Raw genomic sequence first — 144,179 nt, forward strand, 5'->3', positions numbered from 1 at the left:
AACTTTCTAAAAGTGGCATTTTAAGAATTATGACTTCCACAACCCCGCCAGACCCCTCCGCTCTGCCCAACAGGCACTGGCCACCATCCCACGCATACAGAAAACCACCGCCGGAGGAAGGTCCTTCACCTACCTCCCAGCAAAGAGCTGGAACAACCTACCCATGCACTTTAGACAAAGCCTATCGCTCACCATCTTCAGGAAGAACTTCAAGACGTGGCTCTTCGGATGAGGCTCTGTCCGTCCCCCCATCTTCCACCACCCCTCAGCGCCTTGAGCCCTCCTGGGTGAGTAGTTGTGCTCTACAAAAACTAATTGATTGATTGATTGACTTACAAATGACTTTAATAATTAAGAGTATTTTAAATTACAATTCATTTGAGTCCAAACAAGACAGTTCTACCTGTTCCAAATCAAATGTTAGCACCTATTAGATGAAATAAGGTAAGCCAATATTATCCTTTGGAAGAGGTATGCCTTACAGTAAAAATTAATTGAGTAGTTTTTCACTACCAGGACATGTAAAATTTATATATATGCCCTTCTTTTTAAATACACCCTGCCCTCTGGGCTTCATAGGGCCTAATTTAGGGGTATTTGTTTAAAAAAGGAAGGTTTAGGTCTGGCAAAAGGAATATTTTGCCAGGTTGAATTGGCTGTTTAAAAACTGCACTACAGACTGCAATGACAGGCCTGAGACATGTTTTTAAAGTGCAACTTAAGTGGCACAATGAGAGCTGCAGGCCCTCTGGGAGACATTTAGGGCCTGATTACAACTTTGGAGGAGGTGTTAATCCGTCCCAAATGTGACGGATATACCACCAGCCGTATTACGAGTTCCATAGGATATAATGGACTCATAATACGGCTGGTGGTATATCCGTCACTTTACCGTCACTTTTGGGACGGATTAACACCTCCTCCAAAGTTGTAATCAGGCCCTTAATCTATCTATCTATCTATCTATCTATCTATCTATCTATCTATCTATCTATCTATCTATCTATCTATCTATCTATCTATCTATCTATCTATCTCTCTCTATCCATCCATCTCTCTTTCTCTCTCTAACTATATATATATATATATATATTTACATATATATATATATATATATATATATATATATATACATATATATATATATATATATATTCATAAATAACATTTCATATTCATATTATAAATAACATAGCGGCGGTCGTCACTAGGTAGTTATAGTTAGGACAATGTTTCCGTAGAAAAAGTGTTTATTGACTTGCCTATATCTTTGCCACCGTTTGACAAATCTTCACGAAATTTTCCCAAAAAAGTGCCCCTTGATTCTTGTTGTGCATAGAAAGTTTTGGGGTGATCCATCAAGCGGGGGGGCGAGAAAAAGGGGGTGGGGTCATAAAATTGTGCTTCCCCTGTTAATTCCCATAGGACCTTTAGGGGCTGATTCTAACCCTGGCGGTAATTACCGCCAGGGCGGAGGTTGGCGGTAGCACCGCCAACAGGCTGGCGGTGCTCCGCCGGGCATTCTGACCGCGGCGGTACAGCCGCGCCCAGAAGCGGAAAGCCGGCGGGGTACCGCCGACTTTCCGCTGCCCGTCTGAATCCTCCATGGCAGACACCCCCTACCGCCATCCTGTTCATGGTGGCTCTCCCGCCATGAACAGGATGGCGGTTGGGGGTGCCGCGGGGCCCCTGGGGGCCCCTGCAGTGCCCATGCCAATGGCATGGGCACTGCAGGGGCCCCCGTAAGAGGGCCCGCAAAGTATTTCAGTGTCTGCTTTGCAGACACTGAAATACGCGACGGGTGCAACTGCACCCGTCGCACCTTCCCACTCCGCCGGCTCAATTCTGGGCCGGCATCCTAGTGGGAAGGTTGATTTGCCCTGGGCTGGCGGGCGGCCTTTTGGCGGCCGCCCGCCAGCCCAGGGCAAATGTCAGAATCACCGCCGCGGTCTTTCGACCGCGGTGCGGTGTTCTGACGCCGGTACCTTGGCGGACGGCCTCCGCCGTCCGCCAAGGTTAGAATGACCGCCTTAGACACGACTACAGCCCAAGCCGATGGACGGAATTACACCAAATTTGGCAGAAAGCTAGGTTTCGGTACACAGATTATGCTTTTGCTTGTTTAGTGTACATCCGTTCAGTAGTTTGTGAGAAATTAAAGTGAAAATAAATTTAGATCTCTTTGCCCATGGCGCCTTTGAGATTATTTCGAGAATATTCCATGAAAATTTGTGAATTTTCATGAATGTGTGTGTGAAAAGAAGTGCTATATTTGGCTGACCGCAACTTGACTAGAAAGTTGTGGCCGCCATTTTATTTCACAGGAAACGGTCCCCAGGGGTGAAAATCCGAATTGAAAGTGGAATAAGGGGTCAGGGTGAAGGTACCCTGACCCCAGGGGTGTGATATGGGAGAGTTTTAGGGGCAATTATAGGTTTAAAATAATTTGGTGTCACCAAGTGCAATATTAAAAAAAATTCGGGAACTTTCACAAATTTCTGCAAATTATTCTCAAAATATTCACAAATGTGAAAAAATTTGAAAGGAAAACCATAGACTCATTCATATACTAATTCATTCACTCATACATGCAGTCAGAGACTCGTGCACCCACTCACACACTCATGCACCCACTCAGACCCACTCATAGACTCACACACCCAGTTTCAGACCCACTCGGACACTCACGCCCCCACTCACAGATCCACTGACAGAAACAGGCCCTGTGGTCAACCTACGCTGCCCACAGCCAAAGGCTGTGCGTGGCGAGGGGTCGGGTGGTTATTAGGGCTTGGCTGCAAGGCCTGGATGCAAGGCCAGGCCTTGCGACCAACCCCCGTCGTGCATGGCCGAAGGCCCTGCATGGCGGTGGTTGAAATAACGTAGAGTAATTAAAATTACTCTACGTTAAAAAAAAATAGAAATCCACTGAAAAAACAAAGGTTACAGGGACGTTATAGTTAGATCCTGAATTTACTCATACAACCCCACAGAAATTCAGTAGTTATAGTTAGAGTTCTTTCAAGTCACTATAACTCACACCCTTGCCATGCACAGTTTTCATATCAATAATTTTATTGCAAATGTTGCAGTGATAATATCAAAGATGCCATACAAGATCTCATCAGTGATATAATATGTGGAGTAATCAACTGTGCATGGCAAAGGCGCAAGTTATAGTTACCTTAGGATGCGAGTTATAGTTCCTTGAAAGAACTCATACTGTAGCTACTGAATTTTATGGTTTTGTACGAGCAAATTCAGAAACTAACTTTAACATCCCTGTAACCTTTGTTTTCTTCAGTAAATTTCATATATATATATATATATATATAAATATATATATATATATATAAAACTCTATCAATCTATCTTTCAATAGAAAATAATGGAGACAGGTGCTTAAAAATAACACCTCATAGGAAATAATGTTAAAATAGTTGATTTACTCCAACATAGATGATGGTTTTTAGTGTTTTCATGGTATTTTACGCTTACTTTAAATGTTTTAGTATTTAAAAAAATAATGGAAAATTATTTTACATTATTTAGGGCCTGATTTAGAGTTTGGCAGGCCAGTTACTCAGCCACAAAGGTGACAGATATCCCGTCCGCCGTATTACGATCTCCATAGGATATAATGGAATTGTAATACACCAAACTCTAAATTGGGCCCTTTTTTACTTCAATTAACCTCAAGTGGTACAATACAGTCCCAACATCCATACAACATCTGCACACATCATAGTACAGCGCACCTACATTATCTGCAAACAGCACAGTACAGTACAACACCCTTACAGAATCCGCTCAACACAGTACAGCACAGCACACTCACAGCATCTGCACACAGTACTGTACAGCACCCTTACAGCATTTGCACAGAGCCCAGTACCAGCACCCTTACAGTATCTGCACACACCACAGTAGAATACTGCAACAGCACAGCATCTGCACAGAGCACAGCAAAGAATCACAAACTTACAGCATCAGCAGACAAGACAGTACAGTACAGCATCCTTAGGCATCTGCATACATCTCAGGGCATCACAGTGCCCTTAATGCATCTGCACTCAGCATACTGCAGCACCCTTACAGCATCTGCACACAGCATACTGCAGCACCCTTACAGCACAGTGCAGCACCCTTACAGCATCTGCACACAGCATACTGCAGCACCCTTACAGCATCTGCACACAGCATACTACAGCACCCTTACAGCATCTGCACACAGCATAATGCAGCACCCTTACAACATCTGCATGCAGCATACTACAGCACCCCTATAGCATAGTGCAGCACCTTTACAGCATCTGCACACAGCATACTACAGCACCCTTACAGCATCTGCACGCAGCATACTATGGCTCCCTTACAGCATCTGCATGCAGCATAGTGCAGCACCTTACAGCATCTGCACACAGAATAGTGCAGCACCCTTACAGCATCAGCACGCAGGATACTACGGCACCCTTACATCTGCACACAGCATAGTGCAGCACCCTTACAGCATCTGCACACAGCATACTACAGCACCCTTACAGCATCTGCACACAGCATAGTGCAGCACCCTTACAACATCTGCACGCAGCATACTACGAGACCTTTACAACATCTGCACACAGTATACCACGGACCCTTACAACATCTGCACGCAGCATACTACGACCCCCTTACAGCATCTGCACGCAGCACAGTGCAGCACCCTTACAGCATGTCAGGTCTGGTTGCAGGCTGAAGTTGCTGTAAATGGTGGTGTTTTTGTTGCTAAAGAATTGAGAGAGATTGTTGCAGAGGTCCTGTGAGGGGTTTTTGAGTCTGATAGAGCGTTCCGGCCTAATAATTTACCTGGGTTTTGGACGCTCTTCGGCCGATGAATCTTTTGACCAAGTGGGACTCTCTTCACCCAAGATCAGTCAATTTAATCTAATCAATAATCAATAACGAACATAAGCAATGCCCTGATCAACATAACACTTAACAATTAATCCAGAAAACATTTCGGCGAACCATGACCTTTCGGCCATGAATAACCACACCAGTTTATTCAAAGTTAATGAATTTATTTCCCTATATTAGCAAAGCTAGCACAATATAAATGTGTCTCAACACCAAATTATATATGTAAATGAACATTAATAGCTGTCCATTACGGCGGAAAAGATGCAATCTATGCAGCATTTGAATAACAATGCCTTCGATAATGGCAATGCAAATTACTAAAACTATAATCTGTAATGAGCTAATTGCATACATTAGTCAGCATAACAAGGTCTCAAATTGCATCGTGCAACAAAAGGAATCCTCATCTAACCTCAAATTAGCATCGGCATGTGGGACTTCATGCAAAAACAATTTAGTAACATTAATTTGGAAAACTCCTAGCTAGGGCTCTTATCAAAAATCAGTAGTTGGTTACCTAAAAGAAACACAATGCAATTGTACAATTTCCTTTCATATTTACCAAATTCAATCAGCATTCATGGAAGTCTTCGTCTCACAGGTATCGTTTTCGATCAGCATGGGACGGGGCAAAGGGGCAGGGTGTACGGGGCATTTGCCTCTCAGCGGCAAAGGGACGAAACTATTACTTCATGCAAAGGGACGAATCAAATTTAAGGTCTCTAGGGCGAGAATTTCTTAAAGTCTCTTTCTCTCGATTAGAGAAAGCATCAGAGTCTCTTTCAAAATGGCGTCGCAGCAAGGTGGGCCATAATAGCTGCAAAGTCCTGCAAATGGCGGGCAATGGCTGGTAATGGCTAAAAGGCTGGTAATGGCTGCTTTCTTCTCGTGCACCAGGTTTAAATAGACAACAGTTCAAATCCATTAGGGTCTTCCATTGGAGGGTTCATAGGTTGGCTTCAAATTGTCCAATCAAAAACAACAGTTCTCAAGCTTCTACCTAGGCATACATTATCCTTGGAGACGGTTACGTAAGTTGCAACATTTTATACCAATTAACTCACTTTCAGAGCTTCCATTGTCCGCACCTGCAGATTGACCTTGGAGCAAAGAAGAAGATGTCAGGCTGGCACGAAACCTTAAGATAAGCATGTGAACGATCTCAGTGGAAAAGTACAGCTTCAAGCAGAAATACACGTTTATTAGCACATTGGAAAAATACGAGCATCCAAATCGTGAGACAAGGCAACTAGGCCGAAGCCTGCACTAAAGTTATGCTAAGCTAAAATGTTTCAAACAAGCAAATCGTAGCACACGTTTACGATTATGTCAGATTCGTACAATTCTAATACATCACGTTATATAAAGCACGCTTATAAATGTTGGCAAACTACTCTGAGGGCACACTTGTCCCCGTACAATCTTTATTCGTTCGATTAAAGTCACACTTGATTATTGCGGCACTACGTTTAAGCGCTAATAAATGTAAAACCTTCATTTCTGCGTCATCAAGTCAGAGGCGGACAATGGTGAGGTGAAATCTTTCACAATGGGGAAGATTTCTTTGCTTCTGTTGGTGCTGGCATCGATGCACTCCACCAGAGTGGCAGATTTGGTGGTCTGGATCATTTGATGGTAGAGTCTTAGGGCGAATTTGAATGTAAACGTCTCTGTATTGTCATGGCTCATTCTCTATGAGCTCCAGTTGTTTGCAGTGGTGTTTTACATTCTGAGTTCCTCCATGTACGAACTGACCGAGGGTCTGGATCTTGTTGTGCTGCTTTGTTTAAGGGAGTCAGGGAGTCGGTGCAGGAGGTAATCCATTTGTTGAAATTCTTGATGGCTTTGGGAAAGCTGTTGCTGTATTTTGGTCACTGGTTATTGAAAATGGTGTTCTAGTCTTTGTCAGTAATGCTTTTCCAGTTTTGGTGGACGTGTCTGGCTGTGATGTATGTGCCTTTGATCATGATAGGGGATGTTCAACTTTATGAGGGTATGGTCTATCCAAGGGACTGGTGTGGGCTTGTCTACTTGGTTGTTGTCAAAGTCGGTGAAAATAGGGTCCATGTGTATCCGGTGACATGGGTAGGCCCCTTTACTTGTGAGGTGAGGCCCAGGCTTCCAAGGTAGTCAATGAGTGCGTTTGAGCTGGTGTCAGCATGGTCTTCCAGGTGAAAGTTCAGGTCTCCAAATAAAATGTAATTGCTAGCATCGAGGGTCAGTGGTCCAACAAAGTCCATGAGGGTGTGGGTGAAGTTGATGTGCAGTCCCAGTGGTCGGTAGATGAGAGTTCCACTTAGGGTAAAATTGGGTGTAATGTGGAGCTTGAATGACTGGTGTTCCATGTTAGAGGATGACATGTCCATGGATGTGGTGCAGCTGATGATGTCCTTGTGGATGATGCTGATTTGGCCTCTGGGATTGTGAAGTATCTGTTGCCTGGCAATCTTGTGGCCAGGGGACATGACTATGGTAATTTCAGGTGTCGATGCAGGGTTCACCCTGGTATCCGTGAGGAAAGGTAGGTCAAGGGAATTGTCATGCAGCAATCCCAGGTCTCTGTGATGTGTTCAGTGAGTGAGCGAGTGTGGATGGTTGTTTTGGTAGTTGCAGGAATATGTGAGTGTGAGTGAGTCAGGTGTTGGGTGCTGTCCGTGCGAGGAGTGTTGGGTGTGGGTAATTGCGTGAAAACCTTCTGGAAGCTCTGGAGAATGCTCTTCAGTGTTGAGTGAGGTATTGAGGCAGAAGAGTGTGGAAGGGCAGCCAGGGTAGAGGATGTGCAGGTTGGAGGACCAGGGTTCCTGGCACTGGTCCCGGTCCAGACGCAGACAGGCTTGGATTTGGTGTGCCATTGACATGCCTGCTCTGCATACCGTCGATGTGGCAGCCTTTAAGTAGCTCCTAGGAGAGGAGGGTAGTGATGTCACTTCCTGTACAAATGGAGGTGTTATAATGTAACCAAGTGCTTTTCTATGGGAGAACCAGCCTTGACACAGGAAAAAACGACATTGAATATTTTTCACTGCCAGGACATGTAAAATGTACATGCGTTCTACATTTTAAATATCATTTACCCTGCCCCATGGGCCCATTGGGCCTACCTCAGGAGTGACTTATAGGTATTAAAAAGGAAGTTTTGGCCTGGAAAAAGGGTTTATTTTGAAAGGTTGAATTTGCAGTTTTAAAACTTGTAGGAAGTTGGCTCTGTATGTACTATTTCAAAATAAGAAATAGCATGCACAGTGTCCAAGGGTTCCCCTTAGAGGTAAGATAGTGGCAAAAAGAGATAATTCTAATGCTCTATTTTGTGGTAGTGTGGTCGAGCAGTAGGCTTATCAGAGGGTAGTGTTAAGCATTTGTTGTAAATACACACAGGCAATAAATGAGGAACACACACTCAAAGACAATTCCAGGCCAATAGGTTTTTGTATAGAAAAATATCTTTTCTTAGTTAATTTTAAGAACCACAGGTTCAAGATTTACAAGTAATACTTCAAATAAAAGGTATTTCACTTAGGTACTTTAGGAACTTTGAATTGGCAAAATAGCATATACAGTTTTCACAAAAATGGCAATAAGCTATTTTAAAACTAGACACTGCAATTTTCAACAGTTCCTGGGGGAGGTAAGTGTTTGTTAATTTTGCAGGTATGTAAACCACCTACAGGGTTCAAAGTTGGGTCCAAGGTAGCCCACCGTTGGGGGTTCAGAGCAACCCCAAAGTTACCACACCAGCAGCTCAGGGCCGGTCAGGTGCAGAGGTCAAAGTGGTGCTCAAAACGCATAGGCTTCAATGGAGAAGGGGGTGCCCCGGTTCCAGTCTGCCAGCAGGTAAGTACCCGCAACTTCGGAGGGCAGACCAGGGGGGTTTTGTAGGGCACCGGGGGGGACACAAGTCAGCATGAAAAGTACACCCTCAGTGGCACGGGGGCGGCCGGGTGCAGAGTGCAAACAGGCATTGGGTTTGCAATAGGTTTCAATGGGAGACCCAGGGGTCTCTTCAGCGAAGCAGGCAGGCAAGCGGGGGGCTTCTCGGGGTAGCCACCACCTGGGCAAGGGAGAGGGCCACCTGGGGGTCGCTCCTGCACTGGAGGTAGGATCCTTCAGGTCTTGGGGGCTGCGGGTGTAGTCTCTTTACAGGCGTCGGGTTCTTAGAAGCAGGCAGTCGCGGTCAGGGGGAGCCTCTGGATCCCCTCTGCAGGCGTCGCAGGGGGGGGTTAGGGGGGACAACTCTGGCTACTCACAGGGTCGCAGTCACCGGGGAGTCCTCCCTGTAGTGTTGGTTCTCTACAGGTCGAGCCGGAGGCGTCGGGTGCAGAGTGCAAAGTCTCACGCTTCCGGCGGGAAACGTGTGGTCTTTAAAAGTTGCTTCTTTGTTGCAAAGATGTTTCTTCTTTAGAGCAGAGCCGCTGTCCTCTGGAGTTCTTGGTCCTTTTAGATGCAGGGTAGTCCTCTGAGGCTTCAGAGGTCGCTGGACCCTGGGGAACGCGTCGCTGTTGCAGTGTTTCTTGAAGTGGGGAGACAGGCCGGTAGGGCTGGGGCCAAGGCAGTTGGTGTCTCCGTCTCCTCTGCAGGACTTCAGGTCAGGATTCCTTCTTCATCTTCAGGTTGCAGGAATCTATCTTGCTAGGTTCTGGGGGCCCCTAAATACTCAATTTAGGGGGGTGTTTAGGTCTGGGGGGTTAGTAGCCAATGGCTTTTAGCCCTGAGGGTGGCTACACCTTCTTTGTGCCTCCTCCCTGAGGGGAGGGGAGCACACCCCTAATCCTATTGGGGGAATCCTTCTTCTGCAAGATGGAGGATTTCTAAAATTCAGAGTCACCTCAGCTCAGGACACCTTAGGGGCTGTCCTGACTGGCCAGTGACTCCTCCTTGTTTTTCTCATTATCTCCTCCGGCCTTGCCGCCAAAAGTGGGGCCGTGGCCAGAGGGTGCGGGCATCTCCACTAGCTGGAGTGTCCTGGGGCGCTGTAACAAAGGGGGTGAGCCTTTGAGGCTCACCGCCAAGTGTTACAGTTCCTGCAGGGGGAGGTGAGAAGCACCTCCACCCAGTACAGGCTTTGTTACTAGCCACAGAGTGACAAAGGCACTCTCCCCATGTGGCCAGCAACATGTCTGGTGTGTGGCAGGCTGGTAAAACTAGTCAGCCCACACTGGAAGTCGGGTATGTTTTCAGGGGGCATCTCTAAGATGCCCTCTGGGGTGTATTTCACAATAAAATGTACACTGGCATCAGTGTGCATTTATTGTGCTGAGAAGTTTGATACCAAACTTCCCAGTTTTCAGTGTAGCCATTATGGTGCTGTGGAGTTTGTGTATGACAGACTCCCAGACCACATACTCTTATGGCTACCCTGCACTTACAAAAGTCTAAGGTTTTGCTTAGACACTGTAGGGGCATAGTGCTCATGCACCTACGCCCTCACCTATGGTATAGTGCACCCTGCCTTAGGGCTGTAAGGCCTGCTAGAGGGGTGACTTATCTATGCTATAGGCAGTGTGAGGTTGGCATGGCACCCTGAGGGGAGTGCCATGTCGACTTAGTCATTTTCTCCCCATCAGCACACACAAGCTGGCAAGCAGTGTGTCTGTGCTGAGTGAGGGGTCTCCAGGGTGGCATAAGACATGCTGCAGCCCTTAGAGACCTTCCCTGGCATCAGGGCCCTTGGTACCAGGGGTACCAGTTATAAGGGACTTACCTGGATGCCAGGGTGTGTCAATTATGGAAACAAAGGTACAGGTTAGGGAAAGAACACCGGTGCCGGGGCCTGGTTAGCAGGCCTCAGCACACTTTTAAACATAACTTGGCATCAGCAAAGGCAAAAAGTCAGGGGGTAACCATGCCAAGGAGGCATTTCCTTACAAAACTTCACACTCAGTCTGCAGGGGCAGGCCGGATGCTTTTCATTGCCAATTTTGTGGTGGCCAAATAGGTGCTGCAGCCAACTAACGACATTTAACTTACAGGCCATTGTACACTTAGGCCCATATTTATAGTTTTTGACGCAAACCTGCGCTAAGTTTAACACCGGCTACCGCCATTCCAACGCGCCAGCCGGGTGTCAGATTTAATGAATGACAGTAGCTGGCGTTGCGGCCTGGTTAGCGTCAAAATAATTGACGCTAACCAGGCAGCGGAGGCATAGGGAAGCCTGGGCGCTGTGCGTCAAAGAATGGTGCAAGTCAGGTTAGAGTAAAAAATATTGACTCTAACCTGACTAGCGTCATTTTTTGACTCATAACCCCCATGGAAATGACTCCTGTCTTAGCAAAGGGGTGTCCCTGGGTGCAGGTAAGGGCACCTGTGGACTGCTTCCATGGTCGGAGACCATGGAAATGAGCCCACAGGTCCTCTAACACCTGCCCTGACCCAGGCGTTAAAAAATTACTTTAAACAGGCTTAGAGGCATTTTTTAAGGCCCTCCTCCTCCCGTGCATCATTTTTGCATGGGAGTATAAATAAGGCGCAAATGCCTTTAAGTAATTTTTTGCCCGGGGACACCTACCTTGCATCTCATTGATGCAAGGTAGGTTTCCACAGTAAAAAAATGACTCTAACTCTTTAAATTTGGCGCTAGACGGGTCTAGCACCAAAGTATAAATATGGAGTTAGGTTTGGGCCGGATTTGCGTCAAAAGAAATGACGCAAATCCGGTGCAAACAGAGTATGAATATGCCCCTGAGCTTCAGAAAGGACCTATAGGCAAGGTAAATAGCCAGTTAAGGATTAGCCAATTCTGAGTGTTTTGGGGATCAGAACAGATATACTGGGCGCTAAGCGACAGCGCCCCAGTGGCCAGAGTCCATACAAAAGCAATAAAACCTAGCAAAAACTGGGGAGGGGGCATGAAAAATGGGAGCTCCTTACAGTAGCATATGGAAATATCAATGTCATTTGTAGAGTGAAATTATGACTGTCCACGTTTGAACTGATTATAGTTTAAAATGGCTAACTTTGGTGTGTTCCTTCTTTCCCATACGAAGACATTTATTTTCTTTGTGATCATTGTGGAATGTGTTAATGAATAGCGCTTTCAAGAGACACCTGCAGTGTGCAGATGAGTACATGAGTTACAGATAGTGTAAGTTTGAAGGGAGAAGCTTATATCGTGAGAAACCTTGAGAAGCTAATGAGTATCTAATTGTATCCTCTGGCTTCAACGTAACAGGGTACTCCTTCTGAGGACTGTATGCAGGTGTGTAAAATGGTAATGTTTTGTGTGTCCTTTAGCACATATGTAGGACAGATGCAGAACAGAGCAGAACAGAACAGAATATTGTAGAGAGCTCTCTAAGAGATAGAGGACAAACCTTCCTGTGACTTTGACCTAATTTGACTTGCATATTAATTGATGCACACACATTGTGATTGTTAATTGTTGCTAACCTGATTTCTGACTTCTGTAAACCATTAACATTCAATAAACCTTCATGGTTTGATACTAAAACATTATCTGTCCTTTTTGTGGAGCCTTGCATGCTTCACATATTATTGAATGTATTGTATTGTGTTGATGACGAGGCTTGGTTGTGGAGCACAAAAATCCTCCTAGGGTTAAACTTCATTCCAGGTCCATCCAATAGCGCTTTATAGTCTCCAAAGCTGCTCCATGAAAAAGCGCTAACAGCTGCATCCCATGTTCTGCATGGTCTGAAGAGAATGCAATTACTTCTTGCAAAGGAAAACTCTAAATGCAAGAGTTGCTTCTGGTTATAGGTTTGAAATGGTTTGTATCTTTGGAAAAATGCTGTAATTTACTCAAAACTAGACTACGTAAACGCATTTATCTGGAAGCTCCAGCCAAACGTTCACACAGGCTTCAGTCAGTGCAAAGTACTGCAGCCAGACTCATTGCTGGCAAACATACAAGAGGACACACTACTCCCACCCACAGGTTTCTGCTTTGCCTACCAGCCAAGCAGCAATTCGTATTCAAGGCAATAAAAATAGTGGATAAAGTGGTATACTCTCAGGCACCTCACTTCCGCGTGGTCAAAATAGAAGGGATTGGCCAGACCAGTGTCTCTGACCAAATAACCAAACACTAGAGCGAGTGACGAGAACACAAAATCCCATTTATGGTGATGGAGCATTCTCAGTGTCCACTCCAATGCTGTGGTACTCCCTGACCATTCCTTTAGGTAGTCAACACAACCTAATGGAGTTCGTAAACTTAGCCGTGTAATAGTCTTCCCATTAACTTATGCTTCCCTATTCATTTTTAGTGTTCTTTGCTCGTGTTAGTAAGGTCGCCTAGAAGTTTCGTGATTGTGTGCCAAACAAATTAAATGACGTAAGATAGCCTACTGTGAGGACAGAACCTGGCCCCCATCCCAAACCTTGTTCTGGCCTTAGCATCCATTTTAAATACTCTGGGACCTTAGGCTTGCCCATGCATGATCCCTTGCCGTAAGCCATTTTGTGATGGACCAATGCTCTTCATGGTCCTTATTCAAATTATTATTATCTGCGATTAATGCGCATGGATAGGAATTCACCTTCTACATGAAGACAAGTTCATTCCACGCACTTACCTGTGTATGGATTCACTATTCGCGATACAGTGATCTGTGAACCCAGGCTAATTTATTCTGCGACTCATCAGTCCTCCGTGCATTATTGAATGATCTCCATTATCAATGGAGGTTTTTTAATGTTGTATTTCAACTCACAAGATTGTTGAATTTTTGGATTTTGGGATACATCTGGAGAGGTGCAGAGAATGTACTTCAGATCATGGACAGAGTATCGGACTCAAAAATATCACGTGGACAGAATCTTGTGTCAAAAATATTGAGGACAAAATTAACGAGAAGGTAAGTGCAAATAACTAAGGGCCAGATGTACGAATCTGGCCCATTGCGATTCGGTAATTGCGATTTTTAAGAAATCTCAATTACCGAATCGCAAAGGGCCATGTATCACATTTGCGATTCGGTAATTGCGATTTCTTAAAAATCGTGAATGCAATTACCGAATCGCAAATTGCGATACCGGCCCCATTCGCAGCTATGGGCCTGTTGGCCCATAGCTGCAAATTTTTTGCATTTTCGCAAATTGCGATTTCTGAAACAGAAATCGCAATTTGGGAAAAGCAAAGGGGCAGGGTGCTGGGGGCCTAAGGCCCCCTCTCCTGCACCCCAATTTCTTTTTCCACATGTAAAGTACACACATGCCAAAAGGGCATGTGTGCTTTACATATCAAATTTAAAAATGCAGTTTTACTGCATTTTAAAATTTTGCACCAGGTTACAACCTGGTTGCAGGTCATGGTATTTTGCATGTGCAAAATACCATTCTGCGAAAAATCACAATTTGCCATTTTTTGCAGAATTGCATTGCGACCTGGATTTTGTGAATCGCAAATTGCGATTCGCAAAATCCAGGTCGCAACGCAGAAAATCGCAGTTTTTGCAATTTTCTGTTTTTGGTCTGCGAATGCATTTGATGCATTGCAGACCCTGATTTTGCACTCGCAAACGGCCGATTTCGCTGTTTACGAGTGCAAAATCAGATGATACATCTGGCCCTAAGTATATACTTACGATTCTTAACTCTGCATCTATTTAATTTGAAGATATAAAGATATTTATATGTGGAGTTATACAGAGTATAACTTTGCTTACCTATGGAAACTCACCTTCATGATATTTTTGTCCTCTATATTCTTGACACAATATTTTGTCCACACAATTTTTTTTCTCCCTATATTGTCTAAATACTCTTTACTTTGTGTTCCATTGTTCTTCAGCTCGATGTTCCTCAGAGATCTCCTCAGTGTATGGGAAAACCACTTCTGCCCTAGAAGCAGTGGTGGGAGGAATTTAACCTTTTTGGTGGCTATTGGGAACTGGTGTCAGTGAATAGGGTAAAATGAAATTGACTGCACTCCTTAGGGTCATATGGTCATGACATTGTAAGAATTGTACTTAGATTCAGTCCATCGCCAGGAGAAGAGGACAGGAATGATCTAGACTAGGCAACAGCAAGGATACATAGATACTTTAAGCTATCACTTCCACAGATGGTGTAAATAAGAAACTTTTGATGAGTTCTTAACTGCCCTTACGAAATGAACTGCAGAGCAGATCTAGTGTTCAGCGATTAGTTCCATGTAAATCGAAACAGCAAGAAGACCCAGGAGTGACTAAGGGCTGTGAGTGATCCCACATTTGATGCTGTTACCATCTCGGCCAAGTCTACAGAGTGGTCAGTAACTTTGGAGGTGAGGTCTATGAGGATAAAGTTGATAAAAACTCAACTGATGTGTGCAGCATGGCCAACAAACAACAAAAATCAGAAAGATGAAAGATGAAAGATGAAGGAAAAGTAAGGTGAATCCACATGCAATTGTTTCTGTTGTAGCTGTTCCTTTCAGTGCTTTCATTACAAGTCATCCAGCTCTACATAATCAGCGCTGCACTCTAGTGGCTCTAAGGTTACACTATTGGAAAAGTGGTCAATCATATAAAACCTGAAATTTCAAGTTTCAATTTTATTGAAAGTTACTAAAAATCAACTCAACAAAATCCATATAAAACAGAAAAAGTCATATAAAATGCATATATATATATATATATTTATAAATCCTTTAGAGCAACATTTAAAGAAGAAAAAGTTAATTTTAATAGTTTCCTATTGTAGAAGTTGACATCTGCATTAGAGAAACTAAAACGGGGTTAAAATCAAGGAGCTGTTAGCAAAGGTTTTACCTTAGGTTTTTAGTAGATACCTTAAGCCAACATCATTATATTTCTCTTCCCTCCATTTCAGTTGTGAGTCATTTCTGTTTAAGCAAAGTAAGAGGGCTTTCCAACAGGAATACACCCTAAAATGTATAAGTAGCTTTGAGCTCCTTTCCGCTCCCTACACATTTCTCATATGTGCCTTATAACGGATATCATCTCATTTTGCAGCATGGATTGCAGTTGACACTTCATGGCTGGTGCTTACAGAGGTCTAAAAACAATACCATGCCTCAGGCGCGAGGTCCGTTGTTTGCAAAGGCATGAACTAATACATACGATTCAACCTTGCAGCATAGATGGTGGTGAAATACATTGTAGCCCACCGCGTTTCCCGGTATCGAGTCTTTACGTTACCTGGCACAACAAATGTTTAAAAGAACATGGTGACTTGTGAGCAATTTTGATATCAATATAAAAAGAGGCTTTGTTGCCCCCTGATAGTCCTGATGAGGCCCTGACTGAGGAGGCCGAAACGCGTTGACACATATTTTTGCGAGATTGTGTTCTTTAATTCAAGTGATTTTGTTTAAAAAAACTTAATAAGCACTGCAAAATACCCTAAAAAAAGAAATAGGTATTTGCCTGCTGCTGATATTTGAACTTTCAATCATTGCAACTGAGTGGATTACAGTTACGATCTTGGAATGGTAACCACCATTTAAGAAAACAATGTTGGGCACTATCCTCTTCTGGCATTCTGCCAGTGGTTAGATTAGGTACAAAGTATAAGGATCTCTTAGTTATAGATAAAATAAATTGGTATTGTATGTGATAGGATGTTTTTGTTTTGTAAACAATTGTGTTGTGTATATATCTCACTGATGAGCCACTGCTGACCTTGTACAAAAATTAATTGTAATAAATAATAGAAAGTAATTGATCCATAAGGACAGAATTAAGTACTGGTCTTGAATAATAATGTTTGAATTTATTCCTGCCTACAGACCATTTTCTGTATTTGTTGCACCACACAACGTAGCACATGTGTGACGCAAACCCCAAATGTGATTTATGAAGCCACGTAAGGTGACTTTGCGTGGCTCTGAGTGGCTTCATAAATTTGGAGTAAACTAAACACAAATCACTGTGTTGCTTTACTCTGCCCTGGCAAGGCATTACATTGGCATTGCATTGATCAGGGCCATTTTAAAGATTTTGGGGGCCTTGGGCCAAATGTATTTTGGGGGCCCCTGTTCGAAACAGCTTTGATCCAATGATCCAACTCAAGCTCTTTCATGGCCTCTTCAGCCAGGTCACTGACAGTGCACAGACTCACCAGTCCAAATTCGAAAGTGTTTACAGCACATATTCAGGGGTAGTGATGTGTTTTTGATATTGCAAAATAGCAGCAGCTCACTAATATTATTGCAAACCTCAATCTCGGGAGCAAGATAATCAGGAGCAAGCTCACCACCTTCTCATCCATAACCACAGCCCCGGTTCCCGAAGTACGGAAACACGCAGATGTTACAACCCTTCTCAGGAAACCTTCGCCAATCCCAATGATCTCGAGAGCTACCACCCCATCTCGCTGCTCCCCTCTCCTGCCAAAGTCCTCTAAAAGTCCATCAACCACCAACTCATGCAACACCTGGAAATCAACAACCTTCTAGACCCCTCCCAGTCCAGATTACGTACCAAGTATAGCACCAAAACCTCCCTGATTGCTGCCACTGATGACATCAGAACCCTCCTCGACCAGGGAGAAATGGCAGCCCAAATCCTCCTCGACCCATCAGCAGCATTCGACAACGTATCCCACCACACCCTTATACCGAGACTACATCATATCGGAATCCAAGGAAATGCCCTCTAGTGGATCATCTCCTTCCTTACCAGAGGAATACAAAGAATCCGCCTACCTCCTTTCACCTCAGGCCCCAAGGACATTAGTGGTGCCTCTCAAGGCTCGTCCCTCAGCCCCACACTGTTCAACAAAATGACCCTCCGGCCAACATCTTCAGATCCCACTGAATGACCATTACGGAGAAGACACCAAACTGATTCTCACTATCAGAAGACCCCTCCATCACAAAGGCCAGCTTCCAGAAGTGTATGACAGGCATTGCTGACTGGATGAAAAACAACTGCCTAAAACCCCTTCCTACACAAAAACAATCCTGCATGCAATGGAGGCACTCCTGCACCATGGTGCAAGGGTGGCAGTGTTGGCGGTACGCAGCTAAAAGGGAACCAGTGCAGGGAAAAATGCAGGAATGTGCAGTATTGACGCAGCGCATTCCCGCCCTTTCCCTGTCACACAGTGCAGCAAGATGACTTGCTGAGCCGCACTGTGAGTTTTTCTCATAAATAAGCCCATAATTCTTATACTGTTACTTTGTATAATACAGTAATGACCTAACAAGTAATCAATGGGTCCTGTCTGGCAGTTTTCAAACCTTATGTAATTGAATAAAAAGTTAAATAACATTTTAAAAATATACAATCAATCATTCATGACCACTAATAAATTACATATAATTCTGTTTGCAGATTGGTATAGATATTAGCCGGTAATCTGAAAGGATCTGACATTCCTATTTATTCCAAAAGAGAAAACATAGAGGAATGCCACATCTTAAGTTGACCACATAAATCATGGGAATATGAGTTAAGGCTCAGTTCAAGGCATCCATTATAATCCAGGTACGTGCATCACATATTTATTAATTTATATCTAGTCACAGTTCCAGGAAAAATGTGCAGATGTCAATGAAGGGAGGATCTTGTTTCATCTTCCTCCTGACGAGGCAGGTTTTTCTTTTCCTGTTATTTTTCTGGAGTTCTTGCTTAGTCTTCTTTGTTACTGTATGTTTTTTAAATGTGGTACAAGGAACTATCCGTAGCAATCTTCACAAGATGGCGTAAATGGACTTCTCAGCACCCAACCCACTCTATTTGTGGCTGGAAAAAATAAATATAATTGTTAATGAAACCAACAAAATGACCCTCACATAACAAATATAACCTTATACTACCCACAAGGGAAAAATGAAAAAATGCCACCAGGTTCACTTTCCAACTATCACTATAACTATCCCACTATCAATTCTCTAGCACACAAATGTCATACTCACCCAATCATGATCTCTGTCATGCAATGAAGATGCCAGCTACAACCCCACCATCATCAAACCAACAAATTCTGTATCAAACACCCAGAATCACTTCTCTTTAACTAACACCTTACAGACATCACCATCCCAAACTCAACATTTACCAAAGTCACCATCACACCAAGAATATTGTAAAGAAAATGCCACTGGCCCTCCTATTTGCTGTGGCAAGGGTACAGATGGGCAAAGACCCGAAACCTCCACTTAATCAGGGCTCACACAGCTGCCTAAGGTTCCCTCAACTCAAACTTTATGTAGCCCCAGGCTATTTCTGCAGACCAAGATTGGGGTGTGAAACATAGGATCAGAGATATTAATTACTGTCTGCTCTCACACTAACATCACAGTCAGTGCAGCTGCATCCACAAAACACACCCAATACACCAAATTGTGCCTCTGCACACCCTGAATAACACTTTATTGATATAAATCTCACCAGCAATCCATGTGCCTGGACCACTCTTCAGTCAAGAAAAATACACAAATCACCAACCTGAATTTCTTTCCAAGCTGACCACAATACTGACAGCACCAACAGTCAAAATATAATAACTTCAAGGTGCAGACTGTGACCTATATAAACTGATGAGCTGGTATGAATGGCTGAATCTTCTCTCACGCTCTCTGCCACGCTTCATGCGTGTAGGCTGTGATGTTTGAAGCACCATGTAAGAAGCTTGTCTTTGAACTTCTTGCACATCAACCAACATCTGCCGCTAAGGATATATCACAACCATCATCTTTTCAACCACACAGGTCCAAAAGGGCCCCCAAGAACTAATGACAATGTGAGCACTTTGCAACCTCATGAGGAGTGTAAGAGGTATCCAAAAGCTCAAATACAATACAATACAACAATCATTTCACCAAGATCACTGCACCTTCACAAATATGCCTTTAAACCAGGATATCTACAACCACATAGAACCAATATTACCATCATGGTTACAGGGAACATATCACAACTTCACTATCCCTTTTACTTTTATCGAAAGATGAATCTGTCAAAGCCACTGTTCATGGCAGTATCACAGCACTGAGCTCACCTCTGCTCCAAGCAATCAACATGGTGATCTAGTCAGATTTATCCCAACAGCAAGAACAAATAAGACATGTTAAGCATTCCAGCATAACACCATCATCTCTTTAATATAATCTCCATCACCAGGCAAATACATTTTCCATCATAATTTGGGCAATGTTTTCAAAGCACCATGATCCCAATTGCACAATGTAAGATATTGTCTTATTATTTATGGTGAAGGACTTCCCACCTCAAGGAATAATCACAACCCTTGCCAGGGTGAACCCTCAAAATCACTAAATTAGCCTGAGCTCAACAAGTCGTAACTTAGGGCAATGTGTAAAGTATTTATGAAGTACCAAAATAGTAATGAAGTCAAAATGCAAAACAATAAAAATCCAAAAATGATTTAGAAACATAGAGTAAAATTAAAGAAAGACAATTACACCAGTAGGACAAAAGTCCAATAAGGGAAACTGGAGATATGAATTTTTAACGCTTTCAGTAGAAATAGCACCAAAACGCACAAAAAATTGATGATAGTGGTTGCAGTAGACTGTCACTTAGACACAATTTGAGACTGACTGTGATGGAGCGTGGGCTGGATACAGCAACCAGGTTTGTCCTCAGCAGACTGACCCTGGAGTCTCATTCTTTGTGTGGGTACAATAGGGAACAGGTGCAGCCCTTAAGGGCTCCTCTCGGGACACAGACAGCAGATCCAGTCTTCTTTTGATCTTTCGCAGGTCTAGAAAGTGTTCTAAGGATGGCATGGTGAGGGTTTAGCTTTGTAGGGTTCACAGCCTGTGGGTGGAGGCCACCGTAAGACACTCCTAGTCCATCTTTGACCAGCTGAGGAAAGGTTCCTAGGCCCAGACCTACTCACTTTTGCAGTAGTTCCTATGGGCCAGATGTACCATCACGGCCCATTGCGATTCGGTAATAGCGATTTTTAAGAAATCGCTATTACCGACTCGCAAAGGGCCATGTATCACATTTGCGAATCGGTAATAGCGATTTCTTAAAAATCGCAAATGCTATTACCGAATCGCAAATTGCGATACCGGCCCCATTCACAGCTATGGGCCTGTTGGCCCATAGCTGCAAATTTTTTGCATTTCCAAAATTGCGATTTCTGAACCAGAAATCGCAATTTTGGAAATGCAAAAGGCCAGGGTGCTGGGGGCCTAAGGCCCCCTCTCCTGCCACAATTTTTTTTTTTTAACATGTAAGGTACACACATGCCAAAAGGGCATGTGTGTTTTACATGTTCAATTTAAAAATGCAGTTTTACTGCATTTTTAAATTTTGCACCAGGTTACCACCTGGTTGCAGATCATGGTATTTTGCATGTGCAAAATACCATTCTGCGAAAATCGCAATTTGCCATTTTTTGCAGCATTGCCTTGCGACCTGGATTTTGCGAATCGCAAATTGTGATTCGCAAAATCCAGGTCGCAACGCTAAAAATCGCAATTTTTGCGGTTTTCTACTTTGTGGTCTGCGAATGTCTTTCATGCATTGCAGACCACTATTTTGCAATCGCAAACGGACGATTTTACCGTTTGCGAGTGCAAAATATTTTCATACATCTGGCCCTATATGCCTTCCTGCAAACAGCCCCAAAATGCCATGTGTCAGAACATTTTTAAGATGGTGAAAGTCTTTGGCCACACTAAACGTGGGCACTGAGGGCTGTAGGTGTGTTTGGGGAGTGTACTATGGTAAGCCTAGTGTTCTCCCACATCTAACTTGAAAATCCAGTCTGCATACGGCAACAAACTCACAGCAAACCAGAGACAGGAGTCTGGGATCACAAAAGCAGGGTCCTTCAGCAACCAGACAGGGAAGCCACAAAAAGTATCCTGGCATCCTCGTCTCTACTTTTAAAGTGTGCCCTAAGTGTTACATGTGGCTCAACAGACCCGTCCAGCAGTATTAACCATTTGCTATCAAAAGGAGGCCTGCAGCCCTGCATATTCTGTTGAGTTTAGGGGAGTCTTCTCTGCCCATTTAGGTTGGTCTATTGTTTGCTCCTGGACATTTCTCACCTCATTCACACCTATTCAAAAGGTGAGCACGGCTGGGAGAGGTGGAGTGCTAATGCAAATTAGCCTCCAGGAACATCAGGGAGGGAAATGGTGAATATTTAAAAGTTATGTTTCCTTAATATGTATTAAAAATCCGACTTCTCCATTGAATTGAATTTTTAATAACTGATAAAAAATAGTTTTATTATTTTTCTAGAAGGTCCCATTTCTGGGAATCAATGTTAGTATTTCATGTTGCGTCCCAATGTTTTTCTAGGAGGCAGATTGCCTTCCTGCAGAGAAAATAGCTTTATGGTGTCAGTCACTGTAAGGGTATGTTAACTTTTAATTTCTATATTTCCTGCTTTTAAATACCATGCACGCCACCTAATGGTTCAAAGGCTTAAATAGGGGTAACATATTAAAGGAAGGATTTCTCCTGTCATTTGACTGGCCACACTGAAAAGTTTACACTGCAGCCATCAGGCTACACAGAGTAGGCTGAAAGCCATGCTTGCGCTGCCTCTACAGGGCACAGCAGGTGCTGCAGCCCACAAGTGGCATTTAACTTCCAGGTCCTAGGTGCACTTATACTAGGGACTTGCAGGCAAGGTAAATGTGCCAATCAGTAATAAACCAATTTAACCAAGTTTAAAGGGGGAACACCGCCACTTTACTACTGGTTATCAGGAATCAATAGTGCAGTTCTACACCCAGTAAAAATAGGGTCAACCGAAAGGTAAAGTCTGAGAAAAGTCGGGGTTCACCACACAGAAAATGTGCATTTTCTACACTACAACATTTGGCATTGCTTTGGAAACTAGCAATTACAACCCCAATATCACTGACACATCAGCAGCATCACAATCAGGCAGCCTAAAACCAGGTCACAAACATAGACGATGATTTCCGGGCCGTCAGAATTTATAAAAATCTGAACAGATCCACCATCTCAAACATATAAATAAAGACAAGATGACACACAAGAGGGGTTCACTATAGTAAAGGACCTTCCCAAGCCCACCTCTTTAGATATTCTTATTATTTCCTTGCTGTACTTCTTTATTTGATCATTTTCATGAGAATATAACACTCAGATCTATTGTGCCTTTGCTGATTTCCTTGATAAAGCATGGTTCTGAACTTCTCAATGTGGGTTACCAGCATCTGGCCAATTTCCAATGTTTCTTCTCTTCCTCAGCAGCAGACATTGCTCTTGGCATTAAATCAGGATCACCTTGCAATCCGTGTCCTACTCGCATCACTCTTATACTTCTACCAAAGTATATATATTCATGTACCATTATATGTATATTTATCTCTACATCCATCAGTTAACCCACCTAGCACTACATCCATCTAGCTATGTATACACCTACCTCAATATCCTTCTACCGCTGTATCTATTTTGTATCAATTTATGCTTATATCTATCTCTTCATCCATTTACCTCCACATCAATCGTTCCCTAGATCTATCTTTCTCTATAGATTTCTACATCTACTGAAACCAACCTATATCCATGCAGCTGTCTACATAACCGCCTCTAAACCCACTATCCTTAGGCCCTTTAACTTATGTGTTCAATCTGAAGACATCTGTCTAAATATCCATAAATCCCTATTGTCTATTCTAATTTACCTCTACATCTAACCTTTGCTATGTAGACCAGGTTCTCATAGAACACCCAGACCATCACTTCTAGTCTGTTTTTTTCTGCCTCTTAATCATGTAGCAATCATTCTTTGAATTGTCAATGCCTCTTACATACTAATCTTCTATTTCTCTTTGTAGCTTTCTTTTGGACTACTAACTTTACGTGCTACTAGTGCATGTCTTTGGACGGATCATGGTCACACCTTGAGGATTACTCCATGCTTTGCAATGTATGACAGTTTGCAAAATAAATTAGAGTAATTGATTCAATTTAACACCTGTGATTGTCATTAATGGTGGATAAGAGGACACACTTACCTGTGCTTTGCCAAAAGGGAAGCAACACCGACATGCTGCTTTGCAGCCAAAAATGATGGTTATGAGGGCAATCACAGCCTCCAGCAGCAGAAGAGCCACAATCAACCCCAAAATACCCTGGCGTAGAGTCTGAAAAAACACACAAAGGGAATTTAATGAGACTGGATCTGCCAGTATCATGATTCAGCAATCTATGTAGTGAAAATGTTAATAAGTGTCTGTCATCAAATAGCTACATAGCACTCTTTATCATGGTATGCATTCCCGTGCTCTTTAAACATTTCTATTCCTTATTTCCCAATTCAATGACTATTTAAGTTACTGATTTAAGTGAGACAAATTGCTGGCCCTGAGGCGTGTAGACACAGGATCTATTCCAAGATTTAACACTGCAGCAGGGATTTTGGTAAAATCAGTTTATTTTCCTGAGCCATAAAGTGTAAATGTGTGAGAGGTAAAGATACAGCTTTATAGGGATGTAAGCCATTCACCAAGGAGGAAGAAACTGAGACAGACAAAAAGCCACGCAATCATAAACTGTCCGAAAGCCGGCTTTGTATACTGTGTTCTATACAATAGGTTTTTGACAAGACAGCTAAAGCTGTTCGTAAGAAAGACCTAAAGAGTGGCCACTCAGCATTCATCTGTGCTTGAAGGAATAGATAACCTCACCAGCAGATGGTCATCTTTAGATTTTGAGGACTGTCCACCAAATTTAATGTGAGATTTTCAGTCAAGTCCTGGACCACGGTTGGTTAGAACTCAAGATCCCTGGTTATAAAGTCGACAACATAGCTGGTGGTCTATATCTCAACCCCTAGGAATAAAATAAAGATCGCCACACCATGAAGGAACTATTTAGTTAGTGAAGAGCCTCAAAGCTAAGTCGTTTTTGAAGTGGTCAATAGTATGCTGTGTGGGGCTGCATATTTCCATTTTAATAGGGGTTAAAATGTTTCCAGCCATCCACATAGGTTTTCGGTGAGCGTGCCAGACATTAGGAAACATGTGTAATGTGCCAACTATGGTGTCTGTTGGAGTCAGGTCTTCTAGCTGGTCCTTTGTTCATTCCAGTAGTTTTCCCATGATTACCGCCTTGTGCTTTTGTGTGTGTTTGATTCTTAGCTCATCCTCTAGTTTGATGTTCTAGTTCCCACCATTGATTTCCCTGTATACATCTTCTACAGCGTGTGCTCACTGGTTTTAACTATGACTGTGTTCCACTCTTTTATTAGCAGGTTTAAGGTTCAAGTGCACCTCCAGTGTTATCCCAGCTGCTACACAATCCTTATGAATTCATAGAAGCACAACCCTATCTCCAACAGAGGTCAACCACCCCAAGTCTACCTTCCTCTTGCATGTCATTGTCCTCTACACTAAGTGTAACACCATGTCTTGGCTTGTGTGTATTCCAATCACAACACTCTACCTGATATTTATGCTTCACTGCAACCCTATCATTAACCCTACCTTGAATTGTAATGCTATTTCCTACCCTCTACCTCACAATCACTATGTCCCTGAATTCTCTCCTAATTGTATCTGACTCCAAAGACCGTATTCATATTGTCGCTTGGTTAATAACCTTCATCCTAACAAAAGCTCTAGGCATGCACTTTATCCAGTGATCCTGGTGATCACAAGCACTTAATGTAATAGTAGTGTGGCCCCATTCTTATCTTATTGTCGTTGTAGCACTTTGCCTAATCCTTGCATGACACATCATCGTACCTTTAACCAATGCCCTAAATATCACCCGGTGGAGCTTGAAAGTACCTTCAACAGCATGTTGCTCAGTCAACTTCTTAATCAACTTTCTGCACTCTGTTGCATACAAGCCAGGTTCACAATACAGAAATACCAAATACTTACATACATATATACCTCAAACCCTCATCTCATAAGTAAATCATGTTTTAAACATACCATGCTGTGCATTAAACAATAGCCCTAAAAACTCTTGCCTATATCCTAACCAGGTCTGGCTCAACATTACGCTTCAGCCCATGACTGTTTCCCACAGAAGCCGTGTCTGTCTGATCAGGGCTACCTGTCTTAGTTCATGTAGGATGTGGTAGTAGTGTGGCACAATGGTTAGAGCGGCAGACCCTGATGCAGAGATCTGACCAGGGTTCAATTCCCACTTCAGCGGGTCTTGGGCTCAATTCTCTTGGACCAGATAATTCTCGCTTTGGTGCCTAATCTAATTATTGGCTCCCACTCTGTAACTCTGGGCAATAGCTTACTTAATCTCCACAGCGGTCCTCACAGCGCTTGGATGCCTGGCTTCACCCTGGGGCTGTCCAGGAGTGGGTGCCTCACAGGGAAAAGCCAGGAGGGGTTCCACAGCGGTATGCGTACAGCACCCTGAGACCCTAACGGGTGAGTAGTGCGCTATACAAGTGTGAAGTTTACAGTACATAAGCGGAGAGCATTGCACTTACTGTAAAACTGTTCCTGTATAGTACGCAGCTCTCGTTGTTGATGGCTGGACAAAGAATGGACATAGGCAGGCTGATGGCTACGAAGTGGATATCCCAAGCAGCGATGATGATATTGATGGAGGCAACGATGAGACTGGACATGCTGGAGGTGAAGCGAGCCTGAACCTAGAAAACACCAACCACCAGCATTTGTTGGGTGAGAACAATTCCAAACAGAATCAGATTTATGAGCGGTGATGGGTATGAAGACCGAGACGAGGATGTGCAAGACAGCGGTTCCTTGATGCCCATAGAGTACGCACATGCCATCTATTTCTTTAAGAGATCATTTCCAGACCCTTATCCTATGTGCACAGTACAATGTCATAGCTACAGTTATTCATATCTCCAGTCACTCATCTGGATGGGAAGTGCATTGAGGCAGTTATGGACTGCCTAGTCAGAAGCAAAATGTCACAGTAAGAGAGGCAGTAAGATAAATCTGGCAAGAGAAGAAAATGTACATAATGCGAGATCTATAGTTTGAATGGGGGATGTTTTCTCCACCACCCTTATTTGTCTCCATGCCCTGCAATGGAAGCAGAGAAAATCTGCAACACTTAGCTTGTGCAAAAGATTTAGGGTATTCACCATGCTTAAGGAGAGCAGGGGAGGCGAGGGAGTAGGGGGCAGAATGCACTTTTATGGGGAAACATCTCCCGAAAGAATCCACAAATATCCATCACTGTTGGAATATTTTCTGCACACATGGGAGCACTATAAATGAGGGTACGTTCAGGGCACAATCAGGGTGCATTGTCATTGACCACACAATTGTCTTCCTTGCATGCAGTGGGTTTCAGCGACAAGGTACCTACCTTTTCCTGGAAGTCCACTGTTAGCTACTTTGAGGTCTTTGACAGACTTAACTCTGCCGCCAGGCATGGGGGTATGGTGGCCCAGCAATCACCTGAGCTTGGGCTGCTGATCTGCTGCCCTATCTAATAGAGTTGGCTCTAGACCTTGGCAGAGCCGAGGAAAAAGCCCAAGAGTCCCTCCTTTAGCAGGATTTCCTCCTCCCACTGAAGGCGCAGCTCATAGTGCAGTGCAAACACCTGAAGGGTAGATGGGGAACCTGAGGTTTTTGGTGGATTTCTCATTACTGTCCTCCTCTAAATCAGGCCACCACTGGGTCATACTGCAGTGGAAGTCAGTGCAATCCAATTTCGATTTAAAATCTTTATTCGGTTTTGAAATAAAACCATAAAAGAACAAACAACAGTTCCCAAGACGCATAAAGGGAATGCCTAGTCGTGTCGGTATCTGACATAGTATGACATAGTATGGTGACACTGGATGTGAAATTTGTCATGATGCATTCATTACATGTTTAATACTCAGGATCTTTAGATGACGAGATATAAAATATTATATGTGAAATATGGAATATAGACTTAAATAGCAAATTGCAGGCAGTAAAAAGAGAGTGTCACACAATTCCTAACATGTTTGAACTCTCAGCTACAACAAAATAGCAGCGTGAGCTTAAGTTGGCAAGACATAGGCCAGCCAACTCACTGCAAAGTGCTAATGTCACTTACTAAGGTCAGATCAGACCCAGAAGGTGACAAAGTGCTTGTGCAGCTCAGTGCATCAAAGTAAGTCTGGTTAGAACCTATCAATGACTTCCCGTGTTGTGATGACCCCTGGTTTACCACTAAACTCTATAAAACAAAATCCTCTATATACAGAGTACACCATGTTAATATAAAATAAAGTGGTAAACCTCCTAAAACACAACTTTTAAAACAATCCTCCAGTTCCACTTAACTGTGGTAGTACCTTCATAAAAACAGAACATCATGGCTAGAATTCCGGGAGTTATCCCACAGTGGGGCGCTAACCCCAAAGTGTAGGTAGATACAGGGGCGAAGCTTGGTTGGGAAGATTGGGGGAGGGGGTGAGCATCAGATTTTCTGACAATCAGGCAGGCATGTAAAGTTTAAATACATTATACAACAAGCAGTGCGCATGAGCGGATTGGAAAGTGAGAGGAATGGGGTTTGGTGGGAGTACGAAGAGACAAAACACCCTGGGGCATATTTACAAGCCCCTTCCGCCTCCTTGTGCTGTCCTAGTATCCTTTTTTTTACGCTAAGGAGGCGTTAAGGAGGCCCCCACCATGCGCTATATTTACAAAATGGCTCGGTGCATGCCTTGCGCTACTTTGTAACCCTTTGTGCTACATTGTACCTGCGCCAGGTATAATGTATGCAAGGGGGGCGTTCTCCTGCAGGGAGGCCTAAAGAAATAGCGCAGTGAAATTTACAAGATTTCACTGCATCATTTTTTCTGTCATTCTTAACACCTGCTTAGGGCGGGTGTTAAACCGACGCTCCCATAATAACCTAAGGGCCTTCCCTGTGCTTTTCTGGATTTACGCCATCATTTATGGCGCTAATCCAGCAAAGCGCCACAATAGCGTCATAAATTATGACACTATTGTGCTAACGTGCACCATGGTGCGCTGTATAGTAAACACAGCGCTACCATGGTGGCGTTAGGGGGGCACAGGGTGACGCAAGAAAAGTGGCGAATCAGAGCTGATGCGCCACTTTCTTGTAAATATGCCCCAATATTCTGTAAAATAACCAATATTTTTGATGACTTTTTACAGAGCGTATGCGTTCGCATTTTTTGTCGGTGTTTATGTAAAAGTTCCTGCTGGAATCTGACTGATACCCCACAATACCCGTCTGAAAGCACCTGTACCCAACTATTTATCAGAAAATACATTTATTAGGGGGGTATTAAACTCCAAACACCCCCCTGAAGCTACACCCTTGAGTGGATAAACATGTTGGGGCATCATCGAGTCACATAATATGCCAAAAGGGAGATTAATGCATATAATTAAGATGTTTCCTAACACAAATGGCTTTCCATGTGAAGGAGGCAACATTAAACCACCAAGCCTCCAAGGAACACACCTAGAAATAAGCATCACTGTCATTCCTGCTATTATTAGGTAAAGACAATGATTTTAAATAGAATCTCCTGATTCCAGTACAGAAACTACAAAATAGGATACAATGCATTGTTTGAGTCCATCACTTGGGCATTTGACAGCTGCCTCAGGCCATTGTTTCTTGTGCAACCCACAGAGAGCCTATTAACATGGAGCGAAGCAGCAGAATGCCACAGAAAGGTAACCAGGCAAAGTGAGGGGCCAGGAGATATTTAAAGTAATATCAGTCCTGGGCACGCGCACAATATGAGCCTCATTTTCAATTTAGCAGAGCTGTGATATAAAGTGTTTTTTCTGCCAACTTGCTATGGTGTGTTGTAAAGTACAGCTATAGAGTGGAATTGTATGCCATGAATTGTTGGAAGGCTGGAAGTACAGTCCCTGCTGTATCTTTGCCCAAGAATTGTCCAGGGTGATGGTGGCCTAGTTACCTGGTAACAAATCCCTACTTTCCAGCCTGTGGTGCCTGATGATCATTCTGAACAATTTGGTGAGCTGGTGTATGTTTAGAGCTAGTAAGATTACAATGGCAGCAACCATCATGCCAGACCCTCGGTTATTTTTATTTATAGTGTGGAAGCCAGTGTTGATACTTAAGTAGTGGAAAACTTTGTTTAGTAGTTTCCTGATAGCAACTTGGGGCACAATGTTTTTTCCCATTAAGGAAACAATATATTATTATTCCACAATCCAGGACTAGAGAGCAGGATTCTTAATGAGGTGATCCCGGAAGTGAATATTGCAGGACATGGGGATGCTAGACACGTGTATGATATGTCTGTGATGATGCTAAAAAGACATTTTGGACAACAGATATATATAAATATAGGTTTAGGACACCATAATTTGTAGGCAGGAGTTTGGGACAGAATGAAAGAGTGAACATGTATGTGGTGGTATTGCATAATCTGGCTGTCGTTTGTCACATTTGTGCAAAAACAGTAGCAAGAACTCACATAATGTCATGTAGGTTCAGAAGAGGAATATGTCTCTTACGCGCTTCACATCAGCGTGTTGCAGAGCGACATGTCCAGTCAGACAACGAGGTCCCTCGCTGACCAAGCCACTCCATAGCTGAAGCGCTTTCATTGACCCAATAGAGTTCCCCATGGGCTGCGGGTGATATGGAGCATGGTCGGCGGCTGCAGGTTTCACAATTCTGCGTAGCGCACTACATGCCAAACACATGCTTCTTCTTCGAGGTGGAACAAAAAACATATTTTCAAATGTGAAAAGAACTAAGACTCATAAAATGCTCTTGCCAAAATGGTGGTCAGTTCATTGGAAGTAACTGGAGTATCCCCATATCAGATAGTATATTGCATCATCGTGTTGGTGGGTCATGTCTTGGCTCTGTAAGTTGTCCCTGGTTCTCTTCTCATTTCTGATGTTCAGGAGAACTTTCATGCCTTGCTATTTTCACCAACACTAGCTTCATCTTCAATCAAGATTTACAAAGCATGCCAAATGTGTTTTTTTACCTCCTTTGTGGATTTTTCCTCCATATATTACTTTTCTCATATACGACTCAGTGCAGGGTGGCATCGAAGTTACTGGGAGGACTCACCCTTTCCTCAGGCAACCAAGAATGGTACTTGAAAGACCTTCCCAGCAATCATTCCTTTACATGTACTCACTAACTCTGTGATCACGGATCAATTTGTGTGGTGTATTATTAATCCAAAGGTGCAACAGGTAATGTTAAACAAGAACCCTGATTTCCCACATGCTCTCATGATAGGATTGGTTGCTGAACACACTGCAGGGAGGTTTAGGGAAATGGAAGATGGTGGTGAAATGATATGGCGGGGTTGTTGAGTGAGCAGAATTCACAATGTTGTAGTCGACCCCTAGAAATATATGAGGAAAAGAAAGAGGAATATAACAAGAGTCAAAAAGGTGATGAAGGAGAAAAGATGTTGAGTGCTGGGGACAATTAAATTGTTTACAATGTGGTAATCCTGGTCATGAGCCCACTGATAGCAGGTGCTATCTATATAAATCACCATGTCAGAAATTTGAGAAGAAAATGCATTATGCCAGAGAGTGTAGGGAAGTCAAAGTGCAAAATGTGTTCATGGAAGAGGCGGAAGAAGAAATGGGGAAGTTTGTGTTGCAAATGAACAAGTGCAGTGAACTGTGCACGAGAAGGATTAACAGAGCCTGACTAAGATGGGACTTTTGATGGCATAGAGGTGATCGTGCACACTTGAGTTTCTCATACCCTTTACTTGGGGAAAGAATGTTTAGAAGAGACTATAGTGAGATGAGGTAGAATTGGAGCAAGCAGACATTAACCCTGGAGGATATGGTAAAACACGCATAGGCTTAAACGGAATTACTATGATGGAAATACCTATCGAGCATTGAGTTATGGTGCTATATCACGAAATATTTACAGACAACTTAATGGGGTGGTGTCATTAGCAATATTTGGAGAGTACCTTAGTCTGCAATGCCAGTGAACATCTGATCTTAGTGCCAAGACCCATGATGGAATAGGTATTTGGGCCAAGTTCTCTAGGGTGTCTTGAGGAAAATTAAGTATGGTCCTGATTCATCTGTGAAAGCAGCAGAGGGGCAGATTTAAGAGCCCCTTGCGCCCCCTTAGTGGTGTCTTAGCATCATTTTTTTCATGCTAAGGCGGCGCTAAGGTGGCCTTTTCCCTGCGCCATATTTACAAAGTGGCAGAATGCATGTGACGCTAGTGTAGCAAATAACCACAATAGCTTAAAAAATGCTGACGCTATTGTTCTAACTACCACCATGGTGCATCATATCTTAAATACGGTGCACACGTGATGGCGTTAGTGGGGCGCAAGAAAAGCGGTGCTGCCTTGGATGCAGCGCCACTCTTCTTAAATTCGTCCCACAGTGCCATAAGCCCTTGCCCGGAGGATGCACTTCCAAACAGAAATGGAAATAGAAATCTGTCATCCATACCATCATTGTGTGGCACATTTGTTCTGGTTCTTAGTTGGCGTGATGCAAAGTCCTCTGTTCTGAAAGAGAGATATCTTTACTGTCTTCATGAATCCAGGTGATCTTGGACAGTTCCTTGATTTTATCATGCAGCAAGACAAAAGGGTTTGATACCCAGGTACACCTGGCTTTGGCTTTAGACCCATGCATGTTGGATTTGGGTCTTCAGGCTGGATATACACACAAAGGTCTTACTGATCCTTCATGAGATAAATCATGAGCTTTAGACCCATGCATGTTGCATTTGGGTCTTCAGACTGGAAATACACACAAAGGTCTTACTGATCCTTTATGAGATAAATCATGAGCTCCTGAGTAAGGTCCAGACCTGCACGATATTCTTTTAGGATCATCTATTTATGGGGTCCATCGCTTTGGCTATTGAGAAGTCAATAAATACTCCTAGTATGGCTACAATGGAGGCACTGAGGCAAATTAGGGGTGGGCGAGATTGCATAGTATTGTTCCTATAATGCAGTAATTTCCACAAAAGTTATGCAAGTTACATAAAATGCATTACACGGCTCACCTGTAAGACAGGTGTATTGCAGGGCACACTTTGCATAAACAATTGACATGAGATGCTGGTGGGACACCTGTTCAAGTAATAAATATCTGTCGATCTCAGCGCCCATCAGTTCCTGAAAGACATTTTCTTCCCAAACCAGTCTTGCTACGAAAAGTATGTGAAAAGGGTGAACCCATCAGCATAAAAGCATTATATTGAGTACATAAAATTACAAAAAATGTCAATTACACTTGGGTTGGTGGCGTAGTAAAACGTTTGCAGTGTGCAAGTAAAAAACAAAAAAAAACAAAAAATAGGAGTGGAACTCACCAGCTTCATTGATCCCTTGATTTCAGCAGTTATTGATAGCATCCCAGACACAATAAACTGCAAGAGAGTGAGGGTAGTTAGTTACAAGTCACTATATTCAGACAGTCATGAACCAACATAGGATGATACCACCCCTCATCATGACACCAAATAGATAGGTAGCCAACCCATTTGGTCAAAGTTCCCACTTCTTTTGACTTAAATCCTTACCGACTATGACCTAAGTGGCTACAACCAACCCCTCCCTTATGACCATAAGTTTAGAAATTTAGGCCCATATTTATACTTTTGCATTTGCGTCATTTTTGGACGCAAAAGTGGCGCAAACGTACAAAATACAATTGACGCAAATGGAGCACTAAAAAAGTATAAATATGGGCCTTAGTCCTGACATCAACAATTCACAAAATTCTTGATATGTAAAAGTTTCAAGCTAGAGTCACAAATATGAATATCAATCCTCTTGAAAGTATTTAATGGAAGGTGTTTTTTGATAGAATTTCCTTTGTTTTGCATGAATAAATCAGCTGGCATCCTTAGATGATAACCACCAATGGTCTGTCATTGACAAAGATAATTACTTAATTCCAGAAACAAGAGTCGGTCCATACCAAAATGTCTTTTGGAAACTGTCTCTTTCCATAGCAAGGATCAAGATACACTGTTCAGTACATTTACTTGAAATAAATATTTTGAAGTCTATGAATAAAACGAATTGATTTCATGCTTGAAATGTTTTCATCATCAATAACTTTATTTGGTATTTCCTACCATAAAAGTGGCAAAACAATACAATACACGTACATCACATAAAAGGCTCGACAGAGGACCTCAGTACCCATAAATAAGCCACACAGTTAAAAGGTAAAATAGACTTTGTGCAAGTAAAACATAAACTAGTACAATGAGACCTCCACAAACCTCAAGCGATATATATCTATCATACATATCTTAAAAAGGTGTCAAAAAGTAAATGCTGGCATAGGATAAACCTAATAAGAAAAAGTAAATGCTGGCTTAGGATAAACCGAATAAGACACAAAGTAGATGAAAAATATATACTAAAAAGACGTACATAATATGAGCAAGAATTCTGAATCATAAAATGATCAGAAAACAAGACTAGAAGAAAATTTGCCAAAGTGGAAACATTATGCAGCAGCCTCCGAAAGATCATTCCATTGTTTTACATGTAGTGGCCCAGCTCCAGTGAAGAAATTTAGAGACTGAATGCACAACCTTTTGCAGGGATACAGTTGAAGGAGCCGTATGGCAACCTAAAGCTGTCTACAGCCAAGCTGTTTACACAATGGTATAATCCAAACTTTCCGGGGGCGAGCATCGGCAGGGCAAAAAAAGATAAAATGAGACAAAGGCCCTCATTACAACATTGGTGGGCACCGTGCGGCCGCCAATGCAGCCGCACTCCCGCGGTGGCCATTTCGACATCCCCGCTGGGCCTGCAGGCGGAAAAGCGAGTTTCCGCCCGCCGGCCCAGCGGGGATCTCAGCCGCAACATGTGTTGCGGCGGTGCGACGGGTGCAGTTGCACCCTTCGCACTTTTCACTGTCTACTATGCAGACAGTGAAAAGCTTCATGGGGCTGTGCCAGGGGGCCCTGTGACTCCCCTTGCCGCCAGCCTTTTCATGGCGTTTCCTACCGCCATGAAAAGGCTGGCGGGAGGGGGACTCATAATCCCGTCGGCAGCGCTGCAAGCAGCGCTGCCCTGGAGGATTAAATCCACCAGGACCAACCTGGTGGAAAACCACCGGTCCCGGTGGGGCGACCGCGGCACTTCCGCTGCGGTCGTAATTCCAAGAATTGCACCGCCAGCCTGTTGACGGTGCAATCGTCGAAACAGCTCTGGCGGTCAAAGACCGCCAGGGTTCTAAATACCCCCAAAGTTTCCTTTGTTACATGTGGAGTGTTTGAGGGTTTCACTTTACTAGTAAAGACAAGAGGGGTAAGCTACCACAGTGGAATTTCAATTAAAGATGCTTTGCAGCTGGGATGGTAATGTGATCTAAAAAGGGCTCAAATTCAGGTTCAAGTTTAAAATCTAAAAAAGTGGAAATAAGAGACTTTGCAAACACATTGCTCATACCCAAAATGCGTTGTTGAGGTTGGCCTTAGACAGGTAGATCATAGATGCGGAGGAGGACCAGTAGTTCTCTAGGCCAAGCTGGAATAATAGCTTTTTCACCTGGGGCAGCCACTTGATTTTACCAGAGCTATCCAATGTACTCCAGGGCTCCACGGTACACCTCTAAGTCTTGGGAATGGTTTAGCCTTCTCCAGTATGGAGGCGGTCTAAGTTAGGCCTTGTGTATCATCGAGTCAATGGCCATATCCCATCTTAAAGGTATTAATGGGGTATTCTTTGGAAGGGTAGTTAGAGATCTCAGGAATGCATTCCCAGCCACACCAAGCATGGTATGGTTTGAGTTGCCCGATAGTTAAACCCATGTGGAGCCTTGACCTTGGCCCTATAGACCTAGAGCACAGGCGAGATGAGTCTATTTCCGGAGGACTTATAACATCTTATAATAGCAGCAGAATAGTTAGTTAAGCTCAAGCTGTTCTTCTGGACCCGGGGGCAGCCATGATAAAGATTTATTTATCCTAATTCCTAAGTAATCAAACTCGCTGATTCTATCCAGCAGGCTGTTCCTCAGCATTATTGAACCCCGGAAAGAACTGTAGAGGCTAATCGCCATGAACTTTGTCTTGGAGTTTATCATGAGGCCCTTTTCGACACAAAATGCTTCAAAGTTATTCACCAGACAATGAAGGCCTGTAGGGGCCTTTGAAATTATGACGGTGTCATTGGCAAATAATAAAAGGAGAGTCTTAATACCTCCCAATTGAGGGGCATCGTTTAGATCAACCTCCACAAACTATACCGCCCCATTTAAATATAGAGAAAGTAGGTTGTGGGCTAGGACACACCCTTGTTGAACACCTCTCTGGATGTCATCTGGTCAGTCACCCTGGCCCCAACTCACTTGGACATGCATATCCTGGTGGAGGCGAACCAAGACATCCACAATCCATCTCAAGGCGCACAGTCAAAATCAGACTTCAAGTCTACAAAGACGAGATATAAATGTGCCCTCTGAATGACCACTGCTATCCAATAAATTAATAGGAGCCTGAAGACTTGGTCAGTTGTACTGATCCCTCACCTAGACCATGCCTGCAGAGGGAAAAGGACCTGATGTTCGACAATCCAGGATTCAAGCTTGCCCTAAATTTGTCTTGCAAAGACCTTTTGGGCTACATCTATAAGGCTAATCGGCCTATAATTTAGGGGGAATACCGCCGGCCCTTTTTGAAAATGGGCACAATTTCTGCAGCCTTCCAGCTCGCAGGAAGGCTTGCTCCTCCAAAAAGTAGTTTGATGGTTTATTAAAATATCGAACCCAGCCTCAATGTTGGCAAAAAAATTTAATCACCAGGGACAACATCAGAAACGGCAGCCTTTTTCACTGCAATAGCTTTTGTTGCACTGATTGTATTCCTCAGGTCTGTCGTAAGAGGCTCAGTGGGGGTGAGGGATCTCTCCCCTACAGCTGTGCAATGCCATCAGTAGCAGTCCTCCATGGAAGCCAATAGAGGTCTGAAAAATGTGAATGCTATGCCTCAGGTGTGATGGAATTGGCCAAATTTCCTAGTAAAATTTAGCACGGCTGCTTCATAGATATTTTCCCATAATTCAGACTCCCAATGCTTATGTGCTCTAGCTTGATTCAATTTGAATTTGGTTCTTTTAGTTCGTATCACTGAGGTATTACCAGGGTGTGTGGCTAGCCGACAATGGCGAGAGTCGCACAGAGTGGAGCTCACGCTGATGAACCCCCATCTGGCTCCATCCTGCCACCCAATTCCAAGCCTGCGGACAGCATCATCCCACTGAGTCCCCCAAGATACCCCGGCACCCCACCTGTCGGCCTGGGAGTATCCGACAGGGCACAGGGGGAAACATCTGCGTACGATGGGAGGAAAAGCGGCACGGCCTGAAGATGGCGGATACAGGCCGCACTGCCCGGCTCCTGGTGCAGCCACGGTATTGAACCGCTAGAGCCCCTTGCTGGAACACCAGACCGGGATGGCAGACAAGCGAGCACTGCAAGGAGCATGTGAGACCACCCTGAGAACAGAGGTGAGGAAGGAGGCGCAAACCTGCTTTATAACGGCACCGTCCCGCGGCTGTCGCTGCCCAGTTTGCAGGCCTGAACGCGACATGCAGGGGGGAAAAGGTGGCATTCCTCTGTGGCCCAGACCATCAACCTACAACACGGTGAGGTGGACAAGGTAGCGGAGCACTAAGGGATGTTCCTCCTTCACCCCCCCCACTAACTTTGACGACCCGGTGTGTTTCTGCCTGGGGGTAACTTGCGGGCCACGGTCAGGGGAGGGGACGCTGCACTGCCCGGCATACCCTTTCCAATACAAATGGAGACCTCATCCGCATTAACATAGGCCCCACAATTGAAAGCATTAACCACTGGGCCTTCTTGATATCTCTTATCCACCAGGACATATACATTTACCGACTATGAAATGCAGCCGCCCCCCCCTTTTTTCATCCTGGACATGGGAGAGGTACTAGAGGCCAAGATGGACACCCTGGTCTGTGACATGGGAACACTGCGTGATGAACACCACCGCCTGGCAGAACGGGCCACCACTGCTGAAAAAGACTTGCATGGTCTGTCCCCAGAACTGACAGCGGCAACGGAACGCTTGACCACTCTAGAGTTGAAAGTTCACCTATTAGAAACAAGAGTGGAAAACGCCGAAAATAGGTTGTGGCGTAATAACATACATGTGGTGGGCCTCCCCGAGTGTGCCAAGTGAACTAACCTGGTCGAATACCTGGACAACTAGCTCCATTAAACAGTGGCTCCAGACGGTCTTTCCTCCTTTTTTGTGCTGCAAAGAGTGCACAGGGTGCTGGCGAGCCCTCTGGCCCCTGGCTGACGCCATGCCCACATCCAATAGCTTCCAAGCTGCTGTTCTGTAAAGACCGCAACCACATTCTTAGGCGAGAAAGAGAGGCGATTTCAAGGTGAACAACAGCACTGTTAGAATTTTCCCTGACTTTACGTGCGAAGTGCAAAGGCAACGCTAGTCGCTTGCAAGGTCTGGAAAATTCCTTTGTGGTGCCCACCTCAGGTGAATGAGTAGCTAGAGGTGAAAATCTATTAACGCAAGTTATAATAGGAGACAATGGCACAGGTATATTCTCAGGAATGCATGATGATTTAAACAAATGGAAGGTGAGACATTAGTTAGATCTTCCACACCTGTGGTAATAGAGGCTGGGTCTTCCTGTGTCAAGGATACTTTACTCTGTTGTTTCTGTAAAAAAACAGCAGGGGCTTTCTTGAGGGCTTGGTTACTCCCAGATGCAGAAGTGCTGATTCCTCCCAGGAGAGTTTCTACTTCCTTTATATCTTTGTCTTTGAGGGTGGTGCTCTCAACCAGGGCATCTGGAGGATGGAGAGAAGCTGATTTGTGGTGTTTGAACCTTTTGCCCTGCAGAGTGTCAGTAGCCTTTTGATTCCCCATAGCAGAAGAATAGATAGTCTACCAAACTCCTAGCTAAGTGATGCTAAGGACTACCAGGAGGAGGTTGTGAGTAAATAGGTGACACAAAAGAGCGCAAGGCTGACCAGGTCAATAAACACAAACACAACACTATTAATCGAAGAAAGTGTAAACTATTAACTCCTACCCCGTGAGGGCAGAACGGAGCATCGCGATGGAGAGCCAATGGGGCGGCCTTGCCCTGCCTCTTCCTGTCACTGACGGGCGCAGGATGGGTCTGCCCTTGTCCCGGGCTTTGCCCGTGCTCGGCCTGTGCAGTGGGGAAGTCAGCAGCGCTTTGATCTTCCCTTGCAGGCTCACGGTGGTTTTGTCTAGTGGCTGTTTTGACTCTAAGGTAGCACAGATGGTCAATATGCCTGCTGCAAAGAACATGCATCATGCAGAGAACAGTATTTTATGTGCATAGCACAGTGGGTCACTGCTTGTGTCAAACAGATTCTTCTGTTACTGTGCAGTTCATAAATTACAGTCGTAATCCCTACATTGAGCTATGAACTGCTATTAAAGAGCTGCATGCAAACTGCATAGCACAAATTAGAAAGGTGTTGTTCCCAGTGTTTCATTTTCCTTAAGCTGCTAAAAAAGGCTTGCTTGCGAAGAAAAACATTATCAATAAAGTCAACGCTAACCACTGTGTTTTGATCTGAATGCCGAGTTTGTGCTTCTCCAGACCAAGCATTCTTAGAAAATGCCTTTCAGTATGGATGATGTGAATCCTACACCTTATAGTCCCCTCTAAAGTGCTCCAACACCCTACACTGGTATGCAAGGTGCCATAAAAGAAATGAATTACATGTTACAGAGAGGCTAGGGAGAGAGGAGAGGCCCTTATGGTTTTACTAACTTCCCCAACCACATATTTATGTGAAAAAGCTTTCTCAGATCTTATGTACCTAAAAAATCAAAACAGAAATCGCTTGTGAAATGTAGAATGTAACCTGAAGAGTCAACTTTTCTCAATAAAACCAAACATTGAAAAATTAGTCCCCGAGATGCAGCACCAACCTTCTCATTAAAATGTTTTGATTTTTGCATATTTTTTCAATATAACATAATTATATCTTTAGTAATTCTAGTATTTTTTTGGTGTGCACCTATTTGTGTATTTTTGCAAATTACTGTTTTAATGTTTGAAATTTAAATCGTACAAATTGCTTGGGGGTCCCTGGCTTTCAGTAATGATTCATGGGGTTCCTCAGGAGTCTAAAGGTTGGGAACCATTGCCCTAATGTAATTTGGACTGCCATTTTGATGAGTTGATTTTTAAAATGTCCCCCCAGTCACCCTACTGTGGGTCTAAATTTGAGACCAGACATGCCAAGACATCATATGGATCCAGGAATCAGAAGTCTAGGATCTGAATAGCATCTCAGGACTGTTGATCATTAGCTACATTCTCACTTATAAGCAGCACTAAAGAGAACTTAAAGAATACTTTTAGGGCAGGGAGACTAGAACTTTGATCCTACAAAGGTGCCATTTTCATATAGTAAAGGCCACAGCCTTCAAACAGCAAAAACTGCTATCTGTGTTCATGTACCTGAAAAAACCTTTGGCATCTTATAATCAAAGGCTAACACAAGCAACAGTGGAATATTGTGCTTGAGCAGAGAAAGATGATCATTGTCTTACGACAGCGCAAACCACAAATTAGAGCATGGAATGTTGAGAGCTCCATTGAAGAAATTGGAGTGTTCGGGGCTTCTAATGGCTGATAAAGGCCTGGAGCATCAATATTCTAATGTTTGTCGTTCACAGCAACAGCTGTGAACAAAGGCCTCAAGGACCAGAGCGGATTTCAGCCTCCTCGGGCTCTTTGAGGCCTTTGTTTTAGTAATTAGAACATTCTGCCCTGATGGACCTTTAGCGCTGTAGCAGGCATTTAATGGCCGGTATAGCCCACTATGGCGGGCTATAGAGCTATATTGGAGTCATCTGCATTCAATATGTTTAACGTAGAACGTGTTCCTTGATAAACAATGGAGAAGTATCACATTCACCCAGGAGAGTAATGTACACAAGATCTACACTGTGGGAGGAGGGTGGATGCAGTGGAGGTGGCCACGTGCATGCACTCAGAGCTTGAGACTGGATGTGTGGTTGAGCTTGTAATGTAGCCTGTGGGCTAATGTCGCAGCCATCTTGATGTAGGTAACAGAGGAAAGGCATGGTGCTTTACGATGCTGTACGTGCCAGCTCTGTGACGAGCCAGGCTGCTGCACCTTCACATCTGTTCATTGAATAACAATCGTGCTTACTAATTTCAGTGGGTTTATTTAATTCTTGCATCTACAGTAATGAGTTTCGCATACTATGTTTGTTTCATAGAGTTTTCGGGACAGTAGTCCATTTTGGGGATGAATCTATCTTTTTATGTTTTACTGACAGAAAGAAGGGAAAACGTCCAGGAACAGTGACTCCGGAATAACGATTACGTTGTTAATGCAAGCGGAACCACGCTTGCCTAAACAACAACTCCCCTTTTCTCTTCCTTAACCACACGTGCTGGACAACGCACATGTTTGGTTAAGGCAAAGAAAAAGGGAGAGTGCATCGGGAGGACGCGGTCAGGTAAGTGGGGATGGGGCAGGGTTGGTGGTAGTTTTTAGGGGTGGGGTGGATTAAGGTCTTGGGGTGGGGGGTTGGGGTAGTTTGTTATTTAGGGGCGGGGTGGGGGGATCGGGGTAGTTCTGGATTTTTTGGGGCGATGATTGGGGAAGTTCTTTTTTTAGGGTGCAGGGTGGTGGATCCGGGTAGTTCTGTTTTAAGGGGCGCGGTGGGGGGGTCGCTGTAGTTTTGTTTTGGGGGTGGGAGGTTGGGGTACTTTTGTTTTTGGGGTTGGTGGGTGGGGTAGTTAGGTTTTTAGGGTGGCGGGATTGGGGTAGCTAGGTTTTTGGGGGTGAGTGGATGGGGGTAGTATTTGTTTTAGGGGTAGGGTGGGGAGGTCGATTGTTTTTAGGGCTCGTGGCGGAGGTCTGTGAAGGGTTTAGGGCTCAGGGTGGGTAGGAGGTAGCCGGGGTAGTTTTGTTTTAGGGGTGGGGGATGGGTAGTTTTAGTATTAGGGGTGGGGTACTTCTGGGCCTTAGGGCAGGTGGGGGGGGTCGCATGCTAGAACCACGCATGACGTTCCCACACATGCCTTTACTAGGCATGCTTTTACAACAAAAAATTGTTGTAAAGGCATGCATGGTAAAGGCATTCATGGTAACAATGCAGTCGTTCTGACCGCGTTGTTCAGGCATGTGTGGTTGCAGCATTCGTTGTTTCATCATACATTCTTTTTTTAAACAAAAATGGACTATTGTTAAGGCAACTACAGGATAGCATTCCAGGAGCATCTCCCTCAGGATTATCAGAATCTTCTCTTAGCAAGTAGCTTCCAGGAAGCCACCGGTTCACAGAAACCATCCTTGCCAGACACAAACCTTACTCTTTCTAGAGACTGAATAAGGGAACTGTTGTTCTCACTTTTCGGCCAAATCATTGTATCAGGAATAAAAGGATCTGCAGGTGAATATACATGTTGACAGCCATGTTCAAGGAAAATGTGTGTCAGATCCAGTTCTAAAACTTGATTAAATGAGTTCTTAGTCAAAATCCTGATTTATCACCAATGGCATCTTTCCACCCATTCCTACACCAGTTACTATACTCAACACTCCCACTTTCCCTACAGATTGATGTAGGAACATTGTGAAACAGGCTTTGTGAGCAACCCAGTCCTGATAAAGCCTTCTGATGAAGGGCTGTTTCTCTAAGTGAACTCCCTGTATGTTTTCACCTTCCTTAATCCACACAGGCAAAGCCACAAAGGCATTCCTCAGTATCATGAGACCAACAGGCGGATCTCTCATCCAGCATTTCGGTGTGTGTGGCTCAAAAGTTTCATTGATGAAAATAATCGTGCATGAAAAATACCTATTGTAAGGTTTTTGGCCTTGCTGAAGCAAGGATAATACCTAGCATCTTCCAGCTTTTTTGTCCTTTCTAGACTTTTCCTCCTTCCGCCCGGGCTGGGAAACTTTGAAACTTTGAACTCTTGCATTACAGATAACACATTTTTAAAATATAGTTGTGGCGTTTAGGTAAAGTTATCTATGTGCCACAATATTCACATTCATCACTGCCATCGAAACCCATATTATGGATGGCATATGGGAGAACTATATATTGAAACTGTTATCCTGCAATCCAACCTTCTGAGTGACAAAAACATATTTTAGAAACCTCTGATCATAAATGTAATCACACAGGGAAGTTTGGACTCCAGGTATTAATACATAATTCATGGGACCCTGCAATCCCTGTTTAAAAACCCATCTCTGATTTCTTTTAATATGTGGCTTGTGATGCATCAAGTCACCTATTTTAAAGAAATGAACTAAAATGTGATAACTTGTAACAGAATGTCTACTGCCACAGGCAACAGCCAAAGGGAAAGACAGGCCAGGTCATGGAGCATAATTAAAGCAGCTTTTTAAAGAACAAAAAACAAACAAAGCTTTTCTTTCTTCTGGTCTGGTCTAGCTGTACAGTGGCAAGCAGAAATTATATATTTTTTGCACTCCTTAGGTAATTATAGAATGTTAGAATCATTCTACATGCTTCTATACATTCCAAGATACTGCATCTTTTTTTTAAAAAACCCGACTTCTTTGAACTGATTCTAATATCGTCTTGAAACAAATATCTAACCACATTTTTTGTGTGTTTAATTTTGCCATAGATATTTGTAAGGAAATGCCTCCTTGGCATGGTTGCCCCCTGACTTTTTGCCTTTGCTGATGCTATGTTTACAATTGAAAGTGTGCTGAGGTCTGCTAACCAGGCCCCAGCACCAGTGTTCTTTCCCTAACCTGTACTTTTGTATCCACAATTGGCAGACCCTGGCATCCAGATAAGTCCCTTGTAACTGGTACTTCTAGTACCAAGGGCCCTGATGCCAAGGAAGGTCTCTAAGGGCTGCAGCATGTCTTATGCCACCCTGGAGACCTCTCACTCAGCACAGACACACTGCTTGCCAGCTTGTGTGTGCTAGTGAGGACAAAACGAGTAAGTCGACATGGCACTCCCCTCAGGGTGCCATGCCAGCCTCTCACTGCCTATGCAGTATAGGTAAGACACCCCTCTAGCAGGCCGTACAGCCCTAAGGCAGGGTGCACTATACCATAGGTGAGGGTACCAGTGCATGAGCATGGTACCCCTACAGTGTCTAAACAAAACCTTAGACATTGTAAGTGCAGGGTAGCCATAAGAGTATATGGTCTGGGAGTTTGTCAAACACGAACTCCACAGCACCATAATGGCTACACTGAAAACTGGGAAGTTTGGTATCAAACTTCTCAGCACAATAAATGCACACTGATGCCAGTGTACATTTTATTGCAAAATACACACCAGAGGGCACCTTAGAGGTGCCCCCTGAAACTTAACCGACTGTCTGTGTAGGCTGACTAGTTCCAGCAGCCTGCCACACTAGAGACATGTTGCTGGCCCCATGGGGAGAGTGCCTTTGTCACTCTGAGGCCAGTAACAAAGCCTGCACTGGGTGGAGATGCTAACACCTCCCCCAGGCAGGAGCTGTAACACCTGGCGGTGAGCCTCAAAGGCTCACCCCTTTGTCACAGCCCAGCAGGGCACTCCAGCTTAGTGGAGTTGCCCGCCCCCTCCGGCCACGGCCCCCACTTTTGGCGGCAAGGCTGGAGGGAACAAAGAAAGCAACAAGGAGGAGTCACTGGCCAGTCAGGACAGCCCCTAAGGTGTCTTGAGCTGAGGTGACTCTAACTTTTAGAAATCCTCCATCTTGCAGATGGAGGATTCCCCCAATAGGGTAAGGATTGTGACCCCCTCCCCTTGGGAGGAGGCACAAAGAGGGTGTACCCACCCTCAGGGCTAGTAGCCATTGGCTACTAACCCCCCAGACCTAAACACGCCCTTAAATTTAGTATTTAAGGGCTACCCTGAACCCTAGAAAATTAGATTCCTGCAACAACAAGAAGAAGGACTGCCCAGCTGAAAACCCCTGCAGAGGAAGACCAGAAGACAACAACTGCCTTGGCTCCAGAAACTCACCGGCCTGTCTCCTGCCTTCCAAAGAACTCTGCTCCAGCGACGCCTTCCAAAGGGACCAGCGACCTCTGAATCCTCTGAGGACTGCCCTGCTTCGACGACGACAAGAAACTCCCGAGGACAGCGGACCTGCTCCAAAAAGACTGCAACTTTGTTTCAAGAAGCAGCTTTAAAGAACCCTGCAACTCCCCGCAAGAAGCGTGAGACTTGCAACACTGCACCCGGTGACCCCGACTCGGCTGGTGGAGAACCAACACCTCAGGGAGGACCCCCGGACTACTCTACGACTGTGAGTACCAAAACCTGTCCCCCCTGAGCCCCCACAGCGGCGCCTGCAGAGGGAATCCCGAGGCTTCCCCTGACCGCGACTCTCTGAAACCTAAGTCCCGACGCCTGGAAAAGACCCTGCACCCGCAGCCCCCAGGACCGGAAGGACCGGACTTTCACTGCAGAAGTGACCCCCAGGAGTCCCTCTCCCTTGCCCAAGTGGAGGTTTCCCCGAGGAAGCCCCCCCTTGCCTGCCTGCAGCGCTGAAGAGATCCCTTGATCTCTCATTGACTTACATTGCGAACCCGACGCTTGTTCTAACACTGCACCCGGCCGCCCCCGCGCCGCTGAGGGTGAAATTTCTGTGTGGGCTTGTGTCCCCCCCGGTGCCCTACAAAACCCCCCTGGTCTGCCCTCCGAAGACGTGGGTACTTACCTGCAAGCAGACCGGAACCGGGGCACCCCCTTCTCTCCATTATAGCCTATGCGTTTTGGGCACCACTTTGAACTCTGCACCTGACCGGCCCTGAGCTGCTGGTGTGGTAACTTTGGGGTTGCTCTGAACCCCCAACGGTGGGCTACCTTGGACTAAGAACTGAACCCTGTAAGTATCTTACTTACCTGGTAAAACTAACAAAAACTTACCTCCCCCAGGAACTGTGAAAATTGCACGGTGTCCACTTTTAAAATAGCTATTTGTGAATAACTTGAAAAGTATACATGCAATTGAAATGATTCAAAGTTCCTAATGTACTTACCTGCAATACCTTTCAAACAAGATATTACATGTTAAATTTGAACCTGTGGTTCTTAAAATAAACTAAGAAAAGATATTTTTCTATAACAAAACCTATTGGCTGGATTTGTCTCTGAGTGTGTGTACCTCATTTATTGTCTATGTGTATGTACAACAAATGCTTAACACTACTCCTTGGATAAGCCTACTGCTCGACCACACTACCACAAAATAGAGCATTAGTATTATCTATTTTTACCACTATTTTACCTCTAAGGGGAACCCTTGGACTCTGTGCATGCTATTCCTTACTTTGAAATAGCACATACAGAGCCAACTTCCTACAATATTCTATTTTTTTATTCTTCATGTTTGCAAACATGCTCTCTGTTTCATATGGAATAGGTCCACATAAAGGACTTCAGTGGTTTGTGGGAAGGGTGATGATGTGACCATGTAGTATAAGGAATAAAGTACTCCCTGTCGTACATTGTAAGGCTATTTCATGTCACCTCAAAGTTCCATAACCTTACAAGAAACTTGGCCTTCCACCTCATTCCTCCTCAAACGTAAGTGGTCCAAAAATGTTATATATTAAAGTAGATGGATTTCTGTAGAGATTATCCCCTTTGCTCTTTACAATAACTCATGTGTCATTCCTCACCTCCAACGCACACCCTTTTCCGTTGTTCCTTTACCTTCTATAGTATGCACCTGCTCTTTCCACTCTACTTGTTTGACTTATTTTCAGGGGAAACCCTCTTTTTCTTCACCCCTCACATACCGCTGCATACCGTTTACTATCCCTGCTACTGCAAAGGCTCCCCTTGCAAGTTACTTGCAATTTTATTTTCGTCCTGTCCACTTCCCTACACTCTTTCTCTTCCAGATGGAGAACCAAGTGTCTCATGACTGCCGCATTCAGTAAGCATGAAGCTTCAGTTCCTGTACCTCTTCACTCTCACTCATACCTGTGTGTCATTTACTTTTCCCTCTCACACTTGTGTTTTTGTAAAAAGTGAAAAATGGTCTGGAGAATCACTTAAATAAATCACAATTTTTTTGTTGACTTTTTGATTATTTAGCTCATTGTCCAATACTCTCTTCTCCTGCTGCTTTTTGTTTCTAGTTTTTGATTCTCAAGCTCTTTACCCCTCCACCCACTCCCCCTCTCTTCTCTTTGCACTGACTCTATGGCTCCATCTTCTAGAAAGTTGATGGGACTAAGGGGCTCATTCCGAGCCCGGCGGGTGGCGGGCGCCGCCCGCCGGGTGGAAACTGCCCAAAGACCGCACCGCGGTCAAATGACCGCAGGGGTCATTTTGACTTTCCCGCTGGGCCGGTGGGCGATCTCCAGAAGATCGCCCGCCGGCCCAGTGGGAAAGCCCCTGCAACGAGGAAGCCGGCTCCGAATGGAGCCGGCGGAGTTGCAGGGGTGCAACGGGTGCAGTAGCACCCGTCGCGATTTTCACTGTCTGCATAGCAGACAGTGAAAATCATGGTGGGGCCCCCAGGGGCCCCACGACACCCGTTCCCGCCATCCTGTTACAGGCTGGCAGGAAGGGGGTCAGAATCCCCATGGCGGCGCTGCAAGCAGCGCCGCCATGGAGGATTCCCTGGGCCAGGGGAAAACCGGCAGGAAACCGCCGGTTCCCCTTTTCTGACCGCGTCAGAATAGCCCTGGAAGCACCGCCAGCCTGTTGGCGGTGCTTCCTTTGCCCTCCACCCTGGCGGTTTCAAACCGCCAGGGTCGGAATGAGGGCCTAAAACACTAGTGTGTTAGGCGTAGGTCCAGTTTGTGACTGGGTGGAGCTGCTCTTATGTTCAAACTGTTCCTCCTTTAACTCAGAAGGGGTCTCCGAGGCTTCCAATGTCTTCCTGAGCTCGAGGCCCCCAGATGTGACTTGTGTTTACCATTGTTATGAAATAAAATCAAAGCATAACCAGCAACATTATTAACTGTGCCAACAACTGCTGGGGTCAGGAGAAAGCTGAAATCTACCTCATTCTGCAAATTAATGCACCAATGTTTGCAGGCATTCATTGCTTTTTTTTGGAGTAAACAGGGAACAGGGTGAATCAATTCAGAATGTAAAGATTAACATATTTACTGTAACTAAATTCAGTTTCCAAGGAGTTCAGCCTCTATGAAATGGTCTTGTTAATTGGTGCATCTGTAATCAGAATGGCTGAAATATATTTAGACATTAATACCATCCACCACTGGCCTCCTCCATCTCAGGACTGCCAGATCCCTCAATCTGATTCAGTCCTGAGGGTTTCTGTTGCAATGTGATCCGATGCTGTAGGACATTACACTCAGTCGATATGACTAAAGCTTCCACAATGTATTAAGTTGTTTCATGACATCCTGGATTGTAAATATCTTATCCATAGGGGGATCTGGCATTTGAGCCCTAGCCCTTACAATCACCTATCATGCACCTGATTATGTACTTACACACGCAGACCCCAAGAAGGGTAGACCACCATAGGCGTATTTTGTGATCATCAATGTCTCCAACGGAATGCTCAAAAGGAGGGCTCCTGCGCCGATATGTGCCAGACCAATCGTGATCTGCGCCGCCTGAAAGAAGGAAACGAGAAACAATGAAAAAAGTTAGGTCGCTCGCCAACGAAAACATTTGTGCAGCTAGTGGATTTAATGGAGGTAATGGGCCCTTCTACTGAACCAGTCTAAGTAATGTCTGTGATGCTGATATATGGGATCCCTGTGAATGACTCAGATTCCTATGGGGGTATTGACCTTAGGTGGCCTCCTCCAGCCTGCCACATAAAGCCCTTGTGGTTCCTACCTGGTCATGGGTGACCTACTGCTCATCATCACTGCCCTTTGGAATGGGCAGGTCAGAGGGCCATGAGCTGGTGCCCCAGAATGAGATCTCCACGTGTCCTCGAGGTAGGAATGGACAGGGGAACAGAGATCAGCTCACGCTTCAGAGAAGAACTATCTGTGGTCTCTGCAGCTCTGGTAGCCAACCAGCGAGGATTTATTTATTTACATTTTTATTAATAGTGCGTGCCAAATCCTGGACCATGCTTTACACAGCACAATATATAGATATTGGAACAGCAAGTCAAAGAGAAGAGTGCACAGCAAATAAACTCTATATATATATATATATATATATATATATATATATATATATATATATATATATATATATATATATATGTTTATTTATATTCACTGAAAAAAGCAAAGCTTACAGGGACGTTATATTTAGGGTCACATTTTAAATGTAGAAAACAATAGAAATTCACCTGTTATAGTTAGAGTTATCTCAAGTAACTTGTGCCCCCGCCATGCAGTTTTTTAGTCAAAAAATGTACTGCAAATATTACAGTGATATTATCAATGATGTTATCAAACATGTCATGAGTGCCGTAATTTGAGGGATAATTAGCAGTGCATGGCAAGGGCGCGAGTTATAGTTACCTCCCTGCATGATTATTGTTGTAATTAGCCCCGGGCAGGTGGAGGTTCCCAGGGCTGCAAAGGGGCTGTGCCCCCACTCCGCATCAATGTACTTTTAGCCCTGGAGAGGAGGTAGTCCCCGGGGCACTGGGGCGTGCAGCCCCCCTGTAAGTAATATGAATGAAGCCCCAGGGAGGTGGCTGTACCCGGGGCAAATATAAGCCCTGGTGGGCCCCCCCACATCAAATTAAAATCAAGCCCCTGGGAGGTGACGTTCCCCAGGGCTGCGGGGCCCATTGGGCCTCTCTGCATGATAAATGTTGTAATTAGCCCCAGGGAGGTGGTGGTCCCCGGGCTGAGAGGGGGCCATGCAGCTCCTGCATCAATTAACTTTGAGCCCCAGGGAAGTCGCACTCCTGGTGCTGCAGTGGGGTCCGTGTGCCCCTCCCACTTGATTTTACTGTTTAGCCATGGGGAGGTGATGGTCCATGGGGCACAGGGGGGCGGGGGGCTGTGTGGCCCCCTTGCATCTACCATGCCCATGGCCAATATAAGCCCTGGAGGGGGGTCCTGTCTGCTCCCTTCCTTATATTTTTAATGCCCCTGGGACCTGGCTCACCCAAGGGCTTATTAAAAAGCAAGCACGGGAGACTGCACTTTTTTTTTTTAGTCGCAAATTCGCCATAAATCTTTTTTTTAAAGGTGCTTTTTTTGCTCTAAGGGTCCCTCTGGGACCCCAGCATCAGAGCTAAGGGGTCAGGGTGTCTCTACCCTGGCTTATTTTTCCTTTTTATTAGCACTTTTTGTTGGGACTGGGCTGAAGCCTGGCAGCCAATCAGAGCTGTGCATTTCCCTGCATAAGCTCAGCTTTATTTTCAAAGACGTCATGGGCAGAGATATGCAAATTTGGATTTCCTTTAGTCTCTCTTACTCTACTGAACAGATTTACACCAAATAAGTAAAAGCGTAATCTGCGTACCAAAAGCTAGCTTTCTGCCAAATGTGGTGTAATTCCGTGCAGTGGTTCAGGCTGTAGCCATGCTCAAAGGTCCTATGGGAATTAACATGGAAAATGCATGATTTTTTAGCCTCCCTTTTTCTCTGCCCCGGCTTAATGGATCACCCCGAAACTTTCTGTGTGCAACAAAAATCACCAGGGCACTTTTTTGGGAGAAAATTTCGTGACAATATGGCAAAAAGGTACCAAAGATATAAGCAAATCAAAAAGCGTTTTTTCTATGTAAACATGATCCTAACTATAACTACCTACTGGTGGCCGCCAATGGGTAATATGTATGTATGTATATGAATATGTGCAGATACACACAAACACACACACACACATATATATAAATAAATATTCGCGATTATGGAAACATTTGAATGAAAAACCACAGACTCATTCATACACTAATTAATTCGCTCATACACACACTTAGAGGCTCAGGTGCCCACTCACACACCCACTCAGACACTCATGCACTCACTCAGACCTACTCACACACCCACTTTCAGACCCACTCAGACACTCACGCACCCACTTACACATCCACTGACAGAGACAGGCCCTGTGGCCAACCTAGTTTGCGTTGCATGGGGTTGTCTGGTTATAAGGGCTTGGCTGCAAGGCCTGGCTGCAAGGTCAAGCCTGGCGAACAACCCCCGCTGCGCATGCAGGGGTTCGAATAATGTACAGTAATTAAAACTACTTTATGTTTAAAAAAACATAGAAACTCACTGAGAAAAACAGAGGTTACAGGGACGTTATAGTTAGGTTCTGACTTTACTCATACAAAACCATAGAAATTCAGCAGTTATAGATAGAGTTCTTTCAAGTAACTATAACTCGCGTCCTAAGGTAACTATAACTCGCGCCTTAGCAATGCACAGCTAATTACTCCACCTATTATGTCTTTGATGAGGTCTTGTATGGCATCTTAGATATCACTGCAATGTTTGCAGTAACATTATTGATAAGAAAACTGTGCATGGCAAGGGCGGGAGTTAGGGTGCCAGTTCCAGTTACTTGAAGGAACTCCAACTATAACTGCTGAATTTCTATGGTTTTGTACGAGTAAATTGAGAACCTAACTATAACAAGCCTGTAAACTTGTTTTTTCAGTGAATATATATGTACACACACACACATATATATATATATATATATATATATATATATATGTACCACTGCGCAAAGTCAGTAAAGTCCAGTAACACATCGTTGTCTTTTAAAAATCTTCATTTTTTATTATTGCTTTTTCTTGAACAAACGAACAATCAGCCAACGCGTTTCGTCCTACACAAAAGGACTTCTTCAGGGCTTATATTTGCGTGGTCTTTAAATTGATTGTCTTTCCATATTATTGGAATTAAATGTCCAACCTATTATTACCCATAACATAAGGCAACGGTACTCAAAGTACGGCCCGCGGGCCGCCAGCGGCCCCACGGACCTAACTTGGCGGCCCGCGAGACGCACACCAAACGCAATAAACAATGGCCGCCGTATGTAAACATAGAGGAGGGCCGCGGGAGCATGCTCCCGCGGCCCTCCTCTATGTTTACATAGGGCGGCCATTGTTTATTGCGTTGCCCTGACGATCGTGGAAGCCAAAGCCCCATAAAAGTCAGCGCTTGCAGCTAACTTTTACGGGGCTTTGGTCGTCTGCTTGCTGTCACCGGCTCCACGTCTGCTGCCCGCCTGCCTGCTGTTCCAGATTTGTGGCATCTTTACAGTGCTTTGAGTCAGGTAAGGCTCTTTGGTTATTTATTTATTTGTTTTTAATGTAGTGTGTGTTACTGGGGTAGGCGTGTGAGCAGATTGTGCTGTGTGTGTGCGCTGTGTGTGTGTGTTACTGGGGTGGGGTGAGAGCAGATGGCGCTGTGTGTGTGCGCGCTGTGTGTGTTACTGGGGTAGGGGTGAGAGCAGATGGCGCTGTGTGTGTGCGCACTGTGTGTGTTACTGGGGTAGGCGTGAGAGCAGATGGCGCTGTATGTGTGCGTGCTGTGTGTGTTACTGGGGTAGGGGTGAGAGCAGATGGCGCTGTGTGCAGATGGCGCTGTGTGTGTTACTGGGGTAGGGGTGGGAGCAGATGGCGCTGTGTGTGTTACTGAGGTAGGGGTGGGAGCAGATGGCGCTGTGTGTGTTACTGGGGTAGGGGTGAGAGCAGATGGCGCTTTGTGCAGATGGCGCTGTGTGTGTTACTGGGGTAGGGGTGAGAGCAGATGGCGCTGTGTGCAGATGGCGCTGTGTGTGTTACTGGGGTAGGGGTGGGAGCAGATGGCGCTGTGTGTGTTACTGGGGTAGTGGTGAGAGCAGATGGCGCTTTGTGCAGATGGCGCTGTGTGTGTTACTGGGGTAGGGGTGAGAGCAGATGGCGCTGTGTGCAGATGGCGCTGTGTGTGTTACAATGTTTTGAAAAAGGGGGTGGGGTGGTTGTTCCCCCTCTAAGCCCCGCCCCCTCTAAGCCCCGCCCCCCCCCGGCTGTCACTTCAGTGCGGCCCTCGGCCGCAAACCATACCGCAATTTTGGCCCCCGAGAAAAAGTTTGTGAGTACCCATGACATAAGGGATCAGCCATGTCCGTCCTGGTCGGCAAAGAAAGTAGCTGACTTTGCGCAGTGGTGCACTATCCATATCTTTTTGCATGTAATCCTTTCAGGATTGCCCCTGTGGTGGCAGGTGCCGTGATTTGTGCACAGGTATAGCCATAGATATTGGGCGACAATATAGTTCACAGAGTTTTAATATTTATGGTAGTCCAAGGCAGGTGCATTTGTAAGGTTTAACCCGCCACCAATTCAGTAGCAATATATTTATATACATGTATTAATGTATATATGCTCCCACATGTCGTTACTTCCTAACGATGCAATGCAGCAGCACCAAGCATTCAAGAAATAGTTCCACAGCCTTCTTCCTCATGCAATTCATTGATTTATTTTGAGAAGTAAAACTCCATCTATAGAGTACACAAAAGATTAGTTTCAATGGCCGACGCATTTCAGCGTGTCACCTTCTACTGGGCCTATATATATATATATATATATATATATATATATATATATATATATATATATATATATATATTTATTGATAGATATGTAGCCAGTTGTTTATTATAGTTAGAACCTAGTTTCCAATGAAAAAGCTTTTTTTGTTGCTAGTAACTTTGACGCTGTTTGACAAATGTTCACAAAATATTCAAAACTAGTTTGCCACTCACTTCAGCTGCTGTCTGAAAGGTTTTGGGATGATTCACTAAGAGGGGGCTGAAAACAAAGGGGCCCCAAAATGTGTTTTCCCCATGCAATTTCTCATAGGGATTTTAGGCAGGACTACAGTCCAAATCACTTGATGGATTTACCCCACATTTGGCAGAAAGCTAGATCTTGGCCCAAAATTATCTCTTTTTGTAATCTGGTGTAAATCTGTTCAGTAGTTTGGGAGGTATTAAAAAAAAAAGATGTATTTATCTCTAGCGATAAATGCGACAACAATAATACCATGAATAGTTGGACGCAACCTGACAGGAAAGTTGCGTCCATCCATTTTGTCTATCAGCACTTGATCTGATGAAATAGAATATAAGGGGTCAGTATAGAGGTATCCTGACCCTATAGGGCTGATGGAGGGGTCTGTGAGGGACCACTAATGGACAAGAAATTGCCCAAAAAGGATTTTGGTGGGTCACAGGAGGATCTGCAGATCCTCCGCAGCACTCAGTGCTGCCCCCACCGTGTGAATCCACAATGGATACGCAGATCCAAACTCCAATTGTAAAAAAATACATGCACTCACAGACCTAATCACACACTCATTCACACACGCATTCACACACTAACATACCCACTCAGACCCACAAAACCACTAGCACACCCAGTCACAGACCCACAAAGCCATTCACACACCTACTCACACACCCACACAACCACCCACAATCCCACTCACACATCCATACAGCTACTCACACACCCACTCACACACCCACAAAACTACTCGCACACCCACTCACACACCCATACAGCCACTCATACACCCACTCTCATACCCACTACCACACCCACAAAACCACTACCACACCCAGTGACACACTCATATAGCCACTCACAGACCCACACTGTGCAGTTGGCTGCATGTGGGGGATTGGCGGTAAGACCTGGGCGCAGGCCCTACGGCCTCAAGGTAATGATAACTTGCTCCCTTGCCATATACTGCTAATTACCCCACATATTACATCAGTCATGACATCTTCTATGACATAATTTATAATATCATTGCAACATTACCAATAAAATTATTGATGAGAAAATGTGTATGGTGAAGTTTTGAGTTATATTTACCTTAGGGCACGAGCTACAGTTTCGTGAGATAAGTATAACTATAACTGCTGAATTTGTATGGTTTTGTGTGTATAAACACTGAACCTAACTATAACCTTCCTGTTACCTTTGGTTTTTTAGTGAATATATATAACTGTCAGTCAGTATTTTGTAGCTATAGTTAGGACCTAGTTACCATACTAAGAATGATTTTTTGCTTACTAATAACTTTGGCGATGTTTGAAGAATCTTGAAAAGTTTTTTTTTTTTAAAGTTTATCCACCCCAGCTTATTTGTTTGCTGTGGAAAGTTTCAGGGTGATCTGTCAAATGAGGGCAGAGAAAAGAGGGGAGTTCTAAAACACAATATCCCTATGTAATTTCCATAAGGATTTCAGAACAGCACTACAGTCCAAAGGACTGAACGGAATTACTCAAAATTTGGCAAAAAGCTAGATCTTTACCAAGAAAGACTGCTGCCAGATCTGACAGCCTTAGGGTGGTCGTCCCCCTCAACATTTTGCCTACCTGCTCTACTTTTCTGGCTTCGTTGTTGCTGGTATTAGGACTCTGTGCACTTTACTACTGCTAATCAGTGCTAAAGTGCTTGTGCTCTCTCTTCTAAATATAGTAATATTGGCTTATTCCCAATTGGCATATTTAATTTACTTATTGGTCCCTACTAAAGTGGTACTATGTAGACACCTGGCATGTAAATTAAATGCTACTAATCTGCCTGCAGCACTTATTGTGCAACCCACTGAGGTAGCCCCTTAATCATGTGTAAGGCCTGCCAGTTTAGAGCTTGTGTTTTCAGTTTTATACTGAGTTGACCTGGCAAAATAACCCTTTTTATGCATATACGTCACCCCTGGACGTCACCACTGGACAAACCAAAGGGCAGTGTGCAAAGTATGTTAAAGTAGTTTTTCACTACTGCAAGGTCCAGCTTCAGTGCCACTAGCTCCACCATCTGCTGACTCTGGGCACCTGCTGCCACTTCCGCAGACTCTGTGGCTGAGCATAACGCCCGTGGAACCCCATTGGTGCCGAGCCCGGTGGAGTAAGAACAAGGCTGCTGAGGGAGTGAGCACCGCACTTGAGCAGCCTTCCTTTCCCCCAGAGCTTCATAAACTAATCTGGGAGATAAACTGACCCTCCCGAAGATACACTGGTGGGCTTGTGATCGCTGAACTACAGCGGGACGATGACGAGCGGCAACTAGGTCCTCGCAATCAACAGGTGAGCCGCTACGACGTGGCCCGATGCACTTCTGGCCCTCGCAAGCTCTGCACACTCTGTCCCCTCCACCCACCTGGTTCCTGCATAGGGAGTCACCCACATTGGCATCTATTTCTAGGCACATTGGGGGGAGTTCTCACCTTTCTCCTGAGAGGGGGCCAGCAGTAAGGAGGCCAGCTACCGCTCAGCACCCCTTGAGCCAAGCGCAATGCCTCCAGACCTCAAGTGCACCAAGTAGAGGCCCGCGCCTCGGCGTCACTATCAGGGAGAGGACCACAGACTTGATATCTCAGCAGGGGCTGTGCAGGATTGCCCTCACACACACTGTGCACCCTGCCCTCAGGGCTGGAGGGCCTGCTATCGGGATGACTTATAATTGACCTAGTGGAGTGTAAATGGCATTGAAAGGGTGCTTGCACCTTTTCACGCAGGCTGCAATGGCAGTCCTGCAGAAGCCTTTGCATGGGCTCCCTATAGGTGGCAAAAGATATGGTGCAGCCCATAGGGATCCCATGGAACCCCAATGCACTGGGTACCTCAGTACCATATACTAGGGACTTATAAGGGGGCACCAGCATGCCAATTGTGGGTGAAATACTGCGTTACCATTTAAGGGATAGAGAATAACTATTGGGGTCCTGATTAGCAGGATCCCAGTAGACACAGTCAAACACACTGACAAATAAGACAAAAGTTGGGGTAACCAAGCTAGAAAGTTGCTACTTTCCTACACCTACATAAGGCGTCAACATGTGCAGATCTAAACTTTGATCTTGACAGATCTCATCCACCCCACCACATTCCTCCTCACAAGCAGGCCAGATGCCTCTAGCGCTGGGTACAACACTGGTCCCTGCGCGATGCTTGGCCACCTCACAACCCTAATGGTAAATTATTTTCATTGCACTCAGCGCCCCACAGACTCCATGTGCACCTTGACTGCTTCCTTTGCTCTGCCCCCTAGTACCGCTGATACAGCACTCAGACTATTTAGGCCACATAATTTCTGATCTTGATGCCCATATCATTGATGTACAATGGGTGGCCCCACACCCGCTGACACCCACATAGCATCTTCAGCGTGACTGCTTGGAGGACCGTGTCTTTTTTTGCAAGGAAACCACATTCAAAACTACTTTATCAAGAATCATAAAATGGTCTCTTCCAGGGCACTGGAATGGGACGCCTTCAAAGTAGTGATGCTGGACATCTGCATCCAACAGACAGTAGGTGTCCACAGAACAATGGGCTCCACTGTTCGCATGCAAGAGGAGATACTGAAATCCTTTCACACTTATTACTTCCCAACCCTGATTGATTCCTCAGAACAGCACTGCCTCACGTCTTTAGCAGGGTCAAGCTGTCACTCATTCCCACTTCCACCAGACTCCTCATAGAAGCTAAGGTAATGACCAAGGATGTAGCCCAGGTGATTCAGGATGTTTCCCGTAGCAAAACGCCGGGGCTAGGTGACTTGCTGCTAGAGTGCTATAGTACTTTTTCCACATTGCTGGCGCCCCACCTTGCAGAAATGTATGAGGCAGCACTACTTGCTGGTGAGCTTCCCCAGTCACTTCGGGAATCCCTCCTGTTCTCCATTTCCAAACTGGGCAGGGACCCACACATTAAGGTCCTAATTATGAGTTTGGCGGGTGGAAAAGGCAGCCTGCCAAACTCCCACAGTCGGGTTACTGCCTATGGAGCAGCCCTCCCACGGTCCCTATTATGAGTTTCCCGCTGGCCAAGTGGGAAACGCACAACAACATTGACGCCGGCTCATAATAGAGCCGCAGCAATGCTGTTGTGCGTCGGGCGCACCAGCATCTGTTGCGCAAATCACTGTCTGCAAAGCAGCAATTGATTTGCGTTACAGGGCTGGCCGGAGGGGGGGGGCCCGAACTGCCCATGACAAGTGCATGGCCCACGGCACGCGTCTCCACCAGCCTTACATGTCGGTGGAACCGCCATGTAAATGCCAGCGGAAAGAGGGGTCGTAGTACCCAGGGCAGCGCTGCCCTGGCTGATTGAGACCGACGGCACCTCTAGGCCATCAGGCGGCCAAAAAGTGGCAGTCAATTTGGTTGTGGTCAGACTGCGACCACAAGGCTGGCGGTCTTCAGACCTTTAGTCCCATGTTTAGACTTTTTTAGCACCGGTTTTGTGTCATTTTTTTGACGCAAATGTGGCGCAAACTTACAAAATACAATTGTATTTTGTAAGTTTGCGCTGTTTTTGCGTAAAAAAAAGCGCAAGTGCAGTACTAAAAGCATATAAATACGGGCCTTAGTGTCTTACTGGCCCATAGTCATATTAGGAGTGGACTACAAAATACTCAGGAAAATCCTGGCCGACATATATGCCCATGTTCTCCCGGAGCTCATTCATGTAGATCAAAATGGATTTCTCCTTGGGTGAAGCACCTCCCCAAGCACTCGCCATCTCTTTCACATACAGGATCATGCTCAGTGATGGCTCCCATGAGTATCCTGTCTTAAACTGGACCTATAGAAGGCATTCGGCACGCTTTTGTGGCATTATGTCTTCCTGGTCCTAACTCACATGTGAGTCGGGCCACTGCTCCTAGCCTATACCCAACTACTTTACACCAAGCCGACGTCTTGAATACTCCTGGGCTTCCTCGTTTACGCCACCCTCCAGGTGAACCGTGGGACCAGACAGGGGTGCTATTTCTTTCATCATTGTTTTTTGCACTTGCAATGGAGCCCTCAGACATATGCCTGAGGGGAGTGGGCGGCAAGTGGGAAATATCCCCGGAAGACAAGACGAATGCAGTGTCCCTGTATGCAGATGACTTACTACTATACTTAAGAGATATCACATCAGATCTCTCGCCACTACAAGACACACTGACTGCCTTCGCTGCAGCTGCCGGGCTCTGTGTGAACTGGGAAAAATCAGCCATATACCCGCTCGCCCCTGACCAACCACCATGACCCATACACCGGGGTGAGACCCCCTCCACTGGCAGGGAGCTGCAATCCGCTACTTGGGGATTCGCCTCAACCACATCCTGTCGGACATATATGAAGGGAACCTTCGCATGGCTCTGTCAGGCATCAGAACTTAAATACACTTCTGGCAGTCTATGCCCCTCGCCCAGGTTGGCAAAATGGCCCTTCTACCGGTCTCCTCTATTATTTTGACAACCTCATATTTGTCCCACCACATTATTTTTCCAAAGAACTACATTCTTTACTACGCAGTCTCATCTGGGGCTCTAAGTGATGTTGTGTAGCTCTCTGGAAACTACAACTGCCAATAGAGCTAGAAGGGGTAGGCACCATTTTCAAGGCATACTATTAGGCAGCCCAACTGCAGTGATTGTTATGATGGACTGCTGGGCAATATATGGGTGACACGTGTGGTGATTGGGGTACCCTACCAATACCATTGGTCTGCGTCTTACTGCTCCGGAGTGTCTTGTCCCCTCTTCCAAGGCCTCTCCGTGTGACAATGCCCCGGACATGTATGTCCTGAGTGTATCGTCTGCCACAGGGGACGCTGGCATATGCCTCGCATTAACCCTAGTCCGTCTCCCTTGAATCTTTGACTATTACACACATTGTTACATGGTACCCTGGGCAGCGCACTCACTACACACACAGAGTGACCTCGTCATATGAGGCCAATTCCTCCCTTTTGGTCAATTGACAAAAGACTACAGCTTACTGCAGGGACAGTTTCTCCTTCACAGGCAGCTCACTAACACATTCTGCACCCCGTGGAACACCACAAAGGCGGAACCTACAACACAGCAGTACTGCAAATTATACTCACAATGGGTGACGGCTGTCCCCTTATCAGCCGGCTGTATAAAGCCACCCGAGACCTGATGATAACCCCTTTCGATGTGCTTCAGCAGAAGTGGGAAGACAAGTACGGACAGGTACTGCATGATAAGGAATGGACGCAGACACTGGAGTTCCCTCAAAAGGTATCCCGTAACTTCTGCTTTAAGAACATGCAATTCTATATACTGCACAGAGCATATCTCACCCCAGCCGAAATAAGGCCCATATTTATACTTTTTAAGTGCTGCATTTGCATCATTTTTTGGCGCAAAAGTAGCGCAAACTTGCAAAATACAATTGTACTTTGTAAGTTTGCGCCATTTTTGCGTCTAAAAGCGGCGCAAAAAAAGTATAAATATGTGCCTAAATCTCGACTTCCCTGATGCACATGCGGGCTGCCCGCACTGCCAGATCGAGGATGTGGACGTGGCACACATGCTCTGGTCCTGTTCCACCGTATACCACTACTGGAAAGTGGTACATGACACCCTACCGGAAGTCAAAGAACCACCTAACATACACACCTCGAAGCATACTCTCTAAGCATTTTTAAATGGCGCAAACAGTACTAGATACTTTGCCTCCCTGGCACTCCTACTCACCAAATGCATGATCACCCTGCACTGGAACTCCCCAATGGCTCCACCACTAACAGCCCGACACAGAGCGGTACGCAAGTGGGGGACATCGGAGGATCACGCCCTCCTCAATGAGGAAGTTTGCAGCCTGCACAAGTGACCCATTTCTTCCCACAGGACTACCCTCTTCTTGCAGTTTGTACAATGGGTGGGAGAACAATAGCATCCCCCGTGACACACACATGCCGACCCAATGGACCATCTCCTCTGTAAACGGAAACTCCACACCCCGCCTCACTTGTTGCATGCACCACATTGCTACTCCTCACCACAAGTCCTAAATCATACCACCCACATATACACATCCCATCCTCACAAAGACATGACCTGCCACTCTTCCCCCTTGATCACACCAATCTGTTTATGCCACAGTTCACAGACTAGCTCCCAGTTTGCATTGTCACAGAAGTACACCTCCATCCCCTCAGCAAATGCAATGATCACATCTGTATCCGCACCACAACCTTCCAATACATACACTTACAGGGTGAATGTGTAATGGTTGCAATGTGCACTATTATGTTTGATCAACCAACTGAGTATTGTTAAGTTTAACTGTTGATATTCATATAAAACGCAATAAAAATACTTTAAAAAATGTCAGATTTTATATTGCAATTCCAAAAATGACACTTTAAGAAAGCTGGCATTTTCTTACTTTAGACATTTGGGGCCATATTTATACTTTTTGACGCACAACTGCGCCAACGCGGTTGTGCGTCAAAAATTTTAACGCCATTCCAAAGCGCCATGCGGGCGCCTTATTTATGGAATGACGTTAGCCGGCGGAGCTGACTGGTGTGCGTAAAAAAAAATGACTTACACCAGGCAGCGCCGGCGTAGGGGAAAATGGAGCTTGGGCGTCAAAAAATGGGGCAAGTCAGGCTGAGGCAAAATTTTGGCCTCAACCCGATTTGCGCCATTTTTTTTTTACTCCCAACCCCCATTGAAATGACTCATGTCTTAGCACAGACAGGAGTCATGCCTCCTTGCCCAATGGCCATGCCCAGGGGGCATATGTCCCCTGGGCATGGTCATTGGGCATATTGGCATGTAGGGGGGCACAAATCAGGCCCCCCTATGCCACAAAAAACAAAAAAAAAAATACTTACCTGAACTTACCTTAAGTTCCCTGGGATGGGTCCCTCCATCCTTGGGCGTCCTCCTGGGGTGGGCAAGGGTGGCAGGGGGTGTCCCTGGGGGCATGGGAGGGCACCTCTGGGCTCCTTCCGAGCCCACAGGTCCCTTAAAGCCTGCCCTGAGCAGGCGTTAAAAAATGACGCAAATGCGGCTGGATGTCATTTTTTTTGACCCGCCCACTCCCGTGCGTCATTTTTGCACGGGAGTTTAAATAAGGCGCACAGGCCTGGGAGTCATTTTTTAGACGGGAACGCCTACCTTGCATATAATTAACGCAAGGTAGGTGTCCACACTAAAAAATTACGCAAACTCCAAGAACTTTGGCGCTAGATGCATCTAACGCCAAAGTATAAATATGGAGTTTGCTTTGCGTCGGATTTGCGTAAAAAAAAACGACGCAAATCCGGCGCAAACAGAGTATAAATATGCCCCTTGGTGCCTGCTGCCTGTCTCTGATCACATCTGGGGTGGGTGACAGCTGAACTTTGTGAATTCCTCCTAGACAGCCATACCCAATGGAGCTTAGGTGTGACTTGATGGGCCTTGATGAGCTATCCTGGGCAGAATGGGAGGGAGAGGCTGGGCGTAGCCGCACTTACACCTGAATAGACTATATTCTGTCCACACACAAAGGGCTGCACAACCCCTGGTAGTGATTCCGGAGCCAGGGCTAGAAGGACAGGCCCTCTGTGCACTTCAAAGGCCTGTGTTTGAACTTATTCGCACTTCAACACACCCAACTGGGTGTAAGTACTGGTCCTCTGAAACCACCATTTCATTACACTTCTGGACCTGTGAATACTCTGCCAGGAAGAAGTACCACTGTGCTGCTTAAGGACTGCCACTATGCTGGACTGCTGCTTTGCTGGACTCCTGCCTTGTTGTTCTGCCCTGCTGCCTGCTGTCTCCCTGACTGGGTGAGAAGGACTGGTCCTGCACCCCTTGAACCTAGAGTGACTCCAAGGGCTAGCTGGACTCCTAACCATGCTGCTACTGCACCTGAACTCTGCCATCTGTGAGTCAGCCTTGCCAAGTGGTGCCACCCCAGTCCTGGATCCTTGAAAGTGGGCCTAAGGTACTTCTCCAGGGGAACTGATGTCCTCTGCTGAATGGCGCATCCCCGAGCAGAATCGATGCATCTCCTCGGCTGAGCGGTGCATCCTTGAGCAGAACAGAAACATTGCTGCTGATGCGTGGTTTGAACCCATCACAAAAGACTTACATTGCTGCTGTATCCCGCACCTTGGGACTGACGCATAGCCTTCAGAACCACCACTGCACAAAGCTTTTCCCAGTGAAGCTCCCCATATACCTGATCAATGGCAGTCTCAATGACGATGCAGAACCTCTGCAAAGCAACGTCCCCGCCCGACGCATCTATCTTCCTAACCTGGTATGGAACATTTTTGGGTGGTGTTTTCACTGTTTCACTGTTTTACTGTTTGAAGTCTTGCACAAACACTTTACACGTTGCCTCTAATTTAAGCCTGGCTGCTTTCTGTCAAGCTGGAAGATTGGATTTGCGGGACTCTCCTGGGAATTTCACAAGCAATGTACCTTTAAATAATAGCGCACTAATATTGAATGAGGGGGCTTCTTTTACCGGCGGCCGCCTCACTCCCATAGAAGCAAATAGCTCCTGCGAGTCCCGCAGGAACTCCTGCTCTGATCGGCTGGCCGAAACATGAGTTTGCAGTGACCTAAAAATATATATATTTTTTTTAGTGCATGGTAGCAGGTTAGGGGTAGCCTGACCTTCTGGCCTTTGTAGGGGGAGGGAAGCGGATCTCAGAGCGACCACCCCAGGGACAAAATTATAAAAACAATGTTTATTTGGGTTACTGTGATCTTGCAAGGCTCTTGCAAGAGCTAGCTTGACGCCCCTGCTTCTGCGAGAGTCCCGCAGGATCAGAAAACCACTTAAAAAAAAGTGCAAGTCTTTTGTGGGTTTTCTTCATACAAGCAGTGAACCCACTGGCCAGCCTGACACTGTGCACTGTCGAAAGCTGTGTGGTGGAATGTTGGCTGCATGCAGGTGGGTTGGCACAGGGCCTGGTTGCAGGTCAGGTCCTGGGCCCAACCCCATGCTACACATGGCCTTCAGCCATGCACAACGAGGGGTTGGCTGCCCAGGGGGCATTGGTCTATGCAAAACATATGGCTACAAACGGATGTGTCGGTTCTGCACAGGAATGTATTCAATTTTAGCTTTTTCTTGAAGTAAAGTTGGTACCTTAGGAGCAGCAGGAATGCACCTTAAGGTCAACAGCTGGGTTCATGTAACAAAGGACCTGGTGCTTTATGTCTGCAATTATCAACAATGCATTCTGGGAACAGTAGTCCTGGTTCATTTCAAATGATGCAAATGATGCACTTGAACTAGCACATTCAAAAACAATAATTTGTAAAAAAAAAAGATCAAACAAAATCCTAGGATTAAATCATTGCAACCCTGTGACTTGGAGTCATCTAGTAAACTTAAAGCAGGGGCACTGGGCAGGGGAGGGGAAGGGAGGTGAGGAATGCTTGTCACTAGAACATGTGCACTATGAGAGAGGCAAAATGAGCTGTGAAGCAAGAGATCTATAGGGTTCCAGGTACCACAGATGAAGAAATAAAAGTCTCAGGGCTCAAAGTGAAGGTTTGATGATGAGGTGCTTTTGGAATTACTGAGGTTCGACAGGGCAGGATGAGGTGGGCTTCATAGATGTGCTATAACGTCTGACCGAGGACGGCTCAGGGGTTCTGGGTCTCGCAGGGTGGGTTGAGAGTCCGTGGGGTCACATTGTGGTCTCTTGAGCCTTCTGATACAAGAAGAAGGTCACATGGGTTGGCCTAAGTGTGGTGAGGAAAGGAAGATGATCAGTAGATGGAGTTACAGATTCTGACTGCAGGCGGATTGAGTCTGAAGGACTATGTGAGTGATGGCTGATGTCGTTTTAGGATTGACAGACTGTCTCTGAAGATGGATGAGGACTACACTATCGTGGGCCGAGCTTGCAACATCTAAGGTCTGGTTAAGTGTCTATAGGGACTGACTGAATGTGTACTCGGGCTAGGTGAGGGCCTCTGAGGTCTAGCTTAGTTAATGCAAGTACAGCTAAGCGTCCATCAGTTGGCTCCTAAACCTAAGTCCTGGTTTGAATCCCCACTTGGGAAGCATTTGGGTACAGTGTGTGTCCCCACTAACTAAAACCCTTCTCTGGGTCCAGCTGTCCAATTTGCAAAACTTGTCTGAATGCTCACACCTTGACTAACATCATCGAGGGCACAATGGTATTTGTTTTTGCATCACCTAACAAGGAGACTGACAAAACACAGGAACTGTAGTAGAGGTAAGGGAAGTTTATTATAAGTAATACTCCTTGCTGGAAATGTGAATATTCACCATCCACAGTTTATCTTCTACTTTCTCCCCCACATCCTTCCTGTCTTGCAGCCAGCTCAGCCTCTGAGTCTGCCTTCTTGGCATCCCCTTGAACTATTGCTTAAACTCCCACATTGCCCCCATTTTGAACTCCTGTAATTTTCAGTGCTCTCTATAAGATCTGCCTTTTTTCCACTTTCACAGTTCATCCAGGTTCGTATTACTTTCACCCCACTACTCCCTCATTCTCATTGGTCTAAAACACACCATCCAGGGATATGACAGATTACCTGCAGGTCACGAGGAGGTAAGTGTGCTGGACTGATGCAAGTGCCTTTTTGCTCTGTTTTTTCATCTTACGTAATAGGAAAGCTGGACGTTAAACCACATTTGAGGCACATTATTACAGCAGAGCTGAAACAAATAGTCTGAATTAATCTGATCTACTCTTTGTCTGTTTACTTATTAACCAAACATTGCAACCCACTCCTCTTCTCTTACAGAATGTGAAAGGGGAAGTGAATGTCAATAGGAAATCAGATTGTTCTATTTCTCGTTCCGAAAAATATTACCATAAAAAAACAGTTATTCCTGTATTACAGTTTTGTTAAAAAACTTGATTACATAATACACAAAGCAAAGAGGTTTCACGTATTTTGCCAATTATTTCACAATTCTGTCGGTAATGGGGACTGGAGCAATCTTTGTTCATTCCTCATCACGAAAGCACCACAAAAGTTGCAAAGAAACATTTGATCCTGATGCATATTTAAGTTCTCTGACCTGGGTGTGGGTTTAGCAGTGCTGAACACTGGTTTGTGCAGATGGCAGATTCTGCAGGGCTTTGCTTGACTGAGAACAACAAAAGGGTGATGGATGGAAGGCCTTAATTATTCTCAGACATTGGCAGAGCTTAATTTGTAAATAAACAGGCGCTGGTGCCCAAAGTTCTCCTCTCAAACATGCGGCTGCAGCAATTAAATGAGCGAGCACGGAATACTGAGGCAGCGTAATCCTGAAGCCGTCTCATGCCTCTTCAATCCATTTACAGCCACTCCCTGCCCCTTCAGTTCACTCTTGCAGCTTTCTGCTTTCTACCTTGTGACCCTTTTTCGTTTTTCTCTTCCTCCGTTTTTCCCATATGTGTGCTTTGCTCGCAGTAAATGCTTGAGGCAGAAATAAGTGCTGGCCCTCAAAAATAAGTACCGGTGCCCCGCACCGGAAATAGCAAGCACAAATTTAGCACTGGTCTTTGGTAGGTACTTGGGTGCATTGAAGCCCATCATTTATCCCCATTGTCACTCTACTCAGACTTGTTATTGGTGTAATGAAGGCTTAGAGGGCCCCTGTAAGGTACTGTGAGGGGGCCTCCTTGTGCAACCACCCACTATGTTCAAGCATCTCCCCTTGTAACCTGCCCCAATGTCAGCAGGATTTTCAGTTCCCCCTTTGCTGTCAGATTTATGCCTCTCATTCTGATGCTTCTACCATGTTCACTCACAGCTCCATTCCTCGGCCTCTCACATCTGTGAGAGACAATTATGCCCCCTCCTCTATTTCTCCTGGGCTTCTTTTCACCTCAATCTCTAATTCGTCGACTCTATCTCTTCCAAACTCCTGCTTGTCTCCAGTGCTCAAACTTTCATTCTCTAAACTCTCTCACTATCCCGTGCTCACCTCTGTCACTTCCTCCTCACACCTCATTCTCCGCTCCATCCTCCCGTTTGCCTTCAGCCTTCACCCCCCCTTCCACCACCACCCAGTGTATGTAAGATTCCAACACAGAGAACAGATAGAGCACTGGTGGCTCCAGTGTGAGGTTCCTTCATGCAGAAGAGGAATGGTGGGCAGGTCTGAACTGCAAGCTTCAGTGATGCAACACAGGCACGGCAGAGGCAACAGGGGTGCAGGCTTCCTTCGCACACAGAACAGGCACATTGCAAACATCCCTCAAACAGGAACAGCACAACCTGGACAGCAGCTTAGACAGTCACCCTCAAGCAAATTGTGCATTACAGTGAGCAGCAGTGGAAACCTCTCTGGCAAACAAGTCCAGCGTGGGCAGCAGCCATGCAAGCTTCTCTCACACTAGACAAGACAGCTGTGAGCAGAAGCTGTAGACGTTCCCCTCTTGAAACAGATACAGGACGGTAAAGAATGAGCAGTGGAAACATCTTTCACAAATGCAGTGTGCTACGGGAAGCACAGAGCAATGAGCCACCTTCACAAGTGAGGTGTAATTCTGGTGGCAACTATTAAGTCACCTCGGACCAAAACTGGCATGTAAAGAAATGCCTCTTTTTCCATGCTCACCACACATTTGTGGATGATGCTGCTGGTTTTTCGACTCTGAGAGTGCACTAAGGCCTCCTAACCAGGCCTCAGTGCCAGTGTCTTAATCCGACACAAAGTACATGTCTAATTGGATATGACCAATCGGAAAGGACTGACTTACTTATAAGTCCGTAGTATATGCTACCCAGGGTACCCAGGGCATGTAAGACAGAGTGTCCACTCAGGGCCACAGCACCGTTTGTGCCACCCTTCATGTGAGAACGCACAAAATGGCCATCTGTCTGCCACTGCAGGCCGGAAGGACAGCGTTTTCACAGCCAGTTCAAATTTGCCATTTAAACCAATGGCAAAGGCAACCTACCCTTTAACATTATATATGTCTCCCCTAAGGAAGGCCCATGGAGTTCTAAGGCAAGGAGCTTTATTTTGTAAAGTAAGACATACATTTGTTATTATGCCTTTACAGCAACACTTTCAAATTGTGGTTTTGCTGTGGTTAAAGTTAGTAGCCCAATTGGCTAATACAGAATTACCGGGTGGCATCCCAAACCCATCTCATTTCTGAATGGGACTACCTAACTGGGTCATGTAAGTTGTCAAATTAATCGTGGCATTAAAAGCGACCTGACGGCCACGTCAAAATTAAGGTCACTATTAAAGTTAACCAACTTGCAGTGGCCTCACAAAGGCTTAAACACACAGACAGGTTTATGCCCACCTGGGGTGACGTGTGAATGACTCCCAGGCTCTGGAACAAAGGCAGTTGCTGCAGGGCAAGGTGCCATCTCCTCTGCCAGGTTGGCCATTTGGGGGGATTAATCCAGAAGGTAAGCTTCAAAGGGGAAGCCATCTTTGATGGGCCACCCATCACAACACCCCTGATTAGGATGTATTTTGTTCCTGTAGCAGCATGGAGACAGGATCAGAGAGGGGAAACTCTCCCCCAAACCAGTTTTACAGTGGGCATGTAGCCCTCAGGTAGCCACACCTCTAGGGTGAGCTACCAAGCTCCTGATGACTGAGGAAGGCTTGTTCCATCTTGAAAGGGGTAAGAACATGGCATTGTGGGATAGCCAGGTACCACACATCACAGGAACTTCATTACTAGATAGAAGGGGCCCCAATAGCTCATTGGCTAATGATAGCATGTTCCCCTTGAATCACTTTCCTTGGGTAAATACGGCACCTATGGCACCCTCAGATCCCGTTGTAATCGGAGAGAAGACCGAAGGACAGCCCAGCTGCCCTTGGACCCACACAAAGAGATGCTGCATGCTTGGAAAGACTGCACCTGTTGCACTTTTGGCTACCAAAGTCTGGACTGTGCTTACGGTTCCTGGCTTGGGGAACAGTTGATTCCAGATTACTTACCACAGCACTGACTCCAAGGACCAGTCCGCTGATCTCCTGGAACCAACTCCATGGACACAAGAACTGAAAGAACCCAAACCAACAAGTTGGTAGCCCCTGCAGAGGTTTTACTGCTACCAGTCGCCGGGCACCGAGGAGTACAAAACCGAGATAGCCAAAACCTGCACCCGTGTCTGCCAGACCCAGGAGTGGTATCCAAGACCGGATTCGTCATACCCAAGGGACACTAGACACCACCAAAAATTCTACTGCAACCACGGTGCAGACTGGCCAGTAGCCCAGCATTGGCTGGTCTGCAATTGCAACATAGAGGACTTTGAGGGACCCCGATCTCCCATTCACCCCGCATCACCCATGGACCGAGGAGCAACCACAAAGACACCCCCGTTGACCGCACCATAACCGGAGAATCTTTTTGCCTGCATCCCTTGGCATCAGGACCACTCCATTGATGCCTATTGCCGTGGTCCTATAAAGTTTGGACCTTGATTTTAAAAAATGGGCTGGTGGCCAAGTAAATGTCCAAAGTATCTTTTCTGGCCCCCTAGACCTTTGTCCTGTCATATTTGGTAGCCCAACCCGGGCCTGAATATTTGAACCAACTGTTTCAAACTTTTCAAAAGTTTCCAAACTTTTTGTTGGCCAATGCTTGTTTGGGGTTGCTATAAAAGTTATTTATTGCTTCTAAAGTTTGTATAGGTGGAACTCTCTGGTGGATTTTGATTCTAAGGTCTCCAGAACCAGAATGCGCAATGTTATTAGCGTAAATACTAGGACTAGATGGAGGTTACCCATTTGACATGTGCGGGTGTGTGTGTACCTGTGTGTGTTTTCATACGTGAATACTGATCAATCAAGTGTTCCAGGAATTTATCCTAAATTGTGAGTAAATAGTCTGCTACACCTAGCAGTAAATCTCGGAGACAGGTGCAATTACATTATTCACTTTAAGATGCATGTTTTTAACAGACGACACTCTGGGAGCTGTGATGTTTAGGTTTCTGAGAATGCTGCTGTGTCAAATATGATTTTAAACATCATGTTTTTTTATTTTATCTTACTGATGGGTGCACTCCGCATTCTGGAGTATGCCTGGGCTTCCTTTGAAGAAAATGTCATAATGACTATTGTCAGTGAAATGAAAGTTAAACAAGTTACAGATTGGAGAATTAACAGTGAGCTGTGTAAAGAGGTTTTGCAAAAGGAGCTGTAGAAGGGTCACTGACACTGCCCTACTTTCTGTCGCTGCGGTAGGCCAGACAAACACCTGCCAGCCAGTGCTTAATTTGTAAGAGAAAGAGTGCCGGTGCCCGAAGCCTTAATCAAAAGCCCACGGCAAGTGCAATGAAAAGTTGGCACACTTAATAACATGGCTGCCTAGCCCTGGATATACCCCAGGCCACTTTGAACCACTGCCAGGCACTCCCTCCACCTTTATCTCACTCCTGGAGGTCCCTCATGCTGCTTTTCCATATGTGTGTGTATGTGTGTGTGTGTGAGTGTGTTTTTGTTTGTTTTCTTTCCATCTTTTGCTCTTGGGAAATGTCCGATCAGGAAAAATAAGTGCCAGTGCTCAAAAAGTGCTGGTGGCCCCCACTGGCAACCCCCGGCTCAAATTAAGCACTGCTGCCAGCCTTTAGGTGAGAAGCCCTGCACTTGTAAATTGGAGGAGCAGCAGGTAGAAAGTGAGAGCTCTCTTGCTGCACATAGGCTATAAAGCTCACCTTACCTCGGAGTCCTTATCAGTAGTGGAAAAAGGGCACCTATGGTCTGCCTCTAACACCCAGCTCTGTTGAACAGCCTGAGCCCAGTCCTGCTTTGTGCTTTCAGAATGTAATATGTCCCTGTGAGACTTCCCTCTCAGGCACTGGTCATGTTTACCTTACACCCCTGCCATTCAACTTTTATGTTGCTTTTTTAATGTGGAGTTAGGAATAGTAAATCTATACTTCCCTATATCTGTGTCCTTTTCAATATTTTGTCCCACGATATTCTGTCCTTAATATTCTTGTACAACGATATTCTGGGAGTCGATATTCAGTAGTACAATCGTACAATCCAAGGGAACGGAATGTAACACTGAGCGAGATCGCCCGACAGGACATCAAAACCTGAGCTCTTGTTAGAAGATGTGACCTGTTAGGCAGAAGCAGTCACCACCACGGCCGCAGTCACCGCTGCAACACATAACATTTTCACCTCTCGGGAACAAACTTCCCTGCTAGGAAACCAAAACATTATGAAAGTGATTACTGCAACAGACCAGCAATGCAAGATGATGCAAGACTTCTGAAAAAGACAATTCTATCCTCTGCCCTGCATTCAACCAATGTTTAACGACCAGATCAGCTCTCATCTATTCAGAGGAGAACCTCAAGCAGTACTGACTGGTCTTAGCTCAGATGACATTAGCACAGGCATTAATAAGGTGAACATAGTGTAAAGGTTAAATATATCATTGTGCCAGTATGAACAGCAAAGACAGAGCTGAAAATGGCCACCAATGGAGTTTATCATTCCTGGTAACAGACTATTAAAAACAATGGGCCAGATTTACAAGAAAGTGGTGCATCAGTTGTGATATACCACTTTTCTTGTGCCCCCCGCACCCGCCCTAACGACACCATATTTACAATTTGGCGCACCATGGCGCATGTTAGCACAATAGCGTCAGAATTGATGACGCTACTGTGGTATTTTGTAGAATTTGTGTCATAAATTGTGGTGCTAATCCTGCAAAGTAAAGGGAGGCCCATTGAAAGTAATAGCCGTGTCATTTTCTGTAGAAAATGTAGCTAAAAAAGGCACAGTGAAATATTGTAAATTTCACTGTGCCATTTTTAAGGGCCTCCTTGCGAGGGAACGCCCCCCTCTTGCATACATCATGCCTGGTGCACTTTGTAAATATGGTAAAGGAGAAGGCCTCCTTAACGCCACATTAGTGTAAAAAAAATGCTAATGTGGCGCTAAGAGGTGCTAGGGCCTTGCAAATCTGGCCCTATGTTGCAGCCTCAGACAATTCTGCATTTTGAACATGCCATTAATCATCAGTTTTTGGTAATAAAACATGTCCATTATCTATACTACAGTTTTGAAAAGAAGGACCGATTTTCGTATTTTACTCTGACCATGTATGCAAGCCACAAATTGTTCCTGACATCTCAGAAGGGAGCCAACATGCTCCTTTATTGCAGGACAGCTGAGGCCCTCTCTGGAATTCGTTAATAATAATTGATAGTAGTGGCAATAAACAAAGAGAGTTTAGAGAGCGAGAATGTGTGATTTCGAGATTTAAAAAATCTAAAAAAAAATTGAAAAAGGAAACTGGCAGACACAAATCTAGGAAGGTGGAATGAATTACAATAAACAAATATTTTTTTAAATATATTACAATGCCTTATCAGCCTACCCTTCAAAATGTTGATGTTGGGTTAGCGTGACCCAAAGATTGACCCAATGCCTCACAACATCAATTATTTTGTTGTTGATCTTGGGAGACTTTGGGTGACCATCTTGGTGTCAATCTGTCACAATATAGAAAAAAAACAAAGGCCCAGATTTATGAAAAAGTGACGCATCAGCTCTAATGCGCCACTTTTTCTGCACCCCCCTACCGGCACCTAACAACACCATGGTTGCGCTGTATTTAACATACAGCGCACCATGGCAGTAGTTAGAACAATAGAGGCAACATTTTTGACGCTATTGTGGCGCTTTGCTACACCAGGCTCAAAAATGTTGACGCTAGTGTAGCAAAGTGCAGGGAGGCCCATTGATTTAAATGGGTGCGTCGTTTTAACGCCTGCTCTGAGCAGGCGTTAAAAATGACAGAAAAAATGGTGCAGTGAAATCTGTTTAATTTCACTGCGCCATTTTTTCAGGCCTCCTAGGGTTGGCACAGGCATAATGTGGCGCAAGGGGTTACAAAGTTGCCCGAAGCATGCATTGAGGCACTTTGTAAATATGGCACGGGGAAAATGCCACCTTTCTGACGCTGTCTCAAATCAATGGGGTGTGTTTGCTTGGGAACAAACAAGCCAATCGTTGAAGGGAACTGATAAAAAGCTCTGTTTAAGATTATATTCAATAGGTGTTGCAAATAGCTGCACTCCGAGGCAAGATCTAACCAAGGTGTTACAATGCATCAAGGACATGGATTCAGAAAAACCTTTCAGCAATTAATAAGGTGAACACAATTGGCTGCAGAGTAGCAGTGAAGCAGCTGTAAATGTGCCCATTTGGCACAGCAAGGGCAGAAATAGTGTATTGCAGGATCGTTCGTAAAAATGTATTCCTCATCCACAGACCGAGACATGCTATTTACACCCTTATTTTGACGGGAAAGCGTTTTCTGCAATACACACAGTTACCACAAGGGGGCAGCACTGCCTCATTTTAATAAAAAAAAATGATCTAGAGAGTTTTCACCCTCACGTGCAGCAGAAGCTCAACTCAGGAACGTGTACTATTGACCATTCGACAGCTGGCCCTGCAGTGCTTAGTTTGAGCCGGTGGGGAGCTCCGGCATTTATTTTGGAGGGCCAGCACTGATTTTTCTGCAGCAGGCATTTACTGCGAGCAAAAGACACGTATGGGAAAGAGGGAGGAAGAGTAAACGAAAAAGCGTCACAGACGGAGAAAGCAGAACTCAGCAACAGTGAGCTGAAGGGGCAGGGAGTGGCTGAAAATGAAATAAAGAGGCCCGAGATGGCTTTAGGATTACACTGCCTCAGTATTCTGTGCTCTCTGGTTTAATTGCAGCAGCCGCGTGTTTCAGAGGAGACTTTTGGGCACCGGCATGTTTTTATCTACATATTAAGCAGTGTCCCTGTTGTATACAAACCCTCTAGAGTCTTCCTTGTGTACATGCACCATTCCAGATTCTTCTGTTCAAGAGCTTGGTAGATGCTCGTGACGTGATGACACAGAGGGTTCATGTGTTTCTATAGCACCTGGTAGGCAGACCAGAGAGAGGCCCCTACAGTCCTTCAGCACCCCCTACCCAATTCAGCCATAGCTCTGCGAGATATGGGAGTCTCGGCGTCCCCTCCTTCAATTATGCGGGAGGAGAGGTAGGGATAGTCGAAGGTTATACTTTATGCCTCCAGGACAGATGAAACTTCCATGTTGAATAAAATGCCTATGACCTCTGCAACCAGGACCCCATACATTGGGAGTCACCTGAGCAGGACTGTTCAAAAACCTCAGGAATCGCCTTGGTGACTGGCTTTCACAACTAGGTGTGCCTTAGCTCGCATAATTTGCTGTCTCATAATTATGTGAAATTGAATTTCACGCGATTAGGCAGAGCATTTAGCGCCTTTTTATTAGCGCATACTAATAATAATGTGATTTCTAAGGTGCATAGCTCCCTCATCCGAGGTGTCGCAGCGCTGGGTACAGATATCCACAGGCCTCCCTGCAGTTATTAAACGCCCCTACACACTGAGCTAAAAAAAACATTTTTTTTCCTGAAAACGTTTTCCGACTGGGCCTGACGAGCTTCCAGGGGCAGAGCATCCCTCAGTTTGGGTGCCAGGTACCCAAACGAGCTCCTGTCCATCTGCGCTTTCTTGACTCTGGGAACAATTGCCAACATCTCGCCTGCTGATCTAAGGTTCCTCAGCGGTACCTCAGGTCCAACTAACCATAGCAAAGTACCGTGGGCCTTTGTAGCAATAGCACGAGGCTTTAAATGAGGATTTCTGTCTCCCTGGAAGTCGGTGAAGCTGCTTATGAGAACCTCCATCGACACAAGCCTTGGCAAATTCAATCTGAGCCTGGCCGCAGCATCGCGCACTCTCTGTAATCTATTGATCCTGCCCTGTGAAACTCCAAGATATAAAACATTGCAGTAGCGAAATGCACCCTTGCGTTCAAAATAGACTCGAGGAAGCATCTTGCACTAAGAAAGTACCACTTAATGCAACAGCACATGAAAGGCAGTAGCCATCAGCCCCTTGCGGTGTGTTCCTGTGGTTTTAGGTAGGTATTTTTTGCCCCAGGTTACTCTAAATTACATTAGCAGGCATAGGGGGTCATTCTGACCCCGGAGGGTTGGCGGGAGCACCGCCAACAGGCTGGCGGTGCCCCGCAGGGCATTCTGACCGCGGCGGTTTGGCCGCGGTCAGATGCGGAAAACCGGCGGTCTCCCGCCGGTTTTCCGCTGCCCAAATGAATCCTCCATGGCGGCGCAGCTCGCTGCGCTGCCATGGGGATTCTGACACCCCATACCGCCATCCTGTTCCTGGCGGCTCTGCCGCCAGGAACATGATGGCGGTATGGGGTGTCGTGGGGCTCGTGGGGCCCCTGGGGGCCCCTGCAGTGCCCATGCCAATGGCATGGGCACTGCAGGGGCCCCCGTAAGAGGGCCCCACTTTGTATTTCAGTGTCTGCTTTGCAGACACTGAAATACGCGACGGGTGCCACTGCACCTGTCGCACCTTCCCACTCCGCCGGCTCAATTCTGAGCCGGCGGCCTCGTGGGAAGGCTGTTTTGCACTGGGCTGGCAGGCGGCCTTTTGGCGGTCGCCCGCCAGCCCAGTGCAAAACCCAAAATACCCTCAGCGGTCTTTCGACCGCGGAGCGGTATTTTGGAGGGGGAAGTCTGGCGGGCGGCCTCCGCCGCCCGCCAGACTCAGAATGACCCCCATAATCTCTTAAATTAATTTTTGGTAATTTCACATCACAAGGGTAACACAACATCAGGGTAATAAAAGTTGTGCCCAGGCCTACTCACATGCGCACTGCGCATGTGCAGCGTGAAGCTGCGTATCACTGCAGCCACGCGCCCATATGCGAGGCAGTGAAATCAGTTTTCCTTACATTGAGAGCGCCCCATACTTACATCCTTAGCACAGTCCGGACCCCCAAACCCCCCACTTTCTTGCATCAGCGTACTTTCCCCCCCTACCGATTTTAACAATTCCTACTGTTTTAAAGTTTTGCAACATATTCCTTTAGTTTTTCATGACTACAGATGTCCTGCAATCAGATCAGATAACACGTGCTGTGAATTAACTTTTTACTTAAGATTTTATTTTGTGCTTCTGAAGGTGGAAAAGATTTTTTAATACCACAACCGACTTTTTGGAGATGTTTCTTCTGGACATTTTAAGTATGGAAAGGCCTATTTAACAGTCTTGCAGCCACTATTGGAGTTACTAACTTAACCAGCGTTAGGAGAATTAGTGGAGGCCACAGCAATGAAAGTTCAATCACTTGTGGCATCTAATATATGTTTCCTGATCTAATCTGGGCCAGAAGCCAAAGAATATTCCCTCTGATCTAGATCCGGTTTCTTGCAATGAGAACTCTTGTAAAGTCCTTGTGGGTACAATGGTCTTGTGATGTAATTTCCTGTGATGTCACTAGTATGCAAAATTAGCCATTTTGATACCTGAAAGTCCTTCCTTATTTTGGTCACAGAATGTTGGCAAGTATGCTGTGTCTGAACAAAAGAGGCAAGCCCAAACCTCTCTCACATCTCTGTAGAGGTAATTCCTCCCGCAAAATTTGTTTGGAAAAGATGAGGCCAGATAGTGCACAATCCCACAAAAGAAATGTCCTAAATGTCTAATAAGCTCTATGTGTGAGAGGGAGTCAGGACAGTGCACCCATGAAACCGCTAAGGGCCTGATTTAGATATTGGCGGACGAGTTTACTATGTCACAACATAGAATAAAATGGGATTGAGATTTCGAAGGACTGGATATCCATCACCGTTGTGATGGAGTCAGCCCTCCACCAATATTTAAATCAACCCCTTAATTCTTCAAGGTCTGCTGAGGACACCTTACCTTCACTAATAGTATTGTTCCGGAGTACGTAGGACTTTCACCAATAAATATTTGGATAAAAACAATAGATTAACAGTGCTTTCACTGCACAATTCTCAAAAATAATTGTCTCAAACAACACGTTCAAATATTGTAGGTTTACATTTTGACAGGGGCTCAGACCTGTTTCAAAAAGGACATAGCAACTCTCTGCTCTCCACCTTCAGACTATTTCCTTTTTCCTCCTTTCTACACCGACTCCTTTTCAGTAAACCACATGTCCCATAACAAACCAGAATCTCCTTAGTAGACTGCACGTCCTATAACATAACCAAGAATCTGCTTAGTAGACAGCACGTCCTATAACATAACCAAGAATCTGCTTAGTAAACCACACGTCCTATAACATAACCAAGAATCTCCTTAGTAGACGGCACGTCCTATAACATAACCAAGAATCTCCTTAGTAGACCACACGTCCTATAGCATAACCAAGAATCTCCTTAGTAGACGCCACGTCCTATAACATAACCAAGAATCTGCTTAGTAAACCACACATCCTATAACATAACCAAGAATCTCCTCAGTAGACCACACGTCCTATAACATAACCAAGAATCTGCTTAGTAGACCACACGTCCTATAACATAACCAAGAATCTGCTTAGTAGACAGCACGTCCTATAACATAACCAAGAATCTGCTTAGTAGACCACACGTCCTATAACATAACCAAGAATCTCCTTAGTAGACCACACGTCATATAACATAACCAAGAATCTCCTTAGTAGACTGCACGTCCTATAACATAACCAAGAATCTGCTTAGTAGACAGCACGTCCTATAACATAACCAAGAATCTGCTTAGTAGACCACACGTCTTATAACATAACCAAGAATCTCCTTAGTAGACCACACGTCCTATAACATAACCAAGAATCTGCTTAGTAAACCACACGTCCTATAACATAACCAAGAATCTCCTTAGTAGACCACACGTCCTATAACATAACCAAGAATCTGCTTAGTAAACCACACGTCCTATAACATAACCAAGAATCTCCTTAGTAGACCACACGTCCTATAACAAAACCAAGAATCTCCTTAGTAGACGGCACGTCCTATAACATAACCAAGAATCTGCTTAGTAAACCACACATCCTATAACATAACCAAGAATCTGCTTAGTAAACCACACGTCCTATAACATAACCAAGAATCTGCTTAGTAAACCACACGTCCTATAACATAACCAAGAATCTCCTTAGTAGACCACACGTCCTATAACATAACCAAGAATCTCCTTAGTAGACAGCACATCCTATAACATAACCAAGAATCTGCTTAGTAAACCACACGTCTTATAACATAACCAAGAATCTCCTTAGTACACTACACGTCCTAAAACATAACCAAGAATCTGCTTAGTAGACCACACATCCTTTAACATAACCAAGAATCTGCTTAAAATGGGATGGACATGGAAATGAAAACAACAGAGGTCTCACGCTATCGTACCATAGACAGTACGGCCCATGTTTATGTGAAGGTGGCGCAGTGAAGCGCAGCAAATCACCTTGCTGCGCTGCACAGCGTCACTTGCAAAGGGCAGGAAAGGGCCGTATTTAAGGCATACAATGCATTCCTGTCCTTGTCTCCTGCACTGGTGCACAATGGGCTATCTAACAGCAAAGCAGGCACCCTTGCACCATGCTGCAAGGCTGCCTTTGTTACATGCAGGATTTTGTTTGTGCAGGAAGGGATACCTTCCTGAGCAAAAACAAGCCTTAGAGGGGTAATCCTCCATCCATGGGTGCTGCAGGCTGCAGCACACAAGGAATGAGGAAGGATGGAGGAGAAGTAAAGAAATAAAGATATTTCTCCTCGCTACGCCTCACCTGGGAAGAAGTATCTTTTTATCGCATTCCCAAGTTTACCAAGTTTGGTACATCTGAAATGCATCAGAAACCACAGGAGTTGCGAGGGAACACCCATGCAACGCCCATGGAACGCCTCCCTTGCGCAGGGTAATGCAGCCCAGTGATTTGTGCTGCGTTCCATTACTCCATATTTTTGGAACAATTCAAACCCATGCAAAGTGGCTTTTCGTAGCTTCAAAAATATGAGGTAGAGCTTTGCGTCACGCATGTATCACGATGCGTAGCGTAAGCATGACACAAATATCTAATAAATATGCTCCTAAAGCTATAACTCAGGCTTTGATCTTACAGTAGTTTCTGCCACAAGATAGCAAATGCAAAAGCAGTAATCAGGTCACAAAGTGTTATCAACATAGTGCTAGAACTACCCCACATGAGTCATGAAATGATGACACAGCAGCACAAAAAGTGGCCCTTGTAAACAAAGAAATGATGTCATACCTTCAGCAATAAGTGCCCTTAAACTAGAATATCTTATCATTCAAAAAACAAATTAAACTAGTTTGTAGATGCATCAGTTGTGGAACAAAATATCAGCCCATGGTTTAAAAAATTATATTTATTGTTTTCCCAAACACTATCTTTCATTATATTTAAATAATCAGATTTTGCCCTCTAAAGATAAGTGTTCGTTTCTGCAAAATATGCATACTTTGTCTTCAAACTCAATATTTTCATTTTAACACATATTCTAATTTTCCCAAGTATGCACTTGTCATTGCCTAAAATACAACAGTTTTATCCCCAAATATCAGCTTGAAATTTTCATTATGCCACTCATTGTCATAATATGCCCTAGTACCTCAAAATAGGGCAATAATTGCCACCATGTACATGATGTGCAACATTGGGAACTACAGAATGCCTGTTATGGAAACCTGCTACAAACAATGCCCAAGGTGAGCAGCAGTCATTCCCCTATTTGACAGTCAAAGCCAGTCATTTTCTCCAGGTGCAGCCCCATTTTTCAGCCAATATCCAAGATATGACCCAGGTGGCCCACATGCCAGCCAGTGTCTATGATGTGCAGCAGGAATTGCCTCATAAACTCTAACCCCACCCCTAGGGCACCCTCCATTGGTTCTCCACCAGCTCTTGTAGACACCGAGATGTCCCTCCACCACCAAGAGGAGATGTGTCTTGTGAGTATGTATAAAGGAACCTTCTTGGATCCTGAAAGACTCCTTAGAATGATGACGTTTTTTTAGACCATGGTGGAGTGAATGCACGTTTAGAATGTTGAGTTTGCGGTTACACGCTGAAGAATAAAGGCGTGTAATACATAGCTCCGTGTGTGGCATATTCATTAGTGGGTACCCGGGCTGGGGAGGATGCTACAACATATATCCCTCAGATGCCATCTATCGGCCTTGAGACATCTTAAAGCAGTCTATAGGTTCCCTCATGTAGCCTCAGACATCAGCAATAAACCCTCAGAAACCCCAACACAGTCATTAAAGACTTGCAGCATGTTTTCTGAGACCCTCAGTCGGCTTTCAGACTCACCACGCTGGCTCTCGAACAATCTGGACAGTCATGTGACAGTCCTGCTGCCATCAAACACCCTGACGTTACTCTCAGTTGGCACTTGGATACTACCAGTTAACACTCACAGATCATTAGTAAAAACACCAAGACCCCCAAGTCATTCTCTGCTGGTCCTCTGACACCCAGAGCCACCCTTCAGACACACTGAGTCACCTCTCAATAACAGACTCAGGGCCTGGTTTAGAGTTTGGTAGATGGCAGACCTGTCAACTCATACGGTGCCATTGTGTGTCGCACAAATTCTACTTCCTTCACATTGTCACCTGCTGAGGAGCCGAAATTACCTGGTGGCAGGAAAGACAAGCTGAAAACCATTGTAAACAGTTGATTTTCAGCTCGTTTTTGAAGGCTGTAAGCAGCCGATGTTCGTTAAAGTTGTGAAAACTCACCATGACATCAGCCACAGCCTTGATGACCCTTTGTTTTTTGTTTTTTTTGGAAGCGGGTGGGGGGAGGCGCTTGGTGAGGGGCAGAGTGCCTCTCAGTTAGCTCTCAGCACCAGGCCCTGTTCCCTCCAAGGCCCTGCCCCCATCACAGTGTAAGAATATTTTGTAAGTTGGCAGGCATGGGACGGGTTACTCTGTCACAAACGTGAAGGATATCTCATCTGCCCCACTATGATCTCCATAGGCTACAATGGGATTGTAATGCAGTGGACGGGATTTTCACCACATTTGTGACAGAGTAACCCATTCCACCAAACACTAAATCAGGTCCTCAGTCAGCCCTAAGAGTCTAGCATCTGGCCCTCAAACCTCATACCCTCTCAGACGGTCTTGCACACTCCCAGGGGGCTCTTCAAAACTCTCAACAAACATCAGCAGCCCTCGGAAATTACCAGTTGGCACATAGCCATTCTCAACCCCCCTCGGCTTACCTTCTAACACAGTCACCCATTCCTCCCTCTGAAAACGTATCCCTGAGAGTACAGGTGAACATCAGGCTTCCTCACCTTACCCTTGCACTCCCTCAGATAGACCCTGGAGACCTCTGTAGGCCCAAAGAGAGAGAGAGCAAAACCTCAGACACTCTCATTGGTCCATCAGCGCCCTCGGCTGGTTCTCAGAGACCCATCACAACACTGACCCTCAGAACCCCTCATCCCATCCCCAGTGGCGTAACAATACTTGAGGGGCCTCCCTTGCAAATTACATGGAGGGCCCCCCCAACCCCATCCGACCACCTATCACTTTTGCTGACGGGGTCCACTGGAGTTCGGGGCGCCCCCGCACTGCGGGGGCTGCGGGGGCTTATGCTACGCTACTGCCCATCCCCTGCTGGCCCTCTTAGATCATCAATAGGCCATCAGGCCTCTAGCAAACCCTCAAACACCCTCCCCCAAGCAGCATCCACCCTGTAAATCCAGTCGGAAATAATGGCATTTGGTTTTTGGCGGATGGGATACCGGTCACCACTGTGACAGAGTAACCCATCTGCCAATATCCAAATCAGGCCCTTGATGTATTGTATTGTGCCATTTCTATAAGGTGACTTTTTTAGTCAAACAACAAGCAACAGTTCCAGGTGGTAAGACACACGTAGGCTGTAATTTGGAGAGTACAAATGGTGCATGCATGAGAAGGTTGGCGCATGCTTTTCCTTCGATTTAAATGTCTCCACACTCATTATCTCATTTAGTATGTACTGTACCCAGGGATCCGCAAAGGGTGGAAAGGCAGAGCTATTTGGCATGAGGCTGAACATCAGAATAGAAATCCAATAAAGAGCCCCCTTGGGGGCCTCTTGGGCATTGCAGTGCAGGCTCACCAAGGAGCTGGCATCTTTGTTGGTGGGTGAGCACTCTTGCTCTGAAATGTAAACATTTCCACAGAGCATTACTTCACCTAGGTGCACTAGTGGTGTTTGCCTGCAGTTTAAACAGGAACAGCATATTCTGTATCATTTTGATAGTACTAGGGAGTGTATATGCTGCACCTTTACTACTCCTTGTAGCTCTAATTGTTGATAATGCATAGGATACACATCCATTGTTACTATCACTCACTGCTGGGCTCACTAGAGATAAAAGTCATTTATGATGCATACACATCCGGTGTTACCGTCACTCACTGCTGGATTCATCAGAGACAGGGTCATGTATGATGCATACACATCCAGTGTGTGGCTCATCTGAGAGAAGAGGCATGTATGGTGCATACACATCCGGTGTTACTGTCACTCACTGCTGGGCTAACTAGAGATAAAAGTCATGTATGGTGCATACACATGCAGTGTTACTGTCACTCACTGCTGGGCTCACTAGAGATAAAAGTCATGTATGATGCATACACATCCGGTGTTACTGTCACTCACTGCTGGGCTAACTAGAGATAAAAGTCATGTATGGTGCATACACATGCAGTGTTACTGTCACTCACTGCTGGGCTCACTAGAGATAAAAGTCATGTATGATGCATACACATGCAGTGTTACTGTCACTCACTGCTGGGCTCACTAGAGATAAAAGTCATGTATGATGCATACACATCCGGTGTTACTGTCACTCACTGCTGGGCTCACTAGAGATAAAAGTCATGTATGATGCATGCACTTTTAGTGTAGGGCTCATCGGAGAGAAGACGCATGTGCTGTGCATACACATCTGGTGTTACATTCACTCACTGCTGGGTTCACCAGAGACAGGGTCATGTGTGGTGCACCAGAGACAGGGTCATGTGCGGTGCATATACATCTGGTGTTACTGTCACTCACTGCTGGGCTCACCAGAGACAGGGTCATGTATGGTACATATACATCCTTTTTCACTCACTACTGGGTTCACCAGAGATAAGGGTCATGTGTGGTGCATACACATCCGGTGTTACTGTCACTCACTGCTGGGTTCACCAGAAACAGGGTCATGTGTGGTGCATACACACCCGGTGTTACTGTCACTCACTGCTGGGTTCACCAGAAACAGGGTCATGTGTGGTGCATACACATCTGGTGTTACTGTCTCTCACTGCTGGGTTCACCAGAGAAAAGGGTCATGTGCAGTGCTTACACATCTGGTGTTACTGTCACTCACTGCTGGGTTCACCAGAGATAAGGGTCATGTGTGGTGCATACACATGCAGTGTTACTGTCACTCACTGTTGGGTTCACTACAGATGAAAGTCATGTATGATGCATACACATCCGGTGTTCCTGTCACTCACTGCTGGGCTCACAAGAGACAGGGTCATGTACGGTTGTAGGAGGCTGGACTGGCTTGTAGTGAGTACCAAGGGGTACTTGCACCTTGCACCAGGCCCAGTTATCCCTTATTAGTGTATAGGGTGTCTAGCAGCTTAGTCTGATAGATAATGGTAGCTTAGCAGAGCAGCTTAGGCTGAACTAGGAGACGTGTGAAGCTACTACAGTACCACTTAGTGTCATATGCACAATATCATAAGAAAACACAATACACAGTTATACTAAAAATAAAGGTACTTTATTTTTATGACAATATGCCAAAGTATCTTAGAGTGTACCCTCAGTGAGACGATAGGAAATATACACAAGATATATATACACAATAGCAAAAATATGCAGTATAGTCTTAGAAAACAGTGCAAACAATGTATAGTTACAATAGGATGCAATGGGGAAACATAGGGATAGGGGCAACACAAACCATATACTCCAAAAGTGGAATGCGAACCACGAATGGACCCCAAACCTATGTGACCTTGTAGAGGGTCGCTGGGACTATTAGAAAATAGTGAGAGTTAGAAAAATAACCCTCCCCAAGACCCTGAAAAGTGAGTGCAAAGTGCACTAAAGTTCCCCTAAGGACAAAGTAGTCGTGTTAGAGGAATAATGCAGGAAAGACACAAACCAGCAATGCAACAACTGTGGATTTCCAATCTAGGGTACCTGTGGAACAAGGGGACCAAGTCCAAAAGTCACAAGCAAGTTGGAGATGGGCAGATGCCCAGGAAATGCCAGCTGCGGGTGCAAAGAAGCTTCTACTGGACAGAAGAAGCTGAGGTTTCTGCAGGAACGAAAAGGGCTAGAGACTTCCCCTTTGGTGGACGAATCCCTCTCGCTGTGGAGAGTCGTGCAGAAGTGTTTTCCCGCCGAAACAACGCCAACAAGCCTTGCTAGCTGCAAATCGTGCGTTTGGCGTTTTTGGACGCTGCTGGGGCCCAGGAGGGACCAGGAGGTCGCAAATTGGACCTGAAGAGAGAGGGGACGTCAAGCAAGACAAAGAGCCCTCACTGAAGCAGGTAGCACCCGGAAAAGTGCCAGAAACAGGCACTACAAGGATGCGTGAAACGGTGCTCACCGAAGTTGCACAAAGGAGTCCCACGTCGCCGGAGACCAACTTAGAAAGTCGTGCAATGCAGGTTAGAGTGCCGTGGACCCAGGCTTGGCTGTGCACAAAGGATTTCCGCCGGAAGTGCACAGGGGCCGGAGTAGCTGCAAAGTCGCGGTTCCCAGCAATGCAGCCCAAAGAGGTGAGGCAAGGACTTACCTCCACCAAACTCGGGCTGAAGAGTCACTGGACTGTGGGGGTCACTTGGACAGAGTAGCTGGATTCGAGGGACCTCGCTCGTTGTGCTGAGAGGAGACCCAAGGGACCGGTAATGCAGCTTTTTGGTGCCTGCGGTTGCAGGGGGAAGATTCCGTCGACCCACGGGAGATTTCTTCGGAGCTTCTGGTGCAGAGAGGAGGCAGACTACCCCCACAGCATGCACAAGCAGGAAAACAGTCGAGAAGGTGGCAGGATCAGCGTTACAGAGTTGCAGTAGTCGTCTTTGCTACTATGTTGCAGGTTTGCAGGCTTCCAGCGCGGTCAGCAGTCGATTCCTTATCAGAAGGTGAAGAGAGAGATGCAGAGGAACTCGGCTGAGCTCATGCATTCGTTATCTAAAGTTTCCCCAGAGACAGAGACCCTAAATAGCCAGAAAAGAGGGTTTGGCTACCTAGGAGAGAGGATAGGCTACTAACACCTGAAGGAGCCTATCAGCAGGAGTCTCTGACGTCACCTGGTGGCACTGGCCACTCAGAGCAGTCCAGTGTGCCAGCAGCACCTCTGTTTCCAAGATGGCAGAGGTCTGGAGCACACTGGAGGAGCTCTGGACACCTCCCAGGGGAGGTGCAGGTCAGGGGAGTGGTCACTCCCCTTTCCTTTGTCCAGTTTCGCGCCAGAGCAGGGGCTAAGGGGTCCCTGAACCGGTGTAGACTGGCTTATGCAGAATTGGGCACCTCTGTGCCCAAGAAAGCATTTCCAGAGGCTGGGGGAGGCTACTCCTCCCCTGCCTTCACACCATTTTCCAAAGGGAGAGGGTGTCACACCCTCTCTCAGAGGAAGTTCTTTGTTCTGCCATCCTGGGCCAGGCCTGGCTGGACCCCAGGAGGGCAGATGCCTGTCTGAGGGGTTGGCAGCAGCAGCAGCTGCAGTGAAACCCCAGGAAGGGCAGTTTGGCAGTACCAGGGTCTGTGCTACAGACCACTGGGATCATGGAATTGTACCAACAATGCCAGGATGGCATAGAGGGGGCAATTCCATGATCATAGACATGTTACATGGCCATATTCGGAGTTACCATTGTGAAGCTACATATAGGTAGTGACCTATATGTAGTGCACGCGTGTAATGGTGTCCCCGCACTCACAAAGTTCAGGGAATTGGCTCTGAACAATGTGGGGGCACCTTGGCTAGTGCCAGGGTGCTCTCACACTAAGTAACTTTGCCCCTAACCTTTACCAGGTAAAGGTTAGACATATAGGTGACTTATAAGTTACTTAAGTGCAGTGTAAAATGGCTGTGAAATAACGTGGACGTTATTTCACTCAGGCTGCAGTGGCAGGCCTGTGTAAGAATTGTCAGAGCTCCCTATGGGTGGCAAAAGAAATGCTGCAGCCCATAGGGATCTCCTGGAACCCCAATACCCTGGGTACCTCAGTACCATATACTAGGGAATTATAAGGGTGTTCCAGTAAGCCAATGTGAATTGGTAAAATTGGTCACTAGCCTGTTAGTGACAATTTAAAAGTAATGAGAGAGCATAACTACTGAGGTTCTGGTTAGCAGAGCCTCAGTGAGACAGTTAGGCACCACACAGGGAACACATACATGCACACCTATGAGCACTGGGGCCCTGTGTGACAGGGTCCCAGTGACACATACATATAGGCCACAACCTTATGAGCACTGGGGCCCTGACTAGCAGGGTCCCAGTGACACATAACAAACATACTGAAAACATAGTGTTTTCACTATGAGCACTGAGGCCTGGCTATCAGGATCCCAGTGAGACAGTGAAAACAGTGACAAACACCCTGACATACACTCACAAACAGGCCAAAAGTGGGGGTAACAAGGCTAGAAAGAGGCTACCTTCTCACAACGGTGCATACACATCTGGTGTTACTGTCTCTCACTGCTGGGTTCACCAGAGATAAGAGTCATATGCAGTGCATACATACCTGGTGTTACTGTCACTCATTGCTGGGTTCACCAGAGACAGGGTCATGGATGGTGCATCCACATCCAGTGTTACTTTCACTCACTGCTGGATTCACCAGGTATAAGGGTCTTGTGCAGTGCATGCTCTTCAAGTGTTACTGTCACTCACTGCTGGATTCACCAGAGACAAGGTCATGTGCAGTGCACCAGAGACAGGGTCATGTATGGTACATATACATCCTCTTTCACACACTACTGGGTTCACCAGAGATAAGGGTCATGTGTGGTGCATACACACCTGGTGTTACTGTCACTCACTGCTGGGCTCACCAGAGACAGGGTCATGTATGGTACATATACATCCTTTTTCACTCACTACTGGGTTCACCAGAGATAAGGGTCATGTGTGGTGCATACACATCCGGTGTTACTGTCACTCACTGCTGGGTTCACCAGAAACAGGGTCATGTGTGGTGCATACACACCCGGTGTTACTGTCACTCACTGCTGGGTTCACCAGAAACAGGGTCATGTGTGGTGCATACACATCTGGTGTTACTGTCTCTCACTGCTGGGTTCACCAGAGAAAAGGGTCATGTGCAGTGCATACACATCTGGTGTTACTGTCACTCACTGCTGGGTTCACCAGAGATAAGGGTCATGTGTGGTGCATACACATGCAGTGTTACTGTCACTCACTGTTGGGTTCACTACAGATGAAAGTCATGTATGATGCATACACATCCGGTGTTCCTGTCACTCACTGCTGGGCTCACAAGAGACAGGGGCCCTCATTCTGACCCTGGCGGTCTTTGACCGCCAGGGCGGAGGACCGCGGGAGCACCGCCGACAAGCCGGCGGTGCTTCAATGGGGATTCCGACCGCGGCGGTAAAGCCGCGGTCGGACCGGCACCACTGGCGGGGTCCCGCCAGTGTACCGCGGCCCCATTGAATCCTCCGCGGCGGCGCAGCTTGCTGCACCGCCGCGGGGATTCTGACCCCCCCTACCGCCATCCAGATCCCGGCGGTCGGACCGCCGAGATCCGGATGGCGGTAGGGGGGGTCGCGGGGCCCCTGGGGGCCCCTGCAGTGCCCATGCCACTGGCATGGGCATTGCAGGGGCCCCCGTAAGAGGGCCCCTAAATGTATTTCACTGTCTGCTGCGCAGACAGTGAAATACGCGACGGGTGCAACTGCACCCGTCGCACAGCTTCCACTCCGCCGGCTCGATTCCGAGCCGGCTTCATCGTGGAAGCCTCTTTCCCGCTGGGCTGGCTGGCGGTCTGAAGGAGACCGCCCGCCAGCCCAGCGGGAAAGTCAGAATTACCGCCGCGGTCTTTCGACCGCGGAACGGTAACCTGACGGCGGGACTTTGGCGGGCGGCCTCCGCCGCCCGCCAAGGTCAGAATGAGGGCCAGGGTCATGTACGGTGCATACACATCTGGTGTTACTGTCTCTCACTGCTGGGTTCACCAGAGATAAGAGTCATATGCAGTGCATACATACCTGGTGTTACTGTCACTCATTGCTGGGTTCACCAGAGACAGGGTCATGGATGGTGCATACACATCCAGTGTTACTTTCACTCACTGCTGGATTCACCAGGTATAAGGGTCTTGTGCAGTGCATGCTCTTCAAGTGTTACTGTCACTCACTGCTGGATTCACTAGAGACAAGGTCATGTGCAGTGCACCAGAGACAGAGTGCCCCGCAGGGCATTCTGACCGCGGCGGTAAAGCCGCGGTCAGACCGGCAACACTGGCGGTCTCCCGCCAGTGTACCGCCGCCCGTTTGAATCCTCCAAGGCGGCGCAGCTAGCTGCGCCGCCGAGGGGATTCCGGCCCCCCCTTCCGCCATCCAGTTCCCGGCGGTCCGCACGCCGGGAACCGGATGGCAGTAGGGGGGGTCGCGGGGCCCCTGGGGGCCCCTGCAGTGCCCATGCCACTGGCATGGGCACTGCAGGGGCCCCCGTAAGAGGGCCCCTACAAGTATTTCACTGTCTGCTTGGCAGACAGTGAAATACGCGACGGGTGCAACAGCACCCGTCGCACCTTCCCACTCCGCTGGCTCGATTAAGAGCCGGCATCCTCGTGGGAAGGGAGTTTTTCCCTGGGCTGGCGGGCGGTCTTTTGGCGACCGCCCGCCAGCCCAGGGAAAAACTTAGAATACCCTCCGCGGTCTTTCGACCGCGGAGCGGTATTTCGGAGGGGGAAGTCTGGCGGGCGGCCTCCGCCGCCCGCCAGACTTAGAATCACCCCCAGAGTCATGTGTCGTGCATGCACATCCAGTGTTACTGTCACTCACTGATGGGGTCACCAGAGACAGGGTCAAGTGTGGTGCACCAGAGACAGGGTCATGTGCAGTGCATACACATCCGATGTTACTGTCACTCACTGCTGGGTTCACCAGAGACAGGGTCATTTATGGTGCATTCACATCCGGTGTTACTGTCTCTCACTGCTGGGTTCACCAGAGATAAGGGTCATGTGCAGTGCATACATACCTGGTGTTACTGTCACTCATTGCTGGGTTCACCAGAGACAGGGTCATGTATGGTGCATACAGATCCACTGTTACTTTCACTCACTGCTGGATTCACCAGGGCTAAGGGTGTTGTGCAGTGCATGCTCATCAAATTTTACTGTCACTCACTGCTGGATTCACCAGAGACAGGGTCATGTGCGGTGCACCAGAGACAGAGTCATGTGTTGTGCATGCGCATCCAGTGTTACTGTCACTCACTGCTGGGGTCACCAGAGACAGGGTCATGTGCAGTGCACCAGAGACAGGGTCGTGTGCGGTGCACCAGAGACAGGGTCATGTGCCGTGCATGCACATCCGGTGTTACTGTCAGCGACTGCTGGGGTCACCAGAGATAAGTGTCATGGGTGGCGCATACACATCTGGAGTTACTGTCACTCGGCTGGGCTCACTCGAGATAAAAGTTATGTTGATGCATAAACATTCAGTGTAGGGCTCATCGAAGAGAAGAGGCATGTATTGTGTATATACATCCGGTGTTACTGTCACTCACTGCTGGGTTCACCAGAGACAGGGTCATGTGCGGTGCATACACATCTGGTGTTACTGGCACTCACTGCTTTGTTCACCAGTGGTGAAAGGTCATGTGTAGTACTTACACATCCAGTATTACTGTCACTAACTGCTGGGTTCACCAGAGATAAGGGTCATGTGCAGGGCATACACATCTGGTGTTACTGTCACTCACTGCTGGGTTCACCAGAGACAGGGTTATGCGCACGACATACACATCCAGTGTTACTGTCACTCACTGTTGGGCTCAATACAGATGAAAGTCATGTATGATGCATACACATCCGGTGTTCCTGTCATTCACTGCTGGGCTCACAAGAGACAGGGTCATGTATGGTACATACACATCTGGTGTTATTGTCACTCACTGCTGGGTTCACCAGAGACAGGGTCATGTACGGTGCATACACATCTGGTGTTACTGTCACTCACCGCTGGGTTCACCAGAGAAAAGAGTCATATGCAGTGCATACATACCTGGTGTTACTGTCACTCACTGCTGGGTTCACCAGAGATAAGGGTCATGTGCGGTGCATACACATCCAGTGTTACTGTCACTCACTGCTGGGTTCACCAGAGGCAGGGTCATGTGCGGTGCATACACATCCAGTGTTACTGTCACTCACTGCTGGGTTCACCAGAGGCAGGGTCATGTGCGGTGCATACACATCCAGTGTTACTGTCACTCACTGCTGGGTTCACCAGAGACAGGGTCATGTGCGGTGCATACACATCCAGTGTTACTGTCATTCACTGCTGGGTTCACCAGAGACAGGGTCATGTGTGGTGCATACACATCTGGTGTTACTGTCACTCACTGCTGGGTTCAGCAGAGACAGGGTCATGTGTGGTGCACCAGAGACAGGGTCATGTGCGGTGCATACACATCCGGTGTTACTGTCACTCACTGCTGGGCTCACCAGAGACAGGGTCATGTATGGTACATATACATCCTCTTTCACTCACTACTGGGTTCACCAGAGACAGGGTCATGTGCTGTGCACCAGAGACAGGGTCATGTGCTGTGCACCAGAGACAGGGTCATGTGCGGTGCACCAGAGACAGGGTCATGTATGGTACATATACATCCTCTTTCACTCACTACTGGGTTCACAAGAGATAAGGGTCATGTGTGGTGCATACACATCCCGTGTTACTGTCACTAACTGCTGGGTTCACCAGAAACAGGGTCATGTGTGGTGCATACACATCCGGTGTTACTGTCTCTCACTGCTGGGTTCACCAGAGATAAGGGTCATGTGCAGAGCATAAATACCTGGTGTTACTGTCACTCACCGCTGGGTTCACCAGAGATAAGGATCATGTGTGGTGCATACGCATCCGGTGTTACTGTCACTCACTGTTGGGATCACTACAGATGAAAGTCATGTATGATGCATACACATCCGGTGTTCCTGTCACTCACTGCTGGGCTCACAAGAGACAGGATCATGTATGGTACATACACATCTGGTGTTACTGTCACTCACTGCTGGGTTCACCAGAGACAGGGTCATGTACGGTGCATACACATCTGGTGTTACTGTCTCTCACTGCTGGGTTCACCAGAGATAAGGGTCATGTGCAGTGCATACATACCTGGTGTTACTGTCACTCATTGCTGGGTTCACCAGAGACAGGGTCATGTGCGGTGCACCAGAGACAGAGTCATGTGTTGTGCATACACATCCAGTATTACTGTCACTCACTGCTGGGTTCACCAGAGACAGGGTCATGTGCTGTGCACCAGAGACAGGGTCATGTGCGGTGCACCAGAGACAGGGTCATGTGCCGTGCATACACATCCGGTGTTACTGTCACTCACGGCTGGGCTCCCTCGAGATAAAAGTCATGTTGATGCATACACATTCAGTGTAGGGCTCATCGGAGAGAAGAGGTATCTATTGTATATACACATCCGGTGTTCCTGTCACTCACTGCTGGGTTCACCAGAGACAGGGTCATGTGCAGTGCATACACATCTGGTGTTACTGTCACTCACTGCTGGGTTCACCAGTGGTGAAAGGTTATGTGTAGTACTTACACATCCAGTATTACTGTCACTAACTGCTGGGTTCACCAGAGATAAGGGTCATGTGCTGGGCATACACATCTGGTGTTACTGTCACTCACTGCTGGGTTCACCAGAGACAGGGTTATGTGCAGGACATACACATCTGGTGTTACTGTCACTCACTGCTGGGTTCACCAGCGACAGGGTCATGTGCAGGACATACACATCCAGTGTTACTGTCACTCACTGTTGGGCTCACTACAGATGAAAGTCATGTATGATGCATACACATCCGGTGTTTCTGTCATTCACTGCTGGGCTCACAAGAGACAGGGTGATGTATGGTACATACACATCTGGTGTTACTGTCACTCACTGCTGGGTTCACCAGAGACAGGGTCATGTACGGTGCATACACATCTGGTGTTACTGTCACTCACTACTGGGTTCACCAGAGACAGGGTCATGTGCGGTGCATACACATCCAGTGTTACTGTCACTCACTGCTGGGTTCACCAGAGATAAGGATCAGCTGCGGTGCATGCACATCAGGTGTTACTATCACTCACTGCTGGGTTCACCAGAGACAGGATCATGTATGGTGCATTCACATCCGGTGTTACTGTCTCCCACTGCTGGGTTCACCAGAGATAAGGGTCATGTGCAGTGCATACATACCTGGTGTTACTGTCACTCATTGCTGGTTCACCAGAGACAGGGTCATGTATGGTGCATATACATCCAGTGTTACTTTCACTCACTGCTGGATTCACCAGGGATAAGGGTCTTGTGCAGTGCATGCTCATCAAGTGTGACTGTCACTCACTGCTGGATTCACCAGAGACAGGGTCATGTGCGGTGCACCAGAGATGGAGTCATGTGTTGTGCATGCACATCCAGTGTTACTGTCACTCACTGCTGGGTTCACCAGAGACAGGGTCATGTGCTGTGCACCAGAGACAGGGTCATGTGCAGTGCACCAGAGACAGGGTCATGTGCCGTGCATGCACATCCGGTGTTACTGTCAGCGACTGCTGGGGTCACCAGAGATAAGTGTCATGGGTGGCGCATACACATCTGGAGTTACTGTCACTCGGCTGGTCTCACTCGAGATAAAAGTTATGTTGATGCATAAACATTCAGTGTAGGGCTCATCGAAGAGAAGAGGCATGTATTGTGTATACACATCCGGTGTTACTGTCACTCACTGCTGGGTTCACCAGAGACAGGGTCATGTGCGGTGCATACACATCTGGTGTTACTGTCACTCACTGCTTTGTTCACCAGTGGTGAAAGGTCATGTGTAGTACTTACACATCCAGTATTATTGTCACTAACTGTTGGGTTCACCAGAGATAAGGGTCATGTGCTGTGCATACACATCTGGTGTTACTGTCACTCACTGCTGGGTTCACCAGAGACAGGGTTATGTGCAGAACATACACATCCGGTGTTACTGTCACTCACTGTTGGGCTCACTACAGATGAAAGTCATGTATGATGCATACACATCCGGTGTTCCTGTCATTCACTGCTGGGCTCACAAGATACAGGGTCATGTATGGTACATACACATCTGGTGTTACTGTCACTCACTGCTGGGTTCACCAGAGACAGGGTCATGTATGGTGCATACACATCTGGTGTTACTGTCACTCACTGCTGGGTTAACCAGAGACAGGGTCATGTGCGGTGCATACACATCCAGTGTTACTGTCACTCACTGCTGGGTTAACCAGAGACAGGGTCATGTGCGGTGCATACACATCCAGTGTTACTGTCACTCACTGCTGGGTTCACCAGAGATAAGGTTCATGGCGGTGCATGCACATCAGGTGTTACTGTCACTCACTGGTGGGTTAACCAGAGACAAGGTCATGTGTGGTGCACCAAAGACAGGGTCATGTGCTGTGCATACACATCCGGTGTTACTGTCACTCACTGCTGGCTTCACCAGAGATAAGGTTCATGTGCGGTGCATGCACATCAGGTGTTACTGTCACTCACTGGTGGGTTAACCAGAGACAAGGTCATGTGTGGTGCACCAAAGACAGGGTCATGTGCTGTGCATACACATCCGGTGTTACTGTCACTCACTGCTGGGTTCACCAGAGACAGGGTCATGTGCGGGACAAATACATCTGGTGTTACTGTCACTCACTGCTGGGTTCACCAGAGACAGGGTGATGTGGGGGACATACTCATCCGATGTTACTGTCATTTACTGCTGGGTGTTCCTGTCACTCACTGCTGGGTACACCAGAGACAGGGTCATATGCAGTGCAGACACATCTGGTGTTACTGTCACTCACTGCTGGGTTCACTAGAGACGGAGTCATGTGCAGTGCACCAGAGACAGGGTCATGTGCTGGACATACACATCTGGTGTTACTGTCACTCACTGCTAGGTCTTACTTTCACTCACTGCTGTGCCCACCAGAGACAGGGTCATGCATGGTACATATACATCCTCTTTCACTCACTGCTGGGTTCACCAGAGATAAGGGTCATGTGCGGTGCATACACATCTGGTGTTACTGTCACTAACTGCTGGGTTCACCAGAGACAGGGTCATGTGCGGTGCATACACATCCAGTATTACTGTCACTCACTGCTGGGTTCACCAGAGATAAGGGTCATGTGCAGTGCATACACATCTGGTGTTACTGTCACTCACTGCTGGGTTCACTCGAGATAAAAGTCATGTATGATGCATACATATTCAGTGTAGGGCTCATCGGAAAGAAGAAGCATGTATTGTGCATACACATCTGGTGTTACTGTCACTTACTGCTGGGTTCACCAGAGACAGGGTCATGTATGGTAAATATACATCCTCTTTCACTCACTGCTGGGTTCACCAGAGATAAGGGTCATGTGTGGTGCATACACATCCTGTGAAACTGTCACTCACGTCTGGGCTCACTAGAGATAAAAGACATGTATGATGCATACACATCCAGTGTTACTGTCACTCACTGCTGGGTTCACCAGCGACAGGGTCATGTATGGTGCATACACATCTAGTGTTACTGTCATTCACTACTGGGGTCACCATAGATAAGGGTTTTGTATGATACATACACATCTGGTGTTACTGTCACTTACTGGATGGTTCACCAGAGATAAGGGTCATCTATGGTGCATATACATCCGATATTACTTTCACTCACTGCTGGGGTTCACAACAGACAATATAATATACAGGTAACACCCCCATAGTGACCCCATCCCTGACTGGATGGTATTACCAGCGATAAGGTCATGTATGGTGAATACACATCTAGTGTTACTGTCATTTACTGCTGGGTTCACCAGAGATAAGTGTAGTTTGTAGTGCATACACGTCCAGTGCTACTGTCATTCACTAGTGGGGTCACCATAGATAAGGGTCATGTATGATACATACACATGCAGTGTTACTGTCATGTACTGCACGGTTCACCAGAGATAAGGTCATGTATGGTGAATCTTCACCGAATGTTCTAGCCACTCACTACAGGACATCACAAGAAATAGAAAAGGTCTGGTGAATACTCCCCTAGAGTCCCAGTCCCTGACAGTGTCACCAGGGATGGGGTGATGTATATACAGCGCTATTGTTCTCGTCCTTGGCTCAATGGTGCCACCAGAGACAAGGTCCCGTATGGTGAGTACACACCCACTGCCACTGTCACTAACTGCAGGGGTTCACCAGAGGTAAGACTGTGCATGGTGAGTACACACCCACTGTCGCTCACTGCAGGGGTTCACTAGGGGTAAGAACGTGTATGGTGAATACACACCCACTGTTCCTGCTACTCACTGCAGGACATCACAAGAGATAAGATAATGTATGGTAAACACACCCCTAGTGTTCCCGTCCCTGAGTGGACGGTGTCACCAGACATGGGGTGATGTACATACCGCTATTGTTCTCATCATTAGCTTGATGGTGCCACCAGGGATAAGGTCCTGTATGGGGAATACACACCCACTGTCACTGTCAGTAACTTCAGGGGTTCACCAGAGGTAAGACTGTGTATGGTAAGTACACACCCACTGTCAGTGTCACTAACTGCAGGGGTTCCCCAGAGGTAAGACCGTGTATAGTGGATACACACCCACTGTCAGTGTCACTAACTACAGGGGTTCACCAGAGATAAGACTGTGTATGGTGAGTACACACCCACTATCACTAACTGCAGGGGTTCACCAGAGAAAAGGTCCTGTATGGTGAGTACACACCCACTGCCACTGCAGGGGTTCACCAGAGGTAGCACAGTGTATGGTGAGTACACATCCACTGTCACTGTCACTCACTGCAGGGGTTCACCAGAGGTAAGACCGTAAATTGTGAGTACACACCCACTGTCACTGTCACTAACTGCAGGGGTTCACCAGAGGTAAGACCGTGTATGGTGAGTACACACCCACCGTCACTGTCACTAACTGCAGGGGTTCACCAGAGGTAAGACCGTATATGATGAGTGCACACCCACTGTCACTGTCGCTCACTGCAGGGGTTCACCAGAGGTAGCACCTTGTATGGTGAGTACATAACCACCATCACTGTCACTCACTGCTGGGTTCACCAGCGACAGGGTCATGTGCAGGACATACACATCCAGTGTTACTGTCACTCACTGTTGGGCTCACTACAGATGAAAGTCATGTATGATGCATACACATCCGGTGTTCCTGTCATTCACTGCTGGGCTCACAAGAGACAGGGTGATGTATGGTACATACACATCTGGTGTTACTGTCACTCACTGCTGGGTTCACCAGAGACAGGGTCATGTACGGTGCATACACATCTGGTGTTACTGTCACTCACTACTGGGTTCACCAGAGACAGGGTCATGTGCGGTGCATACACATCCAGTGTTACTGTCACTCACTGCTGGGTTCACCAGAGATAAGGATCAGCTGCGGTGCATGCACATCAGGTGTTACTATCACTCACTGCTGGGTTCACCAGAGACAGGATCATGTATGGTGCATTCACATCCGGTGTTACTGTCTCCCACTGCTGGGTTCACCAGAGATAAGGGTCATGTGCAGTGCATACATACCTGGTGTTACTGTCACTCATTGCTGGTTCACCAGAGACAGGGTCATGTATGGTGCATATACATCCAGTGTTACTTTCACTCACTGCTGGATTCACCAGGGATAAGGGTCTTGTGCAGTGCATGCTCATCAAGTGTGACTGTCACTCACTGCTGGATTCACCAGAGACAGGGTCATGTGCGGTGCACCAGAGATGGAGTCATGTGTTGTGCATGCACATCCAGTGTTACTGTCACTCACTGCTGGGTTCACCAGAGACAGGGTCATGTGCTGTGCACCAGAGACAGGGTCATGTGCAGTGCACCAGAGACAGGGTCATGTGCCGTGCATGCACATCCGGTGTTACTGTCAGCGACTGCTGGGGTCACCAGAGATAAGTGTCATGGGTGGCGCATACACATCTGGAGTTACTGTCACTCGGCTGGTCTCACTCGAGATAAAAGTTATGTTGATGCATAAACATTCAGTGTAGGGCTCATCGAAGAGAAGAGGCATGTATTGTGTATACACATCCGGTGTTACTGTCACTCACTGCTGGGTTCACCAGAGACAGGGTCATGTGCGGTGCATACACATCTGGTGTTACTGTCACTCACTGCTTTGTTCACCAGTGGTGAAAGGTCATGTGTAGTACTTACACATCCAGTATTATTGTCACTAACTGTTGGGTTCACCAGAGATAAGGGTCATGTGCTGTGCATACACATCTGGTGTTACTGTCACTCACTGCTGGGTTCACCAGAGACAGGGTTATGTGCAGAACATACACATCCGGTGTTACTGTCACTCACTGTTGGGCTCACTACAGATGAAAGTCATGTATGATGCATACACATCCGGTGTTCCTGTCATTCACTGCTGGGCTCACAAGATACAGGGTCATGTATGGTACATACACATCTGGTGTTACTGTCACTCACTGCTGGGTTCACCAGAGACAGGGTCATGTATGGTGCATACACATCTGGTGTTACTGTCACTCACTGCTGGGTTAACCAGAGACAGGGTCATGTGCGGTGCATACACATCCAGTGTTACTGTCACTCACTGCTGGGTTAACCAGAGACAGGGTCATGTGCGGTGCATACACATCCAGTGTTACTGTCACTCACTGCTGGGTTCACCAGAGATAAGGTTCATGGCGGTGCATGCACATCAGGTGTTACTGTCACTCACTGGTGGGTTAACCAGAGACAAGGTCATGTGTGGTGCACCAAAGACAGGGTCATGTGCTGTGCATACACATCCGGTGTTACTGTCACTCACTGCTGGCTTCACCAGAGATAAGGTTCATGTGCGGTGCATGCACATCAGGTGTTACTGTCACTCACTGGTGGGTTAACCAGAGACAAGGTCATGTGTGGTGCACCAAAGACAGGGTCATGTGCTGTGCATACACATCCGGTGTTACTGTCACTCACTGCTGGGTTCACCAGAGACAGGGTCATGTGCGGGACAAATACATCTGGTGTTACTGTCACTCACTGCTGGGTTCACCAGAGACAGGGTGATGTGGGGGACATACTCATCCGATGTTACTGTCATTTACTGCTGGGTGTTCCTGTCACTCACTGCTGGGTACACCAGAGACAGGGTCATATGCAGTGCAGACACATCTGGTGTTACTGTCACTCACTGCTGGGTTCACTAGAGACGGAGTCATGTGCAGTGCACCAGAGACAGGGTCATGTGCTGGACATACACATCTGGTGTTACTGTCACTCACTGCTAGGTCTTACTTTCACTCACTGCTGTGCCCACCAGAGACAGGGTCATGCATGGTACATATGCATCCTCTTTCACTCACTGCTGGGTTCACCAGAGATAAGGGTCATGTGCGGTGCATACACATCTGGTGTTACTGTCACTAACTGCTGGGTTCACCAGAGACAGGGTCATGTGCGGTGCATACACATCCAGTATTACTGTCACTCACTGCTGGGTTCACCAGAGATAAGGGTCATGTGCAGTGCATACACATCTGGTGTTACTGTCACTCACTGCTGGGTTCACTCGAGATAAAAGTCATGTATGATGCATACATATTCAGTGTAGGGCTCATCGGAAAGAAGAAGCATGTATTGTGCATACACATCTGGTGTTACTGTCACTTACTGCTGGGTTCACCAGAGACAGGGTCATGTATGGTAAATATACATCCTCTTTCACTCACTGCTGGGTTCACCAGAGATAAGGGTCATGTGTGGTGCATACACATCCTGTGAAACTGTCACTCACGTCTGGGCTCACTAGAGATAAAAGACATGTATGATGCATACACATCCAGTGTTACTGTCACTCACTGCTGGGTTCACCAGCGACAGGGTCATGTATGGTGCATACACATCTAGTGTTACTGTCATTCACTACTGGGGTCACCATAGATAAGGGTTTTGTATGATACATACACATCTGGTGTTACTGTCACTTACTGGATGGTTCACCAGAGATAAGGGTCATCTATGGTGCATATACATCCGATATTACTTTCACTCACTGCTGGGGTTCACAACAGACAATATAATATACAGGTAACACCCCCATAGTGACCCCATCCCTGACTGGATGGTATTACCAGCGATAAGGTCATGTATGGTGAATACACATCTAGTGTTACTGTCATTTACTGCTGGGTTCACCAGAGATAAGTGTAATTTGTAGTGCATACACGTCCAGTGCTACTGTCATTCACTAGTGGGGTCACCATAGATAAGGGTCATGTATGATACATACACATGCAGTGTTACTGTCATGTACTGCACGGTTCACCAGAGATAAGGTCATGTATGGTGAATCTTCACCGAATGTTCTAGCCACTCACTACAGGACATCACAAGAAATAGAAAAGGTCTGGTGAATACTCCCCTAGAGTCCCAGTCCCTGACAGTGTCACCAGGGATGGGGTGATGTATATACAGCGCTATTGTTCTCGTCCTTGGCTCAATGGTGCCACCAGAGACAAGGTCCCGTATGGTGAGTACACACCCACTGCCACTGTCACTAACTGCAGGGGTTCACCAGAGGTAAGACTGTGCATGGTGAGTACACACCCACTGTCGCTCACTGCAGGGGTTCACTAGGGGTAAGAACGTGTATGGTGAATACACACCCACTGTTCCTGCTACTCACTGCAGGACATCACAAGAGATAAGATAATGTATGGTAAACACACCCCTAGTGTTCCCGTCCCTGAGTGGACGGTGTCACCAGACATGGGGTGATGTACATACCGCTATTGTTCTCATCATTAGCTTGATGGTGCCACCAGGGATAAGGTCCTGTATGGGGAATACACACCCACTGTCACTGTCAGTAACTTCAGGGGTTCACCAGAGGTAAGACTGTGTATGGTAAGTACACACCCACTGTCAGTGTCACTAACTGCAGGGGTTCCCCAGAGGTAAGACCGTGTATAGTGGATACACACCCACTGTCAGTGTCACTAACTACAGGGGTTCACCAGAGATAAGACTGTGTATGGTGAGTACACACCCACTATCACTAACTGCAGGGGTTCACCAGAGAAAAGGTCCTGTATGGTGAGTACACACCCACTGCCACTGCAGGGGTTCACCAGAGGTAGCACAGTGTATGGTGAGTACACATCCACTGTCACTGTCACTCACTGCAGGGGTTCACCAGAGGTAAGACCGTAAATTGTGAGTACACACCCACTGTCACTGTCACTAACTGCAGGGGTTCACCAGAGGTAAGACAGTGTATGGTGAGTACACACCCACCGTCACTGTCACTAACTGCAGGGGTTCACCAGAGGTAAGACCGTATATGATGAGTGCACACCCACTGTCACTGTCGCTCACTGCAGGGGTTCACCAGAGGTAGCACCTTGTATGGTGAGTACATAACCACCATCACTGTCACTCACTGCTGGGTTCACCAGCGACAGGGTCATGTGCAGGACATACACATCCAGTGTTACTGTCACTCACTGTTGGGCTCACTACAGATGAAAGTCATGTATGATGCATACACATCCGGTGTTCCTGTCATTCACTGCTGGGCTCACAAGAGACAGGGTGATGTATGGTACATACACATCTGGTGTTACTGTCACTCACTGCTGGGTTCACCAGAGACAGGGTCATGTACGGTGCATACACATCTGGTGTTACTGTCACTCACTACTGGGTTCACCAGAGACAGGGTCATGTGCGGTGCATACACATCCAGTGTTACTGTCACTCACTGCTGGGTTCACCAGAGATAAGGATCAGCTGCGGTGCATGCACATCAGGTGTTACTATCACTCACTGCTGGGTTCACCAGAGACAGGATCATGTATGGTGCATTCACATCCGGTGTTACTGTCTCCCACTGCTGGGTTCACCAGAGATAAGGGTCATGTGCAGTGCATACATACCTGGTGTTACTGTCACTCATTGCTGGTTCACCAGAGACAGGGTCATGTATGGTGCATATACATCCAGTGTTACTTTCACTCACTGCTGGATTCACCAGGGATAAGGGTCTTGTGCAGTGCATGCTCATCAAGTGTGACTGTCACTCACTGCTGGATTCACCAGAGACAGGGTCATGTGCGGTGCACCAGAGATGGAGTCATGTGTTGTGCATGCACATCCAGTGTTACTGTCACTCACTGCTGGGTTCACCAGAGACAGGGTCATGTGCTGTGCACCAGAGACAGGGTCATGTGCAGTGCACCAGAGACAGGGTCATGTGCCGTGCATGCACATCCGGTGTTACTGTCAGCGACTGCTGGGGTCACCAGAGATAAGTGTCATGGGTGGCGCATACACATCTGGAGTTACTGTCACTCGGCTGGTCTCACTCGAGATAAAAGTTATGTTGATGCATAAACATTCAGTGTAGGGCTCATCGAAGAGAAGAGGCATGTATTGTGTATACACATCCGGTGTTACTGTCACTCACTGCTGGGTTCACCAGAGACAGGGTCATGTGCGGTGCATACACATCTGGTGTTACTGTCACTCACTGCTTTGTTCACCAGTGGTGAAAGGTCATGTGTAGTACTTACACATCCAGTATTATTGTCACTAACTGTTGGGTTCACCAGAGATAAGGGTCATGTGCTGTGCATACACATCTGGTGTTACTGTCACTCACTGCTGGGTTCACCAGAGACAGGGTTATGTGCAGAACATACACATCCGGTGTTACTGTCACTCACTGTTGGGCTCACTACAGATGAAAGTCATGTATGATGCATACACATCCGGTGTTCCTGTCATTCACTGCTGGGCTCACAAGATACATGGTCATGTATGGTACATACACATCTGGTGTTACTGTCACTCACTGCTGGGTTCACCAGAGACAGGGTCATGTATGGTGCATACACATCTGGTGTTACTGTCACTCACTGCTGGGTTAACCAGAGACAGGGTCATGTGCGGTGCATACACATCCAGTGTTACTGTCACTCACTGCTGGGTTAACCAGAGACAGGGTCATGTGCGGTGCATACACATCCAGTGTTACTGTCACTCACTGCTGGGTTCACCAGAGATAAGGTTCATGGCGGTGCATGCACATCAGGTGTTACTGTCACTCACTGGTGGGTTAACCAGAGACAAGGTCATGTGTGGTGCACCAAAGACAGGGTCATGTGCTGTGCATACACATCCGGTGTTACTGTCACTCACTGCTGGCTTCACCAGAGATAAGGTTCATGTGCGGTGCATGCACATCAGGTGTTACTGTCACTCACTGGTGGGTTAACCAGAGACAAGGTCATGTGTGGTGCACCAAAGACAGGGTCATGTGCTGTGCATACACATCCGGTGTTACTGTCACTCACTGCTGGGTTCACCAGAGACAGGGTCATGTGCGGGACAAATACATCTGGTGTTACTGTCACTCACTGCTGGGTTCACCAGAGACAGGGTGATGTGGGGGACATACTCATCCGATGTTACTGTCATTTACTGCTGGGTGTTCCTGTCACTCACTGCTGGGTACACCAGAGACAGGGTCATATGCAGTGCAGACACATCTGGTGTTACTGTCACTCACTGCTGGGTTCACTAGAGACGGAGTCATGTGCAGTGCACCAGAGACAGGGTCATGTGCTGGACATACACATCTGGTGTTACTGTCACTCACTGCTAGGTCTTACTTTCACTCACTGCTGTGCCCACCAGAGACAGGGTCATGCATGGTACATATACATCCTCTTTCACTCACTGCTGGGTTCACCAGAGATAAGGGTCATGTGCGGTGCATACACATCTGGTGTTACTGTCACTAACTGCTGGGTTCACCAGAGACAGGGTCATGTGCGGTGCATACACATCCAGTATTACTGTCACTCACTGCTGGGTTCACCAGAGATAAGGGTCATGTGCAGTGCATACACATCTGGTGTTACTGTCACTCACTGCTGGGTTCACTCGAGATAAAAGTCATGTATGATGCATACATATTCAGTGTAGGGCTCATCGGAAAGAAGAAGCATGTATTGTGCATACACATCTGGTGTTACTGTCACTTACTGCTGGGTTCACCAGAGACAGGGTCATGTATGGTAAATATACATCCTCTTTCACTCACTGCTGGGTTCACCAGAGATAAGGGTCATGTGTGGTGCATACACATCCTGTGAAACTGTCACTCACGTCTGGGCTCACTAGAGATAAAAGACATGTATGATGCATACACATCCAGTGTTACTGTCACTCACTGCTGGGTTCACCAGCGACAGGGTCATGTATGGTGCATACACATCTAGTGTTACTGTCATTCACTACTGGGGTCACCATAGATAAGGGTTTTGTATGATACATACACATCTGGTGTTACTGTCACTTACTGGATGGTTCACCAGAGATAAGGGTCATCTATGGTGCATATACATCCGATATTACTTTCACTCACTGCTGGGGTTCACAACAGACAATATAATATACAGGTAACACCCCCATAGTGACCCCATCCCTGACTGGATGGTATTACCAGCGATAAGGTCATGTATGGTGAATACACATCTAGTGTTACTGTCATTTACTGCTGGGTTCACCAGAGATAAGTGTAATTTGTAGTGCATACACGTCCAGTGCTACTGTCATTCACTAGTGGGGTCACCATAGATAAGGGTCATGTATGATACATACACATGCAGTGTTACTGTCATGTACTGCACGGTTCACCAGAGATAAGGTCATGTATGGTGAATCTTCACCGAATGTTCTAGCCACTCACTACAGGACATCACAAGAAATAGAAAAGGTCTGGTGAATACTCCCCTAGAGTCCCAGTCCCTGACAGTGTCACCAGGGATGGGGTGATGTATATACAGCGCTATTGTTCTCGTCCTTGGCTCAATGGTGCCACCAGAGACAAGGTCCCGTATGGTGAGTACACACCCACTGCCACTGTCACTAACTGCAGGGGTTCACCAGAGGTAAGACTGTGCATGGTGAGTACACACCCACTGTCGCTCACTGCAGGGGTTCACTAGGGGTAAGAACGTGTATGGTGAATACACACCCACTGTTCCTGCTACTCACTGCAGGACATCACAAGAGATAAGATAATGTATGGTAAACACACCCCTAGTGTTCCCGTCCCTGAGTGGACGGTGTCACCAGACATGGGGTGATGTACATACCGCTATTGTTCTCATCATTAGCTTGATGGTGCCACCAGGGATAAGGTCCTGTATGGGGAATACACACCCACTGTCACTGTCAGTAACTTCAGGGGTTCACCAGAGGTAAGACTGTGTATGGTAAGTACACACCCACTGTCAGTGTCACTAACTGCAGGGGTTCCCCAGAGGTAAGACCGTGTATAGTGGATACACACCCACTGTCAGTGTCACTAACTACAGGGGTTCACCAGAGATAAGACTGTGTATGGTGAGTACACACCCACTATCACTAACTGCAGGGGTTCACCAGAGAAAAGGTCCTGTATGGTGAGTACACACCCACTGCCACTGCAGGGGTTCACCAGAGGTAGCACAGTGTATGGTGAGTACACATCCACTGTCACTGTCACTCACTGCAGGGGTTCACCAGAGGTAAGACCGTAAATTGTGAGTACACACCCACTGTCACTGTCACTAACTGCAGGGGTTCACCAGAGGTAAGACCGTGTATGGTGAGTACACACCCACCGTCACTGTCACTAACTGCAGGGGTTCACCAGAGGTAAGACCGTATATGATGAGTGCACACCCACTGTCACTGTCGCTCACTGCAGGGGTTCACCAGAGGTAGCACCTTGTATGGTGAGTACATAACCACCATCACTGTCACTCACTGCAGGGCAGGGGTTCACTAGAGGTAAGACCGTGTATGGTGAGTACACACCCATTGTCACTAACTGCAGGACTTCATCAGAGGTAACACCGTGTATAGTGAGTAAACACCCACTGTCACTGTAACTCACTGCAGGGGTTCACCACAGGTAAGACGGTGAGTACATAACCACTGTCACTGTCACTCACTGCAGGGGTTCACCAGAGATAAGGTCCTGTATGGTGAGTACACACCCACTATCACTAACTGCAAGGGTTCACCAGAGGTAAGACCGTGTATGGTGAGTACACACCCACTGTCACTGTCACTCACTGCAGAGGTTCACCAGAGGTAAGACCGTGTATGGTGAGTACACAACCACTGTCACTGCCACTAACTGCAGGGGTTCACCAGAGGTAAGACCATGTATGGTGAGCACATAACCACTGTCACTGTCACTAACTGCAGGGTTTCACCAGAGGTAAGACCGTGTATGGTGAGTACACACCCACTGTCACTGTCGCTCACTGCAGGGGTTCACCAGAGGTAGCACCTTGTATGGTGAGTACATAACCACCATGACAGTCACTCACTGCAGAGCAGGGGTTCACCAGAGGTAAGACAGTGTATGGTGAGTACACACCCATTGTCACTGTCAATAACTGTAGGACTTCATCAGAGGTAACACTGTGTATAGTGAGTACACACCCACTGTCACTGTAACTCACTGCAGGGGTTCACTACAGGTAAGACGGTGAGTACATAACCACTGTCACTGTCACTCACTGCAGGGGTTCACCAGAGATAAGGTCCTGTATGGTGAGTACACACCCACTATCACTAACTGCAAGGGTTCACCAGAGGTAAGACCGTGTATGGTGAGTACACACCCACTGTCACTGTCACTCACTGCAGAGGTTCACCAGAGGTAAGACCGTGTATGGTGAGTACACACCCACTCTCACTGTCACTCACTGCAGAGGTTCACCAGAGGTAAGACCGTGTATGGTGAGTACACAACCACTGTCACTGTCACTAACTGCAGGGGTTCACCAGAGGTAAGACCATGTATGGTGAGCACATAACCACTGTCACTGTCACTCACTGCAGGGGTTCACCAGAGAAAAGGTCCTGTATGGTGAGTACACACCCATTGTCACTTTCACAGAGGTAAGACCGTGTATGGTGAGTACACACCCACTGTCACTCACTGCAGAGGTTCACCAGAGGTAAGACCGTGTATGGTGAGTACACAACCACTGTCACTGTCACTAACTGCAGGGGTTCACCAGAGGTAAGACCGTGTATGGTGAGTACACACCCACCGTCACTGTCATTAACTGCAGGGGTTCACCAGAGGTAAGACCGTGTATGATGAGTGCACACCCACTGTCACTGTCGCTCACTGCAGGGGTTCACCAGAGGTAGCACCTTGTATGGTGAGTACATAACCACCATCACTGTCACTCACTGCAGGGCAGGGGTTCACTAGAGGTAAGACCGTGTATGGTGAGTACACACCCATTGTCACTAACTGCAGGACTTCATCAGAGGTAACACCGTGTATAGTGAGTAAACACCCACTGTCACTGTAACTCACTGCAGGGGTTCACCACAGGTAAGACGGTGAGTACATAACCACCGTCACTGTCACTCACTGCAGGGGTTCACCAGAGATAAGGTCCTGTATGGTGAGTACACACCCACTATCACTAACTGCAAGGGTTTACCAGAGGTAAGACCGTGTATGGTGAGTACACACCCACTGTCACTGTCACTCACTGCAGAGGTTCACCAGAGGTAAGACCGTGTATGGTGAGTACACACCCGCTGTCACTGTCACTCACTGCAGAGGTTCACCAGAGGTAAGACCGTGTATGGTGAGTACACAACCACTGTCACTGCCACTAACTGCAGGGGTTCACCAGAGGTAAGACCATGTATGGTGAGCACATAACCACTGTCACTGTCACTCACTGCAGGGGTTCACCAGAGAAAAGGTCCTGTATGGTGAGTACACACCCATTGTCATTTTCACAGAGGTAAGACCGTGTATGGTGAGTACACACCCACTGTCACTGTCACTAACTGCAGGGTTTCACCAGAGGTAAGACCGTGTATGGTGAGTACACACCCACTGTCACTGTCGCTCACTGCAGGGGTTCACCAGAGGTAGCACCTTGTATGGTGAGTACATAACCACCATGACAGTCACTCACTGCAGAGCAGGGGTTCACCAGAGGTAAGACAGTGTATGGTGAGTACACACCCATTGTCACTGTCAATAATTGTAGGGCTTCATCAGAGGTAACACTGTGTATAGTGAGTACACACCCACTGTCACTGTAACTCACTGCAGGGGTTCACTACAGGTAAGACGGTGAGTACATAACCACTGTCACTGTCACTCACTGCAGGGGTTCACCAGAGATAAGGTCCTGTATGGTGAGTACACACCCACTATCACTAACTGCAAGGGTTCACCAGAGGTAAGACCGTGTATGGTGAGTACACACCCACTGTCACTGTCACTCACTGCAGAGGTTCACCAGAGGTAAGACCGTGTATGGTGAGTACACACCCACTGTCACTGTCACTCACTGCAGAGGTTCACCAGAGGTAAGACCGTGTATGGTGAGTACACAACCACTGTCACTGTCACTAACTGCAGGGGTTCACCAGATTTAAGACCATGTATGGTGAGCACATAACCACTGTCACTGTCACTCACTGCAGGGGTTCACCAGAGAAAAGGTCCTGTATGGTGAGTACACACCCATTGTCACTTTCACAGAGGTAAGACCGTGTATGGTGAGTACACACCCACTGTCACTAACTGCAGGGTTTCACCAGAGGTAAGACCGTGTATGGTGAGTACACACCCACTGTCACTGTTGCTCACTGCAGGGGTTCACCAGAGGTAGCACTTTGTATGGTGAGTACATAACCACCATCACTGTCACTCACTGCAGAGCAGGGGTTCACCAGAGGTAAGACCGTGTATGGTGAGTACACACCCATTGTCACTGTCAATAACTGTAGGGCTTCATCAGAGGTAACACTGTGTATAGTGAGTACACACCCACTGTCACTGTAACTCACTGCAGGGGTTTACTACAGGTAAGACGGTGAGTACATAACCACTGTCACTGTCACTCACTGCAGGGGTTCACCAGAGATAAGGTCCTGTATGGTGAGTACACACCCACTATCACTAACTGCAAGGGTTCACCAGAGGTAAGACCGTGTATGGTGAGTACACACCCACTGTCACTGTCACTCACTGCAGAGGTTCACCAGAGGTAAGACCGTGTATGGTGAGTACACAACCACTGTCACTGTCACTAACTGCAGGGGTTCACCAGAGGTAAGACCATGTATGGTGAGCACATAACCACTGTCACTGTCACTCACTACAAGGGTTCACCAGAGAAAAGGTCCTGTATGGTGAGTACACACCCATTGTCACTTTCACAGAGGTAAGACCGTGTATGGTGAGTACACACCCACTGTCACTGTCACTAACTGCAGGGTTTCACCAGAGGTAAGACTGTGTATTGTGAGTACACACCCACTGTCACTGTTGCTCACTGCAGGGGTTCACCAGAGGTAGCACCTTGTATGGTGAGTACATAACCACCATCACTGTCACTCACTGCAGAGCAGGGGTTCACCAGAGGTAAGACCGTGTATGGTGAGTACACACCCATTGTCACTGTCACTAACTGTAGGGCTTCATCAGAGGTAACACTGTGTATAGTGAGTACACACCCACTGTCACTGTAACTCACTGCAGGGGTTCACTACAGGTAAGACGGTGAGTACATAACCACTGTCACTGTCACTCACTGCAGGGGTTCACCAGAGATAAAGTCCTGTATGGTGAGTACACACCCCTTATCACTAACTGCAAGGGTTCACCAGAGGTAAGACCGTGTATGGTGAGTACACACCCACTGTCACTGTCACTCACTTCAGAGGTTCACCAGAGGTAAGACCGTGTATGGTGAGTACACACCCACTGTCACTGTCACTCACTGCAGAGGTTCACCAGAGGTAAGACCGTATATGGTGAGCACATAACCACTGTCACGGTCACTCAACGCCAGGGGTTCACCAGAGAAAAGGTCCTGTATGGTGAGTACACACACATTGTCACTTTCACAGAGGTAAGACCGTGTATGGTGAGTACACACCCACTGTCACTGTGACTAACTGCAGGGTTTCACCAGAGGTAAGACTGTGTATGGTGAGTACACACCCACTGTCACTGTCACTAACTGGAGGGGTTCACCAGAGGTCAGACTGTGTGTGGTGAGTACACACCCACTGTCACTGTCACTCACTGCAGGGCTTCGCCAGAGGTAATACCGTGTATGGTGAGTACACACCCACTGTCACTCACTGCAGGGTTTCACCAGAGGTAAGACCGTGTATGGTGAGTACACACCCACCGTCACTGTCACTAACTGCAGGGGTTCACCAGAGGTAAGACCGTGTATGGTGAGTACATAACCACCGTCACTGTCACTAACTGCAGGGGTTCACCAGAGACAAGACCGTGTATGGTGAGTACACACCCACTGTCACTAACTGCAGGGCTTCACAAGAGGTAAGACTGTGTATGGTGAGTACATAACCAACATCACTGTCACTCACTGCAGAAGTTCACAAGAGGTAAGACTGTGTATGATGAGTACATAACCACCGTCACTGTCACTAACTGCAGGGGTTCACCAGAGGTAAGACTGTGTATGGTGAGTACATAACCACTGTCACTGTCACTAACTGCAGGGGTTCACCAGAAGTAAGACCGTGTATGGTGAGTACATAACCACCGTCACTGTCACTAACTGCAGGGGTTCACCAGAGGTAAGACCGTGTATGGTGAGTACACACCCACTGTCACTGTAACTCACTGCAGGGGTTCACCAGAGATAAGACTGTGTATGGTGAGCACATATCCACTGTCACTGTCACTCACTGCAGGGGTTCTCCAGAGGTTAGACCGTGTATGGTGAGTACACACCCACTGTCACTGTCACTAACTTCAGGGGTTCACAAGAGGTAAGACTGTGTATGGTGAGTACACACCCACTGTCACTCCCTACAGGACATCACAAGAGATAAGATATGTATGGTGAACACACCCCTAGTGGTCCCGTCCCTGAGTGCATGTGGTCAGCATGAATAAGGTAATGCATCGGAAATCCAGACCTAGTGTTCCCGCCATTACTGGAGGGTACCCCCCAAGAGGGGATGTGGGCTATGGGGAGGGAGGAACACAATCCTTGCACTACTGAAGGCCGCCACTTACCCCCAGCTCCCTCGTCCTTCCCTTGAGGAAGCTCTGCATAGCTCCAGCAGGGGCATTCGGTCCTGCGGGGTCACCCCGGACCGCACCGGGAGGGCTGGCGGACCCCGTCTCATTGCCGACGTTGTTGTAATCTGATGCCATCTTTTGGCCCTGGAGAGCCCTGGAGAAGAGGCCTCGGAGCTCGGACTGCTGGGTGTCTGCTACTGGCTCTGCAGGGTGCCTGATACTGCCTCTCTGTGGGGTGTCTGTTCACTGACTCACTGCAGGGTGCCTGATACTTCCTCTCTGTGGGGTGTCTGCCACTGGCTCTGCAGGGTTTCTGATACTGCCTCTCTGTGGGGTGTCTGTTCACTGACTCACTGCAGGGTGCCTGATACTGCCTCTCTGTGGGGTGTCTGCCACTGGCTCTGCAGGGTGCCTGATACTGCCTCTCTGTGGGGTGTCTGTTCACTGACTCACTGAGAAGTGTCTGTCAGCTGCCTCACTGCCTCTCTGTAGGGTGTCTCTCCACTGCCTCACTGTGGAGTGTCTGCCACTGTCTCTCAGTGGGGTGTCTGTCAGCTGCCTCACTGCAGGGTATCTGTCAACTGCCTCACTGCGGGGTGTCTGCCACTAGCCACCGCCACCCTGCAGGGTGTCTGCCACTGTCTCACTGTAGGGTGTTTGCCACTGCTTCACAGCGAGGTGTCTGCCGCTGCCTCAATGTGTGGTGTCTGTCCACTGCCTCACTGTAGGGTATGTGGCACTACCTCACTGTGGGGTGTCTGCCTCTGCCTCACTGAGGGGTGTCTGCTACTGCCTCAGTGCAGGACGTCTGCTGCTGCCTCACTGTAGGGTGTCTGCTACTTCCTCTATTCGGGGTTTTTGATACTTTCTCACTGCGGGATGTCTGCCTCACTGCGGTGTGTCAGCATTGCCTCACTACAAGGTGTCTGCCACTGCGTCACTGCGGGGTGTCTGCCTAACTGCAGTGTGTCTGCATTGCCTCCCTACGAGGTGTCTGCCACTGCCTCACTGCGTGGTGTCTGCCTAACTGCGGTGTGTCTGCCTCTCTGCGAGGTGTCTACCACTGCCTGTTTGCGGGGTGTCTGCTAGTACCTGTCTGCTACTGCCTGTCTGCGGGGTGTCTGCCACTGCCTCACTGCGGGGTGTCTGCCACTGCCTGTCTGCGGGGTGTCTGATACTGCCTGTCTGCGGGGTGTCTGCCACTGCCTGTCTCCTTCCCCTCACTGCACTTATAGCCCGAGAGAGACCCCAGTGAAGCGCAGAGAGAGAACACTTCCTCACGCTGGAGGAGTTGGGAAACCAGAGGACATTACTCCGAAGAACTTCCCCCTGACACTCCCTCTTACTCAACCTTCATCTAAGCCGCAAGATAGCTCAGTGGGGTGAGTGCCCGCTGCTGAGGCGGGCGTGCAGTCTGCAAGCCTCGGGTTTGACATCAGCAGCGCACTCAGACTGCACCCTACCGAGGAGGACACAGGAGCACTGCTCTGGTCTAGTAATAACTCCTGTCAGTTCAAGCGCATTGAAGCTGCTAGGAAGTATTCGACTGTAAGCATTATATAAATATGATGTTATCATTATTTCGAAAGCTGTTCCCGCTGACATACACTTTACCACTTATTCCAGAGCTTCATAATCTTTCAGGACCCGTGCAGCTTCTCATGCAGGACTTCTGCAGATGCTGCGAGCAGGATTTACTGCAGGGGAGGGGGGCTCTGCAGGAGTTCTGTTTATGAGGCCCCAGTACAGCATCTGAGGGGCACATGGAAGAGATGTGTTTAAGTGGACACTTGGGGTGGGTTGTCAGAGCTGTGCACTGATCTTCTGCAAGGAATCCCCAAGCCAGGGCTGAGGTGCTTTGGCAGAGCTGCCATTAGTGCCCAGTCAGGGAGATACAGGTTTTAAGATACTGGGTGATTAGTTGAGGGGGTGAGAGCCCCACTCAAGTAATAAACCACAACCCTTGTCAGGGTGAACCACAAAAGTCACTAAATAAAACTGTGCTCAACTAGCTGGCATGGACAGGCTTAGCTTAGAGACAGTGTGTAAAGTATCTATGCAGCACTTCAAACAGTAATAATGTAAACACACAACACAAGAAAAAAACCCAAACCAATTTAGAAAAACTGAGTAAAGTTGATAAATAAAATGACACCAAAACAACAGAAATCCAATCAGTAGAACCGGAGCTATGTATTTTTTAAAAGTTTTACATAAAATTTTCGGCAAGAAGCAGAGAGCACCACTCGTGGTCATCTGGTCACGCCGGACCGGGGAACACTCATAAGTTCAGGCCAACCACAAAGGAGCAGAGGTCGGACACAGGGACCAGGTCTCTCCCGCTGAAGTTTACCTTCCCAAAGTCCAGGACCACACGAGGAGCCTCTGCAGGAGCTTCATGTTAGTGGGGGCCGCATGGAGGTTGATGTCAGCACAAGGAGTGGTCATTGCTGGAGCTTCACACTGGCCGTAGTCTCGGCCAATCACTGTGTTGTGTGAAGAGCAGGTCACCTTGGAACGTCACGTTGGCGGGAGGTGTGGTGACTGTTGCTAACATGACGTGCTACTCGCAGTCACAAAGAGCCCCAAACATCTGGGTGCGGATTTCGGAGATTCAAGCCAGCATCAGTACACTCTGATGCCAACCAAGGGTTCAGGACTCAGACCACCTTTCGGGATCAGAACGCACTCCAGCATAGGCCATCAGCAGGACTCAGGCAGGTCTAGGTGGTGCTGGTCAGCTGGGCAATGTCAGGGAAATCCTCTGGAAGATTTTTGTGACACTATAGCTCACACAGGTCAGTTAACTGACTCTTGGAGTCACTTCTGGGGATCCTGGGTTCAAGGCAGGCAGGTCCAGATAGGCACTGCTTCATCTGAATCTTCCACGAGTTCAGTAGTGTTCTGATGAGACGTTCTGAGGGTGCCAGCCTGTCGCTGGGGGATTCCCCCTTTATCTAAACTTCCCTCTCATCTGGCTTCAGACTATCTTTGATAACAAAGGGCAGGCAGGCCTGAGTGTGAGCTGCATTTGTCAGTGGCAGGGGAGGCAGCTTTAGAAGTCAGACAAGGGATGGGCCTTTGAAGCTCAGGAAGGCTGAGTACAGCCCCCAGGATATCCTGCTCATGAAGGCATCACCCTGCCCACACTTATGGCCCTTTTGTCTGCATAAATAAATACATAAATAAATCACAGATTTGTAAAGTGCGGCAAATCACTTGCGAGTGTCTTGAGGCACTGAATTGTAGGCACAAGGACATTATGGGCCTGATTTATAGTTTGGCAGAGGCGTTACTCCTTCGCAAACGTGACAGATATCCTACCCGCTGTATTACAATGTCCATAAGCTATAATGGAATTGTAATATGGCGGACGGGATATCCATCACATTTGTGACTCAGTAACCCCCTCTTCCAAACTCTAAATCAAGCCCTAAGTTATGTGCCTAGAATCACAGGATGTTGAGGTGACGCCGAGACTTGAACCTGGTTCCCCCAGCTCTGAAGTTGGCAGCTTAGGCCATTACACACATGTGCGGAAGGAATGCACAACACACCGCAGGAGAGCCGTTCACAGTCATATGCCCCTGGATACTGGTAAAAGAGAACATCTGGTTCAGGCAGGAAAATACCAACTTTCTAAAAGTGGCATTTTCAGAATAGTGCTTAAACTCCTACCTTAACATTAACATGGCAAATGTGTCATGGTGGCAAACACCACCATGAATAATTCCAGATAAAACACAGCCACCTGAAATATTGTGTGCTGAGTAGGACAAAGCTCCACAGAAGTTTTGGGACAATGCTTCTCAAGCCTGTAGACCCAAACTATGCCCATTGTTTAACTGGACCCATGGTATGACCACAGATGACCGAGCAGTAAATTGAAGTCTACACCACAGTTATAGGGTGGGAGTTTAAGAAGAGCCCTTGTAACATTCATTCCAAACAACCCATGCAGTAATGGTAAATAATTTCACATGAAGATGTTCATTGAAGAAGTTATTTTTAGATTTGGTCTGCTTGTTGCTGGTTGGCTGAGCTAAAATGGCCTCTCTGAAGACTGCACATAAATCTATAAAGTGTTTTTTCTTTCTTTTTTCAGTAACATACTACAGTTTCCTTAGTCCTGACATACCTCTGCTCTTGATAATATTGAGACACATTCGGCGCTCTGCCCAACATAGAGACATCCTGAGATCTCTGCAGACCCAGCATCAAAAGTCAGTAGGAACTCTGTTCTTGATAGCACCAAGGCCCACACACAGCTCTCAGAGCTCTCTGTATGATAAAATGCAGGCCCTTTGTACCACTCTTTCATGCTGAGACCTCTGTAGAGACAATGTCAAGTCAACAGGAACTCTGTTGTTGCTGCCATCAAGACACTCACACAAGGCTCTGTGTCTGATATTACTCAGACTCGCTCAGAGCTCTGCTCCTTATACTACCCAGATTCACTCAGAGCCTAACCAGGCTAACTCAGAGCTCTGCTCCTTATACTACCCAGATTCAGTCAGAGCCCTGCTCTTTATACTAACCAGGCTAACTCAGAGCTCTGCTCCTTATACTACCCAGATTCACTCAGAGCTCTGCTCTTGATACTAACCAGGCTGATTCAGAGCTCTGCCCTTGATACTACCCAGGCTCACTCAGAGCTCCGCATCTGATACAACTCAGACTAACTCAGAGCTCTTCTCTTGATGCTACCCAAACTCACTCAGAGCTCTGCTCTTGGTACTATCCAGGCTCAGTCAGAGATCTGCTGTTGATACTACTCAGGCCCACTCAGAGCTCTTCTCTTGGTGATACCCAGGCTCACTCAGAGCTCTGCTCTTGGTGCTACCCAGGCTCACTCAGAGCTCCGCATCTGATACAACTCAGACTAACTCAGAGCTCTTCTCTTGATGCTACCCAAACTCACTCAGAGCTCTGCTCTTGGTACTATCCAGGCTCAGTCAGAGCTCTGCTGTTGATACTACTCAGGCCCACTCAGAGCTCTTCTCTTGGTACTACCCAGGCTCACTCAGACCTCTACTCTTGATACTACCCCAACCCTGATCTGGTCCCTCCTGAAGCTTACCACAAGCAATCAAAGACTAGTTTCGGCCTCCTTGGAGCAGGACCACGGCTGATTTACATAATGTGGGTCCAGTGGGGAATGTCAGGGTATGCTACTGGTCTGGATCGAGGTGCTCTCGTAGACTGCTAGTATCAGAGGGAGTGCTAGTATCAGAGGGAGTGCTAGTATCGGAGGGAGTGCTAGTATCAGAGGGAGTGCTAGTATCAGAGGGAGTGCTAGTATCGTTTGGAGTGCTAGTATCGGAGGGAGTGCTAGTATCAGAGGGAGTGCTAGTATCGGAGGGAGTGCTAGTATCAGAGGGAGTGTTGCCAGCTATGACTGAGGTGCATTGCAAGAGGTGTGTGGACGCGCCGGAGGTCCAGTGTGGAATACTAGGGAATGTTACAGGTCAAGACTGAGATGCACTTGTAGGGTCAGGTGGGATAGAATTTCATGCTATTAGGAAGCAGTGCTCCAATCAGGGCTGCGGCCTGAAAAAGGCCTGAAGACGTGTGGATTTATATGTCGAATATCAGGGAAGACAGCAGGTAAAGACTGAGGTGCATTGAGAGGGCCCTGGAGATGTGTGAATTTCCAGGTTAAAATACCAGGCAGGCATGCTGGAGGAGAGCACTGATGTACACTGGAAAAGGCCTAGAGACAAGTTAGAATACAATGCAGGAATGCTGCAAGTCAGGACTAAGGTACATGAATGATGTACGGTTCTCCTCTGACTGGTTATAACCACACCTCACTCCATACACATAAGTCAACAGGAAACACAAGCCAGTGAGATCAGGACAGAGCCTGGTCTGGTTTGCTGCCGGGAAGCATCACTTTCTCTTCTTTAAGGATGCTCTTTGAGGAAGCTGTTGGGAATGTTATAGGAGGGGCCGATTGGGTGAGAGAGCTACAGCACAGCCCACTGACAAGATTTTTGTATGAAAAAAGCTGCTTTTATTGAAACAAGTGCACATTCCACATTTCCCTAGGCATTCAGCCTTACAACACTAATGCCTCACTATACAAAAAACGTCAACTATGTTATCCTACCCACTTAAATGTTCCCCCGACATAACCTAACCCTGTAACTATCCTTTCCCACAAATCTCTGGGCCCCTCGACCCCCTCTGTAACCTGCCTGTTGTGCAGACTGCTGAGACCCGCGGCCCCTGTGATGTTGCCATAGACCTGTGCGTGCCCCTTGAGACCCTCCTGTAGCCCTACCATAGTCTATGGGTTCATGTCTCCCGGCACATTGTAAGCACTCATGCCTGTATTTACAGTACTCCATCATGCAGAACCCTTTGTTGCAGTCCGAGTACGCCCCCTTTGTGCTCCCCTGGCCTTTAGCTGTTGTCCCCACCCCCTCGAGTGGGGCATCCTTGAATAGGCCGATAGGCTATGGGTAAACCACTGGCTGTAAAGATGGTTTTACCAAACTTTGATAGCCCGATCACGTGCTGCCACAAATCTAAATCAATGTCCCCCCATTTTTCCTCAGAATCAAGTGCCATACGGGCTCAAAACTAATCACTGTACTGCGCCCATGCATTCCTTCTGTATGTTATTTGTGCCTTCCAAATCACATCCATGTATTTGGTTAGGGCGACACTAAGCTACGGAAATCTTTCACAATAAACACTAGCATATATCAAAAATGCCACCGTCTAATGCTCAATGGTCATTGCTACCCTGCGCCTCTGAGTAAGACAAGACGTATTCCTCCTCTCTTGACCCCTCTTTAGCCCATAGCTTCCTCTGCAGCAATTTGAACATTTCTAAGTATTTTCCTTTCCATAGCTTCTTTTTTGTGGACAGCATCAAATGACCTCTCAAAGGCTCTGTCACGCCCATAAATGGCAGCTTCTTGATCTTCAGCCCCTTACTGACCTTTTCCTCCGTCTTATCTCTCTGTCCTCCATCCTACTTGTCATCAGTAGCCCCTGCACCTGCACTTTTCCCAGAAGTGCCCTGCTGTTCCCCTGCCACAACCTCGTCCTCCCCTGCACCCACGCCAGACTCCACAACCCCTTTCTGTCCCTCCTCACTTTGTGCACCACCGTTTGCCATATCACCCTGCATTTGTTCTTCCATTCCAGCTCCTGTCTCCTTCACATGCCGGCTCCTCTGCAACCCTGAGCCCTCACTCTCCTACTCCAACCATGCACCCACACCTGTTGGCACCATAGTAGGGACGTTCACCACTGCCCCTCCCATTTTGTCTGGTGTTAAGGTCGGTGCCTGCTCCAAAGCCTGCCACCTAGCCAGATGACAACAACTCCTTTGCAATTGTGTGCTGCTGAGCACCAGCTGCTTGTCGACTGCACTCTGAAACACACTCGGCTCAGAAAGTGTATCTGAACTACTCCCCAGCTCCCTTGTTTTTTGCTGCCACTCCCTCTCTTCCTCCTCCAATGGCGGACTCCACTGTCCACGATCTCCCCTTCTTCCAAACCATCTTCCTCATAATCTAACATGTGTTCCATAACCTCATCCTCCACAGCCCAAATGGGGCCGATTGTTCTTGCCACTGCTCCCTCGCCGTATTTGCTGTTAGAGGTCTGATTCACCCTAACCCTTGCAGCCGTTGCAGTCCATCCCAGGCATTCTGCTGTGCAAGTCTGCCATCAAGACAACAATAGAGTCTATTAAATGCTGAAGTCCCATTGCAATCTTGGACAACAGAACTGCATTGTCAGCATACAGGGGGTCATTCCAACTTCGGCGGGCGGCGGAGGCCGCCCGCCAAAGTTCCCCCGCCAGAAGACCGTACCGCGGTCAAATGACCGCGGCGGTCATTCTGACTTTCCCGCTGGGCGGGCGGGCGACCGCCAAAAGGCCGCCCGCCCAGCGGGAAAGACCCAGCAACGATGAAGCCGGCTCCGAATGGAGCCGGCGGAGTTGCTGGTGTGCGACGGGTGCAGTGGCGATTTTCAGTGTCTGCTTCGCCGTGGAGGATTCCCTGGGGCAGGGGAAAACCGGCGGGAAACCGCCGGTTTCCCTTTTCTGACCGCGGCTTTACCGCCGCGGTCAGAATTGCCCCAGAAGCACCGCCAGCCTGTTGGCGGTGCTTCCTCCGTCCCCAGCCCTGGCGGTCGGAATGAGGCCCACAATAGTGTGGGTATAAAATGTGCCCTCACCCGTGGAGGGTCTGCAAACATTCCTGCCCGGGTGAGGAGAGGGACCCACTCCATATAAGGCCGGCCCATGAGGAGAGAGGAATCACTCTGGGCTGGACTTTTTTGGACACAGTGGCCCGGCACCATGGATCGCCTGGAGGTACGGACATGGACGGGTGAAGCGAGAGAACCAGGGTGTGGGTGGGAGGTACCCCCCTGTTCCCCCTCTCCCCCAAGTCCAAGGAGCAAGATTTTGCTGGGCCTGAGGGTGGACGATGCTCGGTGGCCCCACAGAGAAGGCCCTATGTTGAGACCAGGCTGTGAGCTGCAGAGAGAAAGGTGAGAGGCTGGAGACACAGGCGGCAGAGTAGCGGTGCCCCTGTATTAAAATATTAGAGTTAGACCAGAACTTCGGTGGTCCTTCGCCCACTGCAGCATTGATACAGTGATCCACGACTGGGGTCCAATTTACAGGGTCACTTCAGAAGAGGTTGGTTGGGATCTCATGTAGGCCCAGTGCTTTATTATTAGATTTTTTATTTATATTTTAATAAAGTTGGATTTGTACTCATTTTATTTTTTATTTTACTCTTAATTGAAATTAAATGTGATTTATAAAGCACACCCTAATATATGGAGTGTCCCAGAATTGAGTGCACAAGGTGCACTCAGATCACCTAGTCTTGCTGGACGGGCCAGGTCTTTAACTTTGTCCTAAAAAGAGGGGTAACAGCTGCTGAGCATAGCTCAGAAGGGAGTTTGTTCCATGCCACTGGTCCGAGGTAGGAGAAGGTCCAGCCACACATTCTCATGCGGCAAATCGTAGGAATCCTAGCAAGAAGGTTGTAGGCTGACTGCAAGTTTATGGAGGAGGCATAGAAACTCACTCTGGCGCCAAGATGCTCTGTGGACCAACACTAACGTTTTGAAGAGAATTCTCTTCTTTATCGGAAGCCAATGGAGGGTCCACAAGTGCAGGGACACAAGGGTTCTTGGGGGCAGGCTAAGGAGAATGCAGGTTGCCGTTATCTGAATCTCTTGAAGCTTGTTAAGAAGATAGTCCGGGAGTCCCAGATATAAGGCATTTCCATAATCCAGTCTAGATGTTAGAAGGTGCCTGGATGACCACCTTTCTTGCAGACAAAGAAATAATATGTAAAACCATTTTTAATGTCCGCAGAAGCCCAAAACATGTCCCAATCACAGACAATCTGTAGGTGACAAGTTAGAGTTGTCCAATTTAAAGGCCAAGTTCTTAACTGTTTCCCCTGAGGACCTGATAGTGGGGCATTTTGGGCCACAGAGTCTGCCATATGTCAGAGGACTTGGAACCGAAGAATAGTACTTTAGTCTTGTCTGCGTTACATTTTAGTTGATAGGTGGTCATCTAGTAAAAAGCATAGGAAAGGCAGGTTTTAATGGACTCTCCAGCAATCTCATCCCCTTCCCACGTGTGAACAGCAGCTGGATGACATCTGTGTATGTGATCACCTCAGCCCCCAAGGCCTCTGCCAACCTCACTAAAGGGCGAGCTACACATTAAACATTGTGAGGTTCAGAGCCCTGCGGTTCTCCCACTATCAGTTCATATCCTTCTGAAGAATAAGGGAGGACCTATATTTCCTGCCCTCCAGCCTTCAAAAAGGAGGCTAGCCAGTTCAGGGCCAATCCACTTATTCCTATAAATTGAAGGTGTGCTAGGATATGTTTGTTTATTTATGTATATAGTAGTTTTGTTGTACATTAATCATTGCAATTATGTAGTTAATTATCTTTAAACTTTAAATTTTTAAATAAATTGCATATTAGTGTATTGTGCTAATTTGGTCCCTGACATTTTTCCATAAACCCCATGGTGGTCAGAGCTGGCACTGTAAAGGTGTTCCTCTCCTAAAGGCCACAATAAACCAGTAAGCCTCCTCCCATGGGACTGATCTTCATCCTGCTTCTTGAGACCTACCAGGGCTCAACAAATCTATTGCCCGGAAGCCCTCCAGTTGCTGACTACTCAGGTATTTCTGCTAGGGATCCACGCTCTAGACCTTGGTCACTCTTGAATCCTCTGTTACTGGAGGAGCATCTGTTGCCGGCCTGAGTTTGTGGGCTTCCTATCCCATGCCCACACCAACATCTGGCTGGCTCAGAGCTGATGTGTAATGGCCTCCACCTGGGAGCTTCCTGTGTTCACATTGCAACAGGCCACAAAACAGGAAATAGGGAAGGGGAGAATTTCCCCCAGGCAAGGGAAATCTACTCTGGAAGAAAGGAAATGAGCTGCTCTCATATAAGGCCATGAATGTACCCAAGGAAAAACAGAAAGAAGCAACAGAGATGTCACTGGCTTTGGAAAAGTCATCTTGTATTCTTTATCAAATGATGTAGTGCCAGTGCCATCCAATGAACATCAAAGGGGAGGGGTTTAAGATCATAACTGCAAAGATAAATAACCAGCACTGATATTTGTGGGGAAAAATCTGAAAGTTTGTACTAATGTTGGTGAGAAGAACCATGTAGAGACAAGCACCACGAAAGAGGGAAATAGTTTAAAGTGTAACCTGACCACCCTGATTACAGTCTGCGGTAAGAAGTACTTCACGGTAGTGAGGGAACCAGGCCAGAAGTGCCAACACCGGCACATCTAGAAGCCCCAAGTTGCTTCTCCAGAATCTTTGATGTGCTAAATCCTTAGTTCCAAGGAAGCCTGCGAGATGAGGGGACAAACTACTGTAGGGATAGGATGGTCCTGGAAGAGATGGCTTGGTCAATCTGACAAAGATAGTGCCTACATAAAAAAATGACAAACTAGAAAAAACTGGGGCAACAAATCAGTTTTCTCATAGCTCTCCATCAACAGGAATGCATACATGTAAATCACAAGAACAGCAAGAGAAAGGGAGGTGCAATCACTGGCTGCAGACTTTAGCAAGGAACATACATCTCTGTAGGTGAATGCACTAGATCAGTGGTTCTCAACCTTTTGATTTATGTGGACCCCCATTTTAACATTATTGAAACCAGGGACCCCCACTGAATCATGATTGGAATCTGGGGACCCCCACCTGAGTAATTACTGGAAGCTGGGGACCTAATTTGTCAATATTTGTTAGTAGTTTTTAATTTTCTAAGCAGTCGCGGACCCCCTGAGAAGGATTTGCGCCCCCCCCAGGGGTCCCCGGACCACAGGTTGGGAACCACTGCACTAGATCATTGTATACAGAGAATCTACTCAAATCACAATGATATATGAGAAACAGAAAAATAGAAACTGGGAAGAAGCGGTGTCCTCACTCAGTGCTAGATTTGATATAGTCATTCTATGTGGGAGGCCAAACATAATAGAGGCCAGAGAATCAGTGTGCAACAAAGTTCAGTGTTGTTTCTGCCACAGTAACAATAAAGGACATTGAAGAGATCCAGGGATGTCCCAAAGAAGTTGAACGCTGATCTTCTGTAGGTCACATGCTCTCAAAGGTTATTGGGGAGACTGTGTTCCATTCGTAACAAAGTTCATGACCATGTGAGTATATTCAATGTAGACATCCAGAGATATCAAGAATAAGTCAACAGTTGGGTTGAGAAGAACAGAAGCCTATCAGTGGCCTGGAGAGAGGCCACAAACCACTTCACCTGCCTTGGATCAGTATTCACAGATTACTCAAACTAGTAGGTAAATTAAGAATCTTCCACATCCCATGTCCACAAATGAGATGTACCCACCAGGGAAATTCAACAGCGTATGCCATCAGTGGGCCCAATGACTAGATTTGATTCAGTCTCAAAAGAGGTCCATTTGGGATTCATTTTGTGAAATTTTGAGTTGTTTGTTTGAATATCATCTACAGACGTATCATCTGATATATGTCTTGTACCTTAAATATCTATTGTAAAAATATCACCCCCTGGGTGTTGATCTTTGATTGTTCACTCCGATGTGGTGATATTTTGTATGTGATGTTTATTTATGTCAGATGATGGTCTGGTGCCGCAACCAACAGGGCAAGAGTTGAACTGCTTTACTGTTTTTTTCTTGAGCATCCACAGCAAATGGTAAACCTCACTATTTTGTTATAGCAATTTGTAATCCACTTCTAATCATCAGGCTCCCTGAAAATTTTGGTGAGTGTCCTGCCTGTTTGGTCACATAAATAGATCCAGGATAACTGCATGTGCTATCAATCCAGGAAATTCCTAACCTCTTTAATGGATATAACACAGCAAAGGGAGGTACTCACAGGTAATATTCTTGCCTAATAAGGATAGAATTAAAGCTATGAGAGATTTTAAAGTGACAATCTCAGATTTAGACCCAAATGAATTGCTAGGAATACCTTCAGCCCATTCACCAGTGTAAAAGTGTCAAAGAGCTATGAGACATGGCCGTGCTGCAACTCACTTTTAAGATACTGAGGTTCAGATTTAAGATCCCCTGGCGCCATTCCAACGCCACATTAGTGTCATTTTTTTTAGCTAATGTGGTGTTGGAAGGTCAAAAACGTTGCACCATATCTACAAAGTGGCGCAACGCTAGCATTGCACCACTCTTTAACCCCTTGTGCCACATTATGCCTGCGCCAGGCAAAATGTATATAATGGGGACGTGCGGACACTAGGGGGGGCTGAAAAATGGCATCATTTTTATCGGCACTTTGAACGCCTGCTCAGAGCAGGCGCTAAAAGGAGTCTTCCACTGGTTCCAAAGAGCCTGGGGGTGCTTTGTTGGATTAGCGTCATAATGTTTTACACAAATCCTGCAGAGCGCCAGAATAGCTAAAAAATGATGACTCTAGTATCTCTGACTACCGCCGGGGTGCACAGTATTTTAAATACGGCACACACATGGTGGCGTTAGGAGGTGCTATGGGGCGCAAACAAATCTGCCCCTGAATTCTTATGATCATATCATTTAGCACCCATGACCTGGCCCATTACACCAGGTCATACATGTAAAACTTTTTAATTGACAACATGATGGTGACTCCAAGCCTTTGGCCCAGCTTGGTAGAGTTTAAGGTTGCTTTACATGTCACAAGCAATGACAACCATCTTGAAATGTAGACTTAGATGTTGGCGTGGACAATAGGGGGATCTAATCATGGTCTGGCAGAACCCTGCCCAGTGTCAGTTAATACAATGGGAGTTCCCGAATCAACCTTAAGCAAGGGCGGCTAGTGCTGGGAATACGACAGAGCTAAAGACCTAGCCGCTGTTAGTAGACCCTACAGGATTTAAGTCATGGTGAAGAATCACGCAATTATAAATAAGATATGGGGAGAACTTACAAAAGGTGAGGGGGATGGGCTCAGTCTGATCCTAAAGGGACCTCAAGCAAGTTTTGTCTCACTCTCTGTTCTGTTTTCATTTTTTAAGAGCAGGCAGTGGTCCATGGACCACTGCCTGCTCTTAACAAATGTTTTTCCAACATTCACAAAGGGCAAGGGGTGCCATGGGGCCCTTTCCAATTTGTAAATGCATTCCCACCAACTTTGAGGTAGTGGTAAAATGCCAAGGTTTTGCTACCGCATTTCGTTAGGAAAAGCTCAATAAATAACACTGGAAATATCTATTTGGAAAGGACGCCCTAAACACGCCCCCTCCACATAGCGATTTCTACACCCAAACTGCAATTCTGGAGAATCTCAGTTTGGGTGCTTGTACATTTGGAAAAGCATTTGTGCCACCACAGATGGTCCAATTCTGCGAATCAGGTCATTTGCGACAGCAATTATTGTTGAGCTATTGGGAGTATGGTAACACCTGGTGATCCAGTATGAGCAAAACGAGGAGAACTTGCACAGGTATTGGGCCATAGGCTATCTGAAATATTACCTGTGCAGCAGGGGTTTTCTCCAAAAGTAGACTCATCTTTACCAGGAGCGAGCCTACAATCATAGTGGTTGAATTATGTTAATTTGGACTCTAGAGGGAGGTCACAATGAAGCAGAGTATTCTTTCGGTTGATTATGCGAAGCCCAGGCACAGTTTAGACAGTATTAATATTAGAGAGGACGGATTGACTCTAGACTTGTGAAAAACAACATAAGCACCTAAGAGTGATCTCTGACTACTTGGGTTTCTATTGTTTAGAAAGAGTAGTCTAGACCCCTTTTCTGTAAAAAAAATACATAGGGCCAGATTTAAGAGAAAATTACGCAGTGCGACGCTACGTCAAATTGAGCAGAGTTTTCAAAACACGGGGATGCGCCATATTTACTAGAATATTGCGCACCCTGCGTTTCCCCCTGCGCTAAACTTGCTGCTGTGGGCCAATGCAGCAACCCTTGCACCATAGTGCAAGGGTGGCTGCGTTGAGGGGGAGATTGTTTTGTGCAGGAAGGAAGACCTTCCTGCACAAAAACAACCTTATATGGCGATTTGTTCTTTCTATGTGTGCTGCAGAACGCAGCACACATAGAAATAGCAAAAAACTAGGAGAAATGGAAGCATTTCTCCTAGTTGCGCCATGCTAACGCTGCCCCAGGTGTAAACCTGGGGCAGCGTCAAAATGCAATGGGTCTTGCTGTGCCACGCCCACAGCAACACCCGTTGCACACCCTTTCCACGCAAAGTGCTGTGTGTGAAGGGGCCGTATTTACAAGGCGGCCCCACTGGAGCAACATGAAAAGTGATGATCCAGTGGTGGTAGGGGCTCTTGAATATAATCTTTAATGCTGTCTTGATAGCGGAAAGATGCTAGATAACTGGAAGGCACAAAAATGGACAAATCAGGAATGAACAACCTACTGCTGATCAACTCTGCCTTTCATCTCTTGGACCTTGTACTCTTAAACAGTCATCGGTTGATGTAAACAATATTATTGGAACTGCTCAAACCTGCTTCAGAAAGGTAAGAAGACTCTAGACCAGCACCTACACGGTTGCTTATTGTTAAAAAAATAATACTATCTTCTCTGCGTGGATTTTCAGGCTGCATCTGAGTCAGTGAATCACTCTAGTCCCTCGAGTACCTTGCTGTGGATATGGCACCAGCAATCCCATTATGTGGTGCAGAAGCAATACACCAACAAGAAGGGGGGTTGATTCCGAAGTTTGGGGTCACTAAAGCCCTCCAGTAAGAAGGTGTTTTAGCACCAATCCTTTTTAATCTATTTGTTAGGATTCAGTATATTTTTTTCTGGAACAATCACAGTTATTCCCAGGAGCTAGAGACTACCATACCTCAGCTTTGATATTCATTAATGACGTCACACAGAGAATGAGGCGGAGGTATCAGGAAATGAATTTGTGGTCTATTACAAAACCAGAAATTAGTGATTTTTAACAAGTCCAAGGTGTTGCCTTTGGGTGCATAAAAGACAGGGAGAAACTTCCTCACAGTAGATAGTTACACCTCATGAAAGAGTGACATCTGTAAAGTATCTGGGCATCAGGTCACTTATTGTGGGGTCCCTACATTGAAAAGATCTGCAATACACAGGCCAACTCTACACAGTTCATGCTTTATTTTAACAGTAAATTTGGGGGATGCATTGTGGTGCAATGCCTAGATGTTTAGAGGGAAAAAGGAGTTATTTATTACTTCATAGTTAGGAAGTCTGGGGTGAAGAAACTTTGTAATAGTTCATTCTTCCTGTGTCAAGGGCAGAGCAGGGAGTCCACAGAATAGGTCACCAAGCAGGGAAGACCTAAGAGAGGTCTAAGAAAGTGATCAGTCACAGAAGGGATGCAGTTAAAGATATTTTAAGGTAGAAAAAGCCGCAATGACCGCCATGGGTATTCTGCGTTGAACAAAACCTTCGGAAAGTTGGGCCCAGATTTAAGAGCCTCTAGCGCCTCCTTGCTCCGCATTAGCATCATTTCCTTTATGCTAATGTGGCCAACGAGGCCAAAATCACTGCGCCAGATTTACAAACTAGCACAATGCATGCATTGCACCGCTTTGTAACCCTTTCGCTACAATATGCTTGCACCAGGCGTAATGTATGCAAGGGGGCGTTTCCCCATAAAGTGGGGTGAAAAAATGGCGCAGTGAAATCAAAAAGGTTACTTTGCGCCATTTTTCTTTCGGCATTTTCAACCCCTGCTCGGAGCAGGCGTTAAAAGGAGGCACTCCATTGGTTACAATGGGCCCCTATGTGTTGTTCTGGGTTAGCACCAACATTTTGATGCTAACCCTGAACAGTACATCAATAGTGTCAAAAATGCTGATGCTATTGCCCCCTACCCTGTGCCATGGTGCCCTGTATTTTTAATGGTGGCGGTAGGGGGGTGCTAACGGGGCGCAAGGAAAGTGGCGCTACACTGGATGAAGTGCCACTTTTCTTAAATCTGCACATTGGTCTTTTCTATGTTTGGCATAATGAGGAACAATCCAGTTCCTCTACTTAAACTCAATTACTGAAAGGTTATTGGAGTTGGATGAAGACTTTTTACGTGACACAGTCTGTGGTCCTATCAGCGGCCACTACTTACATGAACTTCAAAGTATTACAAGGTTGTGACCCTTATCGGGGTTGGGAGACTTCTCCATAGAGTAAAACTCTCTTTTTGAAATTCAGGCTGGGGGTTCACAAATTATATGAAACACTGGTCCCGTGGGACACCTTTACACAGTAATCGTTATGTGTATATCAACGGTAAAGTAATTCATTTAAAGCATTCATATATCACCAAATGAAAATACTTTAAAATCTTAATTAATACCACAGGGCCTTCGCCATTAAAAAATGGTTCAGACCAAGTAGGTACCTAACACAATCAGCCTCTTTGTGAAATAGTGCAGATGGCTCAGTGTGTGAACAATGTGCAAAAAGAGATTATATGCTACTCAATCAAACAATCAATCATAGCATTTGTAAAGCACAATACTCACCCATGAGGGTCTCAAGGCGCTGAGGGGCAAGGGTAGAGGGGCGCTGCCACTGCTCGAACACCCAGGTCTTGAGGTGTCACCTGAAGGTTAGCAGGTCCTGTGTCTGTCGCAGGTGGATCGGAAGAGTGTTCCACGTCTTGGCGGTGAGGTGGGAGAACGATCTGCCACCAGCGGTCGTTCTATGGATGCGTGGAACGGTGGCGAGGGCAAGGTCAGCAGAGCGAAGCTGGCGGGTCGGGTGTAGAATGAGAGTCGTCTGTTGAGGTATTCTGGTCCGGCGTTGTGCAGTGCTTTGTGAGCGTGGGTGAGGAGATTGAACGTGATTCTCTTCTTGACAGGGAGCCAATGCAGGTCTCTCATGTGCGCTGTGATGTGGCTGTGGCGGGGGATTGCCAGGATGAGGCATGCAGAGGCGTTCTGATTGCGTTGCAGTCTTTTCTGGAGAAGAATGGGTGAACCTTGTATATTTCCTAGCGGCGTAACTTCGCTTTCAAAGCTGGCAAGTGGAAGCAGGATTTTAGGAGAATATTGAGTCTAGTATTGTACATATGAATGATAGCTTCTCCTCAAGGCCAGGCGGTACTTCCTTAGAGTGGAGATCCTGCCGCCTGCACGTTAGAAATGTTTTGCTGAAAGTAATATTCGAGTTACATGATTAAGCTCCATTGACTTGTATTGAGAGAAAACATATGTACACCGGACCAGTTTTTGGGAAGGTTGCTTGCTGTGTATCCATATTTAAGAGAAATCCTTTTTTTAAATGTCAAGTATAAAGCACAAATTTAAATAAGAACATGTTAAGGGTGGACCCAGGGAAATTGCATATAAAATATGTTTTGAAAAACAACTTCAGCAGCCAGGGCCATGACCTCTGATTCAACATGAGGGTCACACAGAACCCAAGTTTCTGTCCTTTATTTTGAAGCAACAGACAAACTCAATATGAAGATAGTAAATATTTAATAACTCTAAATACTACTTAATAGTAAGAAATACTCTCATTGAGCAGGTCCTCTTCCGGCATCTCCTCGGCTTTGCGCCTCAGGAACTCCTCCTTGGTGGTGACGTCCTCAGTGAAGTGAGGATGGAACATGTTGTAGATGGCGGTTAGGCCCAAGGTTCGCGCCTCGTCCACAGCCGTAGCCCCCCAGTCATCTTTTGTCTGCAGAGGAGACATTGAGGGAGACATTCAGCAGATAGACATGATTAATAACTAGAAACAAGGGCATAGGAGAAGAAAGGGGAAGGTAGAAGAATGGGTGAAAATTGGGCCTGGGCGGAGTTTGCGGAGTTGCGCTAAGCGGAGCTCCGCGCAGTGCCCAAAAAACTCTGCCACGCTACTTGGAGTTCCGGAAGCAGTGGAGTGCATTAGGTCGCACCGTTCGCACTGATTTTTAGCACCAGGTGTTTGTCCCGTGCTGAAAAATCAGCAGTAATGGTTCACTGTGCAGCGCAAGAAGCCGCTGCTTCTTTTCAGCTGCTCGAGTTGATTTTCTACTTGAGCGGAAGCTACCTGAATGCGAACAGAAGGTTTCTCAACGATAGCGGTCACAACCATACTGTGACGATCGCGTTGAGAAATCTCACCGGGAGGTGGTCTTGACTAAGTTTTTCCTTAATCACGATCGCCAACTCACCGTTGCTGAGCGCAAGCGAGGAACAAACTCCACTCCACTACGTGGAGTATTTCAGAACTCCACTCTCTACGCGGAACACGGAGTGGGAAAAACTCCACAAACACTGCGAGCGGAGTGGAGTTCACCGCCCACCCCTAGTGAAAGTGGAAAGGAAGTGATAAGAGAGGGGTTTACCCATGAAAGCTCATAAATGACTGCAGCACTGAGGGAGGGAGAGGGAGTAATTCAGAGTAGGAGGTGAACAGTAGAGTGGAAAGAAGAAATGAAAATGGGTACAGAGGATGAAGAGAACGAGGAAAGGAGCGAAGAATGTGAAGAAGGAAGTAGAGAAAGAAAGAATCAAAGAATAATCAAAGGAAGAAAGTGTGGGAGGAAGGAAGGAAGGAAGGTGAAGGAAGAAGGGGCGGAGGATGGAAAGAAGCAAGTGACCTCTGAGAATCATACCGGCATGATCTGTATTACAGAAGGGGCCACTCAAGCATCTGAGACCACTTTCTGTAACTCCAATACGCCACAGGGCTACAGACACTGGGCCCACGTGCCTACAGCACTTTATGTAATACTCCCCAGGAGTCACCACCAATGGAAGAGCATCTCGTCGTCCACAGATTCACCATCAGTACATGGCCTTGGTGGGCGGCCGGCATCCCAAGTAGTGTTAATATAGGACAATCGTCTATGGTCACTTACAACCTATGGCCACAATCTTTCAAGTTAAACATTGTGATTGATAAACTTATTCCAAGAGAAATGAACAGTAATTGATAGAGAGTTGTCCTATAAACAATGTGTTTGGGAAGATTGTATAGTTTATATTAAACATGTATATGGTGCTGCTCATTGCCAGAAATAAAATAAGCATTTCTTGACCAATTAAAAAGTTAGCTGTTCGCAGATGTTCTACATGGGCTTATGGCATGCATCTAACAGGCTACTCACCCGTCAAAAGACTGTGGAGTCAACAGTGCCAATTTCTGTTCAGCCAAACTGTTGCCATCTCTTTAGCTCACATTCGAGTCTCTCCCACAGTCCAGCCTTCACACCTCCTCCTCATCCTCCCAGACCACCAGCTCTATCTCTTTGCCACACAAGAGAAGTGACCATGTAATCTCATCATAGTTCAGGTATCTGTTCCTGGTGCGCTTCCTCCCCATCTCTTCATCTCACAATCCTGCACCCTCTGTAGTTCCACCCCTCGCACACCTTGACCCTCCGCACCACTCTAGGGACCATATGTACGAACACTTTTTCCCATAGACACAGAATGGGTAAAAACCTTTGCTACATCTGGCCCCAGGTCCTCACCAGTGGGGTGGCTCCGTAGCGAAGAAGCACGTCTACGGTTTCCGGATAGTTCTTGCACACGGCGATGTGCATGGCTGTCCGGTTGGAGTAGTCTCCCTGGTCAAGGTCGGCACCGGCGAGGTACCAGGCACGCAGCAGGTCATGGTCCTGGTTATGCACCGCGCTGAAGAGGCAGAAAGAGGTGAGGTAGTGAGGTCTGGTAGGATACTTTCTTCACAGAATAACCATAGAGAAGCAAAGTGAAGTGCCATAGGTTGAACCAGATCTGTGCATCAAGTCATGCTCCCTCCCACCAACGAACCACCCTAGAATGGGCAGATCCACCTGGATAGTGCAGGCCTCTGCACCCAGTTTAGTAATACTTAATTACTTCGTTAAAAATGTCCGGTATTGGAATAAATGTATATTCTTTTTGTAAGTGGATATATTTTAAATAAAATTAAAAAGTACTTATGATCATTGTTATGTGTATTTGTAGAGCGCAGTATCACCCGCGAAGGACGCATGGACTTTCTACAAAGGGTACATAAAAACAGTTTTTTGACAGACACCAACAGCTACAATGAAATTGGTTATGAATACATGAATGACAATGTTTTAATTCTCATAGGTTTGCAGTTACAAGCCAGTGATTCTGACTTCTTGTTTAGCTATGAATGCTTCCAGTCCCTGGCCTAGTGTTGCGGCTGACACATAAGGCACTAGAGTTCAAGGGATAGATTTACTAAGGGCTTGCTCTTCTCTTCTTTCATGCAAGGCAATGCAAGCCCTTAAGTAGGATTTACTAAGTCACGCATAGCCTTCTTGCATGGCACTGCGTGGTTTGGTAAAGCCAGAATAATGCAAGGCAGCGACTTGCGCTGCCTTGGATTACCGTGCATTAAGGAGTTGTTACATGAATGGAGTATGGACGTTCCCATGCCTTCACCCATGGATTTTGACGCAAACCCAGAACTACTAAGGCCACTGAACCTGGGACTGCATCACAATTGTGCCCCTCCCAGACCCAGTCATAGCAAGGAGAAATATCTTTATCTCTCCTGTGTTACTTTCTCTGTATGTGCTGCTGCATTCTGCAACACACACATATAAAGAGGAAAATGCCTTTAAGGCTTGTTACCCTCCACAAACGCAATCCTGCTCGTAACGCAGGCACCCTTGCACTATAGGCAAGGGAGCCTGCATTGGAGCTAGGCATCACACAGTGCACCAAAGCAAGGAGGCAGCAGAAATGCGGCACATCTTAGTAAGCATGACATATTTCTGCTCTCTCCTTGTCATGCAGTACGGTGCAGCATGTTCCCTTGTGTGTTGGGTGACTTTTTAGTAAATCTGCTCCTAGATCTACAAAGGTTTTGAATGAGTATATCTGAATTATTCTTGAAGCTTACACCTAAATTGATGGCGATCAAAAGGAATACGACATCTGGCGGTCCACAGTAAAATCTTTGAGAATCCTTCCCGTGAACCATCAGCTGCTGCTCAAGAGATGTCAGTGAGAGACCTCTTCGTGCTCCATAACGAGAGCTAATTTGAACCCTAAAATAGAGCAATCTCTTTGCTCCCGATCATTGGTAAACTAGGGGAGAAATATCTGGCTCCATGGATCTCCAATATTTTAGATGATCATAAACTTCTGGTCAAGCCCAGGTGGCTTGTGGCTGGGCATGGAACTGAGACAGCACTCATAACTGCGCTAGCCTGGATGTTGGACATCCCACAGGACTTATTTTGTTTCACCTCTTTGTCACATTTGACACAGTCAGATCGCTCAATCATTTCACTGCTGTTGAACTAGATGCCCCTGCCCTCTACTGGTTCTTATCTTTCTTGCTCAGGCATACCCAAGCCATGTCTCTCTTACTGCCATTTCTTCTAAACTCTCTCAACTACTGCACGGAGTCCCTCATGGATCATCCCTAGTTCTGATCTTATTCAACATCTATCTACATGAGGCCTTTGATTAACATCATTAGACCTTTCAGCCTGGACTTTATTTCCTATGCAGGTGATGCTCAATGTCTCTTCGGACTTTCCAGCCTTTCTGAAGAGATCCAGTATACAATTCAATCCTGTCTGCTATCCATTAAATATTGGATGAGTATGAATGTGTGAATGAGTATGAATGCAGAGAGACTGGGGTACAGGCTGCATTGAAGATTCAGAAAAAAGAGGGGGCAAGGCAAAAAAGCAAGAAAAGCAGAAGAGAGAGGTAAAGAGACAGACTACAACAAAATCAGAGAAAGTGAGGCGGGGCACAAAAAGAAAACAAGGAAGGCGAGAGGAGAAAGAGGATGGATGCTAGGGGAGACCCTAACATACGGAAGGAAACTGGAGAAGAAAGGAGGCAGCCAGTAAATGAATGGTCCAAAACTGAATTATGAAAAAATACACCCTCTGCAACCACATAGTTACCAAGAAGGCTTTCACCAACTGTGTTCAGCAGCCTAAAAAATTCTCTTCAAGATGGAAAAGTTTAAAATAACAAGGAAATCAACTCAACTGAAAGAGGTAATGAAAACTGGTTTCACCAGGGTTATGTTTCTCAAATTTCAGGGCAGCCTGGATGTATGGATATAGTGAACCACCCAAGTGGGGACTCAGCCTCCAAGCTAGCTCCATGTAGATATAGCATCTTGGCAGGCTACGGGACAGGCTTCTACCCATAAGCACTCTATACGGTGACAATGTCCAACTCTGTGTGCTCTGCTCCCAGGTATACTCCACATAAAAACTGTGGCCAACCTTACTGTATCATCAGGAGGTCCCTCTCAGGCACTCGGTATGAAGATACAGTGTTCTGCATGACAGGACCAATGCGTCCTTCCCAGAGATGCTCTACCGAGATACCAAATCCCTCCTGAATGACAGAGGACCATGTTTAGAGTTTGGAGGACAGGGTGCTCTGTGCAATTGAGGCCTCATTTAGAAATGGGCAAACCCTAAGGCTTCCACCGACAGAGTCCTTGTTTTCTCTGTCGATGGTATGCTTCCTCCGATGGCCTGATGGTTCAGGGGGTGTCGCAGGAAGGGCACTTCACCACCCGCCCTACTAAGGGTGGGCTTTGTGAAATCACTTTTTACTGTCCATCACTGCCAGGAAAAAACACTACCTTCTGTCCACAGGGTGAGTCATCAGTGCGAACTATTAGAGGGGACTAGTTCATGCTGCTCATACGCAACCCTATATTCATGATCCCACAGGTGGAGGGGCTCTTGGTGTACTGGACAGGGAACTTCAGCATTGGAGATCATGGCTGAGAAGCACAGGATGGCACATTCCACGGTGGGGCATTCTATGTGTCAGGTCACATGCCCAGAGGAAGGGAGGATGCCTCCTGCTAAATGACACCTGGTGCAGAAGAAAGCAGCAATTTCTAATAAATGGATATGACACACTCCCTGCTGAACTGCAACACATATAATTCCATAAGATAGAAAACAATCAACAAAATAAAGGATAGAGAGCGGCTTGACCACCCAGATGAACAATGTTTTTTTTCCTCCTAAGTGACCATTTGGGCCACAGGACAAGACCAACCAGGTATGTATCCGAGGAAATGTTGGGATCTCTGGGTGAAACTTCAGCATCAGAGAAACACTGTAAATTTTGCAATTTAGGCAGCACAGAAATTAATTAAATATAAAAACTCTGCCCCATGTTAAAGAACACTACAGGTCAGAGTAGAACACTGGCAAACTATATTAAAAGCATTGGCAGGCACCGCTGAATGCTTTAAGACTGCCAACTTTTACATCAGGCCCTAAGTCTGCTTCTTGCCAGTATCTAGTATTCTCCATTTCTATATTAAGCACCCATCCGTGTGGGCGTACAAGGGCCAATCTAGGAGTGACTTAGATCATATATAAACATTATCATTTTATAACTTGTGACACTGCAGTGCTTTTAAACTGCAGCTCAGCCAGCAAACAAAGATGTTTACTATCTATCTTTGTTATGTATGTGGGTTGTGTGAATACACATTGCAGTCCTCCTATGATTCTCCACTTGGGTAATTTCTCTGTCAACTTACAACTTACCAGAAAGGTAAATAGGCCAGTTGGGTGATCCAGTTTTACAGTACCATTTTAGGGGCAGAACTTATTGGGTGGGCCACGGTGCACAGAGTCACAATACCAGCATAAATGTGATACATAAAGAGGCAAAAAATCTGGGGTGATCATGCAGAAAAAGCAGATTCTTTACAAGAAATAAGGGGTCTGTCCCCACCTTCGTGTGTGGATTTTTTTAAAGTCTATTTGTTTGAAAATAAATGCCAAAACACACTTTGTCAGCAACATCTAGCAAGGCAAATACGTATATTGCATATACTACTTTACTACGTATATTGTACTCATATTTAAAATACATGTTTTATATTGTATTGTATTGTATTGTAATAGTATTTATATAGCGCTTACTACCCCTGACGAGGCGTTGAAGCGCTTTTCGGCGAGTAGCACGCTACTCTGGAACCCAACAAGAATTAGTGATGGATTAGTATTGGGAAATATGAGTACAGTTTTAGTATTATTATGAGTTAATTTGAGCCGCGGTTATGAGAGTTTGTTAGTTAGATTGATTGGAGTGATGGAGGGGTGGAGGATATATGTAGTGTGGCAGATATATTTGATAGCCTGCACTGTTTCAATAGAAAAGAGTAGGAATCAATCTTTTCAGATGAACCGAACAATTAGTCTTTCCACCTTCGATTCCCATCCTAGACGATCAGCTGAGGTGTCCCACAAAGTTTTATATTATTGTCTTTCTTATTGAAGATGTTCATACGGCATCTTGCCTGAGCCAGTGGTTCCCAACCTTTTGACTTCTGTGGACCCCCATTTTATCTTTATTGGAACCGGGGACCCCCACAGAATCATTTTTGGAATCCGGGGACCCCCCCACTGAGCTATTATTGAAAGCTGAGGACCTAATCTGTAAATACTTTTTTAATTTTTAAGCAGTCACGGACCCCCTGAGAAGGCTTCGCGGACCCCCAGGGGTCCCCGCACCACAGGTTGGGAACCACTGGCCTAAGCCATGTTTTAAACTGTTTTCTTTTGTAATTTTTTATTTTCAAGTAGAAAATCGTGAAGCAGGATTTTCTTTTTGAAAATACAGAGGAAAATGCTCCTCTCACAGTGGGAGTCACCTCCCATGGCTAGGGGAGCATTTAGGAGTTTTCAATGCCCCTTACCACTAGGGTTTTCCTGGCAGTGATGGAGAGTGAAACCTGACCTCTAATTCCGCTCATCTAAATCAGGTGGGTCAAACTACAGGTCTGCCTCCGACAGTCTGCGCTCCGCAGGGCCATCGGAGGGGTTTAATTACGGCAGAGATGGAGGGGTCTCTGCCCTGATTAAACCTATGGTCCGCCTGCATCTGAATCGGGAGGGTGGACCTCATTCATGGCAGTAGGTTTACTCCGTCGCTATTGCTACGGAGTACCTTTGCTGCCAAGAAATCAGGCCCTTAGTTGTGAATAATATCACATTTCTATGTCTAGGTATGGAAACATTGTAAAATGGACATTAAAAGTTATTTTCCACTTTGTTTTCAAAATCTGATTTAGTGGTGAAAGTAGATTTTACAACCTTTAGTGGCAAAGTAAATGTGATATTTGAGAGTGAACTGGTGTAGAACTGGTTGGCTTTCATCTGTGTTCCAAAGACTGAAAATATATCCTTGGTTAACTTGTTAGCCACTCTCCATTGGAAGACAGTGGCTTGATCTCTTGCAGCAGGAAGGCTGGAGTGGTGTGAACAGTTGCACTTAGCAAGGATTGGCCATAGGGAATTGGGGGGGATACATACAAACCCAAAGCACAGCACACGGGAAATCACAGAGGGGTAGCAGATGTGACCAGAATACTCACAGGAACCAACAGCACACAAGATGTTATGGACTGGTAGTTGTAAGCAGAAAGTCACGTGGCAGCACACATAAGGAACCCTTAAAAGAAGGGCTCATTAGAAGCCACAGTATCGGAGGGAACTGAGCAGCAGCAGCTCTGCAGAAAAGATAGCACACAGGAACTCACAGCACACAGAAAGCCACAGCACACAGGAAGCCACAGACTGGTAACTGTACACAGGAAGCCACAGAATAGTTACTAAGCACCAGCTGCTCTGACCCGGAAGTCACACAAGAGCACACGTGAAGCTACTGTATACCTCACAGGAAGTCACTGAGCAACAGCAGCTGCACAAAGGAAGTCACAGTCCAGCAGCAGTGAACAGTCAATCACAATGCAGCCAAAGACAACCCTTGCAGGCAACAACACTGTACAAGTGTAAAGAGTGATAGGACAGAGGAGCATCCTGACAGGCAGAGGCACTGCACCAGTGTAAAGAGTGATAGAGCAGAGGAGCAATCCTTACAGGCAGAGACACTGCACCAGTGGAAAGAGTGATAGGACAGAGGAGCAATCCTTACAGGCAGAGACACTGCACCAGTGGAAAGAGTGATAGGACAGAGGAGCAATCCTTACAGGCAGAGACACTGCACAAGTGTAAAGAGTGATAGGACAGAGGAGCAATCCTTACAGGCAGAGATCCTGCACCAGTGTAAAGAGTGATAGGGCAGAGGAGCAATCCTTACAGGCAGAGATCCTGCACCAGTGTAAAGAGTGATAGGGCAGAGGAGCAATCCTTACAGGCAGAGACCCTGCACCAGTGGAAAGAGTGATAGGACAGAGGAGCAATCCTTACAGGCAGATACACTGCACCAGTGGAAAGAGCGATAGGACAGAGGAGCAATCCTTACAGGCAGAGACCCTGCACCAGTGTAAAGAGCGATAGGGCAGAGGAGCAATCCTTACAGGCAGAGATCCTGCACCAGTGTAAAGAGCGATAGGGCAGAGGAGCAATCCTTACAGGCAGAGACCCTGCACCAGTGTAAAGAGTGATAGGACAGAGGAGCATCCTGACAGGCATAGACACTGCACCAGTGTAAAGAGTGATAGGACAGAGGAGCAATCCTTACAGGCAGAGGCACTGCATCAGTGTCAAGAGTGATAGGACAGAGGAGCAATCCTTACAGGCAGAGACACTGCACGAGTGTAAAGAGTGATAGCTCAGAGGAGCAATCCTTACAGGCAGAGACACTGCACCAGTGTAAAGAGTGATAGGATAGAGGAGCAATCCTTACAGGCAGAGACCCTGCACCAGTGTAAAGAGTGATAGGTCAAAGGAGCAATCCTTACAGGCAGAGACCCTGCACCAGTGTAAAGAGTGATAGGACAGAGAAGCAATCCTTACAGGCAGAGACACTGCACCAGTGGAAAGAGTGATAGGTCAAAGGAGCAATCCTTACAGGCAGAGACACTGCACCAGTGGAAAGAGTGATAGGTCAGAGGAAGATTCTTTACAGGCAGAGGCACTGCACCGGTGTAAAGAGTGACAGGACAGAGGAGCAATCCTTACAGGCAGAGACCCTGCACCAGTGTAAAGAGTGATAGGGCAGAGGAGCAATCCTTACAGGCAGAGACACTGCACCAGTGTAAAGTGCGATAGGACAGAGGAACAAATGCTTACAGGCAGAGACACTGCACCAGTGTAAAGAGTGATAGGACAGAGGAGCAATCCTTACAGGCAGAGACACTGCACCAGTGTCAAGAGTGATAGGATAGAGGAGAAAACCTTACAGGCAGAGACACTTCACCAGTGGAAAGAGTGATAGCTCAGAGGAGCAATCCTTACAGGCAGACACACTGCACCAGTGTAAAGAGTGATAGGACAGAGGAGCAATCCTTACAGGCAGAGGCACTGCATCAGTGTCAAGAGTGATAGGACAGAGGAGCAATCCTTACAGGCAGAGGCACTGCATCAGTGTCAAGAGTGATAGGACAGAGGAGCAATCCTTACAGGCAGAGACACTGCACCAGTGTAAAGAGTGATAGTTCAGAAGAGCAATCCTTACAGGCAGAGACACTGCACCAGTGGAAAGAGCGATAGGACAGAGGAGAAATCCTTACAGGCAGAGTCACTGCACAAGTGTAAAGAGTGATAGCTCAGAGGAGCAATCCTTACAGGCAGAGACACTGCACCAGTGTAAAGAGTGATAGGATAGAGGAGCAATCCTTACAGGCAGAGACCCTGCACCAGTGTAAAGAGTGATAGGACAGAGGAGCAATCCTTACATGCAGAGACACTGCACCAGTGGAATGAGTGATAGCACAGAGGAGCAATCCTTACAGGCAGAGAGACTGCACCAGTGTAAAGAGTGATAGCACAGAGGAGCAATCCTTACAGGCAGAGACACTGCACCAGTGGAATGAGTGATAGGTCAGAGGAAGATTCTTTACAGGCAGAGGCACTGCACCAGTGTAAAGAGTGATAGGTCAGTGGAGCAATCCTTACAGGCAGGGACACTGCACCAGTGTAAAGAGCGATAGGTCAGTGGAGCAAACCTTACAGGTAGAGACACTGCACCAGTGTAAAGAGCGATAGGACAGAGGAGCAATCCTTACAGGCAGAGACACTGCACCAGTGTGAAGAGTGATAGGACAGAGGAGCAATCCTTACAGGCAGAGAACCTGCACCAGTGTAAAGAGCGACAGGACAGAGGAGCAATCCTTACAGGTAGAGACCCTGCACCAGTGTAAAGAGTGATAGGACAGAGGAGCAATCCTTACAGGCAGAGACCCTGCACCAGTGTAAAGAGTGATAGCTCAGAGGAGCAATCCTTACAGGCAGAGATCCTGCACCAGTGTAAAGAGCGATAGGACAGAGGAGCAATCCTTACAGGCAGAGACCCTGCACCAGTGTAAAGAGCGACAGGACAGAGGAGCAATCCTTACAGGCAGAGACACTGCACCAGTGGAAAGAGTGATAGGTCAGAGGAAGATTCATTACAGACAGAGACATTGCACCAGTGTAAAGAGTGATAGGACAGAGGAACAATCCTTACAGGCAGAGACACTGCACCAGTGGAAAGAGTGATAGGTCAGAGGAAGATTCATTACATGCAGAGACACTGCACCAGTAGAAAGAGTGATAGGTCAGAGGAGCAATCATTACAGGCAGAGAGACTGCACCAGTGTCAAGAGTGATAGTTCAGAAGAGCAATCCTTACAGGCAGAGACCCTGCACCAGTGTCGAGTGATAGCTCAGAGGAGCAAATCCTTACAGGCAGAGACACTGTACCAGTGTAAAGAGTGATAGGACAGAGGAGCAAATCCTTTCAGGCAGAGACATTGCAACAGTGGAAAGAGTGATAGGTCAGAGGAAGATTCATTACAGGCAGAGACACTGCACCAGTGTAGAGTGATAGGTCAGAGGAGCAATCCTTACGGGCAGAGTTCCTACACCAGTGTCAAGAGTGATAGCTCAGAGGAGCAATCCTTACAGGCAGAGACACTGCACCAGTGGAAAGAGTGATAGATAGATCAGAGAATCAATCCTTACAGGCAGAGCTCCATCCCGATCTTCATTGGTGCAATCGCCACTTGCGCGGATCTCACTCTCAGGATCTTAATCACATCAAACTTCCTGTAACGAGAAGATGCACAGATTATCCTGAGTGTGCACATGTCCCCGTGAGTGTGCACATGTCCCTGTGAGTGTGCACGCGTCACTGTGAGTGTGAGCATGTCCCCGTGAGTGTGCACGCGTCACTGTGAGTGTGCACATGTCCCTGTGAGTGTGCACATGTCCCCGTGAGTGTGCACGCGTCACTGTGAGTGTGCGCATGTCCCCATGAGTGTGCACGCGTCACTGTGAGTGTGCGCATGTCCCCGTGAGTGTGCACGCGTCACTGTGAGTGTGCACATGTCCCTGTGAGTGTGCACATGTCCCCGTGAGTGTGCACGCGTCACTGTGAGTGTGCGCATGTCCCCATGAGTGTGCACGCGTCACTGTGAGTGTGCACATGTCCCTGTGAGTGTGCACATGTCCCCGTGAGTGTGCACGCGTCACTGTGAGTGTGCGCATGTCCCCATGAGTGTGCACTCGTCACTGTGAGTGTGAGCATGTCCCCGTGAGTGTGCACGCGTCACTGTGAGTGTGCACATGTCCCTGTGAGTGTGCACATGTCCCCGTGAGTGTGCACGCGTCACTGTGAGTGTGCACATGTCCCTGTGAGTGTGCACATGTCCCCGTGAGTGTGCACGCGTCACTGTGAGTGTGCGCATGTCCCCGTGAGTGTGCACGCGTCACTGTGAGTGTGCACATGTCCCTGTGAGTGTGCACATGTCCCCGTGAGTGTGCACGCGTCACTGTGAGTGTGCGCATGTCCCCATGAGTGTGCACATGTCCCTGTGAGTGTGCACGCGTCACTGTGAGTGTGAGCATGTCCCCGTGAGTGTGCACGCGTCACTGTGAGTGTGAGCATGTCCCCGTGAGTGTGCACGCGTCACTGTGAGTGTGCGCATGTCCCCGTGAGTGTGCACGCGTCACTGTGAGTGTGCACATGTCCCCGTGAGTGTGCACATGTCCCCGTGAGTGTGCACGCGTCACTGTGAGTGTGCGCATGTCCCCGTGAGTGTGCACGCGTCACTGTGAGTGTGCACATGTCCCCGTGAGTGTGCACATGTCCCCGTGAGTGTGCACGCGTCACTGTGAGTGTGAGCATGTCCCCGTGAGTGTGCACGCGTCACTGTGAGTGTGCACATGTCCCTGTGAGTGTGCACATGTCCCCGTGAGTGTGCACATGTCCCCGTGAGTGTGCACGCGTCACTGTGAGTGTGAGCATGTCCCCGTGAGTGTGCACGCGTCACTGTGAGTGTGCACATGTCCCTGTGAGTGTGCACATGTCCCCGTGAGTGTGCACGCGTCACTGTGAGTGTGCGCATGTCCCCATGAGTGTGCACGCGTCACTGTGAGTGTGCGCATGTCCCCATGAGTGTGCACTCGTCACTCGTTCACAGTGTGAACCTGGTCTTGTGGCAGAACCTGTGCTCTTCTGTGACACATCCTCCTTGGCCTAAGTTAATTATGTAGGTATTTTAGATTGTGAGCAACACAATGTGAAAATTATATAGGTGCACCTCCAATCAGGTAATGAAGCGTTGGGCTGCTTGGAGATGGTGTGAAGTTAAACACACGGCTGTGCATGCTTGCATGGCTAAAGTAACCTGCAACTGCCATGTTTTTCTGCCCTGCTAACTCTGTTAACTGGAAGTTTTTTTTTTGTCTGTCTACAGTTTAGCCAACTGCCATTTAAATGCAGTAGTCATATATGTCCTTGGGAGGGGAACATTGGAGTATGTGAATTATCAGTTGTCTCTGGAGGTATCGGTGCAGAGTGTCAGTGAATTGGGGCAGTGTGGGACCTCTACCACCCCCTGCTGTAAATCAAGACCTAAGGGCATACTTATGAAAAAGATGTGCATTGCAGCGTGCAAGTCACATGCTGCACTGCCCTGCATCACTGGGAAAGGGCAAGAATGTGCCACATATATTTAAGGCAACATGGCCGATTCCTGTCTTTTCCCCTCTGCTGGTGCACACCGGGCTGCCTAGCGCCAACACAGGGACCCTTGCACCGTGGTGCAAGGGTGCCATGCGTTGCATGCAGGATTGTTTTTGTGCAGGAAGGGGCACACACAGAAAGAGTAAAAAACGAGTAGAAGTAAAGATATTTCTCCTTGTTATGCCTCCCATGGAGAGCCATTTTTTTGGCACATTCCCAGGTTTACCTGTTCTTGTACATTTGGAAATGCGTCATAATCCATGGATGTTGCATGAGAACACACATGCAACACCCATGGAAGCACCTCCCTAACACAGAGTAATGCATCGTAGTGATTTGCGCAGTGTTACATTACTTGAGATTTATGTAGCCACTCAGTGCAGTCGATCTTGCACCACATGCATGCTACAAGAGTGACACAAAGGCAGGGGCGGCTCCTCAATACGGGCGGAGGAGGGTCGCCCCCCCCCCCCGCCCACCAGCAGCTTCAGCTGCAATCCTTTTCACCAAAAACAATAATAAACTTTCTTATTATCGTTTTTGTGGAAAGGGGGCGGGGCCTCGGGGTGACGAATGTGAGGGAGAGTGCTGAGCACTCCCCGCTAGGCGCATGTATGTTTCGGGCCAGCCAAACACATATGTGCAAAGGGCTCTCTCCAGCCCATCAACAGAGTTGCTGGGCTGGAGACAGACTGCACAGGCTCCCAGTCTGCCCTGGCTGGGCGCTCCCAGCCAATCCTGAAGCTGCTCTGAGCAGCGTCAGGATTGGCGCAGGGCAGGCTGGGAGCCTGTACCTGCAGGGAGAGAAGCAGCGCGGCGGTGGCACAGGTAAGTGTTTTTTATTTATTTTATTTTTTGTGTAATCCCCCTCTCCCACTGTTAATCCCCCCGCGCACCACCTCACCCCTTCACCTGTCACACAAGCCACGACTGCACAAAGGGACTCATAAATATGACCCGTAGTGCCTAGAAACAGGCCTACACATGGAAGTTAGACCGACTCCTCCCAGCACCAGGAGAGAGGCATTGAGAAAGGCGGAAGTGCTCTGAGTGCATGCAGATGAGATGTGCTCTGAATGGATGTGAGTGCCTGGGGCAGGGGGAGTGGCTGGGGAGAATGAAGCAGCAGTTAAAGATTTTAGAAATGTGAAAAAGACTGAACTGCCGATCACCACTCCTATGTGTGAAAGAAATTTGCTTGCAAAAAATGTAACTGCAGTGGCCCAAGGTTTTGCATAAGAACCATAGTCGCTTGAAGTCAATATGTGAGGGGTACTCCAGCACCTATAAATAACCATGCATAGGCTCAGAAGGTTAATGATCAATAAATATGCCTTCAACTTTTGTGTTTATCTTGTCATATTTGCTGTACAGTAAAAAGCAAAGGTCAAATGTCAGGCTATGAGTTCTGACACATTGCCGCTCACTGGAAACTGAAGTTTACTTCCATTTCTTTAAACTGCAAAATGAAAGGAGTTTGTGAAAAGTGATCTAGATGACAATCTTGTTGGCGTACAGTAAGTGAAAGGAAAGGCTGTAGGATGTCAGTTTTTTCTAACACATTTAAATAAATTATGCACATATTTCAAAATATATCAGCAATTAGGAAAGTATGAATGAAGCACATTTTATTGTAATTCTGAAGTGTGATGGGCCCAAAGATTTTAATAGGATCAAATAGTATCAAAACAAATCAAAACACAGTACGTGGTGATGTGCAAATGGTAAATATTCTCTGAAACCCGATTTCCACGAATTGACATTTGTGAGCTGCATAGTTTTACTAGCAAAACTGCCTGTCAATGCAAATTTTGTGGCCCTTTCAAAGGAAAATATACTGTCTGTAAATGACAGTGTGTCTCCTCACAAGTGCTCCAAAATGCACCACTGGCTACATACGATCACCTTTACCACTCTCCTGCTGGATGGGCGTGGCACATTTGCTACAGCTCTGATTTTTTGTGAAGCTTGGATTTGTTGCAGCACTTTAGACTTCAGTGATATAACGTTAACGGCAGTACCCCCACTCTGAAAACTGTTCCAGCACCACTGATAAAAACCCACCGCTTGTGCTGCTGTATGCCGGGGTTGACGAAATCAAGGGGCACATTTACAAGAAGTGGCGCAGTCGCTGCACCAAAATTGGCAGAACTGCGCAGCATCACTTCTAAAATGCATGGATGCGCCATATTTACTAGAACACAGCGCATCCCTGTGTTTGCCCCTGCGCCGGTGCTAAATTAGCTGCCAAGCGCCAAAGCAGCCACCCATACGCCATGGTGCAAGGATGGTTGTGTTGCAGGGGAGCAAAAACAAAAACAGTCTTCAATGGCAATTTGCTCTTTCTAAGTGTGCTGCAGAATGCAGGACACATACAGAGGAAAAAACAACAAGAAATAAAGCATTTCTCCTCGTTGCACCATGCTAACGCCACCCCTGGGGTGGTGTTAGATTCTGAAGCTGCCTCAGGTTTACGAAATCTCGTAAAACTGGGGCAGCATCAAGAAGCAATGTGTGTTGCTGTGGAACACCCACAGCAACACCCATTGCATGCCCCCTACACGCAAAGTGCTCGGTGTGAAGGGGCTGTATTTACAAGTCCACGTTAAGCCACAAAAAGAGGCTTAACGCCACTTTGTAAATACGGCACTGTGCACAGCGCTACCATAGCATCACAAAAAGTGATGTTCCAGTGACGCTGGGGACTTGTAAATATGCCCCCAAGTCTGCCTGTTCTTTAGTCCACCTCACAACTGCTTCTTCCACCACACTGCACTTTATAGCCCTTTATCTCACTCCTCTTTTCTCCTCTGCCGCACTTTTCCTATTTTTCTCTGCAGTGTTGTTTCTCCTTTTTCCACCTTCCTCTGTCGTGCTCTGCATCAAAGTCTGATGATGAAAAATAAGCCTTATTTTCCAGGCGCCGGCCACGTGCACAAATTAAGCACTGGTACAACCACCACAAGATGATGGTCCTCAGTGCGGCTTTCTATCCCCCACCTCAAGCTGGTAACTGGCTCTCTAGATGCTGCTTAATAAAGAGGGGGGGTGAACAGAGGGTATTAGGCATATTCACTAGCTGCACAGT

The 144,179-nt window shown here is 46.7% G+C and overlaps 2 protein-coding genes across 2 annotated transcripts; both read right to left on the bottom strand.

Annotated features, from left to right (window-relative positions):
• Positions 1-15,386: 15,386 nt before the first annotated feature.
• On the bottom strand, positions 15,387-111,030 carry LOC138293617 (membrane-spanning 4-domains subfamily A member 15-like). The gene is made up of 6 exons (XM_069232893.1): positions 109,720-111,030; positions 48,212-48,337; positions 33,066-33,122; positions 26,239-26,403; positions 23,795-23,923; positions 15,387-18,554 (listed from the first exon to the last, which is right to left on the bottom strand). The coding sequence occupies exons 1-6, from the start codon at positions 109,858-109,860 to the stop codon at positions 18,528-18,530; spliced, it is 645 nt and encodes a 214-aa protein (XP_069088994.1). The 5' UTR covers positions 109,861-111,030; the 3' UTR covers positions 15,387-18,527.
• A 16,685-nt stretch (positions 111,031-127,715) lies between these two features.
• Positions 127,716-142,097, bottom strand: LOC138294004 (L-asparaginase-like). Its single transcript, XM_069233258.1, has 4 exons — positions 142,004-142,097; positions 139,087-139,170; positions 129,679-129,841; positions 127,716-127,898 (listed from the first exon to the last, which is right to left on the bottom strand). The coding sequence occupies exons 2-4, from the start codon at positions 139,110-139,112 to the stop codon at positions 127,716-127,718; spliced, it is 372 nt and encodes a 123-aa protein (XP_069089359.1). The 5' UTR covers positions 139,113-139,170; positions 142,004-142,097.
• Positions 142,098-144,179: the final 2,082 nt, after the last annotated feature.

The sequence above is a fragment of the Pleurodeles waltl genome, chromosome 4_2 (genome assembly GCF_031143425.1).
Source record: "Pleurodeles waltl isolate 20211129_DDA chromosome 4_2, aPleWal1.hap1.20221129, whole genome shotgun sequence".
NCBI lineage: Eukaryota > Metazoa > Chordata > Amphibia > Caudata > Salamandridae > Pleurodeles > Pleurodeles waltl.

Coding starts and splice junctions, on each gene's coding strand:
- LOC138293617 (XM_069232893.1), bottom strand. CDS start 109,860: ATGGCATCAGATTACAACAACGTCGGCAATGAGACGGGGTCCGCCAGC. Junction 26,404..33,065: donor TCAAGGGATCAATGAAGCTG/GTGAGTTCCACT, acceptor GGTGTTTTCTAG/GTTCAGGCTCGCTTCACCTC. Junction 18,555..23,794: donor TCCCTTTTGGCAAAGCACAG/GTAAGTGTGTCC, acceptor TATTTTTTCCAG/CCACAAATAGAGTGGGTTGG.
- LOC138294004 (XM_069233258.1), bottom strand. CDS start 139,112: ATGAAGATCGGGATGGAGCTCTGCCT. Junction 129,842..139,086: donor ATCGGGATGGAGCTCTGCCT/GTAAGGATTGAT, acceptor CTGCCTCTTCAG/CGCGGTGCATAACCAGGACC. Junction 127,899..129,678: donor GCTACGGAGCCACCCCACTG/GTGAGGACCTGG, acceptor TCTCCTCTGCAG/ACAAAAGATGACTGGGGGGC.